This window comes from Eretmochelys imbricata, chromosome 6 (genome assembly GCF_965152235.1).
Source record: "Eretmochelys imbricata isolate rEreImb1 chromosome 6, rEreImb1.hap1, whole genome shotgun sequence".
In the NCBI taxonomy this organism is placed as follows: domain Eukaryota; kingdom Metazoa; phylum Chordata; order Testudines; family Cheloniidae; genus Eretmochelys; species Eretmochelys imbricata.
Window position 1 is genome coordinate 105,585,836 of NC_135577.1, and position 144,179 is coordinate 105,730,014.

Genomic DNA, 144,179 nt, shown 5'->3' on the forward strand with positions numbered 1-144,179 from the left:
TTTGCATATTCTGAAACATTTTCCTGTAGATTTCTATCGCATTCATCTGTGCATGGGACTTCAGTTGATTTCATCTGGATTCCAGCAACAGAACAAATCCAGACGATACAAGGGAAATCCACAATGCACAGAAGAACATAAAATTTTGCCCAGAAATGGTCAAAACGTAACCCACCTCTCTACTTAAAAGGCCAGAGGCATTCATTAAGAAAGGACACATTTTGTGTCTCTTATTCACCAGTTACCTTACTCTTAACAGGACCAATGAAATTCATGGGGCTACTTGTGGAGTAACATACTGCAAAGTGCGAATAAGGATCATAGAACTAAGCCCCAAAAGACTATGGTCCCATTATGGAGTCTCCCATAATTTCCAGGGAGGGTTGCTTAAGAAATGTTACTTTACCACAGTCATGGGTTCTGAATGGGCCAAATTCATCTCTCTACATATGATGGAGTTACACTAGGGATTAATTAAATCAAATAATCTTTTGGGTTTTTTTGTTGTTTTTTTTAAAAACATAAACAAAGCCAGGCTCTTGTTACTGAAATTATAATTGTATACACTGTCATACATAGGCAGCACCGAGAAGCCAACAGCTTCTTTTGATCTGTCTGGAATGTAAGAGGATATTTCTGAAGACAAGAGTTTCAAAACTACATGGAATTCAGTAGAATAAATATATATTATTTCCAAACACAAAGCAAGAGGCAGTTTACAAAAATACTATTGTCACAGTCTTTCTGCATCAAATGTGAGTAAGAGTAAAGGATTTGAAAAATTAGCATGACATTTCAAAAGACCACAGGTTTAATAAGAAAATAGACTGGTCCACATTCCCTGAATTAAGCCAGAAAGGTTAAGGAAAGGTCCAAGACAAGGAGTCTGTCTTGGACTTGATATCAACGGTGATAACTTGCACATGTACAGTGACAGCTGTTTGGCTCCAGTATTGTTTACCTTAGTAGAGAGCCTAATTTATCACAAATGTATTTAAAAATCATAAGTTACATGACAAAAGTGGAAACGGTCCCTGCAATCTGAGTACTTGTGTTCACACAACCGAAAATTAGCTATCCAGCTATTTACTTCTCTCTCTCTCTCTCTCCCCCTCTCTCTCGCACACACACTCTGTATCCTAAATGTTACACTGAACAGCACATGCATAAACAGTTATTAATATCAACATTAGTATTAGAGATGTTTTAGAGATGTATATGAGAGATGTTCATGCTCTAGTGCCTCTTACACTTGTTTTGTACTTGAATATTAACATTTACAAGTGGACCTGAACTGCAAAACTGGGACCTGGGTTCCGGTCTGGATTTCAAACACTCCCACATGGTAAGGCATTCAGATCTGGAGTTCTCATCCAGCCTCTTACAGTGATTAGGGTCTGGATCTGGACTCAGATTGTGAACTATCCTAAAATTCAGTTGTGTTCAGGATTAGGGATCTTGTCTGGCCTTTTATAAAGTCAGGCCCTAATCATGGAAGTTGGATCCAGATTGAGGTACAGATACCAACAATTACATCTTCTACAGTTCAAGAATGTTCAGATGTTGGCTTCCAGTTGATCTCTAACAGCAAGTGGAAAATATATCTAAATATTTGTAGATCTTTTAATTTAAAAAACAACCCTCAACATTTAGGGCCTAATTAAAGGAAATTTCAGTAAACCAAGTTGTTCGTATTCAAAGTTTTGGGGAAATACATTGAATGCAAGTGTAAATCCCATAGTTGTGCTTTCCTTTTAGTTGTTGTTTTTAGTAACACTACCTTTTCAATGCATCCTTTCAAGGGCTCTAAGCAAATTACACTTACACTTTCTTCCTACAATTAAACAAAGGTAGCCTCTGTGTGTGTGTATGTGGGGGGTGGGGGGGGGAAGTAAGAGAGATGGAGTGGAAGTGAGATGGGAAATGTCCACAACCTCCTTATGACCTAGCTCTGTGAACTGAATTGGGCCCAACACAGCCAACTGGTTCTAGAAGTGAGGACAGGTCTTCTGCAAAAGTTTTGTGCACTCTGGCAAACAATAATGCAACTTCCATTCTTAGTAGCACTTTTTAATGTCAATGAGACGGTAGGTTTTATGAAAGTTAATGTCAGAGAATTTTCACATTTTCACATTATTGTTCCTGCAAATGTTTCATGTAGGTCCAGTGCACCCCAGTAAACAAATGAGGAGGAAGTAAACTTCTGGAAATATAGCTGTGATGTTTTTCAGAAGGAAACCTCTCTCATGGAATTATACAAGAAACTAAGAGAGCACAAGCTAATAGAAGGGCTTCCAGTCAAATACACACACATATGACTTAGAGACACAGAATGAAAACATGAGAATAAATCATGACACATCCAAATAGCTTCAGAAACACAAAATGCTCAACCCGTGACTCTCAGGTAAGACTCTTAAGCTATGTCTACACGGCAGCCGCACAGCCTGGGTAGACAGACACGCACTCGCGGGGCTTGAGCTAGCATGCTAAAAATAGCAGTGCAGACATTGTGGCTCTGGCGGAGAATCATGCCACCCACCTGACCTCAGACCCAGGGAATCAGGGTGGCTGGAGAACCGGAGCTGCCAACTGAGCTGCAATATCCACACTGCTATTTTTAGCATGTCCCAAGCTGAAGCCAGGCTTATTCCCAGCTGGGAGTGTAGCCATACCTTTAAAAGGCCTGATCTGGCATGGTGCTGAATGGGAAGGTGAAGGCAATAGGATTGCAAGGGGCTCAACACCTCATGGGATCAGGCCTGAACAGAAGAAAATACTGAAAACTTGTTAAAATATATCTCTAACCTTTCCTTGCTTCATTTTAAAACAAACACTTTTCTTTTTAAAGCTGCACTTGAAAATTACACTGATGTGGAATGTCGTCTTTCTTCAAGCAGTACAATTATTACACTTCCTCTTATACCCAGATCACAGTAATGGCTAGGCTGTCCTTGCAGAGTACAGGGATACACATATGTGCAACGAAAACCAAGTCTGTGGTGTTTTACTCTTATTGGAACTGACAAAGGAGACATTCAGATTTTGGGGGGCCCTATGTTCTGAAAAATAAACCCTCCAAGCAAGAATTCTAGATAGAGGAAGACATCAGCTGCAGGCCAGAAAAAAAGCTAGTAATGGCAGGTAGGGTTGGAGCCAGCTTGCATCTTCCTCTGGCAATGTTCCTTCAATATTGTCTCTTATTTTTCAGAAATGGTTTGAGTTCATTTTTCCAACGAACAAAAGGGCCAAAATAAATGGCTTGCTGCAGTGGTTGATAAATGGTTTGTTAGATCAGTTTGTCAGAAGTGACCATTTTTCTGTTTGAAAAATACCCCAGCTATTTATGATGTATAACTGTGTCATTCAAATGTCCCAAGGGGCTCAAGGGCATGCAGACCCAGACTGCAGAGCACATGGTAGTGCTTAGAAAGTCAGGGACAAGGCTGGGATAACACAGCTGAATTTGAAATGGTGGCCCTCCCTTTTCTGATTAAATGGCACCTTTCTATAGCTAATAGCTGAATTATCCATGAATGCCTGCTTAAAGGGATCAGAATGAAGGGGCTTGGGCAGGTTATTTGTAATACAAACGGCGTGATGGCTATTATTATTAGTTAAGCGCTGCCAAAAACACTCTGATCTGTATAAGACACAAGTGCTCCAGTGTGAAAGGCAGATTAGAGAGAGGGCAAGATGTCCCGGGAGATCCAGAGAAGATCGTTCATTGAGATCAGAATAACTTAAAAATGTATCAGAATAAAATTCTAACATGGGTGATGTTTGAGGGGCTTGTAGCAGAAGTGGGTGTGTAGGAGGAAGCTGAATGAGGAAAGGGGGAGCAGAGTACTTTGGGGTTGGGAGGCTATTTCAAGCATGGGGTGGCATGAAAATAGGCAGGGAGAAGGAGTGAGTCAGTAATAAAGAGGTCAGTGAGGCAGGGATTGTTGACACAGGGATAGGCTGTGAAGGGGTTAAGAAACTAGATCGGAGATGTAGCCTTGGGCACAGTTGTGCAGGGTGTGTAGGTGAGGAGGAGCTATTGAAACAATGCATGGCAGGAGATATCCAAAGAGTGGGTGGGAGCTACTGGCAGGCGAAAAAGACAAGTTTAACAACTGCACTGTGGACTGACTGGAGGGGACAGTTATGGGAGCAGAGGAGGGCAGACAGGAGAAGGTTGCAGTAAACAAGGCAAGAGATGGCCAGGTCACTGATAAGTTATCAGGCCAGGAAGGAAAGGTCAGATTTTAGCTATTCCAGTGGGTGAAGAATTAACATTAGAGAGAGTTCAGAGAAGGGAGATGATGAGAATGACCAAGGGCATGGAAAAACTCACATGTCAAGATACACTGAAAAGACTGGGAATGTTCACCTTAGAAAGGAGACAAATCAGAGGGGACATCATAAAAAGAAAAACAACAAACAGTCCAGAGAGCGGAGATGGATCGCCTTTGTTCTCCTGGTCATGTAATACAAGAACAAGGGACAGTCAATGAAAATGAAATTTGTCGTATTCAAAACTGAAAAAAGCAAATACCTTTTCACACAACATGTAGGGAGACTTTGGCACTCATTGCCACTAGATGCTATAGAGGCCCAAAATTCAGCATGATTCAAAGAGGGGCTGGGCATTTGTATGGATAACAAGAATATCAAGATTTATTATAGTTAATACTAACAACAATTTTGGAAGTGATATAAAAATATAAAAAGTGATAAATATGCTTCAAGATGTAAGACACTCTCTAATTATTAGGGATTGGGCAGAGACTTCTGGAGCACATGGTGCTGGCCTCTGCCAGAGAGAGGATATGGGATAAAATCAACCTCGAATTTGATCCAGAATGGTGATTCCTATGTTCCTGTGTTCCAGCACCTAGGAACCATTATGTCTTTTGAAGACATAATCCCTCCTCCCACCTCCATTGGGGTGCTGCACCTCCTCCAACACAGCTCAGCCTCCCCAGTGGTCAGTACCTGTCAATTGCTAAAATAGATTAGGTAACAATGGTTTGCTTAGTTTGAATAGTATTGTAATTATAGTGGTGCCCTTTAGGCTACCAGTTGTGTTGGCATATTCCTGATAAACCCTATTCTTCAGGGAATGCTGATAACTCTTCTACAAACACATGGTCTGGTTTTCAACTGGACAAACCAAAGAACTTAAAAACAAATAAAACAGACTGCATGCTAGATTATTAAATCATATTTGATATTTTGGGGAAACTAATTGTTTAGGTTCTTGGATTTGTTTTATTTTAACATTGTACAAATGCAAAATGAATAAAGAAATGGCATGTCTGTGTAACTCAAAAAGTCCAGTGATTCAAATAAATAAGCGTGGTTAGTCCAAGACATAATCAAACTTTTTGAATCACAGTTAAATATGGTAGAAATGTTAAAATTGGTTACTGAATGGTTCACAGTGTCTGTGCAAAGTTATCTACAGTTTTTTTAACAGGCAGACTTTAGAGAATAGCCAAGCACCCACAGCTGGATTAACACAGTGAACCGTAAGAGCTCAGAGCAGGTCAATGATCTGAGAACTACGAAGAACTTGCCTGACTTCCCCCAGCAACCCTGGAAGGAGCCCTTACATTTCACTTGGTAAATGTGTTTTCAGCTGCAGAATAGTAACTAAACCAATGGACAGTAAAGTCTACAAAAGCAGCTATTACAGCCAATACAATATAATAACACATAACCAAAATCCATGCATGATTTCAGTCAAAGGTGTATTTATCTGAGTAACTACCTAAACGTTTTTCAAAGGTGGAAATAAATATATCTCCACCTGAGCCAAAATAAATATTGAATATGAAATGAATGTTGTTGCTACTTAAATTTAGTCCTTAACTATTATCTGGCAATTCCCATGATTCCCAAGCAGCAAGAAAGACTTTTCAGTGCCACCCACTGGTTTACAGAACTCCTTTTGCTCCCTTTAATTTATTTACACAACTGAGTGTGTAACTCCTATCTCCTCTTGAAGTGCTCTTGTAAATCTCCTTCACACCAATGGAAGTTCCATGCACACACCAAGTACAAAGTATTTAAATGTCCTAGACATGATCAAGCTGAGTAAATTCCTGAGATCCCAGAGCACCAGTATATAACAGAGCTGGTAATTATTTTGTCTAAAGACACACTATGTAGATATCTGCAATAGTCACTTTTTGGAGAAACTGGTTCTCTTCTGAGGACATCAATCAACTCCAATGATTAAGGATTAAGCTGAGATGAATAGTGATTCTAAGATCCCGGCAATTTACGCAAAGTGATCACTGTATAATGATTAATTATGAGTTTTATTAATTAGGTTATTCGCTTTATTTTCAGCCAGAAATGCTTGACTATAGTAAACATAACAGCCAGGCAAATAAGGTATTATGTGGCTTACAGATCATGATAGCTCTGCAATCTTGGTGTTATCAGGAGAATATTACTTTTGTGTGTGTGTTCTTAGAACATACTTTTTCCTCACAAAGAGCACTGGAGAGAGGCTTATATAAACAGAATTTAATACAATCTAAATTGCTGGTTGGAATCAGAGAATATTCTATAAATAGGTATGCAGCACAATAGCAATTCTCTACCTCACTGTACTGCAGCCATGGAAAAAATTGTTGAAAGGTCTGGCTACAGAATCAATTACAATTCGCTAATTAGACTGAGGCTTTTCTCCAAAGGCTGGGGCTGAAGTCTGAACTTGGAGTGCGTGGAGATCCTACTAACTTCCCTGCATGAGCAGCTGAGTGCAGAATTTGGCCCGTTGAGCCATAGTTTCAAAGCGGTATCATCCTGGCCCATCAGATAGTGGATGACATCTTGTATGCTAAAGAACTTTGGTGCATGCAGTTTTGCAAGTATAAAAATGTTTACTTGTCAACACATAGTGAATTTGGATGCAGCCTGACTAGTCAGGTGCTGGTCTGATTTGCATGTGCAAATAATTCCCAAGCTCAAATGTATTTAATTTAAGGGCTACAGCTTTCCTTGAAGGTACTCTGACTCTGGATTAGCTGTAAACCCGTCAGGCAGCACGAGCACTGAGGTTTGGCCTCTATCTATCTATTTTTTTTTAATAGGCATCAGCTTTAATACAAACAAGGGGAAGTACTTTTCCCACACAATAGCAAGTTAAACTGTGGAACTCATTGCCATGGGATGTTGATGGCCAAAAGTATAACTGGGTTCAGTGAAGAAAGAGATAAAGGATAGGTCCATCAATGGCTATTAACCAAAATGGTCAGAGATGCAACCCCATGCCCAAGGCAACCCTAAACTTCTGACTGTCAGGAAGGGAAGATGAGTGGATCACTCCCAACTGCCCAGTTCTGTACACTCCCCCTGAAGCTATTGCCAGGCATTTTAAGTATACTGCCAGCATTGATTCCATACTGTGTCCGAATCTGAAGCCCAACTGTGAAGCATCCAGGTGATTGACAGATGTCACAGACAGAGCTGTGAATAACTGATTTTTCAGGTCAGTGGCCAAACAAAAACAAAAAAAATTCAGGTTTACCCAAAACACAACTTTTTACTTTTTTGGCAAACCAAACATATTGAAGAAAATATATTCAGGTAACGTGAGGTTTTTTGTTTTTTTAAACCTTTCAATATTTTAAAATAAAACTGAAGTAAAAGTCAAAATGAAAAGCTGTTTTGATTCAAAATGGCAAAATGTTTCATTTCAAAATGTCAAAATTAAATATTTTGACTTTTTCAGAATTTTTGTTTGTTATTTTCTACTGAAAAAATTAAGTGAATCCAACAGACATTTATGAGAAAGTATCAGTCAAAAAGTTTTACCCTGCTCTAGTCAGAAATGATCTAAGAGTTTATAAAAGTTAGGACAAGAAAAATGGTGTGCAAAAATGTAGACAGAAATCTGTACCTAAAGTTTATGAGACTGCTCTTGAAACTTTGTTCCTTAGGATGCATTTTATAGATATTGGGGCCTATTTCCTTCACACAGGAAACCAACAAAGTCCTGTGAGGGGGAGAATTGAATCCGCTTTCCTCTACCGTTATTTGAGCTTCACATCGTAATAGCAGTTACGCTCCAAAAAATCAGTAAGGCAAAATCTTCTCAATTAAATTAAGAAATGAGGGAAGATTGGATTTTTTCTCTTTGAGCCCCCCCACCACCACCACCAACCCACCCTCACACCACAAAGGACCTGATTTACATTTTTCTTACACCAATGTAAACTGGGAGTAACTCCACTGAGATAAATGAAGTTACTCCAGCATAAGACTGGTGTAAGAGAGAAATCTGAGCCTAATGTTTGAGCTGATTTCCATGAAAAACAGAGAAAGATTCACCTCTGCTATGAGATATTTGTATTGCTTAGTTTGTTTACAGAAAAACTCCAAGATTTACAGCAGAGATGTTAAAGAATAAATTAAATGCAAAACCCCAGTGGCAAAAGTGTGGTTCTAATTTAGATTTTTTTTAAACCTGCCCCAACATTGAAACTTTAAGGTGACATGGAATTTATTTTCGTAAGACCCTTTGCCTGGAAATAATTTCTTTAATGTCCCCAACATTTGTATTGCCAATGCTTGTAAGATCCACTGCTGAACTCAAAAACAATCCAGACAAGAAAGGCCGGTGCCCAGAAACTCTTGGGAGATTCTGTAATTTTCATGCAAAAAACCTGACCGTTTCCTCCTTGATCTTCACCTTAACTAACTTTTCCCACTTGTTATAATTCTTTTTCTCTCCTCCCTTTCATCCTGTTTTATTTAATTTCCTGACCACAACACCCCTCAAAGAAGCAGAAAGTGGCTATGCTACAAACACTGTTATATCTCTATCCTGCCCCATCCCCCTTCTGGTTCTTTGTACACATTGAAATGGTTTGAAACGGAGGTGGGAGATGCACATGGTTCAGAGCTTAGATGATTAAATCCTTGCTGCACAGAGCAGAATTTGCATGGCTCTTGAACCAGCTAACTGGGGGAGAGGAGGATGTGTCTCTCTCTTCTGCTGGAAATAACAGTTGCAAAGAAGGAATTCATTTGCTGCATCACTTGTGAATTATAGTTCCTTTCCACCTGTCTCCTTTGCGAAGGAGGACACAGCTTGATGCCTTTCTTTCCTTCCTGTTTATATTTAAACCCCTTATTTGTCTTTCACAATTTCCTCTTCTTGTCACCTTTCTGCTTTAAGTCACCTGTCTCCTCTCTCTTCTCCTAGCTCTTAACTGCCAGGTTTTAATCGACATTGCTTCAAATCCTCCTCTGCTCCTCCTTCTGCTGCATTTCTCCCCTCTGGCTCTGCCTACTCATGCATTTTTTCTTCTAATTTCCTAGTTGACTGAAAAATGTACAAAAATAACTGTTTCCTTTTTTTTTGGAGCTGATTTTCAAAATTTCAATGCCATTTTTCATCAGAATTCCTAAATTTAAAACATTTTGACCAGTTCTAGTAATGATCTCACTCCAGTGTAGGTGGGCCATGAGCAGCAGCTAGCCATTTGACCACCTTGTCCTCTCCACCTGCTCTGAGGGGGTTGGACAACATGTTTGTTAGAACACCAGTATTCTCACTGTATTAGAACTCCCACCTTTGCTGATCCTGGTGTCACTGCAACTGCAGGAAGCATGAAGAAAAATGATTGTGTAGATAAGACCTCCCTGACAGTGAGAGCTCTCTGCAGGGGAATGGTCTCCTCAGAGAAAAGGTAGAGGCCCCACCACTTGGACATTTGAAATTAGACTGGACAATGTACAATGGGAAATAATCCTGCATAGGCATAGAGATGGACTAGATCAGTGATTTTCAACATGTGGTCCATGGACCACTGGGGATCTGCAGACTATGTCTAAGGGGTCCACGAAAGGTTGCTGTTACCATAGGACATTGGCTTTCAAACTGTGGTCCGTGGACTCCTTGGGGTCTACAGACTATGTCTAAGATTTCCAAATGGGTCTGCACCTCCATTCAAAGATTTTTAGGGGTCTGCAAATGAAAAAAAAAGATTGAAGACCACTGGACTAGATGGACCCTAATAGAGATTGTTCTTTACATTCTATATTCTTACTGTTCGTGCCTTCCTTTTTCAGACCCTATTCTTTCTTCTTCCACCTCTCTTCTCTATCTGCACCTACCTTCTTACCTCTCTCCCCCCACTGTTGCCTATTCCCTTCTATTCAGAACTCCTGAATATCTTCTCCCTCCTATGCTACCCTGTCCTCTCTTCCCTCATTTCCTCTCTTTATCAATTTAAAAAAAAAAGACTTTGGGGGAATCTCAGATCTAAACTTTGTTGTTTCAGCTCTTCATAATTATTGACATAGTAGGCAGAGGTAGTACACAACACACAGTCAACCTGTGGAACTCTTTGCCAGAAGATGTTGTGAAGGCCAAGACTATAACAGGGTTCAAAAAAGAACTAGGTAAATTCATGGAGGATAGGTCCATTAATAGCTATTAGCCAGGAGGGGTCGATGGTATCCCTAGCCTCTGTTTGCCAGAAGCTGGGAATGGGTGACAGGGGATGGATCACTTGACGATGACCCGTTCTGTTCATTCCCTCTGGGGCACCTGGCGTTGGCCACTGTCGGAAGACAGGATACTAGGCCAGGTGGACCTTTGGTCTAACCCAGTATGGCCGTTCTTATGTTCCATGTAATCACCATTATACTTAATGGAATTGGGTCTGTAGTTAGTACATAATTTACTTCCAATAATGTAACATATGTAACGATGGGCCATATTCTACCTTTTATTTTGGCACAGAAGTCCCATGTATTACGATAGGGGATTGGTGTTTTGTATGCAGAGTAGAATATGGCAGGATGTAATGAACCTCTTGTAGGTTTTATGGTACAAAAAAAAGTGAGTCCCACCTACAAGTCTACAGTAGTGCGTACCCACTATAGAATTGGTACGATTCTGTTTGGAGAGAGACAAAAAGTCAGTTGCCACTACCTAGAATTCAAATTTCATCCGAAGAAATCGCCAGGCCAGGGGAAACTAGCTCAGATTTTTTGACTGACAGTCCGATGACTATGCCTCTGAGGATAAAAATGAACAGGAAAAATGGGGGCGAACCAAAGAAGTGCCGCAAAGTATTTGAAACAATCCCCTTTCCCGCCTTTGGACAAGACGCAGGCTCCCATTAGGTAAAACACCACCATGAAATGGTTGTTTCCTCATAATAACACTGTGAACTGCACTTCCGTTAAAAAGCATATTGAGCGCAGACATTCCTGTTAAAAAAGAAGAGCTGATGAAAACAGGCCCGAGGCTAGGTAAAAGGATGACAATCCTCAGTGTCCCAGACCTCAGCCTTTTTAAAAACTTGTAGTACAATTGTGCTTGATGCAATTACACCATGTCACATTTTGTTAGCAAACCACTGACATAACGCCGGCTAGGAAGGAATCATGTCTACTGACTGCATTTGTTAATGTATTTCTGTGCTTTGGCCAGTTTGTATGCTGATGCTGAGACAAGCTACATCGCATTGTCCAGATCATGTGGTCCATCCCAGAGCAATTTCTGTGCCAAAATCATTCGTGTGGATGATCTTCATAGTTTAAAAGGGGGGGGGACAAGATCATATTTTTCTCTTTTGCACAGCTCACTGCTACACAGAGCTTTGTATACTGTAGCTGCACAAAATAAAATAAAAATTACAATTTGGTTTAGAGTGAGGTTTAGAAAAATGCCCCATTATTTTCAGCTTTCCTTGCCTGGTTTTACCTCTCTGACTTCAGGAGTGACAGAAGACAAAGCATTAGAAAAAGTTGGTAGACTGTCACAAAGAGCATTTGAATATACTGTGGGCCTGGTCTCACACCCATGTCAATGGAAATTTTTGCATGGACAACAGTGGTGACTGGATCAAGCAATAGAAAAACTAGCTACTAATCCCAAATAGAAACTTCCCCTTTTGCTAAAGCCTAATGTTAAACAGCGTATTTAAACATGATTCCATTGCATCTCACTCTCAGAGACAATTTTTCCTGGCACATGATTCCACAGAACATCCCTTATTTTCTCACACTCACTTTGATTTCAGTTGTAAACACCAAGAACTCAGTTTTTTAAAATATCTGCTATTCGTTGCTGAACAAAGGCAGAAGCAAAAATATTGCAGGATTAGAGCAAAACAGTGGAGTTTAGATGTTTTTCATTATAGTTATATACACACAAAATATATATATATATATATATATACACACACTCATAGTATAAATATATTCATATAATATTGTAAAAATATTAATTTAGCTCTAACTGTTAATACCTGATTTATATGGACTAACCTTATACGGCGTTTATTTGTTGATGTTTCCAGTTAATCTGGTGGCCATGTTAGAAGCCCTAGATTTAGAGGATTAGCAATAGTCAAGACACCTAGGAAAAAGCAGCCTGGATGTCTAAGCCAGTCACTTCTCGCCACGTGCCTGTAGAGGAGTTAAGTTGGAGGAGGGCCTTCATATCTCAGCATCAAGTTGAAGGAGCGGGCAAAGTTGTTGGCAAGCTTGCAGCTGTGGGTCTCCTCCACCAGGGGGAGCAGAAACGCCAGGAGCAGCAAGAACAGCAGGAGTATCTGCAGCGGCAGCGCTGCCCAGCACACGCGGTGCAGGAAAGGACACATCCCCCCTGGACGTCTCTAAAAGACACAAACCAAATGGGGAGGATGGATTTATTGAGCACATTAACAAGAAAAATAATGACAATAATTGGGGGAGGCGCGAGGGGCAGGGAGTAAAGACACCTAAAATATTTCCTAGAATCAGTGATAACGGAGGTGGAAAAGACCTTTTAGCCCATCTTTTAAAGTGCAGAACTGGTCCCCGTGATATATTCCTGCAGGTTCTGTACAGTTTGACTGATTCCAGTGATGGAGCTTGAACCACTTCTCTTAGAAAGAAAAGGAGTACTTGTGGCACCTTAGAGACTAACCAATTTATTTGAGCATGAGCTTTCGTGAGCTACAGCTCACTTCATCAGATACATCTGATGTATCTGATGAAGTGAGCTGTAGCTCACGAAAGCTCATGCTCAAATAAATTGGTTAGTCTCTAAGGTGCCACAAGTACTCCTTTTCTTTTTGCGAATACAGACTAACACGGCTGTTACTCTGAAACACTTCTCTTAGGTTATTCCCTGGGCTAACAGACCTCAGTACTAGGAATTATTTTCCTGAGAATTATTGCTTGGCTTCACTGGAGGAAGAAAACAACAATCCTGGGTCAGGTTTCTGATTACTGAGGAGAAAAAGTCTATTTTAGCCGCTAATATGTCACAGCAAAATGAAAGCTTTGCTTCCTGGGAGAAGCCAAACAGCCTTAGGCTTCATCTTAGTAGAGGAGCTTGAGCTTCATATATTGTTTGTATTCATTATGGCCAGTTCTCTCAGAGATTTGATTTGGTTTGGTCTCCCAGTGCAGTCTGATCCTTGGGCCCTCTCTGTTTACTGCTGACCTTCCCCATGGGTAGGGAAGGCAAGAGAAGGCTCCCGCATTATTACAGCCAATCCACTGCTTCTCATGCTTTGCCAGACAAATTTTATACTTCACGAGGTGCAACAGAATGACAAAGACAAGGGAGAAGCACAACAGATGGTGAAAGCTGGCTTTAACATGAAGTACCTCTTAAACTCACATTTGATGCTCAGTGATCATTATAATAGAGTTCCATGAAAGGAAGAGAAGAGCCAAATTCTGCTCCGTTACACTGCTGTAAATCAAGAATAATTCTATTGACCGCAATAGAATATTGAATAGAATAGTCAATTCTATTGACTGCAATAGAATATTGCTTTGGATATACACCAATGTTACAGACCAGAATTTGGGCCTGGGACTTCAGGAAATACTCATTAAAGTGGAGGGTTCACAGTGGCAGGATTCCTGGTGATTATTAAAGATCTCTCTCAGAAAAAAATGGTTAAAAAGTAGACAAATACTCGGATGAGGCAGTTTCTTCAGCAGGCATAGATTTACATTGGTAGCACAGTAATAATATTTAGCATCTACCCAATACCAGTCATTTACATGCTTTACAAATCTTAACTAATTAATTCTCATAACACACCTGTGAAGGGTACTATCCTCATTTCACAAATGAGGAAACAGAGAAGTTAAGTGACTTGCTCAAAGCCAGTGTCAGAGCTAGGATTAGAAATTCGAACTCCTGGCTCCCATTTATCTCGGATTACCAGGCAATACCTTCCTCCCACTGCATTACCAACAGACACTGCCCTTTGAAAACACCAGCAGAGAAGATAATGTCAACAGACTAGAATATTGTCACAGATGAATGGTCTGTATTAGAAATTGTGGAGATGTTTCTCCCCCTTGTAACTAAGCTCCTCAACCTCCTGGCGCTATAAATATAAGTGCTGGGGCATTTATAGAAATTGCCAAGGCACACAAGCAGACACAGTTTCAGAGCGAGATAATGATTCTGTAAAAATATTATTCTGTTACAGCTGGTTTATTTCTGCCGTATCAAATGACCGATGGAGATCTAGTTATTGGATCTGGCGGATGTTGAGGCAACAGAGTGACAGCTGTTTGTTCTACCCTTTCTGACTTGCTGCATTGCGACTGGGTTAAGGCCTGATCCAAATTCCACTGAAGTCCGTGAAAACTCCCAGCCCTTTGAGAATAGGTCAGGTGCTTCAGCTGCTTGTGTTCCTCTTTTGCTTTCAGTGAAGTACTAGAAAAAATTGGGAGTCTAAATGAAGGTGTTCCCTGATGGAACTTCACTGTGTACAGCTGGCATTTACACAGCAAATCAAAGCTTAGTGACCCTGGTAGCATTGCAGGAGCCATTTCTACATATGGATGTACTGTTCTTGACTATTGTGTCCAACGCACTAGACACAACTGGCTGTCCTTATAGGTTTTTCCTTTCTATTAGTCCTACAGGCCAAATCCTGAAGTCCTTAGTACGCTCTTAAATGAGAGTTTTGCCCAATTAAGGACTGAATAAAAACTGGGCCAGGGGGAGGGAATTCGTACCCTTATGTTGAATAGTCCCACTGATTACAAAGGGGTTAGTCAGAGAGTAATGTACTAATTACCATGAGTGCAGGTGGCAGCATCAAGTCCTGAGTGAAGCATTCAGGGTTCAGCTCTAGATTCTACAAAACAGGATCTTCTTCAACATCACCACAGTCTCCTGGGAGCCATGTAAATCAATGGAATTTCACTAGGGATTTCTCTTTTCAGTAGTTATTCTCTATTCCTGTTTAATTCTCCATTGCCACCACAATAGCCTAGTGCAGCAATGTGGTAGAGACACTTGTTCTAGATTCCTGTCTTTCAGACTCCAGAGCCATGCAAAACCAGACCATGTTTATTACTATTTGCCAACAGTGGTAGTTTTGTTTGATGGAAGATTTGGGGCAGAATTATCCTTGCCTTGTGAAGACGAAGACTAAATCTTTCTCCCACTGTCAGAAAATGAGCACTTCTACCAGGAACAGGACGTGGAAGTACTATTCTCTCTGGCACAAGGTTTAATATCAGTATTATTAAAGGAGAGGTCCCTATAACAGGGAATAGCTCAGTGATGGACGGACATTACAGATGAGATTTTCAAAAGCACCTGAGGGAGTTAATTGATTTTCAATATGACTTGTGCTCCTAACTCCCTTTGGTGCTTTTGCAATTCCCATCAGATAACTCTCCAGAATTCAATATTGCCCTAGGGAATCTAAGGAAGTCCTGGATACTCTTAAGGCATCTGCTGGATGACAACAGAAATGGAGCTGAGCCACAAATGGAAAAGCCTACTGTCTCTGCACCCCCTCTCCTTATGTTTGGAGCTGTCTAATTGCCAAGCCAGCTGCTCTGCATGTGCCCTCCTAGTTATTTATTCCTGCTGGAGAGGGGGTGCAAAGATGCTAGGCTTTTCCATTTGTGGCTCAGCTCCACTTCTGTTGTCATCCAGCAGGTGCCTTAAGAGTATGCAGGACTTCCTTAGACTCCCTAGGGCATCCATGTTGCCAGTAAGTATAGTCTCTCTCTTGCCTGTGCCAGCTCCCCTAGGGAGGTGTAGAGGGGAGGAGGTTGCTCACTGAGGGCCAAACTCTGCTTGGCCTTCAACAGGTGCTCAGCAGTGTTGGGAAGGGTGCATGGAGCCTTCCCCTCAACTTCCATGGACTGCCTGAATAATCCTGAAGGTGCACAAATGGGGCCAGGAGGGGGCAGAGTCAGGTCCTTACCACCCTCGCCAGCCTCAGGGATGGAGAGGGGTGTAGTATGGGATGCACTCCCACAGTGCATCCACAAACTCCAGGAGAAATGGCCTCTGAGGCAGGCTCCTCCATGCCCCCTCTGGTGTGGTGTGGCTCCACGCTCTGCTCAAGACAGAGCTATGGCTAAGAGGCACGTTCTAGCCCTGACCGTCTGGAAGCCCAGCTGACGGAGCTCCGTACAATGCCTGCCAGCAGGAGTTGTGCCTTAGGGCTACAAGAAACACATGGACTCTACTCCCAAGCCTGGTCATTAATTCAATGCAAGGATAAGACACCATGGCTCTGTTTCCTCCTCTGTAAAACGGAATGGCCTTACCCACAGATGTGTCACAAGGCTTAAATACCGCTTGTCAAGTGCTTCAAGATCCACTACTAAAATCTGCAAAACAATACTGCCTTTCATGGCTCTGTGTATCTTACATATACTATTTTTCTGAGACTGCCTTATTTATAAGCAAAGACTTTATTTCACTGTGGCTTTTAGTAGAGTAAGATACCACTCAATGAGACTAACAGTAGCCAAATCTGGCGTTACATGTACTGTGCAAAGAGGCACTTTCACACAGGGGAAAAACTTGAGGAAAGGAAAATGAATTTACTTTGCCTGCAGTTTCTAGCCTGTTTCCTTGCTGGGGTTGAAGAATAACTTTTTCCTACACAGCCCAGCTTCTCCATTTTGCCTGATCATATAGCAAGGTCATAAACTTGTATTTCACACACCAGTTTGTTTTTGCTCTTGTAGCTCGAAAGTCTGGTCTCTGTCTCTTTCACAGAAATTGGACCAATAAAAGATATGACCTCACCCACCTTGTCACTCTCATATCCTGGGACCAACATGGCTACAACAACACTGCAAAGAATATTTTACTACAGTTATCACTCTCCCTCTGACTTGGTTTTGATCATAATCCAGAATACAGGAGAATGTTTTGTTAATTTGTTCTAGGGAGCTAAGAGATAGTAGCATCGTAAACCACAGCCTGTCCAGCTAATGGTACAGAACTTATCTGTGAGTTAATGACTTTGCTGCTACCTATATGTGCCAGGCATATCAGTCAAAAAAAAAGCACCTCCAGAGCTGCTGTACATATCAGAGGTCCTGTGGGAAAAAAACCATGTGATCATATAATTAAAGACTGTATCATAATGCACAGGGGGCTGAACTAAGATTACACACACAGTATTAATTCTGGCATTTCTTACCTGTGAAATACTTGGCTTTGTAACTTTAATGTTCTTTTAAAATAGGTGGGTGGGGGCTGTGCATGCCCACGCAACATCTGTGGGGAATTTTGAAAGCTGCCCACTTCATAAGTAGACAGGCAAATCCCAGGGTTTTTAATTCCTCCGGTGCACTCAGAAGTACACAAAGTTGACTAGACTATCAGCCAGAGTCTTTGTACAAGGGTCAATTTAAAATCACAGCAAGAAACAAACCAGCAGTTTACACTTTAAGGCCTGGTCTACACTATGAGTTTATGTCGAATTTAGCAGCATTAAATTGAATGAACCCTACACCCATCCACACAATGAAGCCATTTTTTTCGACATAAAGGGCTCTTAAAACCGATTTCTGTACTCCTCCCCGATGAGGGGATTAGCGCTGAAATCGACATTGCCGTTTCCAGTTAGGGTTAGTGTGGATGTCATTCGACGGTATTGGCCTCTGGGAGCTATCCCACAGTGCACCATTGTGACTGCTCTGGACAGCGCTCTGAACTTGGATGCACTGGCCAGGTGTACAGGAAAAGCCCTGGGAACTTTTGAATCTCATTTCCTGTTTGGCCAGGCGAGCTCATCAGCACAGGTGACCATGCAGTCCCAGAATTGAAAAAGAGCTCCAGCATGGACTGAACGGGAGGTATTGGATCTGATCGCTGTATGGGGAAACGAATCCATGCTATCAGAACTACATTCCAAAAGACGAAATGCCAAAACATTTCAAAAAATCTCCGAAGCCACGAGGGACAGAGGCTACAGCAGGGATGCAACACAGTGCCGCGTGAAACCTAAGGAGTTCAGACAAGCATACCAGAAAACCAAAGAATCAAACGGATGCTCCGGGACAGAGCCCCTGACATGCCACTTCTAAGCTGAGCTGCATGCAATTCTAGGGAGGGGGGTGCCACCACTATCCCACCTCTGTCCGTGGACTCGGATGATGGGGTACTCTCCGCCATGCCTGAGGATTTTGCAGACGGGGAAGATTAGGAGGAGGAGGATGAGTTTGAGAAGAGCACACAGCACACCGTTCTCCCCGACAGCCAGGATCTTTTTATCACCCTGACTGAAATACCCTCCCAACTCAACCAAGCCGGAGAAGAGACCTCTGGTGAGTGTACCTTTTTAAATATAATACATGTTTTAAAAGCAAGCGTTTTTTAATTATTAATTAGCCCTGAGGACTTGGGATGCATTCGTGGCCAGTACAGCTATTGGAAAAGTCTGTTAACGTGTCTGGGGATGGAGCGGAAATTCTCAAGGGACATCTCCATGAAGCTCTCCTGGAGGTACTCTAAAAGCCTTTGCAGAAGATTTCTGGGGAGACCAGCCTTATTTTGTCCTCCATGGTAGGACACTTTACCACACGCCATGCTAGTAGCAAGTAATCTGGTATCATTACATGACAAAGCCTGGCAGCACATGGTCCCAGTGTTTGCTGGCATTCAAGCAACATCCGTTCTTTATCTCTCTGTGTTATCCTCAGAAGAGTGATATCATTCATGGTAACCTGGTTGAAATACGGGAATTTAATTAAGGGGACATTCAGAGGTGGCCGTTCCTACTGGGCTGTTTGCCTGTGGCTGAAAAGAAATCCTCCCTGCAGTTAGCCATGCGGTGGGGGGGAGGGGACATTGGCGCTGAGCTGTTCGCGTTTGGCTAGCAGGGATCTTCCCTGATACCAGCCATGCGGTGGGAGGAGGGGTAAAGCGATCATCCCAGAGAATTGGATGGGGGGCGGGGTTAGTTTGGTTTCTGCTGCTGCACGTTAACATGAAAACCGCAGCGCTAAATGGCCAACTCAACAGGCTTTGCTTGGTATGGGAAAGGAGGGCACTGCTGTTATGAAGGTTGCAGAAGCCAAAAGACTATGGCTTACCATGGCCACCTGCAAGCTGAATTCAGTTGCCCGGCCCTGCGTGTGTGATCTCTTAACACCAAAGCCACAGGCACTCAATATAAGATGCAAAATGTGACCTTGTACTTAAATCCCATGTGCTATGTAATGTGAATCATGTTGTTCACCGTGAAAGAGTATAGCCATTGTTCTGTAAAATGTATCTTTTAAAATACTTCACTCCCTTTTTTTCCTCCCACAGCTGCAAATGTTTCAAGCCTCCCTCCTCCATCCCAAAGGCTATCTCAGATAAGGGGGCGAAAAAAACGCATTCACGATGAAATGTTCTCTGAGCTCATGCAGTTGTCTGGCACTGACAGAGCTCAGCAGAATGTGTGGAGGGACACAGTCGCACAGTACAGGAAATCAGCCCATGAACGTGAGGACAGGAGGGATGATTGAGATGAGAAGTGGCGGCAGGAAGAGCAGAGGAGGCAGGATGCAACACTGGGGCTACAGCGGGATCAAACGGACATGCTCCAGCGTCTGGTGGAGGTTCAGGAACGGCAGCAGGATCACAGACTGCCGCTGCAGCCCCTGTTTAACCGCTCTCCCTCCTCCCCAAGTTCCATAGCCTCCTCACCCAGATGCGCAAGAATGCAGGGGAGTTGGGAGGGAGGCTCTGGGCACCCAACCACTCCACCCCAGTGGACAGCCCAAGCAACAGAAGGCTGGCATTCAACAAGTTTTGAAATGGCCTTTTCCTTCCCTCCTCCCACAACCCACCCGGGCTACCTTGTGAGTTATCTCCCTATTTTTATAATCAATGAATAAAGAATATATGGTTTTTAAATGATAATGACTTTATTTCCTTTGCAAGCAAGCTGTGATCGAAGTGGGCAGGGCGGGTGGTTTACAGGGAATTAGAGCCAACCAAGGGAGCGGGTTTTCATCAAGGAGAAACAAACAGAAGTGTCACATGGTACCCTGGCCAGTCATGAAACTGGTTTTCAAAGCTTCTCTGATTCTCAGTACTTCCTGCTGTGCTCCTCTAACGGCCCTGGTGTCTGGCTGCGCATATTCAGTGGCCAGGCGATTTGCCTCAACCTCCCATCCCACCATAAACGTCTCCCCCTTACTCTCACAGAGATTGTGGAGCACACAGCAAGCAGCAATAACAATGGGAATATTGGTTTCGCTGAGATCTGAGCGAGTCAGTAAACTGCACCAGCAACCCTTTAAACATCCAAATACATACTCTACCACCATTCTGTGCTTGCTCAGCCTATAGTTAAACAGCTCCTGACTACTGTCCAGGGTACCTGTGTACGGCTTCATGAGCCAGGGCATTAAGGGGTAGGCTGGGTCCCCAAGGATAACTATAGGCATTTCAACATCCCCAACAGTTATTTTCTGGTCTGGAAAGTAAATCCCTTCCTGCAGCCGTTTAAACAGACCAGAGTTCCTGAAGACCTGAGCGTCATGAACCTTTCCCGGCCATCCCACGTTGACGTTGGTGAAACGTCCCTTGTGATCCACCAGTGCTTGCATCACCACTGAAAAGTACCCCTTGCGGTTTATGTATTGGCTGCCCTGGTGGTCTGGTCCCAAGATAGGGATATGCATTCCATCTATAGCCCCACCACAGTTAGGGAATCCCATTGCAGCAAACCATCTACTATAACCTGCACATTTCCCAGAGTCACTACCTTTGATAGCAGCAGCTCAATGATTGCATTGGCTACTTGCATCACAGCAACCCCCACAGTAGATTTGCCCGCTCCAAATTGATTACCGACTGTCTGGCAGCTGTCTGGCATTGCAAGCTTCCACAGGGCTATTGCCATTTGCTTCTCAACTGTGAGGGCTGCTCTCATTTTGGTATTCTTGCACTTCAGGGCAGGGGAAAGCAAGTCACAAAGTTCCATGAAAGTGCCCTTACGCATGCGAAAATTTTGGAGCCACTGGGAATCATCCCAATCCTGCAACACTATGTGGTCCCACCAGTCTGTGCTTGTTTCCCAGGCCCAGAATCAGCGTTCCACGGCATGAGCCTGCCCCATCAACATCATGATCTCCAAATTGCCGGGGACCGTGGTTTTAGAGAAATCTGTGTCCATGTCCTCATCACTCTTGTCACCGCACTGCCGTTGCCTCTTCACATGGTTTTTCAGGTTCTGGTTCTGCATAAACTGTACCATAACATGCGGGGTGTTTACAATGGTCATAACTGCTGCGGTGAGCTGAACGGGCTCCATGCTTGCCATGCTGTGGCGTCTGCTCAGGCAATCCAGGGAAAAGGGCGTGAAATGATTGTCTGCCATTGCTTTCACGGAGGGAGGGTTGACTGATGACATTTACCCATAACCACACGTGACAAATTTTTGGCCCCATCAGGCGTTGGGAGCTCAGCCCAGAATTCCAATGGGCAGCGGGGACTGCGGGAACTGTGGGATAGCTACCCACAGTGCACCACTCGGAATGTCGACTCTTGCCACGGTACTGTGGACGCACACCGCGAATTAATGTACTTAGTGTGGACGCATGCACTCGACTTTATCCAATCTGTTCCCAAAAATCGACTTCTGTAAAATCAGAATAATTTCGTAGTGTAGACATACCCTGAGTCTCAGAAGGCACGTGGACGACATTTCAAAGTTTCCGCTGCAAAGTCGCTTAAAATTAAGTACGCTGCCAATATGTTACTGTGACATGGATCGATTTACGACAGCCAGCTCTACTGATAGGTATGTCACAAGGATAATAATGCCACAGGCATTAGGATAATAATGCCACAGGCAAAGTGGTGGCACTGGATCTGTTGGAGCAGCCTTCGACAATTCTTTATACACAAGGACCCTGGCCACAACTTTCTGGTTTATCCTTGTTCTGCTGAATAATCCCAAGCAGAATTATAGCTAAGGCTTCTAAACAAGATAATATGCATTTAAACTGGTCCTATTCAAACAAGTGCATTGAGAACCCTACCAGAGTCAAAGGTGGATGGCAGTCCTTATACAAATATAAAAAAGGTGTTTAAAGGTGCCAAAAACTGACTTTATTCTGCCTCTAGCCACCACAACTCCCTCCAGCTTCCTGCATTTACGGGGTGATTACAATATTCCTTCATAAAATAATGCTAAAATTTCCTTTACCAGAACAGTTCATTGGAAGTATCTTTCTTGCAAAGAAAATGAACATCACACCTTCATTCAGAACTAATTGGAAGCTTCTTGGCATCCTCAGCAGAAAGATGATACAAGATATCACTTTGGACTCAATGGACATGGAAACTAAGATACCTTCTTACTCCTAGGATGGTGTCTCACCTTACAGACCCAGGATGGGGCAGTGTATGCAGCTTGCACTGCTGCTGCCAGTGCTGGTTTGTCATGTGGATAAATAGGAGATTCCACTTTCTGGGCACGTACTGTAACCAGCGCTAGATCTCAAACACTGGGATAGATTCACTCCCCAGAAGATCCCTTAGCAGCAGAATAAGGATGCAGTAGTAAGGCAGTTCAATAGTGAGTGAAGCTGCCTGGCTCAGCCTCCCACTACGGGAGGAGGCAAAGCCAGGTTGATTCAGCCTTTTTCCTGGAACGTCTGCTGATGGGGCTCCTATAAAGTCTCAGCGAAACTGAACGCTGCCCTCCCTGATGCAGCCCCGGCCTGCACAGTCAGCCCAGAAAGCAGGGATTCTACCCTTATGTCGCTGGAGGGGTGAATCTATGTCACTGTTTTAAATGGTAAGAAGTCCATTTTGCTGTGAATCATGCACACTTGCGGCATGTATTGTTGTTTGATTCCTAAACGTACAGGCTGGCCTGGGTGCACAAGAAATGAACAAAAACCACTTAGGCAAATTCTCCTTGGGAAGAAAATGTTCATGGTTGGAGCAAAGATGGGCTCCAGCCACAAGATCCAGATCTGAACTACTCCAAAGATCTGGTGTATTTGGCCTTGAAGTTTTGGTTAAAGGGGAAAGAGTTCTGTTACTTAGGAGGAAAGATTTCCTCAGTGTTCATAAAATATGCATTAAACTGGGAAAAATATGTCGCCTTAATGCACTTTTTAAAAAGCATTTTCCATTTTACCAAGCATGTTATTTTACAGCAGACTTCAAATGACCAAACACCTGCCATGAGTCTGACCACCAGAGACATAAAATCTATGATGCATTTTTAACAGGACACTATATATATATATGCTGTGTTACTGTAAATGGATTTTGTTTTCCGTATACTTCTCGTCATATCTTAAGTTCAGTCTGTGTTATTACTGTTTTCTCCGAGACAAGGAGTGAGTGCTATCGCTTTATCCACAGTTTCCTGGATGGCTGCATTAATTTGATTGACTCAAGATCTATGGTGACTTCTAAAGAAGATTAAATTACACATTCCCTCTTGCCCATGTGCCGCTTGAGATTACATCCAGCAATTTCTCAAAGAGAAGCAATTAGGTGACTACAAATTTAATAAACCCTAATTATTTTGTTTGTACAAACAATAAAGCCAAAATTATTTGTGCAGCAAGGAACTGTAATTACTTTGAAAAAAAAATCGAACAGTGCTACCTAACCTCAGAAATAACAAGTTTTGGATTTCCTATTTACTCTAAAAATGCTCATGGAATATTTTCAGTTGGCTGGGAGCCAACCTTTGAAGGTAACATTTATCATCATTATTGTTTAGTATTTGCTCTATAATGTCCCAATGTGCTAGGTAAACTACAGACACAAATACACACATGTTGCCCCATCACAGGCACCTGCCAAAAACTCACAGCTGCTGATACAATTTCCTGCAAATGCTTTTTGGATTTTTTTTTGGTTCGTCTATAAGATATCACTCTTAAAGAGATCATTATCCCACAGTGTTCATCCTGGGGGAAGGTCTAGCAAGGGGCATTCCTCAGTAGACAAGAAGAATGAGAGAGGGAGTGAGTAGAAAGAAGCACATTAATATAAATGGAAGAAAGAAAAGGAATACTTGTGGCACCTTAGAGACTAACCAATTTATTTGCGCATAAGCTTATAAATTGGTTCGTCTCTAAGGTGCCACAAGTATTCCTTTTCTTTTTGTGAACACAGACTAACACGGCTGCTACTCTGAAACCTGTCATAAATGGAAGAGGCTCTGACAACATTCAGCCATGCAGCGAGGTAATGGAATGGAAGCAGAACGACATGGAATGAGACTGGCAGCATCTGTGCCCTTCTATCCCCCACCCCAAACTATTAAAACACGGAAGAGGAAATGAGAATCACCAGGAAAAACACGTCACGGAAGCAAAAGATCAACTCAGCACCTGACATCGTGCCCCTGCTGCTGCTTCTATAAGGCTCCACATGGAAGAGGGATGGCACAAATCATCCAAGATGAAATTCACCCCCTGAGCAGAGGATCAGCACATGGCCTAGACACCATTCAAGTCCCCCAAACCGGGGTCTGCTCCTACTGCACATATGCTGAGGGGAGTGGATTTTACAAGTTATGAGGTGATTCAGCCCTTTCCCACGAGTGGTGCACTATTTCAGGTACAAGTTAATTAACATAGGGCGTTATTAGTCATTCACCCAGAGAATTTTCATTTGCTGCAGTTTTGAAGGGATGCAACCGACATAAAACGTATATTTAAAAATCCTTCACTCAGCTACTAACAACATCATAGATTATTTAACCTGAATTTTAAAAAACTACTACAAATATTTTAAAACTCTCATTTGCACCTCCCCATTTATGCTTTTTGTCCTTCTCCCAGCTCAGATAGCACTGAGACCAGACTGGTCAATGTCACTTTCTAATTCTCATGAGTTAGGCCCCATGCTGTTATGCCAGGGGATGTTTAACTCATAGATGTATTTCTAGTCATAATGGACCCAATTCTGCTTTCAGTGGCAGCAATATGAATCTGGGATAACTCCATTGAGGTCCATGGACCATCACTGGTGTACACTGGCGGGTATAAATGACAACAGCATCTGGATCATTAGCATTTCTAAATCACCTGGCACCTAGAACTGCCTGACAATGTTCTTTTAGGTGGAAAGGGAACTATTGTATTCTCGCCCACAGCGTGTTCTCATTTCATCCGATGAAGTGAGCTGTAGCTCACGAAAGCTTATGCTCAAATAAATTGGTTAGTCGCTAAGGTGCCACAAGTACTCCTTTTCTTTTTTCATTCTTCTTCTGAATTTCTTTGTCTCTCCCCCTTTGCACTGGGTAGTTGTTCAGAAGTCAGGGAAGGGCTTCAGTACTCCTTGGCACGGATGACTTGCCTAGTGTGGGCCTAACTGATACTAACCGGCCAATATTTCATGCAGGTATCATCGGAAATGACCTGTGTATCTGGACATGGCTCAAGAGGATGAGAGAGACTGAGTACCAGCCAACATTAAGGTGCTGTGCTGAAGTCAAGGATGGAATCTCACTGCTCAATGGAGATACAACAGAGCCACAAGCATTTTCCGCTACACGCAACTCTGACCAAGAGAGCCATATTAAAAAAAAAAGTCCTTGATCGGTTTTTTTAATTTTCCCTTTAGGGTCATTACCAAGGAAAAGTAGTTTTACTCAATGTCTGACAGCTTCTACAGCAGGAATTAAGATGACACATTGTTTGCCTAGTCTGATCAGGAACTTAAGGGAAGATTCTTGCCACTTGAGCTATCATGCTGAAAAAACATCCAGTGATCTTGCTATTTGGTTCACTACACCCAATGCCTAGTGCTGAGCTGCAGGTGCAATAACGTAAAGGCTTTGGGGGTTACCATGAGGGTTCAAGATTGGCCAGAATTATTCAAGAGAGGTGTGGGTATCACAATGCACATACTAGTACTTCACCAGGATAAGAACTGGGTAGGGCTTTACCGCATCTTTGGTACACCTGGGGAATAGCCTTGCTGCATTGGGAAGCCTTGGCATGGGGAGGACTCAGGGATGACAAGATCAGGTGTGCATAACAAGGGGACTTAATGCCAGGTGTGAGTGTTTAGCATCCCTTAACAGGAGTGAGATGTGGTTCTCAGGGGGAGAGATCAAGAGTTATTTGTGTGTTATTTGTGTGATATAATCACAAAACTCATTATCCATTCATTTAACTTTGCATTGTGTAATTAAAGTCTCAATCTATACAATCTAATAACATGGCAGATGAGATGATGTAAAATGGGAGCCAACTTTATGAACCAAGCAAATGCTGGTAGAGATAAAGGGCTTGATTCAATCCCATTAAGGGAAATGGAAAGACTCAAGATCAGGCTCCAAAAGAAGAACTGTTCCTGAACTTTAATCAAAAGCTGGTGTTTTCTTCTTTTCTTTCAAGCCTATCCCTTTTTGTCTTTTCTACTGTCTCTGCTCTTTGTTGTTTCAGCCTTTTATGTGAGTCCCAAGAGAAATTCCTTCACAGAATGCTGCACAGAATCAGGGCTTAGTCTAATAGCATTAGGCATATTACCTTACTTTACCTACAATTCTTCACTTGAAGGGACATGGACTGGATGAGCTAAATTAAAATTTCAAAATGTGAATTAGGAACCTGTAACACACTGTACCCCACAGTAGCACCCAGTAACCCCCATATACATCATTCATATATGGGTGTGTTGTTTCATACAAAGCATGCTATGTAAGATATCTGCTGAGACCCATTGTTCTGTCAAAATATGTATATTGTTAGTGTGTATGAAGTTATGAGATTCTGTTAGATGGTTGTTATTGAAATATGTTGTGAGTTTGGGAGTCGCCCACTGATAGTTCTCCAGTAACAACAAAGGAGGTGACCAATACCCAGGCCAGCCTTAAACAACCATTAATCAGCAGGGGACTTGTAAGCAAGGGATTTACAATTCTGTACAAGGTTGTGCAAGCACTAGACAATGTGATTCATTTACACAAAACTACACCGGGGGAATACTCAATTCTGGGACTCCGCAAAGCCCACCAGGCTAGTGTTGACTTCCAATGAGATTTAGGCTCCTAAGGGCTAGATCTACAAAGGAGACTTAGGCTCAGCATTGCAATGCATAACATTTAGGCATCCCACTCCCTACTGGAATCCACAGCACCAAGTTAGGTGCCCAGACTCCCCATATAATGCACAGGGACAGATAGGCACCTAAGAACAGGATTCATAAAAGCCAGCACACACTGAGTGGAGAGCCACCTAACACAGCCAGTAGAGAATGCTGAGGAGAGGATGTAAGCTCCCAAATTATTATTAATTATTATTAGGCACTTTCAAAAATGTTCACCCTCATCTACACAGGAGATGGACAGACATCCAGTTCCTATGCTTCTGTGATGGCAGGATAGTCCAAGGGCAATACCCTTAAAAAGGAAACTGCTTCTCCTTTTTAAACTTGGAATATTTCTCAACCTCTTTACCACTGTGGGCCGCATATGCAGCTCTCCTCTATGTGTTATGCATCCACACAATATATATATATAACCTGTATGGCCCTGAGGATGTCACGTGGGCTGCAACTATGTGCTAAGTGGGCCGCAAGCGGCCCGCAGGTTAAAAACCACTGGTCTACACTATAGCTTCTACAGCAGGTCAGCTACAGCTGCATCTGTGTCACTTACAACCGAAGTATAGCCTATACCAGTGGAATGGATTTTTCTGTTGAAGTAATTAACCCAACTCTGCAGGAATTCTTCCATCGACCTAGCCTCATCTCAACTGGGGGTTAGGTCAACCTAGTTATGTTGCTCAGGGTGCAAAAAAAAAAGAAAGAAAAATGTTAGAGCCCTGAACGACGGAGCTAGGTTGATCTAATTTTTAAATGTACCCCGGGCCTTGTAGAAGAGCAGCTTCCTTATTAAGGTACTTTACATAGACACTTATCCTAAGGCATCCAACTCTTTTCAAGAACCTTAAAAAAAATCTCATTTAAAAGTAATTACCTGTGAAACCTCTAAATTAACATTTCTGAGTTTAATGACTGGAAAATTTTGTACCTTTCTGAATCCATCAGGTTCTTCCAAAGATCTAGGAGTCTGTTTAAAAAAAAGAAAAAAGAAAAATATAAACACAAACACAAAATACCATGAAACTGAGATCCCAGTGGAACCTATAATGGAATATTCATTTCACAGGGGGAACGTTTCTTTCAAATTTCTGGTCATCTGGATAGGCTGAAACAGCAGGTGATTGGTGTTTAATGAGCTTTTTAATGCACAACAGAAATAAAGCCCAAATGGATTTTGTTTCCTAACAATGTAAGTTAGATGCAGTGTTACCTAAGAAATAGCTTTGATTTTACTGACACCTATTGACTAAATGTATTCTTACACAAGGTACTTGGGCAAAAAATGTACCACACAATAACTCTGATTTTACACTATTTCTGATTAACAGAGACTGCCCTTCACCTCCACTGCAAATCAAAGGATTTGTGTTCTAAATAAATACTTTCAATTTGAAACTCATTGACAGCTTCTTTGAAGACTAGCGGAGAAGGACTAAAACTACAGATTTTCTCCCACACCCTACAGCCAAGGTTTTCTAAAATATTGAGTCATTTTAGGTGGCTCATTTTTCAGGTGCCCAAGTTACAATACTTTAAAGAGGATTTATTGCCAAAAGTGCCAGGTACCCACAATCTAAAAACCAGGCCTCAAACTTTGGCACCCAGAATCACTAGTCACTTTGGAAAATCAGGACTTAACTATGCAAATTTATGTTAAACTAACTGTAAATATCTTTATCATTATTTGCAATATTTGTTACTGGATAAACTCCATCTTCTTTACAATGCTTTCACATACAACTCTCTGATATAAAACTTTATGTTTACCCAGACCTATACTTTGGTCCTCACATTAAAATCAATTACAATTGTCTATGACATCAGCTCTTTATACCATTCCAAATGCTAAGCCCATGAAGTGAATGTGATAAAGAAACTGGCGCCTTTTGTAGTTTCTTTCTGAGACAATCTGTTCTGTTCTTGACTATACTGATCACATTGACTCACAGAGCACCACAGAACAGAAGACAATTACACAAATAAAGTTATGTGGGCATATAACCTTGTTATAGTAATTGTGCAAAAGAACATTCTGTGGGGGAGAGAAGGAGCAGGCGGGGAAGGGAAGGAAGCCCCTGATTGGGATTGCCTCATTACATGTCTAAGAGAAAGTTATATATTACACACACACATACCAACTACATGGTATAAGGGCCCAGGGACTAGAACCCAGGTCTCTAGAATGTAGGGGAGTTGATATTCCCACAGTACCCCTGGGAGGCAATATGGAGGCATTGCCAGGGAGCACTGTGGAGAGTAGGTGCCTCAGGAAATACAACCCAAGAGACCCAGAGTGACAGTACCCTGCAGCCCTCTGTTTGGCCAAGTGCCCCTACTTAACCCCAGTAGTTGCCCCAGGAAGTTGTCTGGGCAACTACACAGATTTCAGTGTGCTGCAATGCCAGACTTCGCCTCTACTCCTGATATCTGATCTCTGACTCCAGCCTGACTTCAACCCTCAGTTCTGCCTCTGATCTCCAGTCTCCGACCCTGGCCTGAATCTGACCCTGACACTTGTGTATGAGATCTAGCCTTGCAATTCCTCCAACTCCAGCTCAGCGACTCCTGTCCCTGGTGGGCAGATTCAGCCCAGCTGAGACCACTAGGCAAGATCATCTATGCCCCAGTCCCTTACACAATATCATGTTAGATGATATCACTATTGGGCCAAATCTGAAGTCTTTACTCAAGGAAAAGTAATGAGCATTGCTTGTGTGGAGACAAAGAGGCCACAGGATTTCTAACTGAATATTGAAAGTGCGTGTATATATAAATATATTCAATTGACTTCAGTGGGATTACCTATACACTGAAAGTTAAGCACCTGTTTATGTCCTTACTGGATTGGGACTATAGCTGTCAAAAAGCAGTGGTTACTTAAAAGAATTATGGAAAAGTACTACAGTGTATTTAATACTAACACCTCTGATGCCCATTCACCTACCAATGAGCTGCTGGAGTTTTTGAGTTTAGATTTATAGAGCATCCATTGATAACGCAGGTCCTCCACATCTTCAGAGGTCCCGACAACTGTCTGAAGACTAAGGAGATCTTCAAAAAGACACTGCCCCTCAGGAACACGAGACTGTAGCTCCTTCAGAGAAAGACAAGGTTATCAGCAACATGGCATTTAAATGAATCGCTGCCTTGCCAACACCAGAGATTCAGTCATTTAAAAGGACATTAGCATTGCATCCAGTTGGTGGGAACTCTGCATTTATGTTTATGCATTTATTTTTATTTTGCCATCACATATCCATGTAGGATGGTCTACATCTGCAGGATTTCTCTTAACTGAGGATTTTTATTGTTAGGTTTCCTCTTATAGTTGTCATTGTTGGTGGATTTTATTGTATTGATTATAAGTATTAAAATGCTGAGGATAAAAAATAAAAGACAGATTTTAGCCAGAAATGTTAAAATATCTGTGCCAAACAAGGTTGTTTGTGACATGGAAAAATGTCTTACGCAAATGTTGTAGTATGACTCTGACCTTTCCATTGCAGCGTGGAGGCCCTTACAGATCTCCCCTCTCCCCTTACAGACCCACCTAACCTGTGAGTTTTATAGCAGGGAGATGTGATATGGCCCTGGATGCTGATTTTAGCTTTTAAATAATTTGACAGGTTTCAGAGTAACAGCCGTGTTAGTCTGTATTCGCAAAAAGAAAAGGAGTACTTGTGGCACCTTAGAGACTAACCAAGCTCACGAAAGCTCATGCTCAAATAAATTGGTTAGTCTCTAAGGTGCCACAAGTACTCCTTTTCTTTTTGTAAATAATTTGAAAGGCTCCTGGCCACATTTCAGCCTCTGTACTGTGGAGGAGGATGAATGTCTTGGGAAAGAAGAACATCAAGCTGGAATGGAGGGAAAAGTTGGGAGCCCCCTTCCAGATGATATCACGGTATCCTCTTGCACTGACGATACCCCTACGGGGGAGGGAATCCCAGTTGTTAGGCACAAACAGATAATTTGTAACCAGTAACCAGGGATTCAGCTATTAGAAATATACATAGTTGGTTTGTGATGACCAGGACAGCCACATGGTGAATTGCCTGGAAGGTACAAAGCTTGCGAACCTCTTGAGACATCTAGATAGACATAAGTGCAGTGCTGGGGAGGAGTGGTAGTTATGGTATATGTGCTGTATATATATATATACCAATGGCATAGGGAAACATAATAGAGAGGTCCTAGAGGCCATATTTAGGCTGCTAGGTAAGAAATTAAAGTCCAGGACCTCCATGGTAGCATTCTCTGAAATGCTTCCAGTTCCACAGGCAAAACTGCAGGGTCTGAATGTACGGATGAGATGATGGTGTTGGGAGAAGCAATTTAGGTTTATTAGGAACTGGGGGATCTTCTGTGAAAGGAGGAGCCTACACAGGAAGAACGGGCTCCACCTAAACCATAACAGAACTAGACTGTTGGCATGTAAAATTAAAAAGATCATAGAGGAGTTTTTAAACTAAGAGATGGGGGACAGCTGAAAGCTGTGGAGAAGCACACAGTTCAGACAGAGGACAGGCAATACAATCCTTAGGAGAGGATTGATTAAAGAGCATACTTCTATATCCTAGTAAAGAGGAGAGGATAGAAAGTGATAAAGTAGAGGTAGGAACTGAAGAAAAACAGTCAAATGAAAAAGAGTCCCATTCAATTGAATCACATGAAGGCAGACAACTAAATATTGACAAACTTTATAAGTGTTTGTATACAAATGCTATAAGTCTAAATACTAAAATGGGAGAACTTGAGTGACTGGCATTAAATGAAGATACTGATATGAAAGACATCACAGAAACTTGGTAGAACAATGATAATCAATGGGACATGGTAATACCAGAGTACAAAATATATAGGAAAGACAGAATAGGTAGTACTGGTAGGAGAGTGATACTATATGTGAAAGAAAGCATAGAGACAAATATAGTACAAATCTTAAATGAATCAAACTGTATCTTAGAAAATGGTACCTTAGAAATTCGAAGCTTGATTAACAAGAGTTTAGCAGTAGGAATATACTACTGACTAACTGACCAGGATGGTGGTGACTGTGAAATGCTCAGGGAGATTAGAGAGGCTACAAAAACAGATAGCCCAATAATTATGGGGGATTTCAACTATCCCTATATTGACTGCGTACATGTCACCTCAAGACAGGATTCACAGATAAAATTTCTAGGCACCATTAATGACTGCTTCTTGTAGCAGCTAGTCCTGGAACCCACAAGGGGAGAGGCAATTGTTGAATTAGTCCTAAGTGGTGCATAGGATCTGGTCCAAGAGGTGAACATAGCTGAACCACTCAGTAAAATCAACAATAATATACTTAAACTTAACATCCTTGTAAAGGGCAAAATACAAAAGAAACCTACCACTGTAGCATTTAACTTCAAAAAGGGGGACTACACAAAAACGAGGACGCTAGTTAAACGGAAATTAAAAGGAACAATCACAAGAGTGAAATGCCTATAAGCTACATGGAAACTATTTTAAAACACCATAATAGAGGCTCAAACTACATGTAAACCCCACATGAAAAAAAATAGAAAGAGGACCAAACAAATGCCACCATTGCTAAACAGGTTTCAGAGTAACAGCCGTGTTAGTCTGTATTCGCAAAAAGAAAAGGAGTACTGTGCTAAACAGTAGACTAAAACAGAGGTGAGAGGCAAAAGGGCATCCTTCAAAAATTCGAGGCAAATAGACAGGACAATAAAGAGCATAAAGAGTATACGCATGTCAAGTGTAAAAATATAATTAGGCAAGCCAAAAAAGAATTTGAAGAGCAACCAGCAAAAGACACAGAAACTAACAGCAAAATTTTTAAACTACATCAGAAGCAGGAAGCATGTCAACGGATGATCGAGGTGCTAAAGGAGCATCAAGAAAGACAAAGTCATCACACAGAAGCTGAATTAATTATTTGAATCGGTAGTTTGAGCCTCTATTATGGTGTTTTAAAATAGTTTCAATGTAGCTTGCAGGCATTTCACTCTTGTGACTGTTCCTTTTAATTTCCATTTAACTAGCTTCCTTGCTTTTGTGCAGTTCCCCTTTTTGAAGTTAAATGTGAGAGAGATTCCCACACGTGAGCTATTCTGTTTAGGTGACAAGTCTGAGGAACTACCCCAGACTGAGGTGTGAATAGAGAAAGTTTTAGAACTCATAAATTAAACAGTAATATGTCATCAAGACCAGATGGTGTTCACCCAAAAGTTATGAAGGAACTCAAATATGAAATTGCAGAATTACTATCTGAAATATATAATTTTTTGCTTAAATCAGCCTCTGTATCAGATGACTGGCAGATAGTTATTTTTTAAAAAGACACCAGAGGTGATCCTGGCAATTACAGGCTGCTAAACCCAATTTCAGTACCAGGCAGACTGGTTGAAACTATAGAAAAGAACAGAATGATCAGACACATACATGAAGACAATATGTTAGGAAAGAGTCAACACAGCTTTTGTAAAGGGAAATCATGCCTCACCAATCTATTAGATTTCTTTGAGGAGGTCAAACATGTGGAGAAAGGTGATCCACTGGATATAGTGTACTTGGACTTTCAGAAAGTCTTTGACAAGGTCCCTCACGAAAGAGTCTTAAGCAAAGTAAGGAGTCATGGGATAAGAGGGAAGGTCCACTCAAGTACCAGTAACTGGTTAAAAGACAGGAAACAAATGGTAAGAATAAATGGTCACTTTTCAAATGGAATGCAGTAAACAGTGAGATCCCTCCAGGATTTGTGCACAGTACAACATATTCATAAATGATCTGTAAACAGGAGTTCTGGAACAATTTTTATAGCGGGGGTTCCGAGAGCCATTGAACCAAACTCTAAACCCTCTATATAACGAAAGCCACTTCAAGTCAGGGCATGCTGCAGCACCTATGTCTGTAAAAGGGTCAGGCAAAATCTGCAGATACTAAATTACTGAAGACAGTTAAGTTCATAGCTGACTGCAAAGAGTTCCAAAGGGATCTCACTAAACTGGGAGACTGGGCAACAAAATAGAAAGATGAAATTCAATGCTGACAAGCGCAATATAATGAACACTGGAAAAGATAATCCCAACTATACATACAAAATAATGGGGTCTCAATTAGCTGTTACCACTCAAGAAAGAGATCTTGGAGTCACTGTGGTTACTTCTCCGAAAACATCAACTCAATGTGCAGTGGTTGTCAAAAAAGTTAACACAATGTTAGGAACCATTAGGAAAGGGATAGATAATAGAAGTCAGAAAATATCATAATGCCACTGTATAAATTCATGGTATGACCATCCTTTGAATACTGAATGCAGTTCTGGTTGCCCCATCTCACAAAAGATATTAGAATTGGAACAAAATACAGAGAAGGGCAACAAAAGTGATCAGGGGTATGGAACAAATTCCCTATGAGGAGAGATTAAAAAGACTGGGACTGCTCATCTTAGAAAAGAGATGACTGAGGGAGGACATGATAGAGGTCTATAAAATCATGAATGTGTGGTGAAAGTGAATAGGGAAGTGTTATTTACCCCTTCATATAACACAAGAACTAGGGGTCACCCAATGAAATTAATAGGCAGCAGGTTTAAAACAAACATAAAAAAGTACTTCTTCCCACAGCACACAGTCTACCTGTGGAACTTGCTGCCAGGGGATCTTGTGAAGACCAAAGGTATAACTAGGTTAAAAAATAATTAGATAAGTTCATGGAGGATAGGTCCATTAATGCCCATTAGCTAAGATACTCAGGGATGGAACCCCATGCTGCCCGTGTCCATAAACCTCTGAATACCAGAAGTTGGGACTGGATGACAGGTGATGGATCTCTTGATAATTGCCCAGTTCTGTTCATTCCCTCTGAAGCATCTGGCACTGGCCACTGTGAGAAGACTGGATACTAAGATAGATAGACCATTGATATTACCCAGGATGGCCATTCTTAAGTTAATCTCCCAACATAATTCCCTACACTCAGAAAATTAGTGTTTGAAAACCAACCTTCAGCTTGCTCTGTATTGCTTTAACTTCTTCACAACTGGAGGGTTTCGTGACAAGAATCTTGCTCAGTTTGGCATTTTCTACATGTAACCACTGTTCAAAGTCCTTCATGAGTTTAAGGAGGTGACTGTTCTCTTCCTCTTTGCTCACATTTGCCTGAGTCACAGAACAAAACCCAAAAAGGAATTTATAAAAAAGGAAACAGACTTTATTATTACTGCCTTCAGTCACCAACAGCCTGATCATGTTCCTGCTGAATTCCCATTGACTCCAGTGGGGCATCACCAGGGTCCAGGTCTGGTCTCTCCTGTCTCATCTTAACTGAGGCCAATTCTACAAAGTGCTGAGTTCCTCCTGAGAGGTGCTGTGCACCCTCACCTTCCACTGAAGTCTCGAGTCCCACAGGCTCTCAATATAAGGAAGAACTTTAGGTCTGGATTTCCTATGTAGACAAAATCCCCTATGATTTTCATAGGAGTTATGCATGTAGAAGGACAAAATAATTGGAAATGGAGGAGGAGGCACCATCCATCTGTGATTCAAGTTATAATTAACTGGTCACAGGAAGGCGATGTCGGGCCAAGTCCTCAGCTGGCGTAAACCATCTGCACTAGAGCTATGCTGATTTACACCATCTGGGAATCTGGCCCTGGTTTTGCGCTACTAAAATTTGACAGTGGAATGAGGAATTTAGCAAAACACAGAAGGCTCAATGTGTTTTTTTCTAACTCTCTGCCTGGCATAATGGTACTATTTACAAGGGTATCTACTATAACACATACCGTTTCATATCCAAAACAGTACATGTGAGTTTGGCTGAGTGACTTCCACTGATTTGTATGGGAGTCATGAAGCTATGCTCCTACATCAATCTTTCCAAATTGAAGATGTCAGATGTGCTTTCTAATGACCCAGTAAGGATCAGAGCCTTGAACCCCACATTTCAGATGTTTGCTGGACTTTGCAAATTGGAGAGTTTTACATACGGTATCAGACAGAGCCCAGGGGAAATGGGCTTTGTAAAGTTATTAAGGAACGCTGATACAGATTGCTTCTCTCACCTGGGAGCGCTTGAGAGTTACCTCTGAAGAGCCGAAGGCAAACCCAGTCGTCCGTGTATTACCCACGATGGTTATACTCTTCCTCGTATCAACCACTGTTGTATTTGGCTGCATGCTGCTGAGAAGGCTTCAAAATACAAAATCAGAGAAGTCAATGCAGTGATGCACCTGACAACTGATACATCCATGGAATGGGGGGAAGGGGTGGGGAACCAAACCAACATATCTATGCTTAGAAATATTATCACAATTATTTTCTTACTATTAATAAAGTAAGAACAAGTAACAAATCAGCCGTGTCACAAAGTATTAGTAGTACTCAGTGCTAGCACTGACTTGTAGCTCTTTAAAGAAAGTTATCAGAACAACACTCTTCTCTGCACAAGCAACACCACTGATAGGATCTAATACTTCAGCCTGTCTGTTGATTTCCTTGACTTGCTCCCTCCTTGTACCATCTTGAGCCCCCTTGTCTCTACAGTGCTTCAAGCAAATGAAAAAGCATGGGACTCAAACCACTGCTGTCCCATGTAGCAGTTCTGGTGACTCCTCACTCTATTGGGGTCATGTCTAGCTGATTAGGGTACCAAGAGGCTTTCCTGGCAGCAAGGAATCACTGGAGCATCACCAGTAACCCGAATCATGTAAATGTAGCTCCACACTGTACACGTTGGTGCAGGTTATTTTTGCGTGAATACGGGCACATACGCATGCATAGTACTGTGTTTGATGTTCAGCGAGGACCAGCAAATCCGAACAGCAGTAGGTACTATAGTGAATGCTGCTATAAATACGATTAGTATAGATAGGTAGGAAAGAATATTAGCTCTGCTTAGAATGTTGCAAAACATTAAGATCCAGTTCCAGAAGTGGCCCCTTGGAAAAGTACAGTTGACGAGAAGGATGGTCTTGCGGTTAAGGCACAACAGCAGGAGTCAGCTGATCTGGGTGCTATTCCTGTCTGCCGCAGACTTCCTGCATGACTGTGGGCTAGTCCCTGAAAGGGATACTGTCAACTTGAAATCTAGGCTCTTTAAAAAAGGAACGTTAAAGGTAATTTCAGGTTCTATGCTTGAGCCTGAATTTCCATTCCAGCTTTTGTGGGTTTTACAATCTCATTTTCATATTTAAAAAATATTTTCTCTCCATTATTGTAGTGTGGAAATACTACACATGGGAACAAGTGAAATTAACAACACACAAAGCACTGTCAAAATACATTTATTAAACAACATGAGAAACCTTTCCCCCTCTATTGTCTGAGTTACAGTTAATACCTAAAATGACTAACAGTACAATATTTTTGGAAAAGAGGGTGATTTTTTTTTAAAAGTTGCTGGCAACTCTTTAGCCCTTCCATTCCTCATCTTCCCCTACCACACAGAGATGGGCCTGAGCTGGATCCAAACTTTCTCAGTTTGGGAGCGCGTGGCTGTTGGGGTTTGGTTCAGGCCCATCTATAATTTTAGGCTCTGCCTCTTTAAGTATCCTTTCCTCTAAGGCTCCATATCAGGAGTGTTTCTTGGTGCATAACTACGCTTTGCCAATCTAAAACATTCTAAACAGTTAATATCAAGGTCTGCCGGTATTGTCTATAGATTTAATATAGTGCTGTACTTATGTACATCCAGAAAGCTCACATAATTAACATGGCTAGAATATGTAATCTATGCCCAATGAGGCTGTCATTTTATTGTCAAGGTCTCCAGTTAGCAAAGTGCAGATAATGAAATGCCACCGGGGATCAGCATTTGGCTCCCAAACATATCCCTCATTCCCACGCCTACGGGACTGCAAGCATGGTGCAGGCAGAGTGCTCTAACTAAGTTGCTTATATGGCTCCCATTAGGGGAATATCTGACTGACTCACAAGCTATGATGTATTTAGCCTCACAGCATCCTTGGGAGGTAGGGATTATTATCCCCATTTTACAGTTGGGGAACGAGGCACAGAGATGCTAAGGCCATGTCTACACCACAGCTGCTACAGCAGCATAGCTACGGCCTTCTCTCTCACAATGCACAGTGAAAGAATTCATGGCATGACCATGGGACGTGTCCTCAGAACTCTCAGTGCCACACAAGTGAGTGCAATGCAGACACAAAACTCAAGTGTTATTTTGCAGTGCAGCTGCTCTCACTTGAGCTCGGTGAACATGAGAGAAATAACTCAAGTGAAGACCACTAGAGTTACCTCTGCAGTGAAGACATACCAGTAACAGAACAGCTCATTTTAAAAGAAGGGGGGGGGGGCAAGGGGAAGGGGTGAAGCAGCCAACAGAAGATTGGACAAGAGAAGAACATGCAACAGCCTGAAAAATGATGAATGAAAGAAATGCCTCAGAACATCAAGGGCGGGTTGCACTGAGCTCCCTAGCGAGTCAGCAGTAGTTAGAGATTTTAACAAGCCTTACTACGGAGCAGTAGCAGGCAGGACTTGAAGATAATTAGTTTATTATTAGAGGCTTCAGAGTAAGCCAAAAGGGTTGTTGCGTCTGGGAAGATCATCAAGCCAATGAGAGAAGAAATGCGCTTTAAAACAGGGGAATACAATGGACCGAGGGATGGGATTGCACTGCAGAAGAGGCATTGCAGATACAGGAAAGCATAGAGGCAGGAAAGCTATTCATTGTTATTGGTGGGTTATTTTATTTATTGAGCACCCAGCCAGACAGTGCACTAACTGCATTCAAACAGATAACTACACAGCCCCTGGCCTGATGGGAGCCCACTCTCAGTGTGGACATAACACAAGTAGTGATGGTCATAAACAAAAATGGAGTAAGGGGAGCAGTAGGGAAAGGATCACAGATACATCTCGGTGGTTTTGCTAAATATGGATTTCTTAATATAATTTTTATTAGCTTAATTCTCAGAGGTGCCACGGCAGAGGTGGGATCTGAATGAGGAAGTGGTGGTAGCCAGGTTAAAGGGTTCCGGAAAGGCACTCTAGGTGTGGAGGAGGGGAGGAGAAGTGTGAAAGAAGGCATGAAGGTAGAAAAAGGAGAAGGAAACAAAGGCGGTGTTAGACAGTAGCACTGGCAGAGCCAAGACTGTTTGGGTGGGAGGGAGAGAACATGCAGAAAGACAAGCTTGGAGTTCTAGGTCAGGGCTGAGTGAAAGCCGGAGGGAGCTTGTGACATTACACCCCATATTCTTTATGGAAATATGCTTATGACATGGATATGGCATAACTGAGATATATTTTATGCAAAATGGATCTTGTAAGTTATCATTGGAAAGGTTATGATTTACTGAATGTGATTATCCAATTTGTATGCATTTATCATTTCTGTATCTAAAGTTAGGAATATAGACTATGTAACAATTACAACTATGTGTTTGTATTTGGGAGACACCCACCAGACAACAGGCCATCAGCCTTGATGGGCCATTAGGAAGAAACAATAAGACTTTGAAGATACTAATCTCTCTCCTTCCTGAGAGGCTGACGGTACTAGGTCAGTTGGTCCTGTCACCTGGTACTAAACATCATCTTGGACTTCTAGTAATTTTCCACTAAAAGGACAGGGAGGTCAAGACTGGGAAACAAAAGATTCCCGCTATATGTAAATTTTACTTAAGGTTGGGGGGGGGTAAGGCAAACAAGACTTTTCCATTGCCTTCCTGCCCAAGAAGAAAGACGACTGAAAGTACCTGAAGAGACAAAGCGACTCTGCGGTAGGAAAGGCAAGGGCTGAGTCCAGACTAAGACAGGAGTCTAGTCTGTAAAGAGAAATAACCAGAACTCTAAGCTATAGAAAGTCTGCAACTTACCTAAAACAACATTTAGGGTGAGAAATTATTTCTTGAAACCAGTCTCTTTAAGATCTTCAGCTTAGTATGTATGCGTGTTTTGTTTTATTTGTTTAGTAACCTGCCTTGTTCTGTTTGCTATCCTTTATAATCACTTAAAATCTGCTTTTTATAGTTAATTAACTTATTTTTTATTATTATTAAGCCCAGTTCATGCAATTTCTAACTGGGGTGGCGGTGCAAGAAGTTGTGAACATCTTCCTCCACATGGAGGGAGGGGGCGAATTTATGAGCTTACGTTGTATAGATCTCTCTACTGCGCAAGACAATATTATTTTGGGTAGACTTTCCAGAGGGGAGCTGCACTTGAGTGCTGGGCGATTTCCTAGCTGAGTCTTCTCAGAGAGTGCTGTTTGCGGACTGTGTGTGATTCTACAGCTGGTGTGAGCGTGCGTGTTGCCAGAGGCCAGTAAGCCTAATTCAGCAAAACAGGGAGAGGGAGCCAAGGCTACTGGAGCAGGCAGGCTCAGTGAAATCCCAGTACATCAGGTGGCATCCCAGAAAGCGGGGTCTAACCCATCACAGAGCTAAAGTGAGGTTAGGCACAATGTGAAAGATCTTTTTATGCTGAGTGGAAAATAAACCAGAAATTGTCATTAATGGATAGAAGCACTTTTGTCTCATTTGGAGAGAGCCATTTGAGAGAGCTAATGTGTGGTTGGTGGAGGAGGTCAGGACCACATAGTTTGGACACGTCGAACCTCTGAGAAGCCTGATGCTTGTGGGGAAAAAAGGCAGGGGGAGGGGACCAGTTCTAAACAAATTCCAAAATGAAAATAATTGAGAGTGCTCTAAAAACAAAAAAACAAAAAACATCATCAGAAGCATGTGAGCAACCTGTTAATTCTTTGTGTATTTCTCAACAAAAATCCAGGACATCCACAGAAATCATGAGAGCCATAGAATTCCTCCCAAGCACCTGGTAATCCAGACAAACCACTTGTAAAGGAACCCAAGAGCTCACACCGGAGATGGAGAAGGAATGTGTGGCTCTAATTAAGCAGCATTCCTTGACAGGTAACAGCCAAGGCATCTGGTAATGGTAGGGGTAAGAATGTCTTCCAAAGTGACACTTAGCTGCTGGCAAGACCTAATTAAAGAATGAGCTCTGTGTGTGTGTGTTTGACTTGGCTTGTTTCTGAACGGCTTTCATTTGAATTGTTTATCCTTGGGAGCCATGCTCTGAAATCTAATGAGGTTTCAACACAAAACTGTGTGAAACTGTCACCCCCCATTACAGCTGGTTTGCTGTGGCTGCAAGAGGCACAGCTCAAGAGCCTCATTATCTCCTACTAACACTTGAAGGATACAAGGGAGGTAGAGACTGTCAGTTTGGGGTGGCTGATCATGATAACTAACCTAGACATGCTATCACCGTGCTTGGGTGAGCATCTCAGCTCCCCCCACCTAAGTCCTCTTCTTTGTCATCACTAACAATGTCACCCTCCCAGCCCCTCTGGTCTCTAAACCCAGAGGCGCCTCTGAGTCTGCTCTCTCCCTAGCCCCACACATGCAGGCAATATCCAAGTTTTGCCTCCCCTTCCTCCTCCATAACCTCTCCAAGATCCAGACTTTTCTCTCTGTTCACATCTGCAACACTCTCATTCAAAGCCTTATCTCCTGACTCAGGTACTGCAAAGCTCCTAATGGCTCAGGCCTAAGGGAGATTTGCCTGGTAGAGTGTCTGCTCACAGACCACAATATCCTGGCTGAAGTCTCAGAGGAGGTATTGTGCAGGACATAGACACAGTTGGCCTGAGTTTCCTCCTTCTTACACCAGCATAAATCAGAAGTAACTCCACTGCAGGCAAAAGAGAATCAAGCACAGCCCCTAACTTTCAATACTCCTTCAGGCTTAGCATTTGCAGGGCTGGTTATAGAGCAGCAGAGAGAATTCCCCTCGAAGGGACAAGGGAAAGACATATGAACACTTACCTGGTTGTCATTTTTTTGAGTGACCTCAATGACTCTGTCAGCTGGTTCATTTCAGTATGGACATGTGCTGCCCCCTCTGGAGAAGAACTCTCAATCACCAGCTGGCCATGAGCCCCAACAAGGTGCAGCTGGATCTCCTTATCCGGGAATTCAGCTAGCAGCCCCTGAAATTCACAGCACTCACAGTCACTTTCAGGGGTCGCTGCTATTTCTGAAGCTTTACCACAATGCATGATAACTGTGTCAAATGAAGGGCTATGTTCAGCCCAGGATTATGCTCGTTTCTCTTGGCACTACACAAGTTATGGGTTCCCAGCAGCAGGATCTGCGAGGGGTTCCTGCAGGAATCCAGGAAAGTTCAAGAAGTGGGTAGCATGGGATTAGGGAAGAGGTGTATCTAGAACGTCCCTGATGCAAGGGTAACACTGTGGGGCTTCTCTGGAGCCCCCCAATGGAAATTAAAGCTGCTGCTTCCTGCTCAAGGGCCAATCAGCCCAGGATAGCACAGGAAGTGTAAGTCACCAGAATGAGTGAATCTGACCCCAAAGTACTTCCATAGAGATAAAACTGAGCAACCGTGGGAACGGGGACATTTTCCCTTTGGCACAAAAAATGCAACGTAGGATAAACCCATAGAGTAACGCACCATTTAATGCTACACTGCTGTGTGTCTGGAGAAACCATCCTGCCAGGAGGAATTCACTTTCAAGACTGGATTTTCCTTTAATGATGCCCCAGACATTTCAACAGAAGCTTATCCTTCTTTTGCCCCAACCACCCACAAACCATCATGCACTCATCATAGACCAGTCCAGCTAGGCAGTAGGGCCTAACCCTGAGCTAATCCCTGCTTCCACACAGTCCCTAGCTACCCCCTGCCTGCACCCTGAGCTACTCCCCTGCCTGCACCCTGAACTGTTTTCAAACTTTTTGAACTGAGTCCTCACTTTGAGTTATATTTTTTGGTTGCATCCCCCCACGGCCCATACATGGCAAATGCAAATAGATATGGAGCCCAGGGGAACACACCACTTCCCCTGAACAACTACCTGCAGCATGGATCACAAAAGCAAATGGATGATGACACCATACGCCAAGATGTGGTCCTCACCTCCAAATCTGCGACTCTGCTCTCTGTGTTCCTTTCCCCCCTGGCATCCTGATAGGATTCCAACTTCTGTTCAGTCATTGTGATCCACCCCTGAAGGTCTGACAGTTTATTATTGAACGTCCAATGCTCCTGAATGTGTTTCTCGGTCCGTGCCAGGATGATCTAAAAATACCAGGAGTGACAAAAACACAACAGTGATAGAACACAAAGAGACAGCAGATTTCGCTAGAGAGACTATGGCGACGAGTGCTATAGAAACACAAAGAAATGAAATGATAATACGGATGACAGGCAGAAACTCCTAGCTGTTTAGTACCATGACATGGAATGCACTTCCTAACTGGATATCGACAAGTGCCTGCAGATCTGAGCTTAGCCACATGGTGGGGCATTATGTATTAGAATAGTTTCCCTCTTCACAGATGACTCAAAAATCCTATATTTTAGTATCTGAACTAAGTACTTCCTCCTCCCCTCTTTGCATGTGAAATCACTCTAGATATAATAGAAAGAGATCTGCCATATGGTACTTTTACCTGGAAAAATACTATTTCAGTGATATATTTGTTTACTATTTGTGATTAAAAACTAGAATTCCCTAGCATATTAGGGTCAAATTTTATGACGAATAATTTTTTTAGTGACATAGCAAACCAAGAGAATTTTACATGAGTGCAGTTTGTTTTGGAAGGGAAGATTTTTATCCCTGTTTTTACAAGCAACAAAATACTTTAGGTCAGCAGTTCTCAACTGGGGATCTGTGGCCCGCTGGCAGTCTGTGAGCCCTTTCACGGGGCTGTGAAGCCCTGCAGCTGAAACCCGATGCCCCGAGCCCCAGTGCTGAAGCTGGGAGTGGCGTGGGACTAAAATTGGCACCCCAGCCTGCCCCGCAGCCGGGAGGGTGCCGGACTGAAGCCGGCGCCCCTTTCCGACCCCGCCCCCCAGCTGGGAGCAGTGTGGGGCTGAAGCCGGCGGCCCCTGCCCCTCTTCCCCCACCCCAGCTGGGAGTGGTGCGGCGCTGAAGCCGGGAGCCCCAGCACCCACCCCTGAAGCTCGGAGCCGCACTGGGAGTCCCCCCCAACCTATACACACACCCCCAGCTACCTTCTGCCTCCACTCTGAGCTACCCCCGCTGCCCGCACACAGCCCCTAGCTACCACCTGCCCGTACCCTGAGCTAATCCCCGCTTGCACACAGTCCCTAGCTACCCCCTGCCTGCACCCTGAGCTACTCCCCTGCCTGCACCCTGAGCTGTTTTCAAACTTTTTGAACTGAGTCCCCACTTTGAGTTAGATTTTTTGGTTGCATCCCCCCACGGCCCACACAGGCTGGATGGCCTCCTGAGTGAGTCAGGGGGTAGAGGTGGCGCTCCCTCCCTGGAACCTGCTGTGCGGGGCTGGCTCGAGTTCAGCCAGCCCTTGCTTCCCCCGCCTCAATAGAAGTAAAACTATGCCTATGCTCAAGGGTCCGTGACCCCTCCCTCCCACCCCAGAACCCTGCGCTCCCCCCTCCTCCCTTGCCAGGCCCTGGTGTTTCTATAGCATGCTGAGGTGGGCCTCAGCAAGAAAAAGATTGAGAACCCCCCGCTTTAGGTTAAATCAGTCCTTGATGTAACTGCAGTGGGTTTGATTCGTTAACTTTTAGGTCTTATAAAAGCCTCTCTGATAAACCTTCCAGAGGACCCAGTACTAAATGCCCGATGCAGCAAATCCCAAGAACATTGCATGAGCCCAAGCCAAAAAGATCTGGACACTCGGCAATGGATTCAGCCCCCCGGGGTGGGGAGCCTTACACTACACAATTGAGACTTTCCAAACCAAACAAGGAGTAGTGTTTATAGACTCTAAAAGGGAGTCTATCCACTCGTCATGACTTGTCTGAACACAAAAGTTGTATTGTTTAATTATACTGGTATAAAGTTGTACAACCCCCACTAGTGTGGACACATTTATATTGGTATAAAGGTTCTTATTCTGGTATAACCTATTCCCATACAGAAAGGGAAACATACTGGCATAAAGGTGCTTTAGAGCAGTATGGTTTAACTGCATCCACTCTAGGGGCTGTACCTTTATAACTATATAGGTAAAAATTCCCCGCTCCCACAACCAAAATATTTACATCTACGTGTAGTCTCAGTTGGTAGGATGGTGGTCACAATGTAGGGGGAGGAAGATTAAAATAGAGAAAACTGGGGAATGTTTAAAGATTTATCAAGGCCATAAGAACTCAGCCCCTGCCTTCCGCTTGCGGAAAATGTCAGCGGTTGAAAGCAGACATTATGATAACGTGAAAGGATAATTTTCACAGCTGCCACTTTAAATTCTTCACTAAATGATGAGTTACCTCCAGAGATCTCTTCAGTGTCTGATAGTCAGATGAAAGCTGGTTCATTTTATCTCTGTGGGGTAATCCCATCTGGGGTAAATCTGTGGGATTAGAGTGAACTAGATTCTGCAGCTCTTCCATTTGAACTATAAACTCTGCCAATTCTTCTTGGATCATCTGTAGAGAAAAGGGAATACTGTACATTGGCTACTTATGTACTGAATATCATTTGGCCTACAAGACAGGTCAGAACATTGATTCTGCAGTTGGGTCCATTTGACAGCATGAGATGTGTTAAAGAAAAATAAATTTTAAGCAATTTAGTTTTTGATGCCCAGAACTGAAAATTTACAAAAGAAGCCAGCAGGCGTTCTGATACATTAGCAGCTGATTACAAAGAAGTCAAGTGATAGCATGCTTACTGCTAGTAGGCTAATTAAAGCATCACAATGGTGCAACAGCTCCAAAATAGCAGCAATTTAAGGACTTGATTTTGCTGTCACCGAGCCCAGGGTCTACACTAAAAAGTTAGGTTGACCCAGCTGTGTTGTTCATTTCTCCTGGCACTACAGGAAAAATCCCAGTTCCCAACCCTGATTCTCACCACTGTGAGATCAGAACCAGATTGTATAAATTTATCATAGAACAAACATCTTTCTAGAATCAGATAATTACTTGTGTGACAAGTCAAGTAAAGGCTTCTCCTCGCCCCCCGGTACTTCTGACATAAATAAATTATACATTTTGCCTAGAAGGAAAATAAATCAATCAGGCCATCTGCCAATGTGAGCATGATTAACATGCAGGTAGCATAGATAACAATCACTGTAACATACCTGTAGTCTCTGGAGTTGTCTTTCTTTACCTGAATGGTCAGGTTGTGGTTCATTCTCTAGATCTACTTTGGCTCTGATAGCAGATAACTTCTTCTGCAGACACACAAAGCCTGCATCAAAGTCTTTATGTTGAGTTACCAAACTCTAGGCAGAAAGAGAAAAAAGAGCACTCGATATAACTATAGTTATATTATTTTCTCAGTGTCCACTTGACACTATGAGCAAATAAGCAGCTGCCCTGCACAATAATCCACATTTCTATTAATCTACAAAATGCATCAGACACAGTTGGTTAGTATTAGTGAATTTATTTATACAAATCTGGATTAATAAAAGATTGATCACAATTTTGGCATGGATATTGTGATGGGGCAAGGCCAGATGGCTATAGAAAAGTAGTGGGAGATAGATATATTAGCTCCAGGCTAAACAAATCCCTGGTGCCAGGTTAAGTGAAATGGAAGCTGCTCCAGGTCAATTAAGACACCTGGGGCCAATTAAGAACTTTCCAGAAGGCAGGGAGAAGGCTAGGTTGATTGGGACACCTGAAGCCAATCAGAGGCTGGCTGAAACTAGTTAAAAGCCTCCCAGCCACTCAGGTGGGAGTGGATGTCAGGAGCTGTGGGAGGAAGTTGTGCTGTTGGAGAGGCTGAGTAGTACACACCATATCAGGCACAAGGAAGAAGACCCTGAGGTAAGGGTGAAGTGGAGCTTGAGGAAGTGAGGGCTGCTGTGGGGGAAGTAGCCCAGGGAATTGTACATGTCATGTTTCTAAAAGGTCAGCCACCATAGCTGATACCATTAGGGTCCCTGGGCTGGAGCCCGGAGTATAGGGTGGGCCCAGGCTCCCCCCCACACCTTTGTCCCCTGATTAATCACTGAGACTGGGAGACAACAGAGACTGTGCAAGGAAGGATAACTTCTCCTCACCTCCCTTGCTGGCTTATGATGAAAATGGCTCAGTAGACTGTGACCCTTGTCCCTAGAAAAAGAAGGGTTATGTGGAGGGTCACAGTGAGCCTCTGAGGTGAGCGAAATCCGCCAGGAAACGTGGGACCCACGGAGGCAAGGACAGAGCTCTGTCACAATATAAAATAATAAACAGGCCTTGGAGTGAACTGAATATTAACTGCTCACCTGCAGTCTGCTTTTCCTTTGTAGCAGACTTTTGTGTAGAATTTCTCTCTCCTTTGCTGTATCGGTTACCTCTGCTAGGAGAGACTTTGCTCTCTCCTCACCAAAGATACTGCTTAGCAAATCCTTCTTCAGCTGTAACATCATCAACTGCTCCTTGAATTGGGAGCTCTCAGCCAGGCATGCCTACAGGAGAACAAGTATTCTCGTAACACCCAGGGCTACATGAGCGGATCAGGTGGCAAATGCACAGAAAAACAGCGAGGCCATGGCTGTAGGACAACAGTATCTTGAGCATACCTGCTATACCACAAGGCACCCACCGTGTGCCAAGCTGACAGCCAAATCAGCAACTTGCCAGAACCCCAAGTGCAGCACTCATTTTTTTACATAAAGGGAGCCAATTGCAGTCACCTTCATCCCAAATATGGAGACGAGGCCCAACGGCTCAGCATAAAGCCTGGCTGCTCGCATCAAGGTGAAGCATTGCTTGCTGGGATCTGTCGTCTACACTCCTACACTGTAGGGCTCTGTGGGCCTACTCGAGTCCTGGTATAACGGATGACTCAGGCTGCTATACCACAAACTGCATCAGGAAGGCATAAATTCTGCTCCCAATATTTCTTTTATATAAACTGGACTGCTTCGTTTCTCTGGTTCTGCAGCTGCTTTGCTGATCTGCATGAAGGAAGCCTACTGAGCTACATGGTGCCTGACATGAAACTGTCTTATCAGGGTTATGGTTCAGTTTGATCCCTGTTTATAAAAACATTTATTCCAGAGATCCAAGGGGCGAGGGAGTCACCATCACTACTCAATTCATGGGTGCTTGCAGCAATTATGTATCTTAATATCTAAACTATCTTATTACAAAAGTATTAATGGAGTCCTCAGATTTCCTACCCAGATGGATGTGGGGTTACTGCCAAAGGCAATAATAAGGCACTTAGCTCTTATATAACATTCCTTTCTCAACTGGCAACTCTAGCTCACTAAATAGAATGCCCAAAATGATGTGACTTTGTTACAATTAGTGCAGATGTGGGCCTGAGTTTCAGCAGTGTGTTATTTCCTAAAGGAACTGGAAAACATTCTCAGTTGTCGCCAACAGACGGCTGCATTCGTGCACGTGTCACTATAGCTTGTGCCATGCGAACAAGAGACTGGCTTCCTAACTTAGCTGCAACTCTCTACCTCAATCTGAAGTAAGAAAGCATGTGTCAGGGAGGGCTCAGCAACATTAGCAGTGGAGTCCAGAAGTCTCTGAGCCGATGGCTTCCACGACTGGAACTCTCGCAGTGGATTTTGAAAACTCTGCCTGAGCTCAGTTTCAGCCCCAGTGCTCATTTTAAATGTCTTTCCCTTGGCCCTGCAAGAATAAGCAGACAATGGCGAGAATGATTAAAGTGAAATCTTAAGCTAAATGTGCAGTTCACTGAGGGACAAAAATAGCACAATCCTCGTGTGCCTGCTCCACCCAACACAAAGAACCTCCGTTTTCTCCTGGCTTTGTCCACCCTTCACTAGGCAGCTGCTTCTGCCAGTCAGATGTCCAACAAACCCTGCTTAGATATGGAGGGACACATTCACCTCTGCTCCAACTCCACTGAAATCAGTAGAGACGTACCAGGGATGAAATCTGGCTTGACAGTTTCAATGCCAAACAAACAATCTCATTGTGTTCAATTTGTTATCTTCAGTATTATCCACCAAGTAAGATCAAAGGAACAATGTGGCGGGTGGATGGGAGAAACAAGCCATGCACGTACATCTAAGAAACCTAGCATTTAGCTGCAGCCCCCTTTAGCATTTCCATAAAAAGGTGAAAAAGGAGTTTTGGTCCATTTAAAATTTTTTTTTATCTTTACACACAAAAAATAAATGTTGATAACCCCAAATTGCCCAGAATAAAGGAGGACAAAAATAAATTTTCCTGGTTTTTAATTCTATATTTTTTAAACTTTTTAGAATCATCTGTGTGTGCCAGGTAAAATCAGTGGATAAATTAAAATAGCTAACACTCATTGAACTAATATATGGTTTAAATATCCAGGCTCCCAGTCTGAAGGCTGGTCCTAAATACTGTGGGGCCGTGAGAGGAACTTACGCAGTTCCCTTCCCAGTGGCAGACCCCCTACAGCTACCTCCTACTTCCCTGTGCTTTCCTGACCTTCCATCCTGTTGGATCCTGAAGTCAGGAGCAGCTTGCAGTATAAAGTTTATGCATACAAGGAAATATTGTCCTGTTAAGACACAGGAATTGGAATCAAGAGTTCAGCTCCTAGTTATGCCACAGACTTCCAACGCAATCTTGGCTAATTTCACTTTTCAGCATCTGCTTCCCCCTCTGTGAAATGGAGATAATACTAGTTACCTACATGTCACAGGGGTGTTTGCAATGAGCCTAGCTTCCTGAGGGCGCTGAAATCCTCAGATGGAAATCTCTGTTATTACTTCCTTTGCCATCTACTCTACAGACTCTGCCAGCAGCAGCCTGTGACTTTGCCACGCCTTGCAAAGAAGCAGGAGTTTTGGGGAAAAGCTGGCAACTTATTGAACAGCCACTGATTTCTGATCAGAGGCAAGTTTAAGTCTCCTATAGTTGTTCTTTATTGGAAAATAAATCCCAGTTTGTTTCATTTTTAAAATTTGAATTGCTTGCTTTTCTGCATCAATTTTATTTCTCCAGTCTTTTTCCATTTGCCAGCACAGTCTGCTCCAGGGATAGGAAAACCAGTTTAGATACAATAAAAATAAACTGACCTTCTTTTCCCCTTCCCAGACTGATCCTTTCTTGAAGTTTGCTAACTGCAGCCTCTGACCTTTCTGATTCCAGACAGCCTGGAAGCGGAAGTGCTAAAGCACAGCGAGAGGCTAGATTTGAAATGTTTCCAGCTCGAACATGGAAGCAGGAAACAGGAGATACGTAGTAAGGAGAAGGTGGAATAAGCCCTGCCAGATAACTGGGAGGGGAACGATTCATCAAAACAAACCTCCCAGAAAAAGGCCATGTACACTCCGCAGTAGTTCAGCCAAACCATTTACAACAACAGTTCCCAGTCCGATTTTTAGTTGAGCATGAAAAGCAAGCAAAAAATAAAAATACTGATTCTACAATGTTAAAACAAGCAGTCAAACCAAATATTTCATCCAGACTATACCTAGTACAGCAAGAGGGATCCAAGAGCAGGAGATAAGGAATCTGTGTTCCAAACCATTATGGAGGCTCAGAATATACTGTCCAGACAGTCAAACCTTCCCACTACATCAGAGAAACCACAAAGATCAGTTTCCGTTGCTATTTTTAACATGTAAATGCCTGATCTTGCTCCCATTGAGGTCAGAGGCAAAACTCCTGCTCACCTCAATGGAAGCAGGCTTGGGCCCTAAGAAAGAGATTTTCCAGCACTCAGAACTAGGGCCAGATTTATGGAAGTATTCAGCCACCCAGCAGCTCCTGTTGCGACACTTCCAGCCGCAATGCCAAAAGAAGCCAACGCCCAATGCGCTAAGCTCTTCTGAAAATCTGGACATTTATTTTGGTGTCTAAATGGGAGTTGAGCTCCTCTGGGACTTCTCCTGTGAGTCAAATCTTCTCAACAAGGTTCCAGGAACTGGTCCCAAGGCAGCAAGGTTAACTGAAATGTGGGATGTGGCTATCGTCAATAAAAAAACAAAACAAAAGCCCAAAACCCTTTGTTCTCTGCCACCTAAGGTCAGTCTGTATCTTGCACTTTCTCTGCAGACCCTTGCTGATCCTTGGAGCCATTCAGTCCCCAGTGAAGTTTTATGTCAAACTGCTAGCCAGCCCCCCCCCCCCCCCCGACCTTCCCCATGGATAAATACCTTTGATATTCCCGTATTGCAGCTACAACACCGTCAGAGAGCGGTTGTATATTCTGTGAAAACCGGAACAATTCCTTAAGCTGAGCCTTCAGTCTCTCAGCCTTTGGCTCTTCTGCTGCAAGCGCTGCTCTTGCTGCCTTAATCATAAAAATAATGATCAGTTTGCATCATAAGCACAAAACCCGGAACATGAAATGTATAGACTATGCTGAATCTAGAGATGGTCAAACTATTTGCCACAAGCCATTTGTGTGTCAGATTTGGCCCTTTTTCTGTTCTCAAACTGTCCGTGACATGATCAGGATTTTCATAAATGTCCAGGTTGTTTGTTATAGTTAGGTGACTAATTTTTAAAAACACCTTTGTGCCTATGGGTGTTTTGTAAACTGTTCACAGCAAGTGCTCTGTGAGTATTTTATATGCAGAATTCACTAATTAAATGGTGTGACTGGTCAACAAAGTCACACGGCCAGGGGTGCTGGAACAATTTTTATAGTGGGGGTACTGAGAGCCACCGAACCAAATTGCAAACCCTGTATATGATGGAAACTACTTCAATCCAGGGAGTGCTGCAGCACCCCCCGCACCCTAAATTCCAGCACCTATGCACATGGCTTAATTTCTATTTCCTGACTGGGCGACCTAAGGCGAGCAGCACTTCTGGTACAATTACAATCAAACCTATCTGTGCTAATAGCAGCTTTTCCACAATCTGGTTATAGGGCTGTGCACGGAAAAGGGAACAAAAAGGGGTAGGTACACAGCTGGATTGAAACACAGTTTGGCTTAAGTGAATAAAGTTTGCAACTACTTTTACCCTACTCTTTGCAAAGCACTTGCTGAATACGACATATAACTAGGCATTTTGGATTATAATGAAAGTAATAAAAATGATGACAGATGCATAAATGTTACAGCTGTTAACAGGAAGTTAATGACGTGTTATTTTAAATACTCTATCTGCAGAAGACCCTCTTCTTATGCCATCTCATGTTTAGAGAAGTTTGATTTTTTTAACATGGGATTTCTACAACCAGAAACCTGAAATTATAAGTGTGTGTGCACAAACCCACCAGTACGCACTTTATTTTAATGGGACTAATTGGAGAGAAAGACACAACCCCATATGAGCAGGAACAACAAACATTATTTGCTATACCTAAGGAGAAACAGGGAACAGATAGTGTGAGGCAGAGACTAAAATTGTTGGTTCTTTTCTCCCCATTCACATTTTCCCTTATTTGATTCTACATACATTCTTCTACCATCTTCAGCCCCATAATATCGGAGCACTTTCCTGTAGTACATTGTCACATGACTAATATCTGTATGATCAAGGGTGGTCATGTACCTTTGCTTTTGTCAAATATGTTTACTACACTTCTCACAGCTTGCTTTTAGGCATACAAAATACAACAACTTACGATGTATTTTCTCCACAGAGCTACTAATTCCTCTTCACTCTTCGGCTTCTCCTCTGACTCCAGGTCATTTTCTAGTCTTTGTAGCATCTTTCTGAATTCCTGGACCTCTGCTTCCAACTGTCTGGCTTGGGACTGAAAGGCACTTTCTGATTTAAGGATCTTATGTATTCTCTCCTCTTCCTCACCACATATTAGTTTCAACTTCTCCAGGGCTTTCCTCAACTCCTCCAACTCATCCTTCATCTTCCCAGCTCCCAGGGGGGATGTGTTCTGGATCACCCCTGTAGACTGAACCTCCAGGCATTTCAATTTCTTTTCACCACGCTTAACATCTTTGGCAATGTTCTGAAGAAAGAAGGAAATCAGAAAGCATTAAGTGGAAAGAACAGTGGGGTGGGGTGCAGGGGGTGGGGAAATGACACCTGATAATATTTACTTTTATCTGTGTATTTATTTTCTTCTCCAATTGTTGTTTCAAGGCATGTCACTTACGAAGTGGCCAGCTGCCAGATTTGATATACTTATTTGCAATTTGTAGCCTTATGATTTAGATAATATAACAGCAGGAGCATGGCTTCCCAAGAACTAGAGGAATCTTTTAAAACTGTTGGGTCTGATTTTCAAAAGTGTTCAGCACCCACAGTGCCAGTGGAAGTCAACAGGAGCCACATGTACTTGGCATCATGGATACTCAGGCCACAGAGGTGTCTAAAGTTTAGTAGCCCAAACTAAGGCACCCAAAATTGGAGACCACTTGTGAAAAATTGTGCCGTTAACAGTGTCACCAACCCCAAGCATTCAAAAATCACGAGTCAGGCCCATCCTAAATCATTAGATTGGCTTAAATCATTAGATTTTTAAAAATAATAAAAGTCAGGGTTGTATTTATTTGTCTTCTGGCCCTTGAGCCTCTGCGCTACATTCAAATCATGCTTATATGCTTCTCTTTTTAACCAGGAAGGCTAGAAACTTACATTTCTTTTTTTTAATGAAAGCTCAGATTCTTGTGTAATCACATGACTCCAGGAACTGGAGCTTTAAGAAAAATGTCAAATAGTATGAGACTCATGATAAAATTGGGAGAGTTGTCAATGGTGTGTTAATGGCCGCACAGAAAGTGGCAGACCTGGACAACTCATGATTCAGGTCCCCTTCTTTAGCCATTTCACCAGACTTTGTTTTAAACACCTCTCTTCTAAATATCCCCCTTTGATAAAGACAATATGCCTTTCCCCCCCTCCTCCAGATTTCTGCCCTGAGCCAAATTTGAACTTGCAGTGCTTGAATTCTAGGCCCATAGCATACTTTCAGAGCCACATGGATCTTATGAATACACTATTCTGTTAAATACTTGTATGATTTGGGGAATATACATAAGAAGGGATTCAAATGAGGAGAATGCATTTCTTAGCAGCGTTCTCCCTCCCCTACTAGAACTGCATCATAAAGAACCTGCAATGTCTTTAGCCCATTGTCTGCTGGCAACTTTGTTGTTTCTCCGATGCAGCTGTTCAATCTTTCAGTCACGCCATTCAGCCACGCTTGAAATTGGTCGACATTGGTCTTGTATTGCTCATGTTCCTTCGTTATCTTTTCAAGCAATTTAACTCTGCACTGTAACAAGAAACGTCCAAAACGGTGAGGCCAGAGCTTATATGTCTCTTTATAGGTTGCATTTTTAACTAGGAAAACAGAGTCCATTTCCTTTCACCCCCATGTCACTCAACCTTTTCAGGAGTTCACACCTCATCTCCAGTATGAGGACAAAAATATGTAAAGCTTTCTCCCATTCTTGGCTGTGCTGTAGCATCTCAACGTTTATTCAGAGAACAGAAGATGGCAAGGTCAGTGCCTTGCCTCGCCTCCCCTTTCCAAAGCTTCATATTTTTCATTAAAAAGCGGTATTATCCTTTCCCAACTTTGCTTTGAAACACAGACAATATATGGGGCCAGCCTACAAGCTATGGTGACAGCCTCCATGCTGGCAAAAAGTATAGGATTACTCTGTCTGATCATGCCTGGGGCATGTAAATTATTTCACAGCATTTGCCATTTAAACGACTATATTTGCAGCATTAGAAACTCTGCAATATTTTTAGCATCTATGGTAACCTCCAAAGACTTTGCTTTCATTGGCACAATATATAGGGCCTGGCAGTGTTTGGCTCTGCACAAACTAGGGACAGGGTGCAAGGAGACATCTCTCTGCACACATCTTGTGCCCCTATGCAGGGGCCAGAGACAGGGCTGGATCCTGGGATCTGGCGGATCTACACAGAGGCCAGGTCACTGGTCTAGGGGGAAAAGTGACTCAAAGCTCCCATCTGCTCTCCCCTGACCCTGGGGCTGCTCTGTGCAGACCCCTGCATCAAGCTGGAATAGTCTGAGGACTCCTCTATCTTGTGTCCTCTGCAAACAGGCCCAGCAGTCTGAAGACACCATGATATAGGAGCATTCTGGCCATGTCACCTCTCCTTCAGCCATGCCAGCAGCACGGAAGCAGAGAAATGCATGAGCCCATATGTCAGCTCCAGCCACCAGAGGATCACCCTTGTGCTGGGATAATCCTCCAGGGCCAGTCCCCCTTGCTTTAGGGCAAGACTGTCACAGTGGTACAATACAAAGCAGCTACACCACACTGGAGAATCTGCCCCACCGTGACAGTCTTTGCAGTCAGAAGGCAAAATTCTGATCTCAGTTACATGGAGTATTGAAAACTCTGTTGAAATGGGAGTCTGTCCTTTAAATTTCAGGGTGCATTTCTGATCCTGCAGGCTAGGGAGCTGCGTAGGGAAGCGTGTGATCTGGGCCTGGCCTAGCCTAGTGTGAGGGATCATAGACCTCAAATCAAGCCTTGCACATAGTGCGGCAGATCCCTGGCTGGTGTCCATCTGTATAGCTCAATGGACTTCGCTGGGGTTATTCTGATTTGCACTAGCTGAGGATTTGGCAGAGAAAGTGAAATGAAGACATAAATACACAAGGGCAGGAAGTGCAAACTGTAAAAACTCCCAAGCGGGAGGATTGAAATCTGATTGATAAACAGAATTATGGTGAAAATGTACTCCAGCATCTTACGGTAAAATTACAAAGGTTGATTAAGGAGGAGATGCACAGCTTAAATTGAGAAGTAGCTTAACCTCTGTCTGGGACAAGCTGTTCGACCAAAATGAAGCAGTCCAAGGCTTGGAAATTACTGCTGAAAATGTTACGATCCATCAGGTCATGTGATAAATGACACACATTTGAACAGACACAACACTGTGCTAAGCTATCATATGAAAAGCTAACCAAGGGCAGGCTGAAAACCTGCCAGACTGCTAGATGGGGCTACCTCCGAGTGCAACTTTTAATGAAGAGAAAGATGCTGCCATTTGCTCTGTCAGGCAACTCATTATTCTTTTCACTGAGAAGCCACACAAAAGGAGCATTAACTCTTGCCTTCTGCAGAAGCACTTGAATAATCAGAGAACATCTACCAGCCAAGATGTGGCATAGGGAGGAATATTTGTACTGACAAGAAGATAACAGATCCCAAGCAGGCTGCAAGATGAGGAATACTAAGAGATGACATTGTGAAGAATATATGCAGGTTTTTGGTTTCATATTCAGGACATGCTTTTGGTGCACCGTTACCCAAGAGATAAAGCATGAAGGTCTGCCCCATTCTCTGGCCTCTATGGGTATGTTTACACTGCACACTAAGCCCAGGTCTGTAGGACCCAGGTTTGTAGATGTGGTGTTTCCAAATCAGAGTTTGAGTGTTCACACTGTATTGTAAACCTTGCTTTACAATTGCTGGACCCATGTCTCAGAGCTGTGCTAACTCATCCATACAGCACTATGCACACCTTCTGACTCAGGTCTGCAGCCGGACCTGGGTCCGCAATGCAAAATAACAGGGCTTGGACTTGGATCACAGCAGGAATCAGGCTTTGACCCACTCCCCTAGCGGGACCCTAGGACCCGGGTCTTGAGCGTTTGCTGACTCGAGTCAGACTGATGTGCATGTGGACAGAAGTGGGGCTTGGGCTCAAACCTGAGTCAGAGCCCAGGTTTAGTGTGCAGTGTATCTGCCACTCCAGCAACAAACAGGGGCTGTAAGTAGCCAGCAAGCAACTGGGGGAGAATTCTCCTGGTGCAGGGACTCTGTTGGGCCTCTGTTGGCTTCCTACAAGCATTGGTACAGGAGGTGTGTGACGGCAGTTGTGGGGCTGGAGACAGAAGAGAATGTATTGGGACAGAGCTGTACAACATGCTACCATGGCCATTCTGGCTTGCGCTGCAAGCCACAGGGAGCTCTGCAGAGGATGCCATAACTTAGGGCTGCCTAAATTTTGCTAGAGGTTGTTTCAGCCCCTGAAGCAGCCCAGAATTGGGAGGGCGCCAAAAATGATTTGAAGCCACCCTCTGCCACTCTCTCCCTCTAATTCACATTGGATTGTCTGAGAGTAGAATGAAAGACTGAGCCAAGAACCTGTAGGTTTAATTTAAGAGAACCAACATGAATCAAAATTTTTGTATTTTGCACCAGCCTAGATTGAGTATGTGTTGAAACTTCATACATCACTACTGTTCCTGCTATACAAGGAAGAGAGGATGTCTCAGTGGTTATTTATACTTAGACGACATTCTTGGATAGTACTAATAACTCTTTTGGGGGGAGAGGGGGAGAGACGTGGAGTAGGGGAGAGAATTGGCTGCTGTGTGTAAAAATGTTACAACAACTGTAATTAAAAAAAATTCTGGTGAATATAATTTTTAATTTGGGAGTGTAAGGATACTCAGTGGCAGCAAGAAAATATGTTAACTCACTGGAGAAGTAATATCACAGTTAAAGCATTTGAGAAATGGAATCCACTTGCTCAGCCTGTGACAGAAACTGACAACTGCACAAGATCTAAAAAAGCTTCTTGAGTACTAGTGAAATTTACAAGTACCAGCAAGCTGTCTCCTGTAGCCAGCTTGGGAATTCAGCTGTCATTTGCAATTTACATGAAGCCTAGCCCCCCATCATGAGAGGGACTGAGACAACCCAGATTACTGGATCTCTTTCATTCAGTCCTCCCTCCCACTGTGAGAAGTAGCAAAGGTTCCTTCAGCTACCATTATTCACTTCCTAGCAAGACTCCCAAGCTGCCTCTAACCTTGGAATTAGCCAATGAGTCCCCCATTTATTTCAATCACAAAAACTAACATTTTCCACCACCCCTCCACCCGCAGCCTCCAGAGGTTTTTCAACTGGATTGTTTCATTTTGTCTTTTGGTGCAAGGTGGCATTTGTAGCTGCTTCAGCTGCCTTTTCTAGAGCCTCAGTTAGCTGGAGACATCAGCATGTATTTTATCTAAATACAGTGGGCCTGATTCTGATCTCTCAGCAGCAACAATCAGTGTAAATCTACGCTGGTGTCACACTAGCCTAAGAGATCTGACTCAGGCTCTCTGTATTCAGACAATTTGTTTGAGGGAACTGGCTAGTCCAAATATCAAACTGCACAACACAAATACTAGCTGTTCATGGATCAAGGACAAACCCTTGTTTAGAGGGAAATCACTAAACATTTAAATTGGGAATCTGGTGAAATTTATAATCCCAAGAGTTGAATTGCCAGGAACAAAAAAGGGTGTTTTTAACGAATGGATTTACTCTGCAACCTGACTTTGATTAAATGTTTCTTTAGATGTATTTATGGCTAGAAAGTGTGACTGCTGCAGGCACAGAATGGGGGTTTATAATTTTTTAAATATTTTAAATGAAAAAGTAACTCAAGTTCAACCTCATGAAAGATTCTAGCCCTGGAGACTCAAAGCTTCTGTTTCCCATAGAACCACAAACTTCCCCACATAGCCCCTCCAATGAGACTCCATGATCCCCTTGGATGATGACTTCTTGGGATGAGAGTGTCCACCAATCACCATGACCACCCAATCCTTGGCCTGGGTGGAGAAGTGGGAAAGAAGAGCAGGTGTCATGGTTGTGCAGGCAGATGATAGAGCCCATGTAATGGAGTTCAGTTTTATTAACTCCAATTGTTTGGATTAGTCAGTTATCAGACACTGGAATGGCCGTTCTTCCCTAAGGCAAATTCAAAGCCACTGATGTACAAAGGCTACTGTTCAGGTGGCTGGATATACCCTAGATATGTCCTTGATCTACTCTCATTACTCTAGAATCTTGAGCATCCCTACATGTAAGATTCTCCTACCCACTAAAGGCAAATCCTTGTCCCATAGCCAGATCCTTCCCACCAGCTGTGGAAATGAAGGGTATTGTCTCATCTCAGGTTTCAGAGTAGCAGCCGTGTTAGTCTGTATTCACAAAAAGAAAAGGAGTACTTGTGCCACAAGTACTCCTTTTCTTTTTGTCTCATCTCAAACCTTCACCCAAACCAACTATCAAAGTGAGTCACAGACATGAAAAGGTGAATTATAATGTTGACCATCCTCCTGTCTAATGACCACTGTACCTCTGGGATTGAGGGCAGGTGCAGGCTGGAAAATGAATTAGCATCTATTGAAAATCTTTTAGCTATTAGCGTTGGCTGCCTATTCTTTGTGTTGGAAAAGCATTAATTGCTTGCCAACTCTGAGATTATGATGTGTGAGTCTTGATCTGGGGATTTGTGTTATAGCTTCAAATGAGGGTGCAGAGTTGGGATGCTTCCTCATCTCCTTGGATGGATTACTTCGCATCAAGATCACTCTGAGATCTTTTATTTACCAAAGGGCAGGGAAGCATTTGCTTTGGGATTGCTTGTATTAATCTTGCCCTGTTAAGATCACTCAAACCTTCTGTGCACTATAGATACATTCTTTTCCCATGAACCATATTGGGGAACTCCTTGCTCTCATATCAGAAACACTAACAGTAAATAATACAGGATAGTAACTGGTGAGCATCCTAAACCCTCCTCTCTTTTATAGTTGCATTTTACCTGAGCTTCTGTCTTTATTTCTTCATATTCCACCTTCATCTTCTTCTGGACATCCTCATCGACACTCGGGTCACCTATCCTGTTAAACAAGGAAGCAGCTTCCTCCAGCAGCCTTTCCAGCAGGACTGACTGATTTAGGACATCATTCAACAGAACCTGGGAGTGGCTCAGCTGCCATTGCTTCTCCTTTAAACCGAGCTGCAGTTCTATGTCAGGCTCCAAGGTAACCTTCATGTTATGAATCCAGACGTAAAACTCATCCTGGGCTTTCAAGTATTCACTCCAGTGCAGCCACACCCATTCGATACGGCTGTTGGGGAAAGTGAGAAACAAGATACACGAGGTTCTCCCAGCACCAGTGGAGAGCGAGGGGAGTTCAAGATGCTTTAAAAAAAGTTGGTAATAAAGAATCAGATTCTCAGACAGGGTAAATCAGCCTAGCTTCTTTGACTTCAGAGTGTCACAATCCACTTCCCAGCTGCCCCTGGCTGTGGGAAGAAGTACCCTGTGCTAGCCCTGTGCCTGGAAAAGTTTATTTCTCAGGTCACTGGACTGGCGTATTGTGGGTAGATGTAGAGCCAAGGTTCCACCTACTTTCTGCTCCTTTCCAACATATGCATGGGACCCCCGTGAAGGCTCCTCTCTCTCCCACACAGCACAGGTTGTTAGAGCAGGGAGTAAGGTGGCATTGTCTGAGCGAATTAGACAAGCCACAGTCTGACCCAATATATCAAATACAGTTTTTGTGGAAACAGCATGTGTCCTACCTGTGGCAGTGAGTAATGTAGATGGCTGTTTCTTCCCACATGGCTTTAATGTCTTTCAGTTTGGCTAGTATCTCATGCTTTTCCTCCTCGCTGATACAGCGAAGAAGGGCATCTGCTTTTATCAGGACCAAATCCATTTTCACTCGACCTTCTGGCTCCAACGCACAAATTTTCTATTAGAAAACACAAAACTGAAAACATTGGAAAAAAGAGAGCCTGCCAGTGTGGTTATTGAATTAGAACTTTGCTTTCATATGGAAATCATTACATCCTTGCTGGAAAACTCCTACAAAATTTAATAGAAATAAGAACTTTCCTACTGGTTTTTTCAATATTCGTACAGGGTTTAATTAATGGAGAAATATATCCCTGTTGTAAAGTAGTTAGCACCACCAACAGAAAGTAGATCATTAACTTCTGTAGGTTTTCATGGTAATTTCTACGCAGCCCTGTTGGGTTTGTGCCTATTAAGTGCTATCGGACTTGCCTGTAACAACAGTGTCTCCACTACTGCTACAGATCTATTGTACTGCATAACCACATGATGTCTAATTCACTTTCTTGGAGTAAGTGCAGAGGAGACACTATTCATGGGAAACATTGAGCAAAGCCAGTATTGTAAGTTGCACCAGAACATGCCATGGGAGCTGCACCAAAAAGCAGTTTGTTGCAAATCACAGAAGACATACTCTGAGCCACCCTATAAAAAGAATAGAGAATTACATCTCTGCTATCAAATTCTATTTCCACACAAAAACACGTTGTGTATCAGTTAAGGCCCCGTCACCTACATGCATACCTAACACAAAACCTACAAGCAAGGAAATGAAAGTTGAGCCACCTAACACTGTGTATCTTCTACTCTTCCACCCAGAGACAAACCTAACCCTTCGCACAACCACCCCACCCCACACACCACCTTAATTCTGTCCTAATAGTGTTGTCAGCCTTCCAGCAGCACCTTCCCACTATCAGGCAGAACACTAGACTTCCTTTCCCTGCTGTCCCTCCTCACAGTTCTGGGAAACCACACTCATTCATGGTGGGGGAAGGGGTGCCAAAAGGAAAATGTTGAGACATTCAAAATCTGAGGTCACTTTTGAAGACGTAGGCCTAAGTGATTTGTCCGGAGTGATTTACCTATTACCCATAAATACATCATTTGATTATTTACTTGTAAAAAACAAAAACAGAGCACAGGGGAAAATAGAAACCACACCCAGCAAACAACAGAAAGATTCAAAACCAAAACTTAGTCCAGGCTTCAGTCTTGTTCCTGCTTGAAGTGACTTGAAAGCAAATGAGCCCAGGATTGAGAAAGCTGTGGTTGGAGCTGGCACTTTTTTAACAACTACTTTCTTTGGCTGGCATTTTTGTTAGCAAATTAACAGAAAATAAATCATAGGGAGGAAGCCTGAATAAATGCAAGCCAACTGGAAAAGAGGCACTTGGAACAGATGTTTTTATTTAAAAAAAGGCAGGCCAGAAGGAGACATCAGCTAGGTGGCAGAGAAGGAAGAGGGGAAAGGAAGGCAGAACTAAAGAAGAGCCACTTGCTTTTTGTTTAATAATAATGATGGATTTCCAATATCCAGATTGAAAAAGCTACTATAACAAGGATTTTCTATCCGTTATGACCCTGTTCCAAAGTCCAACAAAGGCCTCAGACTTTAGATCAGCTCAGGTAAGATCATCACAAACCACACAATCTTCATTCTTGTGCTCTGTAATGTCAACAGAACCCCTTAATAAACTGTCTCCCACAGCACTGACTTTCCTGAATTCTCTGCATGCATTATGATGTTGTGTGTATCAACATTCCTTATGCAAAAGGTAAGGGCTATGCTCATCCAAAAGCAGAAACAAATCCACAATGAAACAGGAACTTCCAGCCTTTGTGACGGCTATGCAAGTCTGCCCATCACCACCAGCTCGCTGATGAGTCTCTATGCTAGGCCTGGTACATGCTCCAACCCACAATGAACCCCATTTGAGAAAATGGTCCTGAAAATACTGCAATGCCATTATATAAACCACCCCATCAGGAGTGCCATTGTCAGTGCTAGTCATCCCATCTCAAAAACAGAGGGGGTTCAAAGATGGGATGGGGGGCAAACATGACTAGATGCACAGAAAGATGTTCATCTGAAGAGAAACAGAGAAGGCTGTTTCATTCAGAGAACAGGCCTATCACACGAAAATATGAAAGAGGTATAGAAAATAAGCTAGTGTGATGGGGTATACAAACCCCACACTGGGGAACACAGGGTTAATGAGCTATTATGGGCTCAGCTGGCCCTGCCTTGCCACACCTGTGAGAGATGTGAGACTTGAAGGGAGGATTTTAAAAAGGTAAAACAAAGCACAGTTGGTGGCAGAGCAGACCTTGTGGGAACTCCTCAGACCAGTGTGGCCCAACAGCTACTCCCTGATGAAAGGGACGACCCGATGCTGATCCACTTTTGCTGGGACTGTTCTTCCATGTTAGCCTGTGAGCCTTGTCGGGACCACAGGAGCTTAACAGAAGCCTTCTGAAGAAAGAGCCTTACCACATCTGTGGGACAGTCCATTTGTGTTCATTATTCTTGTGTTTGTTGCAACCCTGAAAGGAGCAGCCTGCCCAGAAGGGTGAGCCTCTTATGACTGGACGGGCACAGTGGAACACTCAGGCATCTCAGAGCAGAGGCCCAAGTCAGTGCAAAGGCCCAGCCTGGGTGTGCCCTGGGGAAGGATGCAGTGATACTAGTCTCATCCTACTGCCCCACTATAATAGTGAATGGTATAGCTGGGGTAGATAGGAGCAGCCAGTTTTCTCAGTGTTCAAGAACAAGAGACATCGAATGAAATTGAAAGGCAACACAATTAAAATGGATAAAAGGAAACACGATTTTTTAAACACACAAGGCATAATTCATTTGCCACAAAATCTGAGGACAAGAGATTAACAGGATTATACAAAATATTATCTGTCTACATAGATAATGCGCAGATTCACAATTCCATTAAAAAGAGGAGAGCTATAACCCCACTCACTGACAGGGTTTAGGAAGAAACTTGCCCTACAGACAGATTATTCCCTAACTGTCCATCCCTGGGATTCCGGTACCTTTCTTGATAGCATCTGATGTTACCCAGGGTTTCTCAGAACCCAAAACAGTGGTAACTTAACTGTCTCTCTCCGGGCAGGGTCAGGAATAAATCAATGGGGGGCACAGCTCATCCAGCTGATAAACAATTGATACAAACCAGGAGTGCTTTCATCTAAAATTACCTTTTTTATTACATCTCAAATGTGTGCGCACGTGTGCACACAAACACGCACACAGCTGCAGTAGGGCTAGAGCAGAGGTTCTCAAACTGTGGTCTCTGGACCACTAGTGGTCCGCAAGCTCCATTCAGGTGGTCCACAGATAGTTTCCTCCAAGGTGCACGCCTGGGCACACAAGAGAATGAAGGGCCACCCACCTAATTAGTGGAGCCACACAGGCGTGGCTCCACTAATTAGGTGTCTGGACCCTGGAGAAGACTCACATGTAAGGTGAGGTGGTGGCCTTGTGGGGAATAGAGGGAAGGTGGGAGGGGGAAGTGGGATGAGAAGAGGGGATGGGGGGAATTTGGGACTTGCGGGGCTGCGGCGGCCAGAGAAAGAGGCGAATTTCCCCAACTCCAGAGCTGCAGCTGCTGGGGAGAGACGGCCCTCCTTCCCAGCCTCCGCTCTGTGGCTGCTGTGGCGGGGGAGAGACCCCACCCCCTTCCCTGCCCCAGCTCGGGGGCTGCCACGGCAGGGGAGAGAGGGCACATCCATCGCATTAGAAAGGTAAGACTACTGATATTAAAATATGAGTTGTGTGCTTTTATTTGTAGAACAAAAACCATTAATTATTATTCTTTTTTTTATATATATATATAGCGCTTTTATCCAAAGCGCTTTACAATAGTTGGCTAACGGTACAAACAACATTTGGAAAGATCATTAAGTGGTCAGCAATTTTCAAGTGGTCCGTGGAAAAAAAAGTTTGAGAACCACTGGGCTAGAGCATTTCAAAACAAGTATATTTCCCTACAGTTAAGAAATGGTTTTGAGGAATCAGTGGCCCGCCTCCCAGGGGGCCCCGCCTTCCAGCTAGCTGCTGGGGAAGTTAGCTGTTAGATCCTTGCCCAAAGAAAGCTTCCTCGGAATGCTCCGAAGCATATTCTTTCACCTAATCTTTTATAGCTAAACTTCAAACAAAGCACACAACCTATAGTGACTCAAAACTACGCATTATCTCTTATCATCAAAACATTTCTAGTCATAGCAATGTGTCTGGGGCACTTAAAACCTAGGTCACTATTCACTCACTCTCTTCCATACTTGTTCACTTTCTGCCCCATCCTCCCATTCTGATTAAAAAACTGCAAATATGCAGCTGTCTGACCTGGCCTCATAAAGGCCCAAGATTTTCCTAGCTATGTGATGTTTGGTTTTCAGCAGGCAGTGGCTGAACATACAAAATTGCTGACTGCAGCATTATCAAATTCTGGGGTAACAATGGTATCTTCCCCTGTCGGAGGCAGGACGTGGGATGAAATGGGCTACTGGTCTCATCTGGTAGCATCGTTTTCTGCACTGCATTGGGTGGTTGCAAACCCCAGTCTTGTGACTGCGAGAAGCAACTAAACCTCCATTTTAGCATGCACAAATGAATGAGTGCTGGGTGCAGCAGCTGAGATCTCAGTCTAGTAAATCAGGATTGCTGCTAGTCTTCCAAATACACATGAAAAGTCTGGAAGCATCTAATCTAACAACAGGATGTAACCCCCACCCCCTCACATTCTATTCCCTTTTCTTAAGGCAGCAGTAAGTGGCTTGCAAAAGAAGAAGCTGGAGAGAATGCTGAAGAGATCCTGCCCAAATGGGACCAAACTTACAGCTCGTGAGACTATTTTCATGCCCTATCCCACCTTGATCATCTCCTAATGGCAGCCTCTCCATGACTCCTGGCAGCCTCTGCAGTGCCAATGCCACTTGTGAATATGTCTCTCAAAAACGCAATATCAGTCTTCCCCTACCTCAGTCTCTCTTAGCCTGGCTTCCAGGGCAGACCGAGGTCCCTTGGTGTTATCATTGATCCGCAGTCTCTCCTGGATGGCTTTCATCCAGGCTTCTGCATTCTCCACACTCATGTCAAATTCATCCTGGGGCTGCTGAGTCATTGCATTAGTGGAAACTGAAAGGATAAAGAAATGAGGAATTAAAAACAAACAAACAATTCTCTTCTCAGGAAAGTCTCTCACAGTCTTAAGGAGCAGGGAAAAGAGGAAAATAACTTTACTGATCTCTTTTTGATTAATGGCATCAAAATGCACAACCCACAGTAGTCCTACATCTCTATGTGAGACTCAACAGAAGTGAGTATGGAGTAAAAGCTCAAACTTAGAGCTTCTAAAATGAAAGTATACACAGGAACAAGATGAAGTTGGGGCACTCCTTTAAGCTCTGTGATTTGGGCTGACATTCAAAGGGATAAGAGTCACTGCATTTATTTGAAAACCAAATTAGGCTAATTTGGTGCTTGTGAAACGTACCAGACTGGACACTAATGTCCTTTGCATTTTCACAGAAAATGCACAGTACAGGCAGCGGGAATATAAATACGTCCATCAACATGACTCTCTCTAAGCCCATTTAGGGCTCAGCCCTGCAATGTACTGAGCACTTGGCCCTGACCTAGCCAAGCACTTGAGTGTGTGCTTAACTTTAAACAGAACTGTCTCAGTGAAGTTGGCCAGATCAAGCCAAAATACTCAGCACCTTGCAGTTAATCCACTCTGCTGAAACTTCTAAGGAGGCAGACAGTCAGAACAAGTTGTGGTGATGGTTTTGTGATACGAACCCCATTCCTGCAGGAAGTAGGCGGAGACAGCTAACACAGATCACTAGTCAGTCATCAGATGGGAACATCTTTCAGTGCCTATGCACTTTGGGTGGATTTGAACTGGGGACTTATAGATAAAAGGCTCCGTGGACTAGAACCAAAGTCAACATAAAGAGGCTCCTGGAGTTCAATGGGTTTTGGATCAAGTCCTACACCCACTGCCAATGCCTGTCAGCCAGTTTCTCCCTAATGAAAATGTCATGCCTATTTGTTATCCACAATTGAATGCCTTTCTTTTAAAGGTCCAGAGGTAATTACTGAGGCTCCATTTTTGCCACTGTTACTCTGACCAAGTAGTACTTTACTCGTTCCCACTGATTTCCCTGGGACTGCTCCCATGCAGTCCAGTACTGCGCAACGTGAGCAAGGGGAGGCAGAGTATGGCCCTTGGTGAATCCAGCCCAGGATTTCTGATAACATCTTGAAATTGGAAGACACCCTGATCATAACCACTGAGGGGGGGAGAGTGACCTGTTTATATCCCCATCCTCCACTTCCTCTATACACCTCCACCCCTAGCTTTTCACTAGCCTGCTGCTGTTCCTCTCAGTGTGGTGGCAGGGCATGAGCATTCTCACACGCTTGTCACAGCTGCAGCATCACCCTGAATTGGGGGCCAAATGTGCACTCCTCTGTGCTCATGGGGGTAGCTGTGCTGGAGATGGGATTCACCCTAGGCAAGGGAGTAATACTGCTACTACCCTCCACTGCGAGGTCTCCTGGTGGAGGGCACAGGCCAGGGCTTGGTAAGAGCCCGCAAAGGCAAAGGCTGCCCAGGGGAGACACTGGCTCGCTCCATTTCCCAGACAGCCTGACCTGCGTATACCCTTGGTAGTTGTGGCAGCTGGGTCCAAGCCCCACAATAAAGTAGGGGATGTGGGTGGGTTGGCCTGCTACGCTCTTACTTCTACTGGGCCCAGTTTGACAAGCTGACCTACCTAGCAGACCAGGTTCACATAAGGACTGGTGCTCAGCGGAGGCGATGGAAGGATTGTGCGTGGGAAGGATTTGGCCTGCGTAGGAAGCCTCTAGGAAAGGAAATGGGTAGTCCTAGGTTGCACAAACCCTCCTGTGACAGAACCAGGAGTGAACTCATTCTCAAGGTGCAGGCCAACTGAGAAACCTGTCTTGGAAAATCAAACCTAGTTCTCGTAGAAACGGTTTAAGAAATATCTGTCAGCAGGGCTGGACAACAAATGGTCCTATCTTATATATGTTCTATGAGTTGTCCAAACCATCTGGACACACGTGAAGGAAGACTTATGGGCTTCAGTGAGGACTGAGGCACTGCTCATGCTACTCTGTGTAGTTTAGTTTGAGGGATGAGCCAGAGGCACAATCCTACAGACACTTGGGTCTGGTGTGACTGGAACAGCCTCCCGTCTGAGATCTATAGAGGTGACTCTTAGAACAATTTTTATATAAAGATTCTAATTTATGTATGTATTAATTTATAAAGCGCATTGATAATGGAGAAATCTGTGACAGCATATGTGAGTAATAATTAATCATAAGAAATCAAGGTGCAAATAACAAAGCACTGAACAAAGCAGTCACCCCCTGTGGGACAGTAAAGGCAAAAGAGAGGAGAATATTCCAAGATACTGAGAGAGAGGCAGTCTATCTGGCTAACGCAGGCCAGCTCCTCAGACATATCCACGGGTTATAAAAATTATTTGAGGGCTGAGTTTTAGTAATTTGGTAAGTGGAAAATATTAGAGATGGGCCAAAACTGGACCCATTTAGCTGATCCACTTTTCCCATTCCTACCTCGCCCCTCCCCACAGCTCTGACCTCATCTCTTCCCCCCAGAAAAAATAAACCTTGGACACTTAAATAAATAGGGATCAGGTCAGAAACAACCCTGATTTTACCAATAAAATACTGAGCCAGATACGGAGCTGTGGCTAAGCGCTGCTCAGCACAGCTCAGGAGAAAGGATATAAAGGTAGCTTAATCACACATGTGCACTCGCAAGGCCATGGACCTACCGGGCTCTCAGTCTAGTCCCTTGTATAAATTAGAGCAGCCAGAGGCACCGTTCTGGCTGCAGGGGATCATTGGGGCATAGGGATGCCTGGCTGTGCTCTTATTTCCCTGGCCATACCTCTGCACAACCGCTGGAATGGTGCTGGTGTAAAAGCTGTTCTACATCACCTGAATAATCCCTTGTCTCAAGGATTCAGTGGCAGGCTTAACCGGGTTTAGAGTCAAAGCAGCACAAGCACCTGCCAAGATTGGTGTAGGCATACCTGATTCTGTCTCAGAACAGGGGGGTGGACTAGATGACCTCTCAAGGCCCCTTCCAGCCCTACATTTCTATGAAACCAGCTTTCATGTACCAGAGGATCTGGTCCTCTATCTGCATCATGTTCTCTGAATTTCCTAAAGTACTTTTTTTTTTTAATTTATGCATCTAGTTTAACTCTCTTTCAAACAGGTTTAACAGCCCTCATCGGGTATTGTGAGGTTTAATTAGTTAGTGAGATCCTTCAAAGTCACTCTTTAAGTGCAATGTATTTTTGGCAATATTATCATTATTTTTCCAAGTTTCCCAATATACTTTTTTTCTCCCTGCGAAGCCATTCTGCTTTTTCTAACTTAACACATTTTTCATAATTGATCCCTTTCTTAAACATACTTTTAAACCAAACATTCATAGTGCACTGGCTTTTAAATGGTTTCAGTATGTCTTGAATTCCTGTGCTCATGTACTACTTGACTCACTTCCAGAACCAAGCTCTCTGACAAATAAAAAGAGAGGGAAAGAAAAGCGCTCCAGGAAAGTTAAATCACTCGCCAGGAGGGACAGTATTTTCCAATTATTGAAATACTTCAAGCTTTTCATAACTCTTTCCATTTGGAAGAGGTCAGGGTTCTGGGTTTGCACATGAGAAGTGTTTTTAAAACACTGCAGTGTGTCAAATTTTGTACAAATGCACAAGTGTGGAAACTATTGTGGTTCTGGAAATTGTTTGGTACTTGGGTTCTGGGGTAATTTAATAACTGCTCAGCTGTCCTGGATATTGTAAGGAGAGTTCTGAGAGAGAGAGAGAGAGAGAGAGAGAGAGAGTTGTAGAGGAGCATAAGTCTTTTGAAGTGGAGATGGAATTAGCATATACTACTGTAGAAGTGACACATCAATCTCCACGATTCCAAAGCTGAGAGTTCTTGGCATACTAAGGGCTTGTCTACACTACAGCACAGGGTCGATCTAAGATACGCAACTTCAGCTACATGCGCAGTGTAGCTGAAGTCGATGTGCTTAGATCTACTTACTGCGGTGTCTTCACTGCGGTAAGTCGACAGCTGACACGCTCCCGTCGACTCCGCTTGTACTTCTCGTTCTGGTGGAGTACCGGAGTCGATGGAAGAGTGCTCAGCGGTCGATAAATCAACCCACACTGGATCGATCACTGCCCGCCAATCTGGCGGATAGTGTAGACAAGCCCTAATAAATTTACTGCTCTCAATCATGCTACTATTAGCACATACATCCCTATATAAAGGACTAGATTACTTCAGGTGGAATGGTACTCACAGCAGAGCTAAATTTGGTCCACTTTGAGTAAGTGGAGAAACTCTTGAGATTCTGGTAAGCATTAGCTGTACCCCAGCAATCTGTAGCTTAACCATTTTTTGGGGTTCAGGACATTAACCCTAGAACCTTGAACATCTTCCAAGGCAGTTTTTTTCTGTACTATTTGTGGTGAATGTTTATGACCATCAGGAACTGTTTGTCCAAACTAATGTACTGAAGAAAAAACACATGCTGGGTGTTCTTGGAACAATCATGTCCATTTCCTGCTTAAAGTTTATGGCTATAGACAACTGGTTGTCACACGGGTGGCAGAGTGTAGAGCATTTACTTGCAGCACTGCCATTTCCTTTCCTCTCCAAACAATATCCACTCTCAAGGGAAACCCATAGCTACTTGACAAACCCAACTGCCACCACGTGATCACAACAGCTATTCTTCAGCTTAACTGACCCCTACCGTGAGTCACTGAACATCAGAACGATAACACAGTTTGTTGGATCTGTTCACCAATTCATAGTAAAGCTAATTCTTTCCAGCACAAAGATCTGCTTTAGGCTTGGTCTACACTAGAAAATAAGGTCAATTTAACTACATCGGCCAAGGGTGTGAAAAAGCCACACCCCTGAGCAGCATAGGGAAGCTAACCAAAGTCCCTGTGTAAACAGTACTAGGTCAAAATGGAAGAATTCTTTCATCAATCTAGCTACTGCATCTCAGGAAGGTGGATTATCTAACTGAATCCCTCTTGTTCTCATAGGTAGCGGCTACACTCAAGTGCTGCAGCTGTGCCGCTGTTGTGTTTTAAGTGTAGACAAGCCCTTAAACTCCAGTGGGAATAAATATAAATGTAATTAATAAGATTGGGACTTTTCAGCTTGGAAAAGAGACGACTAAGGTGGGATATGATAAAGGTCTGTAAAATCATGACTGGTGTGGGGAAAGTAGATAAGGAAGTGTTATTTACTCCTTCTCATAACGTAAGAACTAGGGGTGACCAAATGAAATTAATAGGCAGCAGGTTTAAAACAAACAAAAGCAAGTATTTCTTCACACAACGCACAGTCAATCTGTGGAACTCTTTGCCAGAGGATATTGTGAAGGCCAAGACAATAACAGGGTTCAAAAAAGAACTAGATAAATTCATGGAGGATAGGCCTATCAATGGCTATTAGCTAGGATGGGCAGGGATAGTGCTCCTAGCCTCAGTTTTGCCAGAAGCTGGAAATGGGCGACAGGGGATGGATCACTTGATGATTACCTGTTCTGTTCATTCCCCTCTGGGGCACCTGGCATTGGCCACCATTGGAAGACAGGATACTTGGTTAGGTGGACCTTTGGTCTGACCCAGTATGGCTGTTCTTATATAATATCCCCTCACTTTATAAAATTGCTTTTACACTTCCATAATTTCCTGTTCTAAGAAGCCATTTGCAGAAGTATGGACCAATAATTTTCCTCTAAAAGGAAGCTGGACTTGTAAATAAATCAAAGCTAAGATCCAGGATTACTCCCTTTTTCACTTCAGGGGTGGCAACCAGCAGAATTTTGACATTTTAAATCTTCAAAATTTCAAAGTTTTAATTTTGAGGGGGAAAAAGGAGATCCTTTTCCTTTTAATTGCAAAATCTCCCACTCCCCTTTATTCTGCCACCTCGCTCAAGTAGACATTATCCTGCTGTAATTCGGCCAGATTAGTAAAATGCAGGAGTAAGTAAGGGCACTCCTAATTTCTTTTTATGACCAGTGAAACACTGTACAATATCTGTCTTAAGTATTTATATGGCCCCCATCATCACAGGATCTGAGTCTCTCACAATCTTTAACGTAGGTATCCTCACAACATCCCTGTGAGGTAAGGCAGTGCTATTGTCTCCATTCAGCAGATGGGGAACTTGTTATAATATGTATAACAAATAGCCACTAGGGGGAGCAGGCAGATAGTCGGATAACAAAACGTGTGGCTGTTCCAGGTTGTGGTGGGTGTGTTGTTGGAACCTGCTGAAAGTGTGGAGCTATTGCAAAGTTATATACTAGTTGACTGAATAAACAGACAGTCAATACTCAAAGAAGCTGCAGTGCATATGGCTTACAACACAACAGAACTGAGGCACAGAAAGGCTAGGTGACTTGCCCAAATCACACAGGAAGTCTGTAGCAGAGCAGGGAGTTGAACCTAGGTCTCCCAAGTCCTGGACTAGTGCTCTCATCCCTGGACCATCATTCCTCTAATATGCTAATATGGAATCCTCAGAACTAAGCGTATCTTCTCCTTCTGCAATTGCCAGTAAAAGGTAACTAGTAGCCTACCTGCAACCTTCAGATTATGAACTTGGAACCCCTTCTGGTGAAACTGTCCAGACTAGATTTCCAATTTCTGCTCAGCTCCCTAAAATAAGAGTTACACCATCAGTCAGCCAAGGGAAAAGCATTGCAAGCCAAGCACATTAGAATCATAGCCCCTGGGGCTAGGGTTTACGTAATTAATTAAATCACACCTGTCTGCTAAAGACTGCACATCCCCACAGTTCACAGCTGGGTGCCATGCAAGGGTACTGATACTATTGACCAATAATGTTCTACAGTGTCTAGGTCTTGGCTGGGACTGGAACTGCAGCTGTGTGAACAATTTTTAGTGAATAACGTATCTGATAAATTTCACCCCTTTTGCTGGTCACGCCTTGCATGTGAACAATCTATGATTTTCTCACATATGTGTGCTATTCAAAATTATTTTGCCAAATAAATTCTGCAAATTATTCTTGCTCGGCAGATTGTTCTAACACCCAATTCTAATTCTAATTGGATCACCCAATACTCCAGCTGTGCTGATTAGTTTTAATTAGACCCAAAGGTCACATGGTAATCATGGTTACTGTCCTCTGACTGGATGAGAGTAACTCTTATTATTAATGTATTAGTATTTATTATTTGTACTGCAGTAACGCCTAGTATCCCAGGCCCCCATTGTGCTAGACACTGTACAAAGAGAATAACTTACACAGCACCCTACAATGAGCCTGGACGCTTTACGGAACAAATTAGATAAACCCCCTGCCCTGAGGAGCTTATAGTCTAAGTACCAGACCAGACGGAACAAGTGAAAGCAGCAAAATAAAGTGCCTGTAAGTATGGGGATAAGAAATGATGGACAAGGGGCAACAAGGCTTACATGGACACATATATTGGTGTGAACATGCCCCGACAACGCTAATATACATCTCACAACTCATCTTCCTCACTTGGAGCCAGAACCACTCATCCATAGCGGGGACTAGACATTTCAGAATCTAGAAATATGCCTGAAGCCACCAAGTTCAGATCTTTATCAGATCCAAATGTTCTCAATGTTTGAGTGTTTGGAACTGGGACTCTTCGCTTCAGACCGATCTTATTAAAAGAACTGACTTTGAACCTAATATGCTAACTGCCTATCTCTGTCTGGTGATGGGGAGCACTCAGCACACAACTCTGAAATCAGTGGCCTTTGTAGGTAACCTTCAAGTATATATTAGAAATATGAACATTTACAACTACTAAACACCTGCTCAGAACTTATATGTCAGACCTGATCCTTAATAGGATATCAATGCCTTTTCCCTCTTTAAAAAACAAAAACTTGAAAAATAAATTTAAGTCCTAATTTTTGCAAATCTTAAAAAAACCTTCATCTTCATGGAAATGAAACTGGCAAAGTTTGCCACTGTTTGGTTTTTAATTATTTTTGAGTTAAAATTAAAATGTAGGTCTGTGGGAATGACTGTCCTATGGAAGAGGGAGTCTGCAAACACAGCCCTATTCTAAACACTGCATTCAAAGCTTAAAATAATTATGTGATCTCTAGAGGATCAAAGCTCATGATCATAAATACATGAACCTGCTTCTATTTACACTACCCAGTGACGGTTTTTTAAGAATAGCATATAACTGCTCCAAGCCCTAAAACATTGGAACCCTCTCAAGAGCACATACTCCAGGGTAACTAAAGTTGCATCTAGAGAATTCAATAATTCAGACGTTATTCATAACAATATCTGTGTTGAGCTGATGCCAGGGCTTTCTGTTACAAAAATGGCATCGCTTTGTGTTCAAACAAACCCAGACTCTAGAGCAGAGGTGGGCAAATTACGGCCTGTGGGCCACATCTGGCCCACGGGACCGTCCTGCCCGGCCCCTGAGCTCCCCACTGTGAAGGCTTGTCCCCGGCCTCTCCCGCACTGTGTCCCCCGCACCCCGCAGCCACGCCACCGAGCGGGCAGCACTGTAGGTGGCGGGGCTGCACTCTCATGCAGGGCAGCACGGCAGCGTGTCTGGCTCTGGCTGGGCGGCGCAGCAGCCAGACATGCTGCTCCGAGCAGCCTGGTAAGGGGGCCAGGAGCAGGGGGTGGTTGGATGGGGTGAAGGTTCGGAGGGGGCTGGGGGGGAGCGGGACAGGGAACAGGGGGTGGTTGGATAGGGCAGAGGTTCTCGGGGGGGAGGTTATGGGGGGGGTTAGATGGGGGTGGGGTCCTGGGGGGCGGTTAGGGGTGGGGGTCCCAGGATGGGGCGGTCAGGGGACAAGGAGCAGGGGCGGTTGGCTGGGTTGAGGGTTTTGAGGGGGGCAGTCAGGGGGTGGGAAGTGGGAGGGGGTGGGGAGGGGATGGGGGCAGGCTGTATGGGGAGGCACAGCCTTCCCTACCCGGCCCTCCATACAGTTTCGCAGCCCCGTGTGGTCCTCGGGCCAAAAAGTTTGCCCACCCCTGCTCTAAAGTAAAGTAAGGTTTGCCTACATCCCAGGTGCAGTAAACGACCGAAGCTGGCAGCAACCTTATCCCCAAGCTCTTTCTTCAGAAACTGAATAGTCCACTGCAAACCGTAAATAGCATCTCAATTAATTTTGAACGGTTGAGAACATTTCTGGAATTGAGTAAAATAGACTGCCTTCCTGTGACTCATTTTTGCTGAACTCTAGCAGTTTCCATAGCTTAGTCACCCTCCTACCGTGCCTGTATGCCAGGCACTGTGGGTCAGTAACAGAGCAAGCATATGCTTTCAATCCCAAAGACTATTCCTATTAGCCACTGGAGTTTGCGGTTATGCTCAGTTCCACCAAGAGACTGAAACCCCAACCGAAAGTTCTGTTACTGTGTAGTCTGATACTTTTACAGTCAGGGAAGAGGTTCTATATGAGAAGCCGCACTATCTTATCCAGTAGAGCATTAACTAGGGTTGTAAACCTAACAAAGGATCCAATCCTGATCCCCCTGAAGTCACTGCTGGTTTGCCGTTGATTTCAGTGGCGGCAGGATTGAGTCTAAAGTTTTGTGTCAGCAGTCCCTTTCCGGTGAAAATGTTCTTGGAGCTATTTTAAACTGGAGCTGTGATCCCCGATAACTGCTGCTGCTGAGCAATGAAAGTAAAGCAAACATTTAACACTTCCTACTCCAGGGGAATTCAACTTTGCTAACCTTTTGCAAATGTAATAACTTATATGTTAATAACTATGGGCATGGCTACACTTGCAGATGTAGAGCGCTTTGAGTTAAACCCGCCTTCGTAGAGGGCGGTAGGGAAAGCGCTGCAGTCTGTCCACACTGACAGCTACAAGCACACTGGCGTGGCCACATTAGCAGCTCTTGCAATGGCCGCAGAGAGCAGTGCATTGTGGTAGCTATCCCAGCATACAAGTGACTGCAACGTGCTTTTCAAATGGGGTGGGGGTGGGGGTGGAGTGTGACAGGGAGTGTGTTGTGTGTATGTGGGGGGAGAGAGAGTGGGTTTTGAGTGGTGCTGAGAGCGTGTCAGCATGCTGTCTTGTAAGTTCAGACAGCAGCAGACCCACCCTCCCCCTGCCTCCCTCTCTCACACACAGCATTGCACAGTCATGGTTGCTTTGTCTCGGAGCAGATAAGCAGCCAGCTGTCAGAAACGCAGCTTTCAAAGGGCACATCCGCATTCCTGCAGTGAGTTCAAAACAATGACAAGAGTGGCCACTTGATTTAAGGGGATTATGGGATGTTTCCGGAGGCTGATCAGAGCGCAGTAATGCAACACCTCGTCCACACTGGTGCCGCAGCACCCCAGTGGGGGCGCAGCAGATGTTATTCCACTCGCCAAGATGGAGTACCAGCAGCGCTGTAGCCGCGGAGTCAGAGCGCTCTACGTGCCTTGCCAGTGTGGACGGGTAGTGAGCTATTGCGCCCGGGGCTCCTGTATTGCGCTGTAACTCGCAAGTGTAGCCAAGCCCTGAATCTGGGATTTTCAGTGATGGCTCCTAAAGGAGTTAGATGTTCAAATCCCATTGAATTTCAATAAGTATGAGGGCCCACATCCTCATATTTTGGTGCGTCAACTCTCATTGAAATCAAAGCTGAAATCAATGGGAATTAGGAATCTAAATACCTTTGAGGATCTGGGCCTTCATGCCTAATTTCCTTAGACTCCTTTGAAAATCCTGTGCTAAATATTATGGGGCAGATCCTCAGCAGTTAATTGTCAGACTCACTGAAGTCAATGAAGCGATAACAATTTACACCAGCTGAGGGTCCATCTATATATAGATACATCTAGATATACAAGCACGTTTGTAAATTCAAAAAACGATTAGCGTTGCTGAGTGATGATTAAATGATTAAATCACATCATTCACAAATCTCAAGCACTTAAAATAAGGACATGGATAGTTAAGAATATTACAGATCTTATATATCCCACCTAAATAATTTTTTCTTTATTACAGTAATGTATATTCCACCACAACATGACAATCTGAACTCTGACCCAAAAGAAGTAATAGTCTTTTACCAGTAATCTCAAAGCACAAACAAACACTGTGTCTCATTAATGTGAACATAGGTAACTTGCTTTTTTTCAAAAGGGTTTTGTGTTGTATCAACTATTCCCCACCCCACCGTTGCCAACCCACAGAGTGTGACCCAATAGTTGTGCTCTGGCAACGCATCTAAGATATGCAAACCACAAACTGAGAAACACCGACCTAGAAAATAGGTAAGAAGGAAAATCTGAATATTGTGTCTGTGGGGCAGTACTACTGTTAAACTGAAGTGGAACAGAGCCTCTGACAGACACTTCCTGCACAGGGCTCACTAAATGCAAATGGTGAAGCTATAGTCAAATTATGTTCTATATTTGCAAGTGTTATTAAGTTTCCTTAATCCTTTAGCTTGCTCTATACACACAGGGCCATATCTTGCACAGTGGTCTGATAATACTGAACTAGTGGCACTATCCATAGGAGGTGTAGTGTATTGTGTGTTAAATTGGAAAAAGCTAGTGAGTTACACTATTTCATTGACATTTTCCTTGTGAAATACACTAACAACGTTCCAGGAAATCTAATCTAGAAAGAAAGTTGTAAGGTTTGCCTGCATATCACCTACATGAAGGTCAGTAGAAGAGGTGTGTCAAAGCCAGAACTATTTATACATCTTTAGGAGATCTCAGATCAAACAGGATCTGGATCTGAACTTCTGGTTTTCATTTTGCAGAAACAAACCCATCCCTTAATTCTGTCCATCTGGAATTATAAAGATCTTGTGACTTTAAGGTCAGACTGCATTGCAAACCTAAGGAAAATTATCCACGGCTTCCAGGAGTCCCGATTTGGCCAGGATTGTCCTAGGTTTTAAAACTCAATCCCCAGTAATTTCAGTCCCAGCTACTGTTCTAGGTCTGTAGCGTTGCTATGTCATACCTTCCTGAATCACAGCCTCTCCTGGCTGTTCAGCAGCACAGCCTATTGACTCCTGCTGGCTGCTTCTCATCTGCAACTCTCAGCCCTGCTGCTGGAGGCTGGCACCAACTCATTAATATTTTTAATGACTCTCTTTTGTGTCTTATGTTAGTATCAAGTGGTAAATGTAGAAGGATCATGTGGATAACAAAAATATCCTACAAAAATCTCTGACTGAATCCTAGGGAAATTTTGTTCTGATTTCACCACCATTCCCCGTTGGTTTCCAGTGCCCTAATCACAACCCAGCCTAAGGACTTTCCTTGTTAGGAGTTGTGACATCAGTGCAGCATGGTGAAATAAATTAGGACACCTGAGTAAGAAGAAAAAGAGATGGGTTCCTTTTTCATCATGATCGTGAGAGAACAGGATTTCCCTTTACTAAATGGGCATGGATGGGAGACAAGAAGCCACACTAGAGATCAATCTGACCAAAGAAAGGACAGCACACAGCATGATGCCACTGTTTAAAAGGTGAATAAGATTTAAATAGAGATAATCCCCAAGAAACTCTCTAGAGTTCAGGTCACCAACTAACTAGCTGGTTAACTCCTTTAGGGATTAATGTTTGAAATTATTATGTCTGACAGATGTTTGTAGAACAGGAATTACCATATAATACCCTGTACTAAAAACAGTAAGAAGCAAAAGTGCAGCATGGGTACAAATTAGAGCTGAGATTTCAGAAATCACTGATATAATCTTGGACCCAGACGTAACTTTTGTTTGCCTGTCTTAAGTATTTGTCTGTTTCTTCTGCACTTTCCTGGCAAAGTCAATTTTTCTTCCCTGTACTGCTGAGAAGAATCTGATTGACATATTAGCCGACTGTGCCTCGGTTACAGCTCTACAATCCCAGGAACAGAGGGCAGAATTTAGCCAACTTCTTCAGTCAACACCAGCGGTATTGCTGTTTAGCCAGGGATTTCCCAAACGGGACCTGTGTTTCATGCATCACACTTTTCTGATGCTCAAACTCATTAGGCGTTGTCTATCTCCTGACTTCCTGGAACCTTTGGAAAATAAAATGCAATGTTTTCCCAACTCAGTTCTGATGCCTTGAGCCACTGTTACTGTTAGAAAGAAAAGGAGTACTTGTGGCACCTTAGAGACTAACGAATTTATTTGAGCATGAGCTTTCGTGAGCTACAGCTCACTTCATCAGATGCATCTGATGAAGTGAGCTGTAGCTCACGAAAGCTCATGCTCAAATAAATTCGTTAGTCTCTAAGGTGCCACAAGTACTCCTTTTCTTTCTGCGAATACAGACTAACACGGCTGTTACTCTGAAACCTGTTACTGTTAGGTTTGCTAGCAAGTCAAACTGGCAGGATGGCGCCACTGCTACACTGGTTGTAGTTTACACTTCCACCTTCGGAGCATGCTGAATCCAGTTTATCTGCTCCTAGGCACAGCCAGGTTGCACTCTCCCTCACACCAGTGTAAATGCAGAGTAACTCCACTGAAGCCAACGGAATCTTTGCGGATTTGGACTAGTGTAAATGAAAGCAGAAGCTGACCCATGTCATCTTAATTTGCACTCTACTAGACATGATTTCTAGGATTAAGATGAATGTAAAGATGAAACAATGACTGGAAAGGTAGAGCAAACATGGGGATGGAGAAAAGGAAACGGTCAGGTCTGATTCTCCTCTCAAATCAGTGTTACACCCATATACGTTCATTGACTAAGGGAAGATACTCCTGGCTCACATCCATTTAAGTGAGTGGAGCATTAGTTCCAGGAAATATAAAAGCAAAGCAGGGAGAAAAGAAGAACACTGTAAAGACTCAAAATCCGAACAGAAGAAGTCAGCTGGAAGAGAAACTGTGTACTAACTTAGCCCCCAGAAGACCCCCTATGACAGAGTGCTGGGTAAGAACTGCTGACTTAGCCCTCTGTCACACCAGCTCCCATTAAGGGAAGTAAAATTGGAGCTGGCTAGAGAAAACCTGTGCCTAATTGTGGCACCTTAGAGACTAACCAATTTATTTGAGCATAAGCTTTCACGAAAACTTATGCTCAAATAAATTGGTTAGTCTCTAAGGTGCCACAAGTCCTGCTGGTAATAGCTTATCTAAAGTAATCGTCAGGTTAGGCCATTTCCAGCACAAATCCAGGGTGGAGGGTGAGAAAACCTGGATTTGTGCTGGAAATGGCCTAACCTGACGATTACTTTAGATAAGCTATTACCAGCAGGACAGTGGGGTGGGAGGAGGTATTGTTTCATATTCTCTGTGTATATATAAAGTCTGCTGCAGTTTCCACGGTATGCATCTGATGAAGTGAGCTGTAGCTCACGAAAGCTCATGCTCAAATAAATTGGTTAGTCTCTAAGGTGCCACAAGGACTCCTTTTCTTTGTGCAACCCCAGTGTAGGCAACTGAGAGTATAGCTCGGGGCAGAATTTGGCCACAGCTTGAAAAAGCAAACTAGGGACAGGAAGGTGTGAACATCAAAGAGAAGCATCTTAGGAGTCTACTGCTTCTATGTTCCAAAAAGGAAAATGATCTATTTGGTATTCTGAAAGTGAATTAAGATCCCTCTTACTATCAAGATGATGATTACACAGTCCCTACCAAGACAGAAGCTCTCTTAGCACAGGGCTGTATGCAGACAGAAATGAATGAAACTTTCTTGCTGTGCTGAGGAGCAAGCCCATCTATCTAAAAAGAAACCAGCTTCAGACCTTGGGACTACCAAGCTGCCTCAGGGGCAGAGGTTTGAATGTTCATAGGTGAGCCTCCTCACTGTCCTGTCCGCTCTCCCTTGCTGGGAGTAAATCCACAGTGGCTGTGGGATTTACTCCAGCCCTATAGCATCTGGACTAAGAATGTACTCCCTAGGAAGGAAGCAAGCTGGGGCAGCTATGTAAGGCTGAAATACACATTTACTTAGATCATAAGTGCTTTGGGCATGGACTGTCTTTGTGGTGTTTGCACAGCACCTAGCACAATGTCTATAGCTAGGGCAATGAAGCACTATGGTGATAAAAATAAATAACAGTAACATTGTGCAGCTGGTTCTACAGGGGAGATACTCCCTTACAATAAGAAGCAGCCTCTGTTGATGACTATCCTAGACTCAAGGAGCTCAGCAGCCACTAAGGCAAAGCCCAGCACCGATAAATTACCATTTATGAGCACAATTCCTCTCAGTCCCAAAGCTGATCGTAAACTGATATTGAGATTTCATAATAATGCTTCACTTTCTGCATGTGCCCCCAAGGCCTGACTTCTCAGTTAATAAAGTTCCCATCCCTTTGGTTTGAAGGAAGCTGTTTTCAGGCTTTGGTTAAATGAAGGTTTGAGCAGGATTTTTTTTTTCTTTGCTAGCACTTTCAAACCCATCAGTGTTTCAGCTGGGTGAAAAGCAGCACTGTAAATGGTAACTTTTGAATCTAGACAGTTCTGTGTTCAAACATGAATTCAAGTATTCCTATAAATAAAACTGGTTAGATGTTTTCAAATAAGCCCAAAGTCCACATGCTGCAAAGGAAACACAGGTCATTAAACACTGAAGCCAATGGAGTTACTTAAAGGATTATTTTGGCTCACTGTTTAATCTACCATACTTAAATGATGCCCTGGACAGACTGGCTTAGTTGCAAGGTAATAATCTGCAACTCTGAACTGCTGCATGGGTTTGATTCCCAGTCTATGGGCTACCAGGGGGGACAAGAGATCTCATGTTACTTGACCTCCAGTATTCAGGGGACAAGGTTGATGTGTTCCTAAAACAGTTTAGTCTAGTTCTCCTGGGCCACAAAGTGGCTGTGACACACCAGGGCCACAAGAATTGTAGGGTACAAAGCAGGATAAAATTTCTTCAGAGCTCTGTCAAAGAACTAGAAACCCCCCGTTGGGGAGAGAATACTTCTGACTCTGTAGAAATGGTTGTTTCACAGGACAAAAATATGGCTTAAGTGACCATTCAGCAATATCTAAAGGTGCAGGGCTACTAGACAACACAGTGATGAGTATGGTGTAAACGCTGATCAACGGATTGATGTCAAAGGACTTTCTTCTAAAGGGCTGAAGGAATCCACTATCAGTATTACTGGGTGAGGGAAGGGCGTCACTCAAGCACTGACAAGTGACAAGTCAAGTACCCAACAACAGCAGCCAGCTTTAAAGTCAACCCATCCCTGTTTAAAACAGTGGGATCTGCTGATATTTAGTAATTTACATATTTATATTTAATCATTCAGCTATTAATTACTACTATTACTACTGCAGTAAGGTTCCCAGTTAGGCATCAGGGCACCATTATACCAGGCTCTGTACAGAAAAAGAACACAGAGACAGTCCCTGGCCCAGAGAGCTCACAAAATCTAGGATTCTCACAGTACACAGCAGGTGAATAAACAGACAATTAGGGTTGGAAGACCAGGCAACACTGAAGGGAAGGGTGTTTGTGTCTTTTAGTGACTGTGACATCTCATTTGTCCCAAGTGGCCACCAACATAACCAACGCCCAATGGAAAGGAAGATTTTAAGGGGGGATTTCAAAGAGATGATGGTGGCTTTGCAAATTGGGATGAAAAGTATCTTCCATAAGCATAAGGGGTGGCATGGGAGAAAGTGCCAAGGTACTCCTAGGAAAAGCAGACAAGGGGGCTGCCTGGCATAAGTAATTTCAGAGCTCTGCCTTGAGCAGATAATTAACCTCTGTTAACAGGTGGTCTTATTACCATTACCCTCATTCTCTTTTCCCTCATGTGTTTTATCTCACTAACTATGAACTTGTTGATTCTAGTCTTAAATTAGATTATATGCTTCCCACGGCAGGGACCATATCTTTGTATGCTTTGCACATTGCCTATCATCACAATGGGGCTCCCACCCTGCCTGACTAGAACCTTTTGATGCTAGCATAATAAATAATAATTTTCAAGTAACAGACTGATCTTGGGCACTTTGCCTTCAATCTTCAAGGCTTTTAGAGAAGCAAGTTTCCCATGTTTTGCTAGCCAGATTCACAAGCCATTGTTGCAACCTGGAAAGATAGGAAAAGGAGTTAATTCTGCACTGAAAGTGTCTTTAAAAAATGTCTCTCTTGTGGACAAAGTGGGTGTTCTAAAGCAGAATGGGATTTAAAGCTTTGATGCTAAATTCACATCTATTTCTTTCATTCTGGAGCATGTAAGGCTGAGGATCCTCTCTACACAACAGCGCCCTACATCACCTGTATGTGAAGCACTTTTTATGCCCTCAGCACAAAAATTAATAGAGCTCTCTTGACCTCTACTCTGAAATTATGGGGTGAAATCCTGGCACCACTGAAAACAACAGGAGTTTGGCCACTGACTTCCATAGGGCCAGGATATCACCCATGATTTCTACAGGCTTACAAGTCAACAATTATAGTTCTCCTTGGGTTCTTTCCTTCTGAGCAGGAGATTGAAACTAAGAATGAAGCCTCTGATACATTTACTGAGCCAGCCTGATGTGCTACATATTTTACCTACAAACCAAATGCCAAACCCCTTGTATTTACTACCTGAACTATAGAAGATTCTTGCTGATTTACATAAGAAACATCATCTACATTTGTCAAGCATTGCTGTCTACCAGAAATATAGCCACTACCACAGAGACTGAAGTGCAGCCATGCAATGAGAATGGTTGCATTAAGGAAAGTCAGTCACTACAATTACAGAAAGAAAAGGAGGACTTGTGGCACCTTCAAGACTAACAAATTTATTTGAGCATAAGCTTTCGTGAGCTACAGCTCACTTCATCGGAAGCATTCAGTGGAAAAAAAGTCCTCCTTTTCTTTTTGCGGATACAGACTATCACGGCTGCTACTCTGAAACCTACAATTACAGAGAATTTATTGCTCAGGGAAGTCACTGATCTGACAGCTCCAGAGGTTGGTTTCTTCTGTTCATCCACAGAATATGTATGGCATGGGCAAATTTCCTCACACTGCCCTGCCATTAAATTGTCTTGAAAGGACAACAGGATAAGTCACTCTCCAAACATATTCTGCCCTTTGCCTCTCTGCTGAGACTGTCAATAGGATTTTGGTTACAGTGTATATAGGAGTCCATTGGGAACTGGACTGAGACCAACTCATTTCACATAAGTCCCCACACAGTCATCAGATGGAAACAGCTTTCAGTCACTGCTGACCCAGTCTGGATTCAAGCCAATCACCCAGAGGTGAAAGGCTCTATACCCCATTATTAGCAATCTGCCAAGCCATCCAGTCCCCAATGGCTGCCTAATGTAGATATCTTAGCTGCAGACATCCAAAGGTTCAGTGCATGTGTTGGCATTATAAAATGCTGATTAGTTCTGTAAAATTGTTTTTTATTCTAAAACACAATACCCTCTTTTCTCCTACAATTGCTTCATTATTATAACAGTAAAAAAACCTGGTGTCTGATTCCTTAAATCAGACACCACTGATCCACATAACAAACAGAGGCTACATTACAATTTAAAAATTACCCTAGCTCTTTATTCACAATTTAATTTTCTTCTTGCTGCTGTTATTCCAGCCCATGTGCTAGCTTATTTACTTTCTTACAGGCTTCTCTACCGTGCTTATCATCATATTATCTCAGTGCCCCACATTCACAAATGGATCTTGCCTCACAAAACCCTTGTCCATTAGGAAAGGATGAGCACCTTCATTTTAGAGAGAGGCACAAAGGAAATTCAGGCCACGGTTTCCAACAGTGACGTGTGATTTAGGGTGCCAAACTCAAAACACATCAGGTATTAGTCTGTGGCAGAGCTTGAAATATGAATCCAGCTCTCCTTGATCCCAGTCCAGTGCCTTAACACATGGCCATCCTTCCTCCCTTAACAATCGCCCACCTATAAATTGTTTCAAGGTTGCTTCACTTCACAATAGAAGTTGACAATATACTCCTTATAAACAAGGTGGGTGAGGATATGGGACCAATAATATTACATCCCCCATCTTGTCTCTCTCATATCCTTGGACCAACACAGTTACAACACTGCAAACAATATACTGCTTGCTCAGGAAAAACTACCAAAACTTCAACGGGAATTTTACTTAAACAAACAAGTGTAGAATCAGGTCAATATTTATTAGATAAATAAAAGGATTTTCAAGAAGGCTCTTGTTCTCTCAGAGTTAGTGTTGTCCTGAGTCTTCTGCCATTTAGAACCATGAAGCATGACATTCAAGGAAACCACAAGACACCATTGCACCAAAGTAATAAATGGGAGGGAATGTGTTTAGTAGCAGGACACAGGACTGGGAGCTTGGACTCTGGACCAGCAGTTCTATTCCTGACCCTGTCACTCAATCACTGTGGCACTTAGGTAAGTCACTTGGTCCCCATGTGCCTTTGTTTCCTCAACTGTAATAGAGATATAATTATATTTACCTACCTCCCAAAGATGTTGAAACATTCATGGGCCTGATTCTTCTCCCATAAAGCCTTGTTTCCCGTCTCCCTTCCTTTCCACTTTTCCCAGTATGTTATCTGTGCAATTTGGATGAGGCCTAGGGTTAGGGCCTGACACCTGAGCCAAAGCCCAGTGAAGTCAAAAGAAAGAGTGCTGTGGAGTTCAATGCATTTTGTATCAAGCCCCTGGTCTCCTATTGACTGTAAAGTAGGATGGACACCAATGGTGATATATAAATAAAACATCAAAACCACAAGGAATTAAGTAGTCTAATAACAAGCAGCCTAAAGAGCACCAGATGGGGCTGTGCCTTGTTGAGAAATCACGGCTTTTTTTTCTTGCAGTGCCATTAAGATGTAGGCCCAAATTTATTTCAACACAGAAAGCACAGGCCATCGAAGATTGTTTATTAACTGAAGGCGCACGCACGCACACACACATCACATCACATCACAGCATGACCCTCCCTTACAACCAGTCCCAGCTTCTATGTTTACATTATGCAGACTGGGCTGGATAAGAGGCTCCTGTCATTAAGTGAGGCAGGGCTCCTTAATTCAGCAGAAGTTAAAAGTTCTGCAGCTGTCATCCCAATGAATCATTTCATTGTAATAAAGGCTGTTATCCTGGGAGTAACTCAGTTTAATCTGTCCTTGTGACAAGAGTCTTGGTTGTCAGTGAATAGTGCAGGCACAAAACATAAATAGCAATGGCTCGCCCCACCTTACTAAATCCATACGTCAACCACAGCCGAGCACAATGATTAACAAATCTGGTGTATTTACTGTTTGCTCTGGCTTTGTACAGCTGAAAGCTAACATCTTGCAGCGTTCTCAACTCATTTGATGCTCTATTTAAAACCTCAGCTCCTGTGGATGAGCGATTATGTGAGAATCTTCTCTTTCATTTTAAAAGAAAAAGTACATTTCTAACCCACTTGGTTACAGAGAAGAGCTTGTACCCCAAAGGGAAACCCCTGAAAGCAAATAAAAAGAACTTTTTTTTTAATATCACGGCTTTTAATTTCATTATTTCAATAATTTCATTATTGGCTTTTGAACATCTGGGGTTAATAATGCTACATCTTGTTGGACCATATCTAGAATCTCTAATCTCCAGATGAAACATGTCAATATCAGACATGGGCCTGAGCCACAAAATTTAGCTGCAGACCCAAGCTTTCCCAAAGTTCAAGGGTGTCTGGCTCTTGGATTTGGGCCTATTGTTAGTCAATATTGGGCTGAGTCTTAAAGGGGCCCCAACCGAGCCCCCATGTTGCTTCACCTATTTTATGTCTTTTATTGGACCAACTTCTGTTGATGAGAGAGGGCATGTCTACACTACAAAATTAAGTCGACTGAACTTACGTTGGCATATAGCAGCCGCAGTAATTACATTGCTTGTATGTGTCTACACTTTGCTCCTTGTGTCGGCAGTGTGCATCCTCATCAGAAGCACTTGTGCCGATTTACTGTCAGTGTGGAGCATTGCGGCATGGCTTCTGAAAGACAGTAACAGTCGATGTAAACAACACAGTGTCTACACTGATACTGTGTCAACCTAACTACATTGATATTGATTCTATGTCTCTCGTGGAGGTGGCATTATTAAGTCTGTGTAGCGGGGCAGTTCCATCGGTGGGAGCAAAATTTTAGTGTAGACACTTACATCATTGGGTCATTGACCTAACTCTGTAGTGTAGACCAGGTCTGAGACAAGCTTTCAAGCTTACATAGATCTCTTCTCCAGGTCTGGGAAACTTAATGAGAATGTCACAGCTAAATGTAACAGATTGTTTAGCATAAGTAGTTCAAGGGACCAGAAGTTGGTCCAATAAAAGATATTACCTTACCCATGCTGTCTCTCTAATATCTTGGGACCAACATGGCTACAATAACACTACGTACAACTATTTTATACAGGCAATTTAATGGAATCCACAATTAATTGAGGGCAGAACTATTTAGATGTTACAGGAGCTGATCTGTATTCACAAAAGGAAGCTGGTCATGAACATCTACTTGATATTAAGTCAAATAGAAACACAACTATATCAGGCTCGAGAAAGCTGAGATGTAATTGGACCTCAGGAAGATTTATTTTAGCATTAATGTCCGCCTATCAAGTATGCCATCATAATAAGGTAAGGCCTGGTCTACATTTAAAATTTTGCAGGCATAGCTATGTCAGTTAGAAGTATGCAAAAAAACCAAACCCCAAACACATCCCAACTGGCCTAGGTTATACCAGCAAAAGCCCGAGTGTAGACACAGTTATACCAGAAAAAAAGTCCAAAAAGCTTATTTTATTTGGAGAACCAATATAAACTGCATCTCCACGAGAAAGGTTTGCCAGTATAGCTATATTGGCAAACCTTTTTAGTGTACCCAAGGCCTAAGAATTAAAAAGCCAATGGTTTGTCACTGCTAATGTTGATCCAGTATTGGATCTGCCAACCAACCATTTCAAGATACTTTTGAGCACTGTCATTCAGAGCCTACAGTCTGAATGCACAGACCCAATTTTTACCACAGAGATATCCAACATCTAGTGAGTATTCGCTGTGGAAATGTTTCTCTTCATTTACCCACCTGCAATATGAACAAGACTTTCAGACTCACTCGAATACTGGAAAGTGCAGAAATATTTGTTGCTCAGAATGTCTATCCCCCTTTCACAAAATATAGTTTTATTTTTAAATCTCCTGGCTCTGATTTCGGGCGACACTTGGCACAGGACCCAAGGCTGGTGGAGGGAAAAGGTGAAGCACTGCATGCCACCTTCACACCCTGGCTGCCAAGGTCCTGCTTGGCCCTGGCACACATTACAGTCAATTACTCTATAATCATGGGTGGCCCTGGTACATTCCAATGGTCTCCAATTACCACCTCTGCACAGACCACCATATGTGGCTTTTAAGCAACTAGTTGCAAACATGTAGCGCTGCCCTTTTCCTGTATGTTTCTGCATGCACACTTTGCTGTGCACATTGAGATAACTGAGCTCATAATTATTTAGTGAATTCAGTGCTTATGAAAGTGCTGGACTGGAAAGACTTGGAAAATGGAGTCTTCCAGGTACAGTATGGGCATTACCCAAGCAAGCTATTCCCCAAAGTGTCTCAGTGCTGGAGGAACTACTTCTAGATATAAGAGGGTAACTCAATATCTGTGGCCAATTACATTTTTGGTCTCTATGCCTGGGCTGCCAATGCAGATGCTAATAAGGACAGCGATTTTTGTAATCTGTCTAATGGGAACTGGATGAGACTATGGTATTTCTTTCACATAAACCACCAACCAGCCATCAGAGGCTAACAGCTTTTGAATACCATTACTATTCCCAACCTGCTGCTGGTCTGCATCACCACAGTAACTGTTCTAAATATTTTTGCAACAAACCACAGTTTGCTCCTTCTCCCAGTTAAAGGGAACATTGTCAAAGCTGACAGCCCCATAGTTTTTTATTACTAATTTTTTGTACTACTTATTTTATTAATTTTTTAACATATTTACAGGCATCTATCCAGTGCTCCCCTCCCATAAATTAAAATTTACAACATACACATAAACAAAGAACAGCCCATAAATATATCGAACACAACAGCCTTAACAAAGAGAAAAACTGTCTCACTAAAGACCCCAACAGAGCTCAGGGCCCCATTGTGCTGTACAATCAAGCACTTGACAGGACACAGAAGACAAGAGTCTTGCTCAGAGGAGCTAACACTGTAAAAGACCTATGTGATGCACCAGGCAATGGTTTGGACGTAAGGGTCAAAGACGTTGTCAGTGAGATCAGGTCACAAAGGTCATGCAAAGGAAGGCTGTTCAAAAGGAGTAGCCTTTCAGGAAGGATCTAAAGGAGAGGGAGAGAACTCAGCATGTGGGTTGTGGGAGACTGCTCCAAGAGGAGAGCAGCAGGAGCACAGACCTGGAAGGAAGAGGTGGAGGAGGAGAAGATGGGAGCAGAGGAGCACAGGGCCTGACCCTGTAAGGTACCAAATGCTGACTAACAGGAGCTGAGAGCACTCAGCACTTCTCAGGATTGGGTCCATGAAGAATGTGGGAGCACAGGATTAGAGGAGAGCAATGATCTAAAGAGGAGAGTATCGTTACGTATTTTCACAGAAGGACTATCAGCTTTGACAGAGTTTGCTTCATTGTAACTCGTTCGTAAGCAATAATGTTCATGTGACTCACTCAGAGTTAGGCTTTCTGTAGAGATCAAGTTGCTATGGGTAAGTGGTTACATTTTCCCTTGAGACCCAGTTGGCTCACAGCCTTGGCAACAAGAGACTCTGCATTTGTGCACAGCCACTACCCACAGTTTTGAGACCCTTTCAAAAAACACTGAAAAACAACTAATACCGTTTATTATTTCTTTTTTACATTCCTTAACCAACAAGGAATCACTATATACAAAGATTTTCGAACAGCTTGCAACAGACAAGGAGTGAGAAGTAATGTCCCAAGAAGTAACAGCAAATGGATCTAACTGGAAAGTGGTGCTATTTGTATTATTTTTTCATTATTTATTTAGCACCATATGGGGGACTTGATGATTTACAGGCACATGAAAAGACAGCCCCGCCTTAAAGAAAATCCTGCAACCCTTACTCATTTGAGTAACCTTTACATATGTGAATAATTTCAACAGACTTCAATGGAATTACTCATGTGACTAAGGGCTACTTGCATGAGTAAAATTTTGCTGAAAGAAGACCTAATGCAGACAGAAATCATAAACAGAAAACAGGCATTTGGGAACAGGGGAGTCAACAGAAAACAAGGGGATAGGGGAAACTGATTCAATGCTGCAGCTTTGTGTTTTCCCCCTTTACAGCACGGATGTCTAGAGTCTTGGAAGTGAGAGCACGGATTCTCAATTGAATGCTGGAGAAAACAGGGAGCTAGGGAAGAATCTTAAGGAAGACGTTGGGGGATATATGCTCAGAGCTGCAAGAGCAGAAGACAGGTTTTGACAGGTTTCAGAGTAGCAGCCATGTTAGTCTGTATTCGCAAAAAGAAAAGGAGGACTTGTGGGACCTTAGAGACTAACCAATTTATTTGAGCATAGGCTTTCATGACTTCTATCTGTGCCAAGCAAAGTATTGTGTAAGATCATAGTCCACCATATATCAAAGGCAGTTGATAGCATTCTCAGAAAAGAGCAAGCTGGTTTTCAGAAAGAGTGTGGATGCACAGACCAGATCTTCACTCTACAAAACAGAACAGAACAGTGCTTAGACTGGCAACGGCAACTCTACATAAATTTCATAGACTTTGAGAAGGCGTTTGATAGCATTCACAGGACCAGCCTATGGTGCATTCTGCGGGCATATGGAATTCCTTTCCATATAATCAATGTCATCAAAAGCTTCTATTTCAACTTTACATGAAGTGTTGATCACAGTGAGCTCAGTTTTGAAGTAAAAACAGGAGTACGTCAGGGGTGTGTCATATCTCCAATCCTCTTCAACATTGCCATCGACTGGGTAATGTAGCATACAACAGAAGACATGCCAAGATGCATTAAATGGACACTCTTCTCATCCCTTGAAGACCGGGACTTCGCAGATGATGTTGCTCTCCTATCACATACCCAACACCATATACAAGAAAAAACAACTTGACTCAAAGCATTCGGACAGCAAATTGGACTGAAAATCAATCACAATAAGACAGATATCATGACCTTTAATATTGCCTCATCATCACCAGTACAGATAGAGGATTATGTTCTCACCAATGTAGAAATATTCACATACTTGGGCAGCACCATCAGCCAGGCTGTTGGAACAAGCCAGGATATCTGGAACAAAATCAATAAAGCCAGGAACACCTTCAGGAGCTTAAATACAGTCTGAAAATCATCAAAATACAACACCAAAACTAAACTCAAGATTTATCACTGCTGCGTACTTTCAACGCTACTTTATAGTGCAGAATGCTAGGGAATGAGAAAGTATGACATGTCCAAGCTATCTTCATTCCATACAACTTGCCTCAGAAAAATCCTCCGTATCTTTTGGCCCAGAACAATCTCAAACCAAGATCTATTGACACAGTGGAGGATCTGAGCACCATCATTGCCAGGAGGTGCTAGAGATGGATCGGTCATGTGCTTCGGATGGAAACTGATTCCATCACCAGAGTAGCAATAAGATGGACACCTGAAGGCAAGCGAAAACAAGGCCGCCCGAAAACAATATGGCGAAGAGCTGTGGAAGTCGAGCTGAAAAACCTGGGGTACAGCTGGGGAACCACTGAAAGACTTGCCAGAAACAGACAGGAGTGGAGGAGCTTCGTCACTGCCCTAAACACCAGAGGAGTAATAGGAACATGATGATGATGATCAAACTGTGGGTCAGGACCCCAAAGTGGGTCGTGACACCGTTTTAATGGGGTCGCCAGGGCTGGTGATAGACTTGCTGGGGCCAGGGGCTGAAGCCAAAGCCCAAGCCTCACCGCCCGGGGAAGAAGCTGAAGCCTGAACCCCACTGCCCGTGGACAAAGCCAAAGCTTCAGCACTGGGCGGCAGAGCTCAGGTTACAGGCTCTCTGCCTGGAGCTGAAGCCCTTAGGCTTCGGCTATGGCCCCTCCGGCCAGGGTGGTAGGGTTCAAGTTTTAGTTCCCCACCACACACACACACCTGGGGGGCGGGGGGGAGAGCTCAGGCTTCAGTTCCCCCTCCTAAGGTCATGTAGTAATTTTTGTTGTCAGAAGCGGTCGCAGTGCAATGAAGTTTGAGACCCACTGCGCTAGAGCCTGTTGAACAGACTGGAGGTAGGATAGGTAAGTAGGGAGAATATAAAGGAGATGGCTATACGGATGTTGGCAGTGAGGATGGAGGCCAAAGGGAAGTTGCTAGCAATGGTAAGCAACTGTATTTAACAAGAGTTTGGACATCAGGAGGGAAGAGTGGAAGATGAGATTACTGGTTCTGTGGATGAAGGGAAAGCAGTGGATGTATTGTTTCTTGACTTTAGCAAAGCTTTTGACACGGTCTCCCACAGTATTCTTGTCAGCAAGTTAAGGAAGTATGGGCTGGATGAATGCACTATAGGGTGGGTAGAAAGCTGGCTAGATTGTCGGGCTCAACGGGTAGTGATCAATGGCTCCATGTCTAGTTGGCAGCCGGTATCAAGTGGAGTGCCCCAGGGGTCGGTCCTGGGGCCGGTTTTGTTCAATATCTTCATAAATGATCTGGAGGATGGTGTGGATTGCACTCTCAGCAAATTTGCGGACGATACTAAACTGGGAGGAGTGGTAGATACGCTGGAGGGGAGGGATAGGATACAGAAGGACCTAGAAAAATTGGAGGATTGGGCCAAAAGAAATCTGATGAGGTTCAATAAGGATAAGTGCAGGGTCCTGCACTTAGGACGGAAGAATCCAATGCACCGCTACAGACTAGGGACCGAATGGCTAGGCAGCAGTTCTGCGGAAAAGGACCTAGGGGTGACAGTGGACGAGAAGCTGGATATGAGTCAGCAGTGTGCCCTTGTTGCCAAGAAGGCCAATGGCATTTTTGGATGTATAAGTAGGGGCATAGCGAGCAGATCGAGGGACGTGATCGTCCCCCTCTATTCGACATTGGTGAGGCCTCATCTGGAGTACTGTGGCCAGTTTTGGGCCCCACACTACAAGAAGGATGTGGATAAATTGGAGAGAGTCCAGCGAAGGGCAACAAAAATGATTAGGGGTCTAGAACACATGACTTATGAGGAGAGGCTGAGGGAGCTGGGATTGTTTAGCCTGCAGAAGAGAAGAATGAGGGGGGATTTGATAGCTGCTTTCAACTACCTGAAAGGGGGTTCCAAAGAGGATGGCTCTAGACTGTTCTCAATGGTAGCAGATGACAGAACGAGGAGTAATGGTCTCAAGTTGCAGTGGGGGAGGTTTAGATTGGATATTAGGAAAAACTTTTTCAGTAAGAGGGTGGTGAAACACTGGAATGCGTTGCCTAGGGAGGTGGTGGAATCTCCTTCCTTGGAAGTTTTTAAGGTCAGGCTTGACAAAGCCCTGGCTGGGATGATTTAACTGGGAATTGGTCCTGCTTCGAGCAGGGGGTTGGACTAGATGACCTTCAGGGGTCCCTTCCAACCCTGATATTCTATGATTCTATGATTCTATGGCACACAAGACTGTGAACCTGCGCCACAAGGTGGACAGTGCAGTTGCCAAATGGGACAGAGATAAGAGGGGGAGGAACAGGAGGGAGCACAGCCGGAAAGATGAGAGGTTCCATTTCTGAAACATTGATTTTGTGGACTGTTGTTCCATAGCTTTGTACAACTACAACCCCCCAAAACAACGTCTGTTGTTGGAGTACAATAGATAGCAAAGGAGAGCATGGTGATATAGGGTGGGCCTTATGGAGCTGACGCCAAACAACAGGGAACACATTTTAATTGTCTCTGTGGTTCCTTTGCCCCAGTCACTCAACCAACTGACAATTTCAAACGAGTTTCCCTTCCCTGCCCCTTTGGTGGAAGCAACTCCCCTTCTGGAACAATGATTATTTATTCTTCATTTTTACTGGCCCCCGCAACCGTCAGTCGAACAGCGTGGGCAGGATTCCCTGAACCGAGTATGCCAGCAACACATCTACAACACTGGAGTACTGTGTGCCAAGTTGTAATTACACAGCCTTGCTATGTGGCCTTGGATGAGCCATGGTGGCCAAGTAATTACACACAGGGAAATGTGCCTTTTACATTAACCCTTGAGGGCTACGAGTCAAGGCTTGTTCACAATGTAATCAGCTAATAAAGAGCAAATTACACATTGATGTCAGAGATTGAGACTCTTGATTCCAAGTTGTAAAGGACCAAACTGCAGATGTCTGCCTTCCCCTCTTCCCCCAGCCCCCGGCCACATCTTTCATTTTAAATGAGATTTCATTCTATCAGAGCACAAAATGGGACACTATCATTAAACCTCACCAAAGTGTCCAGGGCAAACTCCCATTCTCATTCCATTGTTACTTTACGTTTATTTACACAGTGTCCTTAATATAAAAGCAATAGCAAAAGGTGATCGCTGATTTTAAGCGCTTAAAGAGTTCTCCCAGGATTATAACTTTATACAACTGTGGAGGCAGGGGGCAGTTCGACCAGGCACCTACAAAAGTGCCACGGAGTCTTTGATGTCTATGTAGTTATTTATATTGCACTCACCGTCATGACTGTCTGAACACTGAGTAATAATACCTACCTCCTACGTAGCACTCTTCATTGGTAGGTCTCACAGTGCTTTACAAAGGTCACAATCATTATCCCCATTTTACAGATGAGGCACAGAGACATGAGGTGACTTGCCCAAGGTCTCCGAGCAAACCAGTGACAGAGCTGAGACTAGAACCTAGGTCTCCCAGCTCTATCCACTAGGCCACACCACCTCCCATAGTGTTAACATCCACAATGTCTACCAGACAGGACTTCATTTTTACATTTTCATCCAACAGAGCCAGACATGGAAAACTGCCTAGTGAAGAAGAATTAAGGGTGATGGAATCTGGGCTTGCAGTTCTATCACAAACACAGAGCCTGATCCTGCAAAGAGAGCCACACAAACCCTTCCCGTGGTGCAGAATACTCAGTGCTCCACTTCAAGGACACCATTTGCTATGGGGTGAGAAAGCAGCCCCCACCACTTTGTTTTCCACTCCCCCCACATTTTTCATAGGTCTGTATTTGTGGTGGGCAACCTGCAGCCCACAAGCGGCCCGTCAGGGTTTACATAACCAACAGCAGGCACGGCCGCCCATAGGTCCCATTGGCCATGAACGGCGAACCGCGCCCACTGGGAGCTCCGGGCGGCCATGCCTGCAGATGGTTAATGTAAACACTGTCTCGCAGCCCGCCAGTGGATTACCCTGATGGGCCGCAGATTGCCCACCACTGGTCTATATGAACCACTTCTTCTCCCCCACCCCGAACTTTGCAGACTAGATAATCAGATATAAGGTTCTATATGCTATACAACTTTGACCCCCACAGAATTTTTCTGAAATGACATTGCTGCTCTACTTGGTCACAAGGGGTCTGTACATGTGGAACTGTTTGCAGGATCGGGCCCCTGAACAGTTTCAGGTCTTTGCAGTTTATGCAATACCAATTAAAGATGTTTTCATTTTGTGCTCATGTTGCAACTCCAAACAGATTGGAATTTTTAAAGGGAACTCCCAGCTAGCCTAGTATAGTTCTCAGTTTCACTGTACTGACCCGTTTCAGAGTAACAGCCGTGTTAGTCTGTATTCGCAAAAAGAAAAGGAGGACTTGTGGCACCTTAGAGACTAACCAATTTATTTGAGCATGAGCTTTCGTGAGCTACAGCTCCCTTCATCGGATGCATAAAGTAGAAAATACAGTGAGGAGATTTATATACACACAGATCATGAAAAAATGGGTGTTTATCATACACATTGTAAGGAGAGCGATCACTTAAGATGAGCTATTACCAGCAGGAGAGTGGGGTGGGGGGGAATACTGACCCTACCCCATGTTTGGGGAGGAGGGGGGAGCGGATGTTCAAATGAATACTACCACTAAGGACTGTACCACAGTAGCTCTCACACCACCCGCAGGGCTGCTTGGGTTAACTATAAATACATTATACTACACTATGTCCATGTCCAATACCAGAATGCCATTGCACTACTCCTCTCCCTCCCCCCCTTCCTGCTGACTGACAGGGACCTGCTGAACGCAACAGAGTGCGGGTGCGGGATAAAAGACTGAATGGAGCCTCAGGAATAATATTAGCACCCCCAGGATTCAAGCGCAGGGCAAATCCCACCAGTTAAGTGGTCCTCAACCTTTCCAGATTACTGTACCCCTTTCAGGAGTCTGATTTGTGTTGGGTACCCCCAAGTTGCAACTCACTTAAAAACTACTTGCTTACGAAATCAGACATAAAATTACAAAAAGTATCACAGTACTCTGAAAAACGGCTTACTGTCTTATTTTTACCATATAATTATCAAATAATTCAACTGGAAAATAAATATTGAACTTACATTGCAGTGTAAAGCGCACAGAGCAGTACAAACAAGTCACCCTCTGAATGAAATTTTAGTTTGTAGCGACTTCGCTAGTGCTTTTTATGTAGCCTGTTGTAAAACTAGGCAACTCTCTAGCTGAGTCGATGTACCCCCTGGAAGACCTCTGAGTACCCCTGGCTGAGAACCACTGCACCAGCTGGTTCCAGGGAAACGCCAGGGGCAGGAAAGAGTTAAGCTCTGCTGCCACCCAACTTGGTGGCTTCTCCTCTCACGTTGAGCGCGACTCACGCATTTCCCCAAGCCCTGCAGTGGTGCTGGAACAATTTGTATTGGGGGGGGGGGCGGAAGGCGGAAACCATGTATTTGGGTTGTTATTACTACTTCAAGCCAGGGGGTGCAGCACTCCCCCTCCCTCCCAGCACTCATAAAGCGCGGCTCCCTACGCTGCCCAGAAAAAGTTTCTCCAGCAGAAGGGGGGGGGACACAACGTGCCAGTCTCTCCTCTCCACTTGTCAGCACGCGGATCCTGCCTGCCATGGCCTGGCCACAGGGCTGGGACCTGGAGGGCTCGCGGCCCCAAGGCGTTCAGCAGCAGCAGCGGCGAATGCGAAAGTGACATGCAGAAGAGCAGAGCTCTGCCCAACTCCAGGGTACCCCGCCGTGCTTGCGTTCCCCCTTCCCCACAGCCCGAAAGGGGTCACTTACCCAGCAGGGGCATGGGCGGCGGGGGGCTGCTTGGGACGAGCCTCTGCAGGAGGAATCCGGGAGCAGCCAGCTGCTGCAGTGGCGCCTGCAGGGTTTGAAGGGCGTTTGCGGAGGCCCCTCCTTCACGGGCTCCCTCCCCTCCTCTGTCCTGTCCCCGACCGGCCTGACACCGCCCGTCCCCGCCACATGCAAGCCAGGGAGGCGAGAGCAATGGCGAGCGGTGCCCTGCCCAGCAGCCGCGATGCCCGGGCTGGGTGGCGACAGCCGCCGGCTGCTACTCTGGATCTTCTCCAGCTGTGTTGCAAACATGCCTTCCGGCCCGCGTGTCCCCCGCCCACTCCAGGGGACGCCGCGGCAGCCAGCAGCTCAGCCCATCAGTCAGCGCCCCCTCCCCGTGCCACGCTTGTAACCCGGGGGGCACGGAGCCGCGCAGACAGCGGCAGCCCGTTATGTAACCTCATCAGGGGGCTTATGCAACGGGCAAGCTCTGGGCGGTGCACAGGCGTTCAGCGCTAGCCTCCGGAGGGGCTGGCACAGAGCGAGGGAGCAGCTTTCAACTGTGTCACACTCACATCAGAAAGCCAGCTCCCGCTTTCAGCATTGCCTTGGCACTTTCGGGTGACGAACAGCAAAATCCGTTTGTCGGGTAAGCATGGCTTCTCTGCCTCGTCCCTGCCCATCTCCTCCTCCTCAATCCCGCAGCGTGTGTGTGATCACCCCCCCCCCCCCAGCTCCTTTCCAACGCAACAGATTGCTATGTCATACACACGCAGGGTTATGACTTCATCCTGGGAACAAGCAGAAGGAGAAGCTGAGTTAAGAGGGAGAAAGATTTTATTCCAGCTAGAGTCTCCTCTGCAATGGGCAGGGCATTACAGGGTGAAGTAAATGAGGTTTGTGGTAACCTACTTCCAAACATCATAAGGCCCTACACACAGCAGGTAGGTTGTCTGACTCTGAAGGGCCTTGCCTTTCAAACTCAGTTATTTTAATCCAGCGTTGTGCACATCCAAGAGCTGTGTATTACTTTAAAAGCGGCATAAGTGTTGGAACCATGCACTTAACAGAGCAGGCTGTTTTCTCTTTATACCTTTTTCATACACCACTTTTGAGAAAGACATGGTGACCTTACAAAGCAATTACAGACGCATCGAGGACTACACACACTACTGTCACAAGGGTAATCAATTCCATCTCAAAAATAAGAACAGCACCTTCTATTTTAATATCCATGATTATTGTTTGTTACAGTAGCACCTCCTTGCTCAAACCAAGAATTGGACTTGATTGTGCTAGGTGCTGTACAAACACAGTAGCAGATGGTCCCTGCCCCACAGAGTTTATAACCTAAATAGACAAGACAGCCAAAAGGAGATAGCATCCTCATTATGCTAATGGAAAATTGAGGCAGAGTTAAATCTCCAGTCTTACAAAGAGTTATATGCTAAACTTAACCAGTATGGTCAACATCAAAAATTCAAAAAGCATTACTCTTGTCTCCATAAAGTCACAGGTCTGGCTTAATATATGTTTCAATTCCCTTCTGATTTTTTAACCTTGACACTCTGCATTTTTGTGTTTTTCTCTGCAACCATGAGGGCTAGAAACTTACTTTATAAAAAGGCAAGAGTCTCATATAATCACATGACTTCAGGAACAGGGGCTTTATGGAAGTCACCAAATATTATGAGACTAGTGATAAAATCATGAAAGTTGGCAATGCTGCTTTATACTTGGGACTAGCCCCATTGAGACTACACAAGCAATCTGCAGCAGACCTGGAAATTGGACTCAGGCTCTCAGTCCCAGACCAGTTCCTTAACCACAAGGCTATCTTTCCTCTTGAATTACTGCCCATAAAATAGGCTAATAGTTTCAAACTTAATCATATAAACCAATAGGAAAAACAATTCCAGTTTGTCACAAAAAACAGTATCAATAAAACAATTCACTTTAAAATATTTATAAAACAACCAAAGCTCATTCAAGTAAGAACTAAAAAACTGAAAAACATAGACTGTTGTGATGGTCACTTCCATTCTCAATCAAGTTACCATATGCATTTGATCAAGATAGATTATTTACCCTGCAAACAAATCTATTATGCTTCTGCCCATATTATATATATATTTATATAAAAACAGAAAGACCAAAGTGTTTTGATTTTCCAGCAGTATGGTAGTCTTTGTTTACATAACCAAATAAAGGAGCCAAGGCAGCAACAAACCACACTGTATCAAGCAATTCCCATTCTGTGTCAGGGTAACGCTTTTCTGTATCCTCATAACATAATTGAAACAAAAATCAAATGAATACATAGAACTTTGCAGTACAATTATTCATAAGGTTTAAGTGAGGGTGCATTCCTAAAAGAAACATTGGGGCAAATCTAAACAGATGAGGGTTTTGTTTGTTTGTTTGTTTTGGTTTAATGTTAGATCTAAACTTTCCATTGCTGGGACACATCCACTACAACATTTCTACAATCCATTAAAAAAGTATAGCCAAAGTGACTGCATTGATCCCTGAACTTGCTTTTAGGTGTGCTGGATTTAATAAAAAAGTATATTTTGCATAAAGAAAAGGAGTACTTGTGGCACCTTAGAGACTAACCAATTTATTTGAGCATGAGCTTTCGTGAGCTACAGCTCACTTCATCGGATGCATACCGTGGAAACTGCAGCAGACTTTATATACACACAGAGAATATGAAACAATACCTCCTCCCACCCCACTGTCCTGCTGGTAATAGCTTATCTAAAGTGATCATCAGGTTGGGCCATTTCCAGCACAAATCCAGGTTTTCTCACCCTCCACCCCCCCCACACAAATTCACTCTCCTGCTGGTGATAGCCCAGCAGGAGAGTGACTCACCAGCAGGAGAGTGAATTTGTGTGGGGGGGCGGAGGGTGAGAAAACCTGGATTTGTGCTGGAAATGGCCCAACTTGATGATCACTTTAGATAAGCTATTACCAGCAGGACAGTGGGGTGGGAGGAGGTATTGTTTCATATTCTCTGTGTGTATATAAAGTCTGCTGCTGTTTCCACGGTATGCATCCGATGCAGTGAGCTGTAGCTCACAAAAGCTCATGCTCAAATAAATTGGTTAGTCTCTAAGGTGCCACAAGTACTCCTTTTCTTTTTGCGAATACAGCCTAACACGGCTGTTACTCTGAAACCTATATTTTGCATGTAGCTTATACACTATTATCTACATCTATAACTAAATAAAACATACTGGCTAGCAGGGATGTGTATCACTGGTTGCTGCTACACAGGATCAGAATTGCTCAACTTCACATCACAGGCCCTGAAAGGTATTTAGACAACTAATCCTCATGGATTTCAATGGGAATTAGGCACCTAAATACCTCTGAGATTCTGGGCCCACAAACCTCTGGACTAGTTCACTGGCCCTTGGCAGTAAAGTTCCAGCGCACTGCTAACGGCTCCCCCGCCCCTCCTCCCCGGAACTTCTGCCATTGTTTTGGAAACCTCCCTCCCCACCTGGGAGTGAGAGGGTTAACTTACTAGCTAGTGTGCCAAGGGGCTGAAAGGAATATGGCAGCATACAGCGTGGCCAGGCTTCCCAGGCCATCTTCTACAAAATACTAGAGGCCAAAGTCCACATAGCACTTACAGAGGAGCTTCCACAGGCCTGGGTGAAGGGGGTACAGTGGTGCAGACGTGACAGTGACTGTTCCATATCCATGGATCCATCTGATTTTCTTCCCCTTAGCCTGTGCAAACGGATACACCCTGAAGCATTACGGGCTCCGTGTGCGTGTCAAGATTGATTAATCATATTTTATTCTGTATCTACATCTACACTAGAAACGTTGATTCAGTCACCATTATGAGCAAAGGGGCCACCCTAATGGAGACACTGACTCATTTGCTAAAAGTCCTGCAAATAAGAAATGAAGTTACACCCGCTGATCTGTTAAGGCAGAAAAAGATGGTCTAATGCATTCAGAAAGATTTCCTTTGCCATTTGAACCGCCCCAAATGGTCAGTGTTCAGAGATACACTTTGAAGGTTGTGTTGTCTTTACCATTAAATCAAAATGTTGATTGCATTGAACTTCTAACATTTTCCAATGTTGATACCAGATTTTGAATTATTAACCAAGTTACACATCTGATTGGCTCTTGCCATTGACGACAGTTTGTGATATGCTTAAGTATAAAAGTCATTATCATTGTACAGACAACCAACATGAATATGAGTCCTCATGCTTATAAAAGCAGTCTGCTATGCAAACAATGGAAGGCTGACCTCAGCAGGCTATCACTTCACACCTAAAAAAGTAAGGAGGGATTAAATGATTAAGGATGAAGTACAGGGGTGGAGAGCCTGTCAAAAAAAGCTGAACAGCAGCTCTCTTTCTAAATATATAGTTTTTCTCTCCCCAAAATAAAAGTCTTCTCTCACTGGCAGACATTTGTGGTTTGATTTAATGTGCAGCAGTTTCACACATTTCCTGTGACAGGCAGAATGCCTAAGAGACTGGGTGGAAAGCAACAAACAGTTGCTGGCAAGCAATAGTAACATTTACTTTGACAGGTTTCAGAGTAACAGCCGTGTTAGTCTGTATTCGCAAAAAGAAAAGGAGTACTTGTGGCACCTTAGAGACTAACCAATTTATTTGAGCATGAGCTTTCGTGAGCTACAGCTCACTTCATCAGATGCATACTGTGGAAACTGCAGCAGACTTTATATATACACAGAGAATATGAAACAATACCTCCTCCCACCCCACTGTCCTGCTGGTAATAGCTTATCTAAAGTAATCATCAGGTTAGGCCATTTCCAGCACAAATCCAGGTTTTCTCACCCTCCACCCCCCCACACAAATTCACTCTCTTGCTGGTGATAGCCCATCCAAAGTGACAACTCTTTACACAATGTGCATGATAATGAAGTTAGGCCATTTCCTGCACAAATCCAGGTTCTCTCACTCCCTCACCCCCCTCCAAAAACCCACCCCCATACACACACAGACTCACTCTCCTGCTGGTAATAGCTCGTCCAAACTGACCACTCTCCAAGTTTAAATCCAAGTTAAACCAGAACATCTGGGGGGGGGGGGGTAGGAAAAAACAAGAGGAAATAGGCTACCTTGCATAATGACTTAGCCACTCCCAGTCTCTATTTAAGCCTAAATTAATAGTATCCAATTTGCAAATGAATTCCAATTCAGCAGTTTCTCGCTGGAGTCTGGATTTGAAGTTTTTTTGTTTTAAGATAGCGACCTTCATGTCTGTGATTGCGTGACCAGAGAGATTGAAGTGTTCTCCGACTGGTTTATGAATGTTATAATTCTTGACATCTGATTTGTGTCCATTTATTCTTTTACGTAGAGACTGTCCAGTTTGACCAATGTACATGGCAGAGGGGCATTGCTGGCACATGATGGCATAAATCACATTGGTGGATGTGCAGGTGAACGAGCCTCTGATAGTGTGGCTGATGTTATTAGGCCCTGTGATGGTGTCCCCTGAATAGATATGTGGGCACAATTGGCAACGGGCTTTGTTGCAAGGATAAGTTCCTGGGTTAGTGGTTCTGTTGTGTGGTATGTGGTTGTTGGTGAGTATTTGCTTCAGGTTGCGGGGCTGTCTGTAGGCAAGGACTGGCCTGTCTCCCAAGATTTGGACGATTTTATCTTTAGGCGGAACCTGTGCAGCATCTTTACAACAATGCGGAGGCATTTGTACCACAAGGTAACTGGGCTCTTCTCTTTTTAGTGCAATACACCCATTTGCACATTCTTGTGGTTGATGACAAGTAGACATTATACAGAATCTATGAAATTCTGATGTTTCCCTTTTATGTTGTTTGTGGACAGGGATGTACCCAAACCAGAGAGAACTGCAATCCTTACATTCCTGAAAACTATTATTCAAATGTTAATGAGTCACTTGGCAGACCTGAAAAAGCAATGTAAGATGTGAGAAGCAGGCCATTTGTGTGGTGTACCAATGATACATGTCTTTGGAATGACAAAAACTGTAACATCAGGGCTTTTCCTGGCATAGTGTAGATTTTAAAGAATGTTAATATTAAATCAGTCTGTTCTTTGATGCTGCACATGGCTGTACAGTGGACATTCAGAGGATGTCACTAGAAGAGGTTAAAGAAAACTTCTTTCTCTACTGGGAAGGGAACAAAAAGCGGTCTAAAATCCAAACACAATGGGTCAAATCCTCTGAAGCACTGCTCACATACCTTGCGCACTCAAATATTACACTCACTAAAACAGGAGTTTTGTTGCTGAAAGGAATATAAATAAGTTTGGACCTTTTGTCTGAGCAATCTTGGTAGTGCCACTTAACAGATGATACCCAAATCAGGTACAAAGGATATCTGTTAAATGCTTTTCTCCTGGCTGTCACGGATGTCCAAAGAAGCAGCAAGTCCCTGTAGCATCCTTACGTGTGAAGAAAGTCTAGCACGTACCAGAAGAGAACGCAGTGGACAAGATCCTCAGCTGATGTAAATCAATGCAATTCATTTGAAGTCAATAGAGCTATGCCAATTGACACCAGCCGCAATCTAACTCAATTACACTTACACAGTTATGGGCAAAACAGTTTTATTACAACATATGGTCTGCACGCTAAGATTCTTCCCATGAATATAACGTTTGCTTCAGTCTGGCAGTATTTTTGAGTGTACACACTGTGTAGCAACAATCTGTATCCATATTTTGGAGATATTTGAATCTTTCAGGACACTGAAAATATTCATAAAAATAGTGGTCACACCCTTGATCAAGTTCCTCCTGCTGGACACTCACCATTGTTGAGTTTTGATCCACACTGCTCATGCATGTGCTTTTATGCTTCCCATTGTCTGGGCAGGCTTTAGTCAAGGTCTCTGGGTTCAGCCCCTCTGACACACTTCCTGGGCACAGAATCTGTCTGATATCCCTCTTCTGGAAGGCCCAGAAATGCTGAGTCCCTAAGACACCACGATAGCTGAAGCACCCTCTTATGGACTCTGGTTTATAATTTACCTGATAGTTGTAGCAAATAGACACAGATTTTGCAGGAGGATACCTAAAACAAGCACACTTTACTTTAGGCAGCACAATATATATATAAAAAGAAAAGGAGTACTTGTGGCACCTTAGAGCATCCGATGAAGTGAGCTGTAGCTCACGAAAGCTTATGCTCAAATAAATTGGTTAGTCTCTAAGGTGCCACAAGTACTCCTTTTCTTTTTGCGAATACAGACTAACACGGCTGTTACTCTGAAACCGGAATATATATATAGATTCATAGAAAATAAGTACACAGTTCCTTGCCTCTGTTTCCTCACCACTCTTGAGAGTTCTTTGGGATTTGGTCACAGTCCTCGGGGGAGCGTAGAATTCTTCCTCTCCCCCGAGGTGGGGGTTGTTCCCCAAGTTTTACTATTTGTTACTACCATAAGTTTAATGCACAATATGATTATGCACATACACACAGTCCCTTAAAGTGCTTCTCTGGGAAGATTTATCCTTCTCAGTCTCTATGGAATAGTACCCAGCCTGTATGTAGCACATGCCAGCTACTTCAAGTTGAAAAACAAGGGATAGTCCCACAGTATCCTTCAAATTCCCCTTGAGTTTTTGCAAAAACAGTCTGCAATTTGCACAGCCTGCAGCAGTTCTAGTCCTCTTCTCCAGTAGGGTGAGGAGCTGCCAATCTAATCCAACAAAACTAGCAAAATGCCTGAAACACAGTCCTTATAGCAGACGCTTATAGTCTTCATGTTGCTTCAGCCCAAGTGTGGCTCTCACTCCTATTTATAAAGTTCTCTCCCTTCCCTTGAGTTCCCATTGGTTGCTCTTTTGGAGTGACTGTGCATGTGACTTGCCAGGTTGCTTGCCCACAGTGGAAATTACCCAAATAGCTTCAAACAGCTAATGAGCACACCTAATAACTGCCATATCCAATTCCTGGATGGTCTGGCCCTCCAGCAGAGTTACCCTGTCTAGCTCCAGCAAGTCTTCAGGCACACAAGTGAGATTAGGAAGCTCATTTAAACTTCATTTTGATTAACTTCTGGTATTGAAGTAACAAGCTGAAGTGGCTTGAGTGGCATCTAGAACCCATCAATGGAATTATTTCTCTTTATCTGTTTTCCATTATGTTCCCTGAAATGTAAATAAGAATGACATATAGTGGCTTTTATGGGAAACATTTGGTCTGCTATTCATGAAATTGTATTAATGTGTAGGTTCTCTCCTTAAAGATATGGAAGGAACTCTGGCCTGAAATGTGGCTTGAGAATACATAAAAAGGGCAGACAGGTCACTGTAATTGTTTTTAGAAGTATAGATACATAGATTAAAGGTGGTTGTGAGCTGTTTCATCTTCTGTAAGAGGTAAAGGGCTTAAGGCATGAAACTACTTTTGAATGTTAGCCTAGCAACAAGGAGTAAGTGGTGAGTCTTGTCTTCTGGATCACTAACTCTTAAGGGCAGCAATTGTCCTTTCTGGTTACATAGTGACTAGCACGATAGCATTATGACCTGGCTAAAGCTACTAGGTGCTGCTACAGTGTAAATTATAACTCTAAACTAGATGCTCATAAAAACAATAGGAAAAATGTGTTACATCACAACTCTTAACATATAAGCATCTCGAAAAATCACAGAAACAACACTTCAATTCCCAAAGCCAAGTTAGTTGCCAAGGCTCCCTATACAATGAATAGGGAGAGAGAAGCCAGCACACTAGGCTGGAAGCTGCCTAAGCTACCCAAAGGGAGATGTTGACAATGGGCATGTGCTAAGCCTTGCCCCTCTCTCAGAGATAGGTGCTTGAGTCTGGCCTGCAGGGAGGCATCTATCTGTTAGTGATCCACAAAGAGGAATTCCTCTCCTGGAGGACAGGACAGCTTGGGCACCTAAAGGATTTCTTGTGGGACTCCACCTGCCTTGTTCCACACAGACTGGCTGGAGGCAGAGATGGTGTCACCCACTTTATGACTTTTAGCCCAGAAGTTAGCACACTTGCCTGGGATGTGGAAGATGCAGGTTCAATTCCCCACTTCTTCCAGCATGGGAGAAAGTATGTAAACAAAGGATCCTACCTCTCAAGCAAGTGTTCTAGCTACTGGACTACGGAGTCATTCTCACATACTCTCTCTCTCTCATTGGCCCAATGACAATTTAAGTATTTATTCACAGTGGAACACATGAACAAACACCTGTGTTCCTCTGGGTTGTGACTTGCTCTGGGGTTTAGGCATCCAGACATGTAGAGGGAGGCAGCAGTGCAAATACTCAGAGGCAGAAACATAGGCACTTAAGGAACTTTTACTCTGAAAGTGTAGGCATCAAGTAAGGTTAGCTGTGTACCAGGAGATTTAGCAGGAGTTTTGTGAATTGCAGTGGAGCCAAAACTGGGACTTAGGTGCCTAAGTACTTTGTGGCTCTGAGCCAGTCCCTCAAAACAAAACTGAGAACTGTGTATCCTCCCCACTCTTTCCTCCCTTATTTACACCAATAAATGCTGCAGTGGAAGCACGTGGCTTAGAGCCGCAAACTGAACAGAAACAATGCCACTGAGAAAAGATGTTCTCTTTACCTCAGTCTGCAAATTAAAATGACACCTTATCTGTAGTATTTGGGGAAAACATACAAAAAGTATAACCAACCGTTAAGTAATAAGGAGCAAGAAACTTGAACTCTCTTGTCACCACAGAAAAGTTAAAAATTTGGTACAATAGAGATGACATCAAGGTAAAAAACTTAACAAGGGTCCCCTACAATGAAGGAAAGGAAAAACTTTCCTTTGTGGGGGGAAAGGAAAAAACTCCATCTTGGTCAAACCTGATCAACTCAAGTGTAGTTTGTTTGTATGCATGCCAATAAAGAAACCTCAGTGATGAGTCTAGAGTTGAATTGATTGCTTGGATTTCAGACAACTGGATAAAGCATTCTCCCAGAACTGGATGAGGTGTTCTGAATAAACCGAGTTGGAGGGAACCCTAACCCATAGAAGTCATTTATATTAAGTTCTGTGCATAAACAACATATAGGAAAGTTTATTTTACTGAAATAAAAGAAAATAATTCTGGCATTTGCTCTTAAGTTCAATGGCAACCAACGGCACTCCCCTTTTCAATTTATTCACTGACAATGCACAGTGATAAAGGAAACATTGCTATCTTGGTCTTCCTGACATGCAACTCCCGAGAATCCTCCCTCCACCTATACTACTCACTCAGCTGTCAAGCATTCAGATTTCAGATAGTACAGTTTATTGTTATTTGTATGCAGTCTTTCAACTAGCAGGAAACAGGTGCAAGGCCAAAGGGCTCTTGCCGGCTCATGTTTAAACACTGCAGTTCCTGAAACAAACCTTTATTTCCACTTTCCCTCTTTGGCATATGTGCCTTAACCCTTCCGCTGCTGCAGCTCTAAGCTAGAGTGGAATGTGGTAATGTTCGCTTGGCTCATCAATGCCTCCATGTGAAGAACCTGATACATCTGGCAGCTGCATAGAACATGCACTTTTCTCCACTTGCCTACAATGTCTGGCAACAATCAAAAGCTAAAACTAAAGCAAATATGTGTTGAGGCCCAGACGGCTAATGGTTTAGAAAGGAATCCTGGCAAATAAATATCAAAGGCCATTTGCTTTACTGTACTTATAAAGAACAAGTCCACTGTCAAGGGGAAAGGGATAGTTATTTCATAATCCAAAACCATTTCCAGGATTTTGTGTACAGGATGGAAATTAGCATTTGGTTAGGAGGTTAAACGGATGCCCAAATCACTCACAGGCCCAAAAGAGACATTTGTAAACACCAAGCTGATGATGCAATTGAGTGAAGTTTACCTTCTTGATTCAGGTACTCAATCCTGCAAGGTGCTAAGTACTTCCAGGGAGGTGTTCGGCATCTTCAGCGCCAATTGACTTCAATAAGAGTAGGTGGTGTTCAGCACCTTGCAAGAAATGCTCAGTATCATGCAGCATGAAGCCCTAACTCCATTATGATTAAACTACTTAAGTGCTTACTGTTTCGCTTGTATCTGAGCTAGTCACTGAACCACCAAATATTTGTACATGGATGTATAGCAGGTACATACCTCATTTGTTTGCAGAAAGGGAGTTTATTACTCTAAAGGAATATTGTCAGCATAAAACCACATATTTCACTGTGAAAACTCAACTTGCAGCACTGTCAGTGAGTAAACACCTGAAATCAGTTTAAGTGAAAGACTGGAGAGAAAAAATATTTCTCATTCCCCTCCCCCCCGTTTACGTTGTGCATTTGACAGCACTTTGTAAACAGTCCATTTTAATGAGTCCTCAGTACGCTCACTTAAATCAGATTCCCAGTTTTTATGGATTTGTCACACTGCAAAACAGGAAAGACATTTTAAAATACAAGAAAATAATTGTAAAGCCATAAAATTCAGCAGAGAGCTCTTAACTCTTTTTAAAACTAACTTTTAAGTTTATGGTGTCCCTTTAGGAGAACTAATTTATAGTCCTCACCATGGATATTCTGACTATTCTTTGAGTCCTTATCACTTGTGTTGCAAATGTCGGGATGGTAACCATAACCTCGAGGGCATAATTACAAATGGTGACCCATATGGGGATTAGAACTGCTGAGAACCTTTGAAGATCAGGATAAGTTGCACTGGTTAGTGCATTACCCTCTAATTGTGTGGCTCTTTATTCCCCTCTAGTGGCTAGACACACAGGTTTATGAGTCTGCTACTACCTTCACGCTAATGCAGCTTGTCTTTTATCTCAAGCAGTATTTTGTTTAATTTCTAAAAATTATAATAAAACAGCACCCAGCCACTATTCTAGGTTACCTTGACAATCTTTCTAAAATTTCACCAAATAAACAGAGCAATCTCTCTAGATTGAATAAAAGAACTCAGCACCAAGCTGAATACAAATTAATGTATCCCCATGCAATTCCTAGTCCTTCTTCCCCCCTGCCACTCCCAAGTCCCCTTGCACAGCCAGTCTCAGTTCTCCCTTTCCCAGTTCATCCAATTTGCCTCCTCCCCATGCTCCCCAGTCCCACTGGTTCCCAGTCTCCATTCCTGAACTATTCATCCACTCAGTGCCTCCCTCCCATCCCAAGTTCATTACCCCAATCTCTTTGCTCAGCCAGGAACAGTTCTCACCACACACTGGTTCCTCATCAGCCCTTCCACACCAGTTCCCAGCCCTCCACCCCTAGTTCCTCATCCAATGTCAGTACTCCCCACTGGTTCCCAGCCCATCCTGTTTCTCTTCCTGGCTCCCAGTCACAGTCTCCTTGCTCAGCCAGTACCAGTTTCCCTCTTTCCCCCTCACTAGCCTCCAGTCCCAGTCTCTTCCCCACAACAGTCTCCCAACTTGTCCTAATCTGCTCCCCCTATTCTTGTAGGACCAACTCTTTCCCCACCACTGCATATGAATCAGGCAGCTTCTTCCTCCATGTTGCAGGAATCCACACGGGGAGGTACTGAGAGCACAAGACAGGCAGGCTCCCTGCTCTCAGTTCTGGTGCCTGGCTCTGAGCCCAGCACAGAAATTTCAGGGACAGTCTTCCTCAGCCTGTGGCTGGGAGTGTGCCCAGGGTAGAAAGAATATGAAATTTTTAGCTGTTAAACTCCAAGAAGTCTGTATTAAGCATGTACAAACTGCATTTTTTCAAAGGCTCAAACCTTGGCCAAATCTGAGTGAATTTTCAGAAAGACAATAAAAGGCACTTCCCTTGCCAAATTTCAAGTCCATATTCCAAGGCACAAGGGTATTACAGCATTCTAAAGAAAAGGTCACTAGAATTTTTAAACATGAGCAAAACAACATATTTGTCCCTAACCTCATTCTTGAAAATCCTTGTGATGTTTTGGCTGAAACTGTCCAAAACAATTCAGCTTGAGGCAGATTGCTGGCACAGAAAATTTCATTCCAACTGGTTAAAAATTTTGGTAAACAGAAAATAGGGTTTTTATAATGGAAAGTGTTGGGCAACCTTAATAGGCAGCACTACCCACCCAACCTTTAACATCAGTATCATTTTGACAAATTCTAATTTGAGGCTCAGTTGAAAAACTATTATCTAGTTTCCTGGTTCAGTGTCTCACCGTAGCACCACAATAAATATATTACATATGTGTTGAAGAGGTTGCAAGTTTATATTTTTACAGAAAGGACACCTGACACGTAACAAGTCTTTTTACAGCAGCGTCACCAACAATATTATTGCTAGACCATCAATAGATTGCATATACTTTCACAGCTGAACTTTTTTAACAGTGCCCAGATTCACGGTGAACTACAGATTTGAAGGCAAAAGCAAGTGATGCAGATTGGATAAGTTTAAGGTTTAACAAGGCATCCTCCTTCTTGCCACCATATTAAAAAAACCAAACAAACAAAAAAAACCTCTCACCACTGTAGTACAAAGTGGCTCTGGTGACCTATATGAAGAACTTGAGCAGTTCATGCAGTTAATGGATAGGTTTATACTACCAGACAAAAACCTAAAGACAGAATAAAAATGACTTGATTGAAAAATACTGCAATTGTAAAAGATGTTTGAAAGCCTAAAAATGTTTAAATTAGGGTAAAAATATATATCCAAAATTGAAGTCAGGAAATTCAAAGAAAGGGCTCGAGAAGTATCCCTAACTCCATCACCCCTTCATATCCTGCCATGGCATGTGCCACTCACATGACAGCTTCACATCTATGCTAAGTATTATAAATAAATAGGAATGAAATAAAAATGAAAATGCATCACTCTATGCATATTTATACCTCTCTGGGCAGTAGGTAAGAATCTTTGAAATAGGCAAGGTCACATGGCCCTCTCTGTTCAATAAAATGAGCTGGCTTGTGGCAAGTTTTTGTAAGGCAGATACATATTTTGTTATGTGTGTATGGGAAGTCTGAAACCATACCGGGGGTGGGAGAGAAGATCTCTACTTTCTTACTCTTCACACAGAAAGGAATGTAGGGAAATTAAAATTTGTAGTTCAGCTGTCTTGATGTTGTGGCTCACAGTGGCTCAAGTACATAGCAGATATCTGAGTGTAGGCAGAGCTGTGAAAATGTGGTCTCTTGACTAGAGTGAAAAATGGGATAAGAAAGTGCTAAGTCATTGGTCTTGGTACGAGACAAAATATTGGTGCAACTGGCTCACAAAGGAAAGATTAATCAAGAAGAGCATGTAATGAAATAGGTAGCTCTTACACTAGTATGGATTGCTACTGAAGGGCTGGGGTGGAAAGTGACTCATGCTAGTGTGGAAGTATAACATTGTATAAGGGGACATGCTGGATACATTGTATATGAGAGGGCATGCCAAAACATGTTACAAAGTATCTGAGGGAGCACGTGTAGGGACAGTTAGCTTTTGAATGGAGAAGCAATTAAGATAGAGCCAGCACGTCTAAGAAGCAGGCATCAGAATGGAAGGTGTGAAGGGCAATTAGTTAAGTTAACTGGAAGCTGTTAAGGAGATTGTTAAGGGTGGCAGGTAATTGAAGATACGTGACTGGTCTCAGGGATCTCCAAGGGTGGTGACTAAAATCTTTTTCTTCTTTTGTCTGTAACTTCTCTGTAACTTGTTCTCCAAAAAACTGTGTAAATTAAGAGACACAAGCCCCACTCGGGGGGCTCGCTTCTAAATGTATTAGCAGAGCAGCTTTGCTAATAAAACAGAGTGGTCTGATAAATTGTGAGTCTGAGTCAAACTTTGACAATTTGGAGGTCCCACCGAGATGGCAAGTGGCTTCACTGAGGCTGTGTGATCCCTGACTGCCTTGCAGGACGATCGTGGCAGCCGGCGCCTGGACGCTTAGTCCAAGCGATCCTCCACAAGACAGAAAGGTACACAGCAGCAGCTCAGTCTACGCCATTGAACTTGTTGGTTCCCACTCTGTTCGGGTAGGGGTCTTTGGATCCAGCTTCTGGAATCAGACGTCTCAGGTAATTATTATTTTTGTGCTTTAACCGGTTTGAGGACTGTCTTGTCTTTGTGTCTATCCATCTTCCCCGTGGTGTGTGTGTGAATCTGGGAGCCATCTCTGTCCGGAGACTGGCTGACCAAGGGGTCCCCATCCCCACGGTCTGAATAAGTGGAATCTGCACAGCTGCAGCCGCACCACACCTTGGGTATAACCCCTGGTGTGAAAGCAAGGGCAGTTGAGGCAATAGCCTGTGGGCTCCTTTCTGTGTGTTGCACCGGGTACCGCTCTGCTGAGCCCTAATTTCCTTCTTGTGTGAGTGCTGTGTGAAGTCCTTCTGGATGGGTAATCAGAAGTCTAGGTAGAACAGTTCCCTAAGGGAACTCCAGCTTATTTTATGTATTTTAGGAGGGGTCCGGACTCTTGTAGGTTTCTTGAAAAATGGTCCAAATTAGCTCTAGAGAACCCCAAATTACAGTGGCCACTGTTAGGTTCTTGGGACAAGGATCGAGTGGACGCTTTAAAAAGCAAACTCGTCCTCCCAAAAACCAAATTGGAGAGAGGAGAAGTAGACTGCTTCATGCAGTGGTGGGAAGAGGCAAATCGTAGATGGACTGAGTCAAAACTCACCTCTCTTAAAAATTCTATCAAAAAAATAACAGTTCAATTGGATGCAGTCTCTCCCACCACTAGTCCGAGCGCTCCCCTTTGCCCAGTTCTGTGCAATGATCCGGATCAAACCTGACCCCCACCATACTCCTGCGCAAATAAGAAATCAGAAAAGGAAAAATCTTCAGTGACTACAGATAATGAAAGTGAAGAAGATACCCTCATTGGCCTCGCAGCTCTGCAAAATATTATGAAGAAGAAATCCAAAGCAGACTGCAAAGATTCTCTCGACATCTCTTCTTGGAAAAGAGAACCTGATGGGAGGTTAATGAGAGACTCTGATCAAACTGTTGTGGCACCCTTACGAGTCCTTAAGATGGGAGAAAGTGAGTCCATATGGGATTATAAGCCCTGGACTCGTACGGAACTTTTATCTATAGATAAAAGTTTTCCCAAACCACAGGAAAACTCTGTCAAATTTGCTGAGGAGTTTCTGTTAATCTGTGAAACCTATGAACCCTCTGAGACAGATCTCGTCCAACTGTGTAAATTGTTAGCTCCTGCCAGTTATTATGAAAAATGGTTGGCTGCCGCAGACTGGCCAGCTCAGGCACGCCACTCAACCATAAAAAGTACTGGCCCAGATTCGGCATACAGAGACCGGTGTATGGCTCTTTGGAAGCGCCTGCATCAAGCCATTCCCAAAGTGTGGTCTCCTAAAACAAACTGGACAGCAATACGTTGCTGTAAGCAAGGGCAAGGAGAAAGCCCAGGCGACTATAGGTCCTGGCTAACTGATATTTTCCTACAACATTCGGGAATACAAGAGCCCGATGTAAATGGGCAGGGGGCCTTGGCACATGCATTTGTTGATGGTCTTCTCCCTGCCACAGGCAGCATGTTAAAACGAATAAGTGTGGGATGGGAGACTGAAACCATGGACAAATTGCTGGCAGTAGCAGAGCATTGCCACCGCACTTTAAAAGGAAAGGAGGAACAGTCCTCCCAAAAGTTAATGGCTCTGCAGATACAGCATTATTCAGGACTAAGCAGACCACACCGGGGACAGGGACGGGGTTGCGGAAGGGGGCGGGGGGCTGGATTAACTGGGGTTTGTAACTACTGTAAACAGCCTGGACACTGGAAAAAAGAGTGTCCAAGACGACCTAATAATTGTATGGGAAATCACGTGAACCCCCCACTGGTTCCTCCAGCTGATCCCCAACCCTATTTTTCACCCCAACAATGATGGGATGCTGGGGAACCTCACAAAGTTTTAGCTCCCTTATTACCTCTGTCCCCTACTGGAGAATGTGTCCTGACTGTAAATGATCTCTCTCTCCCTTTCCTTGTTGATACTGGAGCTTCTCTTTCTACAATCCGCACCACTGACTTGCCTGAGGTTCCCCGATCTGGAAAATCTGTGTCTGCTGTTGGCATTACAGGGATCCCTACCTCTTTTCCCCTCTCAAAACCTTTGTCTGTTCAGGTCGGTACCCCCTCTGAGGAGCATGCATTCCTCCTCTCTGATTCCACCCCTGCAAACCTTCTGGGACGGGACTTGCTATGCAAACTTGGCTGTTCTATTTACTGCTCCCCAGATGGTGTCTATCTGCAAATCCCTCAGTCTTCCTTATGTGATTCTGTAGCCTCCCTGCTGTCTGAAACTTCCCTCTCCACTCTGGTCCCTTGCTGTCCCTTAACTCCGTCCCTAGAGCACCTAATCTCTCAGGTTCCTTCCTCCCTATGGCCATCTCACCCATCTGAAGTGGGCCGATTAAATACTGACCCAGTTCGGATTACTGTAGACAATTCCAAACCTCTGCCTCACCTGTCTCAGTATCCTTTGAATCCTGAGGCAGAGGCTGGGATTGCTCCAGTTATATCTGCATTAAAAGAACAAGGAATTATTGTCCCTTGTTCCAGCCCCTGTAACACCCCTATCCTCCCAGTTCAAAAGGCTGATGGCAAATCGTGGCGATTTGTTCAAGACCTTCGAGCTATTAACCGTACTGTCATACCTTCTTTTCCAGTGGTTCCTAACCCTGCTACAATACTAGCATCTATTCCTCCAAATGCAACCCACTTTACTGTTGTAGATTTGTGCTCCGCTTTCTTCTCTGTCCCAGTTAAACTCTAAATCCCAGTATCTCTTTGCCTTCTCCTACAAGGGTCAGCAATATACATGGACTACCCTTCCCCAAGGGTATACAGAGAGTCCATCCTATTTTTCTCAAGCCCTAGCCAGGGATCTCGCTGATCTGGTTTTCCCATCAGGATCCACAGTGATCCAATATGTGGATGACTTACTCCTGTGCTCCCCCTCTCTGTCTGCCTCAGAAACTGATTCACTAACACTTCTCACAGCTTTAGCAAACAAGGGTCATAAGGCTTCTCGCACAAAATTGCAGCTCTGCCAAACCTCTGTCACATACCTAGGCTTCCTTCTCTCCCAGGGCTCCCGTACACTCTATCCAGCCTGGGTACAAGCCATCCTTAGCTTTCCCCAGCCTTGCTCTCCACACCAGGTCAGAAAATTCTTAGGCATGACAGGGTTCTGTAGGCAACGGATTCCCCAATATGCTTCTCTGGCTAAACCACTCCAAGAACTCACTCGATCCTCTGTACCTAACCCCATGCCATGGCCACTTGAAGCAAATGCTGCTTTCATCTCCCTTAAGCAGAATTTAGGCTCTGCCCTGCCTTAGGGTTACCTATGACAAGCCTTTTATCTTTTTCTGTCACGAACAATCTGCTTGTGCCCTCGGGGTTCTTACTCAGGAGCACGGTGACAGAAATCGCCTGGTGGCTTATTTTTCTGCAACCTTGGACCCTGTAGCCCAGGGTTTACCCCCTTGCCTACACGCTGTAGCTGCTGCAGCGCGCCTGGTCGAGATGTCTGAGTCCCTTGTCCTCCGCTCTCCTCTCACTCTCATGGTTCCCCATTCTGTGGAAACTCTCTTTCTGCAACGCAACACTGCTCACCTCTCCTGTGCTCGCCTCACTAGGTATGAACTTTTGCTGCTTTCAGCCTCACATATCACTATTAAGCGCTGCTCCCAGTTAAACCCTGCTACCCTCCTTCCTTTACCTAGTGATGGTGAACCCCATGACTACCTTGCAACTGTCTCCGCTATCACTGTCCCACGCCCCGACCTTTCAGGTGTACCTCTCCCTAACTCTGACCTGGTATTATTCACTGATGGGTCCTGTTATAGAAATGACCAAGGCCACCTTCTTGCAGGGTACGCTGTGGTCTCTCTCTCTGAGACCATAGAAGCTGCACCCTTACCCTCTGTGACCTCTGCCCAGGTGGCTGAACTGATTACTCTAACCCGTGCCTGCTTTCTAGCCGAGGGGCTCTCTGCCACTATTTTTACTGATTCTCGGTATGCCTTTGGGGTTGTGCATGACTTTGGCACCCTCTGGCAGGCTTGAGGTTTTCTTACCTCTACTGGTACCCCTATCAAGAATGGCCCCTACATTGCCGCCCTCCTGTATGCAGTTTTACTACCATCTGCCTTGGCAATTGTTAAGTGTACTGGCCACTCAGCGGCAGACACCGAGGTGGCAAAAGGTAATGCACTTGCTGATGCTGCTGTAAAACATGCCACCACTATAAAACCTTCACCAGAAGCGTTTCTTGGTCCCCTCTCTGTCTCTGTAACGCCACCATCCCTGTCTCATCTCACTCAGCTCCAGGATTCTGCCCCAGAAACAGAGAAAGACTCCTGGAGTGTTTTGGGTTGCTCTTTGCATTCTGATTCCCTTTGGCGATCGCCCACCGGTACCTTTGTAGGCCCCCCTCTCACTCTACCTGTCTCTAGCCGCCCTGCTACATGGTGTTTCGCATGTTGGCAAGGAGGGGATGGTCTCTGCTATGATTAAGGCGGGGTGGTGGGCTCCCCATTTCAGCTCCTTTGCAACCCGCCACTGTGCCGCTTGTGTTACTTGTCAAAGCCACAGTGTAGGCAAATCTGTATAAGTAACACAAGGGTTCCGGGGTTTGCCTCAAGCACCTTTCCTACACTGGCAACTTGATTTTGTACAAATGCCAAAGTGTCAGAAATATGAATTCATTTTAGTTATGTCTGTTTTCGGGTTGGATTGAAGCCTTTCCCTTTCGCAAAGCTGATTCATTGTCCGTTGCAAAATGTCTGTTAAACCACAGTATCCCTACCAAGGGAATTCCTGCCACTTTGTCTAGTGACCGGGGAACATATTTTACTGGAAAAATTGTTCAACATCTAAACCAGGTATTACATGTCACCCACCTGTTGCACTGCCCTTACCATTCACAGAGTGCAGGGGCAGTTGAAAGGCGAAATGGTGTGCTTAAAAATAAGCTGGCAAAAATCTGTAGTTCCACCGGGTTAAACTGGCCAGCTGCTTTACCACTGGCCCTTATGGAAATTCGGTCATCCCCAGCCCAGAGACACAAACTGAGTCCATTTGAAATCATCATGGGACACCCTATGCGAACAATGGCTACTATTACCCCAGCCCCAGACCTAAACCTAACTCACAGCACGCTCCTCCAGTACTGCAAAGGGTTAATGCAAGCTGTGAGCTCCTTCCATTCGCAGGTGCGAGCAGCTTGGCCGACAGAACCCACCTCTGCTGCCTGTCACACTCTTGAGCCTGGTGATTGGGTCTACCTGCGGCACCACCTTCGGAAGCACGCCTTGGAACCCCGGTGGAAGGGTCCATACCAGGTACTGCTCACCACCCAGACAGCAGTGAAATTATCCGGCATCGCTGCATGGATCCACGCCTCACAGTGTAAGCCAGCACCACCTCAAGGGGACCAAGCACCTCTGCAAGACCACGCAGAACCAGCTTCAACCCCAGAAGACAAAGAGGAACAGCCTGCAATACCTTACAATCTGCGCTCTCGTAAGGGTTGCCAGAAGCAGAGGGTAAGTAGACAGCAGGACCCAACAAACAAGAAGCAGTAGTGAGCCTAGCGCCTGCTGGACGTAAAACCGTGACTGCGGTTCCCTCGAAAGGGGGTGTCGGAACCAGAAAGGGTCCTGCTTCCAACATGTGTCCTTTGAGAAGCTTAATCCTCAGCTACTGTGTCCTGAGGGTCTGGGGAATCCAGAGTGACAGTGACAATTCTTTCATCCAACAACAGGTGCAGATAGCCCAGATCCTGAATATTTCTAATTGCTGGGTCTGCAGCCACATCCCAGCTCACTCACAAGCTAGTATCCCCACCATGGCAATCCCTTTGAATTCCTCAGAGCTTGCTGGAGAACCCTATCCACTTAAAAGGACATGGAAGGAAAATGACACTTGGGGGCGGGGAAAAACATATGTTCCTGAACTTATAAGTGTGGTGAAAGGAAAGGGCCACTGGTGCTGGGTGTGTAATGGGACAGGGCTGAATCTAGGGAGGAGCAGCTGTCGCCAATACATCGTGTCCCATGGTGTATGGGACTATTCAAACAAGGTTGGAGAATGGTGAACCGGGTATGGAAAGATAAGCTTTCTCTCAACCTGGGACCAAACCAAAGATTCAATCTCTTGCTCCCCCTACAGCCTCCCTGAGAAAAAACAGCACCATCTACAAATGTCATGTGAATGCTACCTCTTCTCCCAGTGAAAGTCATCCTGTGCCCTTTGGGGGATACTATTCCTCCTTCGTAAATTCTTACATGTCAAAGGGTTGCAGTCAACCCTTCCCAGCTTTAATGGACATCATTGGGTTTGTGGGGAAAATGCTTACACTGCGTTACCAGCAAATTGGTCAGGTATCTGTTATCCTGCTCAACTTTTCCCACAATTCCGGGTGCTTCAATCCCTCCCACGAAATCGCCTCCGTAATTTCAGGCGAAAAAGGAGGGACTTGCCAGATGCTAAATGGTATGTGGATAACATAAGCCCCCTAACTTGGGAAGAAGCTGTTGGCATTTCTTTAGTCCCAGTAGGGGGGGTAATCCACCATGCAAAAGGCTTTTAAGGTTACAAGTGGTGGTTGAGATCATGGCCAATGAAACAGGAGAGAGCTTAAAAGCTCTAGCCAAAGAAGCAGGAGCGGTCCGACAAGTGGCCCTCCAAAACCATCGGGCATTAGATATAATACTGGCAGCCAAAGGAGGGACCTGTCCTCTAATTGGAACAGAATGCTGTGTATACATACGATTTATTACCTCATTAGTATTATCAGGTAATAAATCGTGCTAGCCATCTGGAGCAAATTGCATACCTTCCCCACAAAGAACCAAGTTTCTTGTGGAAAAAGATAAGTAACTTATTCAATTTCTCTAGTCTGGGAAACTGGTTGTTTCAAGGAATCCTGACTATCCTATTTGGAATTCTAATAATTTTTGTGTGTTTTCAATTGATTTCTTGTTGTATCCAAAACTGCACAAGACACACCATCCATCAGGTTACCCCTAACCAGAGGGCTAATCTAATGTTGTTAAATGTCACCAGTGAAAGTAATGAAAAAGAACGATTGATGCATGGAATCCAGTAAGTCATTGGTCATGGGCGTAGCCTTGACCAAAAGGGGGGATTGTGGAAGTATAACATTGTATAAGGGGACATGCTGGATACATTGTATATGAGAGGGCATGCCAAAACATGTTACAAGGTATCTGAGGGAGCACATGTAGGGACAGTTAGCTTTTGAATGGAGAAGCAATTAAGATAGAGCCAGCACATCTAAGAAGCAGGCATCAGAATGGAAGGTGTGAAGGGCAATTAGTTAAGTTAACTGGAAGCTGTTAAGGAGATTGTTAAGGGTGGCAGGTAATTGAAGATACGTGACTGGTCTCAGGAATCTCCAAGGGTGGTGACTAAAATCTTTTTCTTCTTTTGTCTGTAACTTCTCTGTAACTTGTTCTCCAAAAAACTGTGTAAATTAAGAGACACAAGCCCCACCCGGAGGGCTCACTTCTAAATGTATTAGCAGAGCAGCTTTGCTAATAAAACAGAGTGGTCTGATAAATTGTGAGTCAGAGTCTGAGTCAAACTTTGACAATTGAAGCACAGAAAGAGGTATAGGGCATCTGTCTTAAGGAGAAATAGCTCGATTAGTTATCTCTTGGTGGTGTCCACTACCTTTCTCCTGCTAGTTTCAAATCTGTTCAGTGAAAGGATTCTTCTGCTTTTCTGGCTTCCCTTCTTCTTTGGGGAAGTTAAGAGTTCAAGGAAGGAGATGAAGATCTGGAGAGCTTTAGGCTAGGTGGATGGGATGGTGGTGAGACTGCAGCTTTGGCCCTTCTCACCCAACATATAACTGGAGAAGTGCAAGGAAACATCACTATGAAAGGACAGATCTTCTACTTAGGAAGGAGTCAGAAAGGATGCCACATTGCTCACCGAGTGACTCAATTATCCACCAAAGAGCACAGGATGCAACACCGGAGCGTTTACCTCTTTAGAAGCAGCTTGGTCCAATGGGATTTTTGGCCATACACCTTAAAGAATAATTGATGGGCAAGTACATCCTGGTTTGCTAAAGTCACAAGAGCAGAATGGGCTGAGTGGTCTTATCAGATGTCTCCAGAGGAGATTGAGCTGATGTGTGGGGAAGCAGAGCTTCCCCACAAGCCCTCCAGACTCCGATTCCCCTACCCATTGGAAAGCAAGGGTCTGTGGGCTGGGAGTAATCATAGCACAGCTCCTCTTAGCTGCCTTCCTGCTCCATGATGATGGAGAAGTAGAACAGAGAGAGGCTATGCAGTGGTCCAATTCGAGGAGCAAAGTTCTGCAAAGCCAGGACTCTGAAAGGAAAGAAAGATCACTAAGATTACACTATTATATCACTGTTTGTGCCACTTGAGGAAGAGAATCTGGCTCTAGGACAGAAGCATGGGCAAGCCCCAAGGCCTTACAAGAGAGGTACAGGCTCAGCCTCTCACAGACTGGGAGAGCTCAAGATCCAGAAAAAGCCATTCCCTGTTAGAGGAGCTCAGTGAGAAATCCCATATGCAGTATTAGCTGAAGGGAGGGGCTCCCACTTTCATTTTATATTAGAAGCTAATCACCATCTTGACTACAGAGAGACTAGTAGCTCTCTAGATTGTCTACCTAGATGGTATAAGAGGTAGAATCATAGAATATCAGGGTTGGAAGGGACCTCAGGAGGTCATCTAGTCCAACCCCCTGCTCAAAGCAGGACCAATCCCCAATTAAATCATCCCAGCCAGGGCTTTGTCAAGCCTGACCTTAAAACCTCCCTAGGAAATGCATTCCAGTGTTTCACCACCCTCCTAGTGAAGAAGTTTTTCCTAATATCCAACCTAAACCTCCCCCACTGCAACTTGAGACCATTACTCCTTGTCCTGTCCTCTTCTACCACGGAGAATAGTCTAGAACCATCCCCTCTGGAACCACCTCTCAGGTAGTTGAAAGCACCTATCAAATCCCCTTTCATTCTTCTTTTCTGTAGAAGAAACAATCCCAGTTCCTCAGCCTCTCCTCATAAGTGATGTGTTCCAGACCCCTAATCATTTTTGTTGCCCTTCGCTGGACTCGCTCCAATTTATCCACATCCTTCTTGTAGTGTGGGGCCCAGAACTGGACACAGTACTCCAGATGAGGCCTCACCAATGTCGAATAGAGGGGAACGATCACGTCCCTCGATCTGCTCGCTATGCCCCTACTTATACATCCCAAAATGCCATTGGCCTTCTTGGCAACAAGGGCACACTGCTGACTCATATCCAGCTTCTCGTCCACTATCACCCCTAGGTCCTTTTCCGCAGAACTGCTGCCTAGCCATTCAGTCCCTACTCTGTAGCTGTGCATTGGGTTCTTGCGTCCTAAGTGCAGGACTCTACACTTGTCTTTGTTGAACCTCAGATTTCTTTTGGCCCAATCCTCCAATTTGTCTAGGTCCCTCTGTATCCTATCGCTGCCCTCCAGCGTATCTACCACTCCTCCCAGTTTAGTATCATCTGCAAATTTGCTGAGAGTGCAATCCACACCATCCTCCAGATCATTTATGAAGATATTGAACAAAACTGGCCCCAGGACCGACCCCTGGGCCACTCCACTTGACACCAGCTGCAACTAGACATGGAGCCATTGATCACAACCCGTTGAGTCGACAATCTAGCCAACTTTCTACCCACCTTATAGTGCATTCATCCAGCCCGTACTACTTTAACTTGCTGACAAGAATACTGTGGGAGACAGTGTCAAAAGCTTTGCTAAAGTCAAGAAACAATACATCCACTGCTTTCCCTTCATCCACAGAACCAGTAATCTCATCATAGAAGGCGATTAGATTAGTCACGTATGACCTTCCCTTGGTGAATCCATGCTGACTGTTCCTGATCACTTTCCTCTCATGTAAGTGCTTCAGGATTGATTCCTTGAGGACCTGCTCCATGATTTTTCCAGGAACTGAGGTGAGGCTGACTGGCCTGTAGTTCCCAGGATCCTCCTTCTTCCCTTTTTTAAAGATTGGCACTACATTAGCCTTTTTCCAGTCATCTGGGACTTCCCCCAATACCAACTGGTCTCATAATAGTTAGAGCTGGAGATTTTTCTGTTTAGCATGGAGCACAGATGCCAATTTGGCCCTAGATAGGTTTGCTTCTGCTGACAACCAGACTCAAAAATTCCATCCAACGTCTTCTGCAGAGACCACACAAGCACTCAAAATGTCCTCGTCATTGCTTACACAGCTTTAGTAGGGCTCTCTGCTTTACAAAGCAAAAAAAGTTAATGATGTGCAACACATTATACCTTGACACCATTTAGAGTCAGACAATCTATGGGTGGTCTAGTTACTTTGATGTTTCTTGTTCTTCAAAACCTAACAGTCAGAAGCCACATAGCCATACCTTGTTTGCTGGTTTTGGAACTCTCAGTTTTCTTTGGTAACTAGCATGCTGCAATTCTTCTGTATGCCTCTACTGAACTCCTCCCCAAAAGACACCCCACTGTAATTAATTTTAGTAGGCCAGGTGTAGAAAGACATCTTGTTAAGAATGAATGCCAAAAAAAGGGGGGGGGCTGTAAAAGCCATTTTAGTGCTCATGAGTGTCTAAAAACAGGACTAGACAAAGAATTATTAGAATTACATGAAACATTTAATATTTAGATCATTTTTCCTATTGTTTTTATTAGCATCTAGTTTAGAGTTATCATTTATACTGTAACAGCACCTAGCAGCTTTAGCCAGGTCATAATGCTATTGTGCTAGGCGCTATGTAACCACCGTAAAGGACAACTACTGCCCTTAAGACAGGGGTGGGCAAACTACGGCTCAGGGGCTGCATCCAGCCCTCCAGACGTTTTAATCCACCCCTCAAGCTCCCACCAAGAAGTGGCTCCCAGAAGCAGTGGCATGTCCCCCCTCCGGCTCCTACACTTAGGGGCAACCACGCTGCCCCCGCAGCTCCCATTGGCCAGGAACCGTGGCCAATAGGAGCTGCAGGGGCAGCTCCTGCGGACAGGGCATTGTGCAGAGCCACCTGGACATGCCTCCGCATAGGAGCTGGGACATGCCACTGCTTCTGGGAGCTGCTTGATGTAAGCACCACCTGGAGCCTGCACCCTGACCCCCTCCTGTTTCCCCAACCCCCTGAACTTCTCATTTCTGGCCCCACCCCAGAGCCTGCTCTCAAGCTACTTCAACTTGTTACTCCAATAGGAGAAGTTAATCAAAATGAAGTGTAAATGAGCTTCCTAATCTCACTTGTGCTCTGAAATACTAGAATTGATGCTAGCCTTTAACTACTAGTGACAGTTGTGTGATGAGTTGCAGAAAGCATTTGTATTCTTTCAATTAAAAAAGGAAACAGGCAAATCAGTGATTAAACGTAGTCTTAGCATATTTCACAAGTGTTTACTAATAGTTTTAATTATCCAGGGATTGTGTATAGCTAGTTTTTACCTAATGAAGCCAACATGAGTTACATAAGGATCAGCTGTGGGGTACTGAATAATGTTGTATTATGTAACGTGAGTAATATCTACAGTGCAAGAATTTTAGAGCTTAAGTATTTCACTAGAAGTGTGTTACAAATCAATTTAGAAACTAGGTACCCATTATAATAGACAATCCAATTCAGATTACAAGAACAAATTAGAGGGACTTGTATAAGCACTGCAACTTCATTACTGATTTTTATCATATATTACAGGTCTTCAGAATGGTATGAGATTGGCTTCCGCAGCAGGAACATCTGCAACATTAGGAGTGCATTAGATTTCCTTAAAATTCCCACTGAAGCCACATTCAGATTTCTTCAGAGTAGGTGATTTGAATCACTAACCTGGAAAATAAACAGAAAGGTTTATTAATAAAGTTTGAATTTTAGGAAGATTACAGTTGAATAAAAAGACAATTTCACCAAAACAGTCTGACAATTTCACCAAAACAGTCATGACTGTTTTGGTGAAATTGTCAACAGACGTAAAAGCAAGGATCCCTTTTGCCATTAATTGATACCTATTTTATGGAATGGACGAGTGTATAGGATAATACAGTTTACGCTACACAGCCAAAGGACCTTGTTCTGTTTCAAGTTTATTCAGTGGTTTTTTTTTTTTAAAATAAAGAAGCATTATATAAAGCTAAGTATTATTTCAAAAGATTCTTGTTATGCAAGACCACCAATAACTATCACAAACCAAGTTCCTGCACATAACTCCAAATATACATTGGTAAGAACAGGTTTGAAGGAACCCACTGAACGTTTATAGCAGTTTTTAGTGTTCAGCAAAAATCAGTATTTGCTAAACAATATCAGACTGCAAAGTTACTCTTACTGTTGGTAGATGGATAATGACATGGAATAAGTCATTATCTCCGTGGCAACAGAATTAGGACTGTGAGAGGAATATTGCACATGGTTCTGCTATTACTCTTACAGGCATGCCTCGGCTTCCTCAGACAGATGCTCTCTCTGCAAGCCTGGTAAGCCCTGAGTACAACCAACCAAGGGCAGCTCCAAGACCACAGACCCATCACTGGAAACTCAGAAAATCCTGGGCAAAGTTTTCAAAAAAGTGACAAACACCGTGGAGCCAAAGGTCAACAGGAATCTAGGCACTTAAGTGCCCACATCATTTGTAAAAGCAGGGACTTGAGTGACTTTAAAATTTTACCCTAAGACTCAGCTTTTAACTGCTACTACAGAAAGAGGCACCTTGTGTCCCTTCCCCAGGTTCCCACCCCTTCCCCCACCCAGCATTAAATGACACCCTTTACTCCAGGAGCCCTGCTCACAGCGAATAGCGAGAGCTCGACAGCGACCAGCGGGGGCTGGTTAAAAGCTCTTCCCACCCCGCTTGGCTCCTTTACGCACCACAGCGGCGGACGGAGCCTTGTCTCCGCGAGGCCGGCCCCGCTGATTCTGCCGGTGGGTCTCGAGGGCGCTCGGGGAGACGCGATGTTACCGAGCCAGATGGGACAGAGCCACCCGGCCCCCGGGGCAGCCAGACAGGCCTTGCACGCCTGGGGGACGGTGACCAACCCGCTGCCCCACTAGGCCTCGGCCGTCACGCGCGGCCCGCCCAGACCTGCCCGCCAGAGCCACAGGCGGCCGAGCCCCCCGCGGGGCAAACCGACCCCGGACCCGGGCAGGACGCGGCACCACCCAGCGAGGCCCGCTGTGCTCCGGCCCCGCTCTAGGCCGAGAGAAGCGGCTCGGGGAGCGCAGCCCCGCGCTAGGAGCCGTGGGGCCCGGAGACCCCACGGACGCCGAGCCCCAGATACCACAACGGTCTCCACCGCGCCTAAAATCCCCGCCGGCTGAGGGCTCCTCAGCGCCGCCGGCCCGCACCTGGGTCCCCACCCCCGCCGCAGACACCGCGAGCCGCACCGCGCTGTACCTCCGAGATGCCCCCACAACACCGCCTCAGCGCTCCCCACGCCGGAAACGGAACCCGCCAAAAGTTACCCGCCCCCTCTCCGTACCGGGACCCTGACTGGCCTCGCCCTTCGCAGCTAGCACAGCCAAAAGCAACGCAGAAGGGGCCGGATTAATAATTCAGTGGGAGGGTCCATCCGGATGTGCGGCGCATTATTGGTTGTTCGGGTCGATTGACAAGTATTTATACCCACTCAAGGCCCGCTGTATGATCCCAAGCTCCGCCAATAGGGAGGAAGCGCCGTGAACTGGCAGACGGGCCAGAAAAAGCCTCTGATGCACTCTATTGGCAACGGATGTGGATTGACAGGTATTTCTGCCCATCTTTGGTTAAGGCTATCCGTGACGTTTTGCCGCCTCTACCAATGGGGAGGAGGAACGGACTGGAGGTGGATTGGGTGACTGTGTCGCTCGGCGTGGGAAGCTGCCGCTAGGGAAGGCCGCGATGAGCGGTTCTTTGTGCTGGCTGCGCGCGGCCTCGCTGCTGCGTCGTGCCCCGCTGCGATGGGGCGCGCGGCCCCTCAGCCAGGCCGCGGCCGGGGACGGCGGCCGAGGGTCGCGGGAGTCGGTGGAGCGGCTGGTGCGGGCGCACCCCGTGGTCGTGTTCATGAAGGGCAACCCGGCCCAGCCCCTGTGCGGCTTCAGCAACGCCGTGGTGCAGATCCTGCGCCTGCACGGGGTGCAGGACTTCCAGGCCTACGACGTGCTGCAGGACGCCGACCTCCGGCAAGGTTAGCGCCCGGGTAGCCTTAGGGGGCTGTGGGTAGGCAGACCCGCCCCCCTCCGACACACGCTGGGCGGGACCCTGTTGCGGGCGGTGGAGGGAAGGCAGAAGCCTTCCACGTACACTCCCAAAAGGGGACCCCGTAGGGGCTTGCTTTTCTCCATGGGCGCTGAGCACCAGCAGCTCTCCCTGACGTTACTGGCGCTCTAGGTGCTCAGCAGCGCTGAAAAACCAGGCCCGAAGTGCCTGCTTTGAGCGAGAAAGTCGCAAGGGGATGGTATCGTGTCTGTGTGAGCCGGCGTCCCGCCTTATGTCACGCCCCAGTGGCCCGAGTTGTAGCCCATCCGGGGAGCAGCTCAAATTGTCAGTTGTAGAGGAAGGGTGATCTTGGGACTGGGAGTACAGAGACCTGGGTTTTGTTTAATGCTGCTATAGATGTGTGGTTTTGTGCTGTGTTTATCGAAAGGGCCTAAGGAAGTTAAGTAGCCAGATCCTATGAAATTCTATCTATGTGGCACATCTGTAAAACAGAAATAAAATTTATTAGCATACTTCACTTGGGCAGTGTAACCTTAATGTTTCTAAAACACTTTAACCTCTTTACTTAGAATGTGCGCAAAGCCATGTAGATATCAGCTCAGCTGTACATTGTATTCCCTGAAAGCATCGTCCTGGCATAACTTCACTGTACAGCGAAATTTTGTAGTCTTTGAAAGTAATCCCAGAACCCATTAACCCTCCCCCCACCACTTTGGTTCACCAGGTTTCAAATTGGGATGATACCTGAGAGTCATAAGTGTGTTCACAGGTTAAAAGGTGAGGCCCACGTAGATGACAAAGCTGTGGCATGATTCTTTATCTTGCTCTGAGCAGCCAACCCCTGTGGCTTGTTTTCTTTGCCGATTGCATCTTTTTTCTTTTTTGAAAGAAAGATTCTCAAATCAACTAGACCTGTGCTCACTGTTACCGATAATGATACTAGTACCATACATTAAGGAAAAATGGAGGCTATAAACAAACAGTATATGCCAGTAGCAGTGGAATAGAAGAATATTTTGTCCATTGACTCAAAGCTATAACATTCCTGAATAAGCTTCAGTAGGAAAATAATTTGTCAAAATAATCACTATCAGCTTGCCAGAACACTGCTTATTATGTGCTTGACTGGAGCAACATAAATCTGTGAAGGAATATGTTGGCTCATACAAGATCTTCATCCCACTGAATTCAAATCTTAATTTGGGTTACATTACATTATGTGCTCTCTTCTGTTTTATGCAAATTATTTGCAGTCCTGTAAGCTCTTACTAACTTCCAGTGTGACCTCTAGGTTTGGTGAAATTTGGGTCAAAGGTGGCACAGTCCAGAAGTTATGACTGACATCTCCTTTTGGTTCTAAACTCTTTACAGCTTGACAGTTGCTTTGCAGCTCTCCTGATCTTAAACAGCCATTGACACGTCATCACAATAGTTTTGGAAAATATTTTGTTTAGAGACCATTCTGTTTTGGCTTGTGTTTTCCTCCCCACCATTTCTGTATTAAGGAATGGTAAGCATTTATACAGATCGCAAAGATGGATGATAATACTTAGTCCTGCCTTGAGTGTAGGGGACTGGACTAAAGTCCTCTCAAGGTCCCTTCCAGTCCTACAATTCTATAATAGTTATAGTAGTAAAGCTGGAAAAAAAATCAGCCTAAATTATCATGCTTCAGGACCCACTAACTGACAGAAATTTCCCCTGAAGCTAGGTTATTCTATAAGTATATTTTATGAGGATTCTTGTACCTTCTACTAGAGGTAGAGTAGTGACTGCTGTCAGAGAGAGAGAATACCAAAACTGAAGACTCTTAGAACCACTATCTGATCCCTTATGTGGCAGCTCTTTCCCTCTCTTGCCCCTAGAATTTTATCTGCTCCTAAAACTTCTCATTTGAAAATCTTGTTTTCTGTTTTACAGCAGTCTGATATCTCAGGGAATTGGGATTTCAATTGTTGGATGTGAAGCAGAAGGCACAGATGAACTATGAAAATTGGGGAGGGGGGTACATAAGAAATAATCCTTCCCATACTTTAATTTTGGTGATATTTTCTGTGTCTACCAGTGTGACGGGTTGGGTCACTGAAACCCCCTTGAGACTGCCACCTGATGTGCTGGGACTACCTCTGAGCCCGTTTTCCCTGGTAGCTTGGGACTTCAGTACCTTGCCTTGTTGAGCCAGACACACTAGCCTGCTACAAACACAGGCTCAAGTCCAAACCACATCCCCCAAAAGCTGCAGGCTTAATTGAAAACAGCTTAAGAAGTGCTCCTGTCTCCAACACCCAGTTCCCAATGGGATCCAAACCCCAAATCTGTTTTACTCTGTATAAAGCTTATAAAGTAAACTCATAAATTGTTTGCCGTCTATAACACTGATAGAGAGATTTGCACAGCTGTTTGCTCCCCCAGGAATTAATTACTTGCTCTGGGTTAATTAATAAGTAAAAAGTGATTTTATTACATATAAAAAGTAGGATTTAAGTGGTTCCAAGTAATAACAGACAGAACAAAGTAAGTTACCAAGCAAAATAAAATGAAACACACAAGCCTAATTCTAGTACAGTAAGAAACTAAATGCAGGTAAATCTCACCCTCAGATTTTACAATAAGCTTCTTTTACAGACTAGACTTCCACCTAGTCTGGGTCCAGCAATCACTCACACCCCTGTAGTTTCTGTCCTTTTTTCCAGTTTCTTTCAGGCATCACTTTGGGGTGGAGAGGCTATCTTTTGAGCCAGCTGAAGACAAAATGGAGGGGCTTTCAGGACCTTTTATATCCTCTCTCTTGTGCAACATCACAACCACAAGATGGGGTCTCTAGCCACCTGGGCAAGTGACATGTCTATGAATGATTCAGCTTTTTTCAGGTTGACACCATTGTTTACATGTTAGTTTGAAAAAAGAAAAGGAGTACTTGTGGCACCTTAGAGACTAACCAATTTATTTGAGCATGAGCTTTCGTGAGCTACAGCTCACTTCATCGGATGCATACCGTGGAAACTGCATCCGATGAAGTGAGCTGTAGCTCACGAAAGCTCATGCTCAAATAAATTGGTTAGTCTCTAAGGTGCCACAAGTACTCCTTTTCTTTTTGCGAATGCAGACTAACACGGCTGTTACTCTGAAACATGTTAGTTTGAATGTTCCCAGGAAAGCTCAGATGTGGATTGGCGTCTCCCAAAATCCATTGTCAGTTAAGTGTTTCTTGATTGGGGCACTTACTGAGAATAGTCCTTTCTCAAGAAGCTGACCAAATGCTTCACTGAGGCTACTTAGAATCAAACAAATACATAGCCAATCTTCATAACTTCAAATACAGGAATGATACATACATACAAATAAGATGAATATATTCAGTAGATCATAACCTTTGCAGAGATATGTTACATGGCATATCTAGCATAAAACATATTCTAGTTATGTCATATTTATACTCATAAGCATATTTCTACAAAGCATTATGGGGTGCAACATCACAACCAGATTTCTAGTCACCCCCCAGAATACAGTGGTTCTTGGACTGTCGTCCTTGGAGATCTGGCTGTTCACATACTGCTTCTTGACCTTGTTGAGATGCTAAATTGCATTAAGAGGCACCTAAAATATGTTGTGTTAACAATACTTTTTCTTATTGTAGTTGTCTCAGGAATGTTGAGGTTATCAGGGAAATTATGAATGGAATGTGAAATGGCCCACAATACGACCTCTGTCTTGAGGTGTGATGGACAATGAAAAAGTTTGAGAACTCCTACCACAGTACATCAGTTCAGTGTATCAGCATTGACTGCTCAGGACTTTTCCTTCTTTTGGTAAAGTATAAAATATGCCTTCTCAGGTCCCAATATCATGCACAAGAAGTATTCAGGGAACACTCTGCCATCCCGAGCAACCTAGAAGCTAGCTTATGTGAAAGTATTTGTGCCTGTTTTCCTGGATCTCCATTTCTAGAAGGTTGCTAGTCTGATCACATGAAACTTCTTTCTGCTTGCTTCCCTTTTGGACATGCCTAGCTTAGTGCTAAGGTTTCATGGGGTTACTTAAGTATAATGATTGTGAAGTGGGATATTTTTGCCTTGAAAGCAGACATGCAGGTGTAGGGCACTAGAAATGCTTACTATAAACATTTTACAGCAAGTTTGTTTGTTTTTGGTAGGATAGGAATTTAATACTTTATATTTAGATCTATCAGGTGGATGATTTCTCTCTCTGCTCCCCCATTTCCCCCTTTACTTCTTGCATTTGGGCCTCTGCTTTCTTTTCATTTAGCCTTTAGTTGAAAGGTTTATATCTGGTCTTTATTTATTTATTTTATTTTCAAATTGCTTTTCAATGTCATGATTTAACTGTAGTGAGATCTCATGGTAAAATAAAATATTAATACCAAACCGTCTTTTACATTATATTCAAACTACCTTATTTTAGTTATTGGTAAACGTGAGATTTTGGGATCGTGCTTTCTGGAAGTCTTTATTAAACTTCAAAATATAAAAATGTTGTAGTTCTTTCTATTTCTAAAGTAAAATGATTTGTTAATCGTATGATTTAATAGAATGATTTGATAAGTAAAAAATAGCATGCAGCTGGGTTTCTTTCATGAACCTTGAACAAGTCAGTAGTTCATTGCATAATGATCCACGGAGTTTATTTAAGCTCTTTACAGCAATAGGTATGCAGCACTGAAAACAATGTTATGAAATTTTACTTGGTTTTCCCCTTTTGTAATTGGAGAAGTTGGTGCACTGTACACTTAGGGGAGAATGTTGATACGTTCTTAATATTACACTTAAGGTCATGTTTGTTTTCCGTGGGAATTTTGCCCAAGGACGGGAATAAATAGGGAATTCAGCTAACAGTAGGTGGTAAGGAGGGACACCAGACTTCAGGGGATGGAACTGCAAATATGAGAGAGAGAATTATTATTTTGTTAGACACTTTTATCTGTAGTGAAAATAAAACATGTCCTAGGTAAAGGGGCTATTTATAGTTTAAATGGTACTTTAAAATGCTTTGCTGTGACTGTTTAAAATGTAAGCATATTAAAATGTTAGCCATAACAAATCTCAAGATGCAGTTTCTAAAGAATTAGTATTGGTGGGATTAGCTTTCTGTATTGTTGACTGTGCAAACCATAATCTCACATGATTGGAACTCAAACACTTCCTTATCAATATATATTTAAGTATGGAAGTGAGTAAGGAGAATTGGCTAATCTGATTAGAAATCAGAAAACAAAGCACTTATTGAGGTAGAAATTAGTTTATTATAGCAGCTAAATGAGTACATGGTTTGGATAGGTCATGCTCTTTCAAGTGGAGAAAACAGTCTAAGATTCGCAAAAAGAAAAGGAGTACTTGTGGCACCTTAGAGCCTAACAAATTTATTTGAGCATAGGCTTTCGTGAGCTACAGCTCACTTCATCGGATGCATTCAGTGGAAAATACAGTGGGGAGATTTATATACACAGAGAACATGAAACAATTGGTGTTACCATACACACTGTAACCAGAGTGATCACTTAAGATGAGCTAATACCAGTGGGGGCGGGGAGAGAAAACCTTTTGTAGTGGTGATCAAGGTAGGCCATTTCCAGCAGCTGACAAGAACGTCTGAGGAGCAGGAATAGTTTTACTTTGTGTAATGGCCCATGGGAGTGGATGGGTCATTACACAAAGTAAAACTATTTCCCCATGTTTACACCCTCCCCCCACTGTTCCTCAGACATTCTTGTCAACTGCTGGAAATGGCCCACCTTGATTATCACTACAAAAGGTTTTCTCTCTTTTCCCCCCTCCCCCCCTTGCTGGTATTAGCTCATCTTAAGTGATCACTCTCCTTACAGTGTGTATGATAACACCCATTGTTCATGTTCTCTGTGTATATAAATCTCCCCACTGTATTTTCCACTGAATGCATCCAGTGAAGTGAGCTGTAGCTCACAAAAGCTTATGCTCAAATAAATTGGTTAGTCTCTAAGGTGCCACAAGTACTCCTTTTCTTTTTGCGAATACAGACTAACACGGTTGCTACTCTGAAAACAGTCTAAGATTGTTTAGCTTGATACATTATCATCTGGGAGGCACCTTTAACAGCCATTAGGAATTTTCCCTAATGTACACTTTAGATAGCACTGTTCTGTTGTCAAAGTCAAATTTGTAGTAATTATGAAACACAAGTTCCTATAATTTCTAGAGAACTTTTAAGGCACAGATAAATCATAGAAATTAGGTGGAAAAGACTTAATTTGACTCCATTGTTTGACTGCGATTTGGAGAACATAGTCTCTGAATAAGGATATGTGTGCTATTAAGTTGATACCTTGGTTTATTGTTGCCATTAAAGAACTGGTTTTTAGAAAATAAATTGTTACCCTCTGTAAGGTGTGAAAATGTAATCTCTCCATGTTATGCACTATTTGGTCTTAACAATTTTCAGTCAATATTTTGTTACTCTGCACTGCAGGGAACATCTACTTAGAGCAGTGGTTTTCAAACTGGGGTACATGAGCTCTTGTCAGGGGGTATTCAAGGAAAATCCTGTAATGGCGGACAACACATTTTATTTAGTAACACTTGGCAATCTATTCATTGGTATATTATGACCGTATCTCGAGGGGGGATATGATAAACTACATTATTTGAAAAGGGTACACAGCCTGCAAAGTTTGAAAACCACAGACTTAGAGCATTGTCTGGGATCCTAGTTAATGACTGACTAGGGATGAGCATGCAGTGATATGGTTCTTTGCACTTTAAAGTTAAGAAAGTGAACTGTTAGGTTTGCAGTGTTTGGTATGATATTAAAGTTACAGACTGCATGTATAAAGCTACAAACTACATGTATTTTTCAACATCTGTAATAATTCTTCCTTATCTTCCTGAGATCCTTCAACTATACCTAGCATCAACAAATAATAATGCTTGGCATAAGGGTATTGTTGTGAAAATTTTTTGACTGGTCTTATTCAATCTTTTATGTATATAATTTTAAAAATTGTTTAGTCTGCATGGCTTTTCATATGGGTTAATTGTAGCAGACTACATATTTGTTTCTTAACTTCTTGTTACATCTTGTGCCCCTCCCATGAATTTCAGTGTCTGCCAGTAAAAGATAAAGCACTAGAAATTCAAGGACTGTTAGAGGACAAGTTGTCTAGTAAATGAATTTTCAGTAGCAAATAGCTCTGTATAAAGGCAGTAAGAATGTATTCCCTAAAAGGAGCTTTAATAATCCCACAGAGGATACTGTAATTAAATTCCCCATACAAACAGTACTGGACACTGATTTAAAGGGCTCCTGTTTCTTTAGTTGGCCAAATAAGTCACTTTAGTACAAGGGTTCATTTTATGGTAAAAATGAGAAAGTAAGCAATTTTTCAGTAATAGTGTGCTGTGACACTTCTTTTATGTTTATGTCTGATTTTGTAAGCAAGTAACTTTTAAGTGAAGTGAAACTTGGGGGTACTCAAGACAAATCAGACTCCTGAAAGGGGTACAGTCGTCTGGAAAGGTTGAGAGCCCCTGCTTTAATAATCTTCTCTCATCCCCAGGAAGCAAGCATGATACTTGCACAGCTCTGTTTAAGAGTCACAGTTGGAATTGAACTTGGGTCTCAAATTTCTAGCTTTAGGTGGGAGCCAAAACAAACACAAAGTTTAATGGAATGTGGTTAATTCTGATGGCTCTTCTGCAATACACAGGACCCACAGCCTCAAAGAGAAGGAACTGAGAGTGTTAAAATCTGCATGCTGCTAAAGCAATGCCTCTTACTTTTCATGAATTCCAGTATATTTGAAAACAATAGATTTAACCTTTTTAAATTTATTTTCTGGTACAGGAATTAAAAACTACTCCAACTGGCCTACCATCCCTCAAGTATACCTTAACGGTGAATTTGTTGGTGGCTGTGACATACTCCTCCAGATGCATCAGAATGGAGACCTAGTGGAAGAGCTTAAGAAGTTAGGAATCCGCTCTGCACTTTTGGATGCAGAAAAAGACCAAGACAAAAAATAAAAAAAGCAAGCTATTTCATTTTAAAAGATGGGACTATAATAAACAAACAATCTTTGACAATACCTTATTACCAGAAAAGCCTTATGTATTATCTCAAAGGAGGCATCTTTTTGAACTGACACTAACGTTTGTCTATCAGTAAACAAATGGTAGCTCATGGTACAGGTGATCTGGTATTTTGGTTTAAGGCTCTTCTGTTGTGAAAATTTGATTATAACCATTGCACTGTAATTCAAATGTCTGTGGAACTGAAATAAACAAGCAGCCTACTTCTACTTGTGTTAATTCTTCTTGCCTGAGGCAGGAGTAAATGAAAGATTGTAGAATATTATTTTTGTGGCTCTTCTGTGTATATCACTTGGCTAATGCTTTGATATATAAATCTATGTAGATAGTGTTTGTAGCTTTTTTTGCTTCTCTTGAAAACACTATCAAATAGCCACTGTCATTCTGTATGAACACTTGAAGATAGGACTTCTTGGGAACCTGTAAACTTGTGTATTTGTTACCTGCAAATCTGTTTCTAACAAACTGGAGGAAAACAGTCAGATGAGTGAACTATGAAATACACCTTTATTCCTACAGCTATAAATAAATACATTAGTAAAAACAAATGATACGTTGGTCATTATTGCTTTGTTTCCCAAACTGTAGGTTGTAACTACTGATGGCTTTTGGGAGACTACTGGGAGTTATTGTGACTAAAAGGTTTTAAAGTAATTTTCTGTTGTACATCTGCCAAAAATGGCCTCAGTTTTTACACTTTGTGAAATTTAAGTCTCTTTTATCAGTGCTCAGATGTGGAAATTCTATAATTCTTCCTTATGGAGAGCGGAATAACTTGAAAACCATGAATATAATCTTATACTACTTGTCAGCAGCTACGCTCTTTAGCTTTACGCTGACAAATATTCATTCCGACTTGACTGCTGTGCCACAAAGAGTGTTGTCTTCAAATATGAAGTAAACAAATGAACTGTTCTTCTAGGTACCAGTACAGAAGAACAAGGGAGGAGATGTACTGGGCAGATGGCAGAAATGTTTGCTGGATTGTCTCTCTTTTCTGTGAAGTGTCAAACTCCGGTGTTTCTACAAATAAAGTCATACAGTATATCTGAAAAAAATAGTAAATTAAAGTTAGTAGTCTCTCAAGAACTACTGCTATTTGGTTTTTATGAGTAAAAGTAGCGTTTGCCCATGGATTGAGGAAATGATCTGAAAAATAATTATCCGGTGATTGTATGATTGTCTACATTATTTTGATTTATCAATAAGTTTCTAATAAATTTCATGGTTTTTGTTTTGAATATTATTATTATTATTGAGCATTCTTTCACTGTATGATTGACAGAAAATGTGCTTTTTTTGAATTAAGAAAATTCTGAAGGGTGGGGGAAGAATAATCCAGGGCTATAATTTTGCAAATTAGGAATGAGCAAAATGAGAGGTTTTGAGTATAAGAGTCCATTTCAAATCTCTTCTGTCTAGGTGCTTCTTTGAGAGTTAGTTCAAGTGCAGAAATCATAAGTTATCGAATTCTTCAGTGAATACTATTATTTTTCAGTAACCTTACTGTATGTCCAATTCCATTAAGGAAGTAGTGAGGAAAGTATCAACATGATGTAAGCAGGTGATATAAATATTGTATTTCAGTATAGTGTGTTGTGAATTTTTAAATTGTAGTTTGGGCTAGGTACCTGTGGCGGCTTCTCTTACTAAGTAAACAAGTGATTATCATGTTAAATGTTCATAGTGGATATTTGAATCTGTTTTTGAGTACTAAAGCATGCCTATTTTCAGATGCTCTTTCAGATCCTCAGTTCTGTTTTTAATACCTTAAGGATGTAAAACTGTAACACTTCTTGGTCAATATCTCTAAGTGGGTATGGAACCAAACGTGAAAGATTTAAGATAGAGCAAGGCAAATGTAGCAATGAGTATGTACTGTGTATAAACACCCTTAGTTTTGTCTCCATACCATCCCCTTTATTTTATTACAGTACAAAATAAACTAGACTTGACAGTAGCTATTTTCAGGTATCTGTCATGTGTAATTACAGGTGGGGTGAAGTCTCAGTTTGTGTACCACGTTGTATTCATGAAGTGCACCCTATTAATTTTAAATGCTTGAATGTCAGTTCAAAGCACTTCAGACTTAACTTCCTTACTCTAATATTATACATCCAAAAATAGCTTTGTGTACATAAAGTCTTTACAAACTGTTTTGTTTTCAAAATGAAATACTCTTAAATGCTGTTTTGATTTCCTCCTTTTTTTTCCTCTGGGACATGTACATAGTTTTCACCATCACATGCTACCATCTAACACCCAAGCTAGCGATACTATTTTTCATTCTTTCTCACTTTGTTCCTTAACTGTTGCCCAACCTAATTGTTTGAAAAATGCTCCGTTACCTAACCTGCTGAGGAACATATTCATTCATGGTAGGTTTTCAAATGTCTGTTCAGACAAATAAACCTCAGAGCAGCCCTCTAACTCAGGTATATACTACCTCTCTCTGATTACCAGTCTTTCTCTTTTCACGTTGATTAGAAGTGTTGATCTTACTGCTTGCATAGTACATGAGCATACCAGGGGAGGCCAAACTTACTGATTGTCCGAGCTGCATACAGCATTCTTCAGAAGTTTGAGAGGCAGGGTGTGCCCGCAGGGCTTCAGCCACATGGGCAGCCCCTGATGGGGCTTCAGCCCTGCTCCTGCTGAAGCACCAAGCCCCAGCAGGTGTTCCCTGTGAGGCTGAAAACCTGAAGTCCCCACTGGAGAGAAGCCCCTACCCCTCCACCCCGCTGCAAGGGAGAGGTCCCAAGCTCTCTAACCTCTCTCTCTTCTCTTCCCCTCCTCCTCCCCCCCAACCCCCCCAGTCTGGTAGGTGGAGAATGGAAAGGGGTGGGTGGGGGACCAGCAAGCCACACTTTAACTGTAAAAGAGCCACATGTGGCTCATGATCCACAGTTCGGCCACCGCTGGAGTATACTTTTGCTGACAAACTTCAGCTGCACACTGGTTTTCTCTGACTTCCTTCTTCCATTCCATAGAATTTTAGCTTTTATTATTGAATGGCAACTTTCTATAGGATGTGATTGATTTATCCTGCTTTAAAATGATCAGTTACCTGATTTGAGTGTGTTTGATCAAGTTAGAGAATGAGTAAGAAGGCAGCTGAATAAAATGAACAGGGTCAAGGTCTGCAGTATATCTTGCTGCCAAATGTGGAAATATAAATTGGGAGTTTTAGATCTGTCTCATATCCTCACCCACTTCCAGCGCTGTTCCTTTTTGGTCCACAAGTGTATCTACAGGGTAAGACTGCAACATACTACTACTGTAGAGCTAATGCAAGTGTCATGGGAATGAGAGAATCTATTCACAGCATTGTAGGGCACCTGACTTTAGCTATACAGGTATGTTGACTAGTACTGGTCCCAGTACAGAACTACGGGGACCCCACCATTTACTGCTCTCCAGTGTGAAAGATGACCATTTATGTCTCCCTTCGCTCTACCGGTTCAGCAACTCTGGACTCTAGTCTGATGACCCATAGGTACACCTAACAATAATCTATTCATTTGTGAGATCACTTCTTGATCATCAGAAATAAGAGGAGGTTGCAGAGATTCTGAATCCATGAAAGCAGAATTAGGCCCATCATTCCTGTACTTATCTCTCAAGAAGGGATAGTACATAATTCAATATGTTTTTAGTCTCAAAAGTGACCTAAATGTTTCAGCAATTCCTGGATCTGAAAGAAGTAAATAAATTCCTCAGCCTGCCTTCCTTGCAAATTGAGATATGAAAATCTGTCCACTAGGTAAGTTGATACTTTTCACATGTTACATAAACCCTTTCTTCAAAGCTTAAAGGATTTTTACCAAACAATTAAACTTCACAAAATCTGTGTGAAGTAGGTCAGTATAATATTCACTGTGCGGAAGGACAAGCTGAGGTCCAGAGAAGTGATTTGCCAGCCATCACATACTGAGTGATCAGCAGAGCTGAGAACAGAATCTAGGCGTCTATTCTCCGTTGTCCTAATTGCTAGACAACACTTGCTTTTATCCAGTAGAAAAGTTTCAGGATAAGTTGAAATATTTTTATTTTAAAATTTTATCATCACATGAAAAAAATACAGATTTTAGACATTACATATCAACCAAAGACTACAAGCAGAATGACATTCTGAATCCAAACATTTCTGTTCTCACCATTTTATTTGTTCAAAGCTATGACCTTTTCTCAAAACAGGTTTATACTTTTTTAATAAAAGGGCAAGGTAGATATTCTCTGAAACAGCTGTTTTTGTTTTTTATGGTTCAAGGATCACCTGGGCTGCAAAGTTTGGATGCAGATTTGATTAGCCTCCATTTGAGGTGGTTCGTTCAGGCTTGTCTTGTATTACAATATTCAGCACCACTACTTAGGATTTAGATAGTACTTTTGTTCTTGAAGGAGCTTTACACATGTTAATCAATTAATACTCCTGACCCTTCCTGAGAGCTAAGTAAGGTATTGGCCTTGTTTCACATATGGGGAGACTGAGGCAGATAGTTTAGGACTGCCAGAAAAGCCCCACTATTGTATTAGAGCAGAGATTAGAACTCAAGAATACCTGATTCCTAGAAACAGGCTTTGGATACTTTACAGAAATGCTGTCATTACAAACCAAAGCCAATCAGAAATGTACTGCTAGCGCTCTTATTGAGGCATGCGTTGAACAATGATTGACATGAACCAGCAGATGGTGCTGTTTAACTGAAAAAGAATAACTGATCTAATTGGCATGAACAAACAGAAGCATCTTTTTAGTGAGTCCTCTTTCTCATAGAATAGCATTCTTCAGGGTTCTCAGTTTTTTAAAATAGGTCAGTGCTAACCATTAAATATATCCTAGAATGATATTAATTTAGTCTTTGGGCCAAAGGATTCTGGATGCTCAATGAAAGCAACACTGGAAAGTGAAGGAGGAGAATAGCTTTCTTTGGGCTAGGTGGAAAAAAGAAATCTGGAATTAGGGAAATCTTCAAAGCTAATTGTCCTCCAAAACAACTGGATGAGAAATGTTGTATAAGAGCCAGGTATTTTTCTTATAGTGGCCTAATTCACCTCAATGAGTTCAACAAACTAAGGAGATGGGGCTGCCTGTGTTTGCTCTACAGAAGTTCTGTGACTCATTGTCTTCGCTTTACTATCAGATGATGCACCCAACCCCCAATTAAAGTTTCTCTGTAAGGTAAGCATAACAGAGTTACACTCTGAGGCTTGCTTTCTAGATGTGACAAGGCCAGGAGTGTTACATAGCACAGTGAGACATTAAACAGTCTCATACACAGGCCTCTATCATTTGAACTAAATCGGAGAGCTCTCAGCTGGTAGCAGGACTTGGTTCTTTATTGTATTTGCAAGCAGCAGTCACTAGAGGGCAACATTATTCTCTCTCTCTCTCTCTCAAATCCATCTAGATCCTTGGAGGAAAGCGCACCTGAACCAGGCCCCATCATCCTATCCTGAAAGTCAGGAAAGTGGTGAATGGATTTCAGGAAATCTGTGTTGTTTGCCAGGGTTGGTGGTGGATGCTCAGTAGGAGTTCCATCTCATCCCCACAGTTCCTTGATGCTGTCATTATGTACCATTACTGTATCTTCTCCTTTTATCCACTCGTACATTGCATTGGTGCCCGCAGGAAATCTCCTTCCAAGGGAGCAGTGCAGGGTCACGTCCTTCCCCAGGACATAACAATTCACTTCCTGTACTTCAGTGATGAAGTAAGGAACTTTACTATCTGGGCTAAAAGCAAGATATGGTTTTACTTTGGGATCTGAGCGACACATCCAGAATCTCAGATTGGGACTGGTTTTATCGCATATAAACGAGGGTGAGCAAAACAATTGTATTTAAAATATATAACGTTTGTATCAGACTTCTGGGGAAATGCATTGAAGGAAGCTGGTTTTATTTATATCTCTCTGCTAGTGTCCAGAACAAAATCTGACTTTCTGGTAACTAACTGCTAGTGAATGTTAAAGTTTTAGTAATTAAAATACAAAAGTTTACAAAACCTGTCAATATAGGGGAGCTGCAGTTGTTATAAAGGAGCACTGGAGTGAGACTTAAACCCAGGAGAAGTGATTATTGCAATCATTTTGTACATTTTATGTAGAAGTTAACAGAGAATAATCACTTTTCTATATATATTTTAAACCATCTTGTACAATTTAATAGCTATTATATCCCTGCTATAGAATGCTGTAGGATGGTTTAAAAAATGTCTATAGAAATAAGGTTTCATTATATATAGGTTAGAAAAAGAGTGAGATAAGGCCAGAAGGGACCAATGTGATCATCTAGTCTGACCCCCTGCACAATACAGGCCATAGAACTTCCCTGAATTAATACCTGTTTGAACTACAGCATATCTTTTAGACAAACATCCCATCTTGATTTAAAAAAATGTCCCATGGTAGAGACTCTACCACAATTACCCTGACAGTTAAAATTTTGTGCCTTATTTCGAGTTTGAGGCAGACAAAAATGTTAGGGTCAAGAATTGATCCCTGTGGGACCCCACTAGAAACACACCTGCTTGATGATGATTCCTTGTTTACAGTTATATTTTGAGGCCTATCAGTTGGCCAGTTGTTAATCCATTTAATGTGTGCCATGTTACTTTTCAGAGTAACAGCCGTGTTAGTCTATATTCGCAAAAAGAAAAGGAGTACTTGTGGCACCTTAGAGACTAACCAATTTATTTATTGATGCATCCGATGAAGTGAGCTGTAGCTCACAAAAGCTTATGCTCAAATAAATTGGTTAGTCTCTAAGGTGCCATAAGTACTCCTTTCCTTTTTGCATATTACTTTTGTATCATTCTGGTTTCTTAATCAAGATGTCATGTGGTGTACTTACAGAAGCCTAAATATATTACATCAACACTTAATTATGTCAACCACTCCTGTGATCGCATTAAAAAAAAGATATCAAGTTAGTTTGACAGAGCTATCTTTCAGAAACTCATGATGTCTGTTCCAAAGACCGTTGCACAGAGTGTGAACTTGTGCCTGGAGGGAATGAGTCACGCTGGTGGCACCCTGAAGTGAGAGAGAGAACAGATACCGGGGCATGCTGCACAGAGGAGGATGTACTTTTTATTTGCTAGATCTTTCTAAAGATTTTCTATACTTACTCGTACACCCACTCTTCCTCAATCCAGTTATCTGTGCAGCTTTTATTTTTTTATGCCAATACTAAATCCTACACTCTAACTTTCAAGTTTCCCTGGACAGGGTTATTAAAAAAAAGTACCTTAGCTTTCTCATTTGTTTTTCATAATTCATTGAATTCTTCTTACCATCCCATCATTCCTCTAGCTGCTGTCACAACTTTTATCCATCATCAAGGAGCTCAAACTGTTGATCAATCAGTTAGTCATCGTGCTCCGGGGCAAGCTGGTGTGTCATGTAAACAAGCCCTTAGATACAAGTTAGTTTCAAACAGGAGAACATCAAGGCATGCCAGGAACTCCATACAGCGGGTCAGTGGGTGGCAAGTTAGTGCGCTACAGATTCACACTCTGGCTTGCAGTGCTTTCACACGCTATGTAGACGAGCCCTGAGCTCAGAAACATGATAGACGCTGTCCTCAGCCTCTATGCCTCAGTGTACCCATCTGCAAATAATACTAATCAACCACATGTTGATCTTGTGCGGCTTAATTAATACAATTTTGATCCTTGGATGAATGTTGCTTTATAAGTGCCATGTATTTTTTTTGGTTAAGTCACCTGACCTTGGGGGTCTGATCCTATAAACACTTATTGTAGTGCTTGATATCTCAAGTAGTCCTTTTGAAGTCAATGGGATCACTCATGTAGTAAACAGTGAGCACTATGCTCAGAAATAAGTTATTTTGGTTTAGTTGGGTTTGGGTTTTTACCGGATTTGTCAGAGTGGATTGATTTAAATCAAGGTGATTTAAAATTAACTTTTCCATTTGTACTTCAGTTATTTTCTAAATAAAGGTACATTCTCATTGGTTGATATAACTATTAAAACATGTTGATTTATAACTAGATAGAGCAGGGGTGGGCAGACTGTGGTCCGGGGGCTGCATTCAGCCGTCCAGCTATTTAATCCGGCCCTCGAGCTCCCACCAAGGAGTGGGGTCCGGGGCTTGCCCCACTCTGTGCGGCTCCCAGAAGCAGTGGCATGTCCTCTCTCCGGCTCCTACATTTAGGGTCAACCAAGGGGCTCTGTATGCTGCCCCCACAGCTCCCATTGACCGGGAACCATGGCCAATGGGAGCTGCAGGGGCAGCGCCTGTGGATGGGGCAGTGTTCAGAAGCACCTGGCCATGCCTCACTGTAGGAGCTGGAGGGGAGACATGCCGCTGCTTCTGGGAGCTGCTTGAGGTAAGTGCCGCCTGGAGCCTGCACCCCGACCCCCTCCTGTGCTTCAACCCCCCGCCCCAGCCTGGAGCCTGCCACCCCCTGCACCCTGAACTCCTCATTTCTACTCCCACCCCAGAGCCCTCACCCCCTCCCTCACCCCAATCCCCAATTTTGTGAGCATTCATGGCCTGCCATACAATTTCCATACCCAGATGTGGCCTTGGGCCAAAAAGTTTGCCCACCCCGAGATAGGGTCTTTACACTAGATTTGGTACATCTTTTGCTACCTAGGAAGGTAAAATACTATAACTATATACATTTATTTAAGCAATTATATAGCTTAATATCTTGAGATTCTTATTAATTGTACATTTTCACTGTTGGAAAATGGTGAATGATATATTGGTTATTTACTACATAATTAACTTTTTGCTCATGATTTGTGTTAAGCTACATTAGGATCATAATTGGATTTAATTAAACACACAAAACAGCATATAACATTTATTTTTAGTAAACAAAACAAGCCCCTAATACAGTATATGACCTATTGTGCTGTATTTATAAAACTTGCCTTCAAAAGTTAGATATTTTCCCCCTGATTCTTTGTTTATATAGAAAAGCAACCTTTAACTCAAAGTTTTTGATAGAGGTTCATGGATTTGGCATTTTTTTTTTTATTTAAATGTTTTATAAATTTAGGCCTTAACAAATTTTGTATTTAATTCAGATTTCATTTTAAACTGGTTTATTTTTAAACAGAAAAAAATATAATTTAAATAAGTCAAAACAATCCACATTTATTTATTTATTTATTTTCAAAAGAATCATTGATTTTTATCCACCCCTTGGATTATAACATCTGGTTTCTTTCAAGCTGCTTTACATTTTAAAGTGTGGCTTTGTCTATATATTTGTCTATATCCATACAAAATGGGAAATGACTGCCTAGGAAGGAGTACTGAGGAAAGGGATCTGGGGGTCATAGTGGATCAGAAGCTAAATATGAGTCAACAGTGTAATGCTGTTGGAAAAAAAGCAAACATCATTCTGGAATGTATTAGCAAGAGTACTGTAAGAAAGACATGAGAAGTTATTCTTCTGCTCTGCTCCGTGCTGATTAGGCCTCAACTGGAGTATTGTGTCCAGTTCTGGGCGTCACATTTCAGGAAAGATGTGGACAAACTGTAGAGAGTTAGGGACAACAGATGTATTAATCTGGCCCTCAAGCTCCCGCCAGGGAGCAGGGTTTGGGGCTTGCCCTGCTTCGTGCGGCTCCCGGAAGCAGTAGCATGTCCCCCGTCCAGTTCCTATGCACGGGGTAGCCAGGGGCTTCCATACGCTGCCTCTGACCCAAGTGCCACTCCCACAGTCCCATTGTCTGGGAACCACGGCCAATGGCAGCTGCAGGGGTGGCACCTGTGGACAGGGCACCACACAGAGCCTCCTGGCTGTGCCTCTGTGTAGGAGCCAGAGGGGGGACATGCTGCTGCTTCTGGGAGCTGCTTGAGGTAAGCACACCCCAGAGCCTGCACCCCTAAACCCCTCCCATGTCCCAACCCCCTGCTCCAGCCCTGATCACCCTCCTGCCCTCTGAACCCCTCGGTCCCAGCCCGGAGCACCCTCCTGCACCCCCAACCCCTCATCTCCAGCCCCACTCCAGAGCTCGCACTCCCAGCCGGAGCCCTAACTCCCCTGCCCCTGCAACCCTCAATTTTGTGAGCATTCATGGCCCGCCATACAATTTCCATACCCAGATGTGGCCCTCAGGCCAAAAAGTTTGCCCACCCTTGGGTTAAG

General features: G+C 43.4%; 2 protein-coding genes, 1 long non-coding RNA gene and 1 other non-coding gene across 5 annotated transcripts; 1 reads left to right on the forward strand and 3 right to left on the reverse strand.

Annotated features, from left to right (window-relative positions):
* Positions 1-12,275: 12,275 nt before the first annotated feature.
* Positions 12,276-97,209, reverse strand: SYNE3 (spectrin repeat containing nuclear envelope family member 3). 2 transcript variants are annotated; one of them, XM_077819327.1, is made up of 18 exons: positions 96,820-97,080; positions 65,574-65,731; positions 60,522-60,694; positions 59,755-60,064; positions 54,272-54,433; positions 52,820-53,164; positions 51,396-51,532; positions 48,744-48,918; positions 47,553-47,735; positions 46,416-46,559; positions 45,598-45,756; positions 43,252-43,413; positions 42,141-42,304; positions 36,390-36,516; positions 35,329-35,484; positions 30,276-30,425; positions 28,260-28,298; positions 12,276-12,638 (listed from the first exon to the last, which is right to left on the reverse strand). In XM_077819327.1, exons 1-18 carry the CDS (start codon positions 96,830-96,832, stop codon positions 12,441-12,443), a joined length of 2,955 nt encoding a protein of 984 aa, XP_077675453.1. In that variant the 5' UTR covers positions 96,833-97,080; the 3' UTR covers positions 12,276-12,440. The 2 variants fall into 2 exon arrangements, with proteins under 2 accessions (XP_077675453.1, XP_077675454.1); XM_077819328.1 differs by lacking the exon at positions 12,276-12,638 and adding an exon at positions 20,145-21,881 and having other exon boundaries at positions 96,820-97,209.
* A 25,946-nt stretch (positions 97,210-123,155) lies between these two features.
* LOC144266127 (uncharacterized) lies at positions 123,156-125,286 on the reverse strand. The gene is made up of 2 exons (XR_013346425.1): positions 125,163-125,286; positions 123,156-123,601 (listed from the first exon to the last, which is right to left on the reverse strand). It is a non-coding gene; the product is annotated as an uncharacterized LOC144266127 (long non-coding RNA).
* LOC144267182 (small Cajal body-specific RNA 13) lies at positions 124,024-124,293 on the reverse strand. Its single transcript, XR_013346553.1, has one exon.
* A 302-nt stretch (positions 125,287-125,588) lies between the features above and the next one.
* On the forward strand, positions 125,589-134,592 carry GLRX5 (glutaredoxin 5). Its single transcript, XM_077819329.1, has 2 exons — positions 125,589-125,931; positions 133,800-134,592. The coding sequence occupies exons 1-2, from the start codon at positions 125,646-125,648 to the stop codon at positions 133,976-133,978; spliced, it is 465 nt and encodes a 154-aa protein (XP_077675455.1). The 5' UTR covers positions 125,589-125,645; the 3' UTR covers positions 133,979-134,592.
* The last annotated feature ends 9,587 nt before the right edge of the window (positions 134,593-144,179 follow it).

Bases quoted from the DNA above. Each gene is read 5' to 3' on its own strand.
- GLRX5 (XM_077819329.1), top strand. From the start codon at position 125,646: ATGAGCGGTTCTTTGTGCTGGCTGCGCGCGGCCTCGCTGCTGCGTCGT. The intron at 125,932-133,799 runs GTTAGCGCCCGG...TTTCTGGTACAG, and splicing joins GGACGCCGACCTCCGGCAAG to GAATTAAAAACTACTCCAAC.
- SYNE3 (XM_077819327.1), bottom strand. The intron at 46,560-47,552 runs GTGAGCAGTTAA...CTTTCTGCCTAG, and splicing joins AAAGGAAAAGCAGACTGCAG to AGTTTGGTAACTCAACATAA. The intron at 28,299-30,275 runs GTAGGTGAATGG...TTTTTTAAACAG, and splicing joins AAAACTCCAGCAGCTCATTG to ACTCCTAGATCTTTGGAAGA.